The 105,210-nt window shown below is 40.5% G+C and overlaps 3 protein-coding genes and 1 pseudogene across 20 annotated transcripts; 1 reads left to right on the forward strand and 3 right to left on the reverse strand.

Moving 5' to 3' along the window:
- Window positions 1-6,066: 6,066 nt before the first annotated feature.
- On the reverse strand, window positions 6,067-46,079 carry Ms4a19 (membrane-spanning 4-domains, subfamily A, member 19). Of its 4 annotated transcripts, none has more exons than XM_087608730.1 (7): window positions 43,144-46,079; window positions 41,979-42,070; window positions 38,945-39,094; window positions 29,457-29,513; window positions 11,335-11,451; window positions 7,680-7,787; window positions 6,067-6,243 (listed from the first exon to the last, which is right to left on the reverse strand). In XM_087608730.1, exons 2-6 carry the CDS (start codon window positions 42,030-42,032, stop codon window positions 7,680-7,682), a joined length of 486 nt encoding a protein of 161 aa, XP_087464856.1. In that variant the 5' UTR covers window positions 42,033-42,070; window positions 43,144-46,079; the 3' UTR covers window positions 6,067-6,243. The 4 variants fall into 4 exon arrangements, with proteins under 4 accessions (XP_087464856.1, XP_087464861.1, XP_087464865.1 ...); XM_087608735.1 differs by having other exon boundaries at window positions 43,447-44,140; XM_087608739.1 differs by lacking the exon at window positions 7,680-7,787 and having other exon boundaries at window positions 43,144-43,927.
- Window positions 46,080-47,733: 1,654 nt separating this feature from the next.
- Ms4a13 (membrane spanning 4-domains A13) lies at window positions 47,734-75,710 on the reverse strand. Of its 12 annotated transcripts, none has more exons than NR_197294.1 (8): window positions 75,538-75,710; window positions 72,680-72,795; window positions 70,434-70,574; window positions 64,570-64,626; window positions 63,098-63,217; window positions 60,175-60,352; window positions 53,592-53,687; window positions 47,734-48,317 (listed from the first exon to the last, which is right to left on the reverse strand). NR_197294.1 is itself a non-coding variant. In NM_001432488.1 (8 exons), the coding sequence occupies exons 2-7, from the start codon at window positions 72,728-72,730 to the stop codon at window positions 48,258-48,260; spliced, it is 525 nt and encodes a 174-aa protein (NP_001419417.1). In that variant the 5' UTR covers window positions 72,731-72,795; window positions 75,538-75,710; the 3' UTR covers window positions 47,734-48,084; window positions 48,215-48,257. The 12 variants fall into 12 exon arrangements, 10 of the variants coding, with proteins under 10 accessions (NP_001419417.1, NP_001419418.1, NP_001419424.1 ...); NM_001432488.1 differs by lacking the exon at window positions 60,175-60,352 and having other exon boundaries at window positions 47,734-48,084; window positions 48,215-48,317; NM_001432489.1 differs by lacking the exon at window positions 60,175-60,352 and having other exon boundaries at window positions 47,734-48,084; window positions 48,215-48,317; window positions 75,478-75,710.
- Window positions 75,711-84,678: 8,968 nt separating this feature from the next.
- Window positions 84,679-97,687, reverse strand: Ms4a12 (membrane spanning 4-domains A12). 4 transcript variants are annotated; one of them, XM_087549050.1, is made up of 8 exons: window positions 97,407-97,687; window positions 93,357-93,628; window positions 89,953-90,090; window positions 89,370-89,426; window positions 87,352-87,468; window positions 86,530-86,640; window positions 86,222-86,348; window positions 84,679-86,122 (listed from the first exon to the last, which is right to left on the reverse strand). In XM_087549050.1, the coding sequence occupies exons 1-7, from the start codon at window positions 97,408-97,410 to the stop codon at window positions 86,241-86,243; spliced, it is 807 nt and encodes a 268-aa protein (XP_087405176.1). In that variant the 5' UTR covers window positions 97,411-97,687; the 3' UTR covers window positions 84,679-86,122; window positions 86,222-86,240.
- LOC103691292 (60S ribosomal protein L6 pseudogene) lies at window positions 95,120-96,137 on the forward strand (annotated as a pseudogene).
- Window positions 97,688-105,210: the final 7,523 nt, after the last annotated feature.

Genomic DNA, 105,210 nt, shown 5'->3' on the forward strand with positions numbered 1-105,210 from the left:
AATGCACAGAAACACATATGATGAATTCCATGTAGCTATCACCCAACGTCCAAATTATAATTTAAAATTTTTTCATCAAATATCCTTGTCCCCCACTAAGTTTCCTGTGGACCAGGCAGAACATTCTTTTAACAGGTAAAAGAAGGGATCATTGATAATGGGGACAGACAGAGTGTAAAAACCAGGAGAGATGGGTGACCACAAAGACACATTATCTTCTGGACATGCCAGGGCAGCTGTGCACATGAACTCACAACATTTTTTTTTACAGCATGTGCAAAACTTGTGTAATCTCAAACCAGACCAAATCCCAGCCCGCAGAGGAGCCATCCCACACCTAGTCCTGGAGCTTTTGGCAATGGTTAGCTGCTGACAGAGCCAGAGGCAGTTTTCTCCGAGAGTGTGGCCCTTAGTGAACTGACCACTCTCCAGGGGAAGACTACGCATCAAAGAGTATTTGGGCCACACCAACTGGTCTTGAAGGATTAAAAACAAAAAGGACATGAAGTTGAATGGGCAGGAAAGTGGAATAAGTTGGGGAAGAGCTGGTGAATGGGGTAAATACGACCAGCACACGTCACACAAAGTTCTCAAAGAACTCATAAACTAAAGGAAAGCAGCAACCGAGAAGAGATAAAGGTCGAAAGGGCCCCAGTCGGGGAGCTTCCCATATGCTTGCAGGGCTCTCTGACAAGCAAGCCAAGCTCCGGCAGCAAGAGTGGACAGCTGTCAGTGTAGTAGCAGCCGCATGAAAGCTGGGGGTTGACAGCCTGAGTCGAGTACAGACAAGCCAGAAAGAGCAGGCAGAAGCTGCCAAAGATGTGCTATAGGCACTGGGAACATCAGGAAGTTTTAAGAGTTTGATAGCTTTCCCCCGACAAGTCCCAAATCTTACCTTGCTCGTGTGTCCATATTCAGACGATTGGGACCCAGCTGGTTTCCTCAATAGATTCTGGCATGCTCGAAGCTTCAAGAAACACATTAGTCATGGAACTTGATGGAGGAGGAAGACATCAGACTTCAGCTGCCAGATGCTGCCTTTGGCTATGGATCTTACACTGGATGCTCAAGACTTGAGAAATATGGAAACAGGAGATGGAGATGGACTCAATGGGTTCTCATGCCTGATGCTTCTGCCCAGGGCAGAAAGTTCTTGGAGAACTTTGTCATACGCAGACTTGATTTGTAAGAGACTGCCTTAGGCTGGCACTCCCAAGCCTTTGGAGAGTATAGTAACACATGCAAGCTCTCACCTCAAGCCTACTGTAAACTTAGAGCTAGAACACTGCCTCTTGGTTATCATCTCTTGCCGCCGAGGGTCTTGGACTTTTTTCTTTTAAAGATGCTATTCTCTTCTTACCTATGTTTCTCCCTTATTGTCTGCCCACTCCGTTTTTGGAAAAGGGAAGGTAAGAACTCATTTGGAGACAGGAGACAGTTTTTACCCACTCCACTGTTTCAGAAAGAACTATTAAACTAGTCTAGAAGGTTATTCCCTTGATAACAAAGTTAGATGAGATCTGGGTGTGTAACTCACACCAGTAATCATTTATTTATTTATTTATTTATTTATTTATTTATTTATTTATTTATATTAACTTGAGTATTTTTTATTTACATTTCGAGTGTTATTCCCTTTCCCAGTTTCCGGGCCAACATCCCCCTAACCCCTCCCCCTCCCCTCCTTTATGGGTGTTCCCCTCCCCATCCTCCCCCCATTGCCGCCCTCCCCCTAACAATCACGTTCACTGGGGGTTCAGTCTTAGCAGGACCAAGGGCTTCCCCTTCCAGTTCACACCAGTAATCTTAGCACTTAGGAGGCTAAAGCAGGAATATTGCCGCAAGTTCCTCCCTGCTACAACCTAAACATACAGATCCAAACATATTAGAGCCCCCAGGCTATAAACTGACTTCTTAAGTAAGCACAGAGGCAACTCTTAAAATAAAATGCATACAATCTGACTTCAGTGATGTTTCAAGGGAGGGTAATTTGACAATGAGCATGAACAAATCACAGTGAAATGCATGTATGAACGTGGTATAGAACACACATGGTATGCACTCACTGATAAATGGATATTAGCCCCAAAGCTTGGAATATCTAAGAAAAAATTCACAGATCATATGAAGTCCATGAAGAAGGAAGACCAAAATGTGGATGCTTCATTTCCTCTTAGAAGGGAGAGCAAAATACTCACAGAAGGAAATATAGGGACAAAGAGTGGAGCAGGGACTGAAGAAAAGATCAGCCAGAGACTGCCACACCTGGGAATCCATCCCATATGCAGCCATCAAACCCAGTTATTAATGTTAATTCCAAGAAGTGTTTGCTGACAGGAGCCAGATATGGGTGTCTCCTGAGAGGCTCTGCCAGAGTCCTACTGATACAGATAAGGATGTTTGCAGCTAATCGTTGGACTGAACAAGAGGACTCCAATGGAGGAGTTAGAGAAAAGACTGAAGGAGCTGAGGGGATTTGCAATACCATAGGAAAAACAGCAATATCAACCAACCAGACTCCACGAGAACTCCCAGGGACTAAACCACCAACCAATGGGTTCACATGGAGGGGCCCATGACTCCAGCCACATATGTAGTGGAGGATGTCATTGTCCAGCATCAAAAGGAGGAAAAACCCTTGGTCCTGTGAACCCTCCGATGTAGGGTAATGCCAGGGCATTGGGGTTGGAGTGAGTGGGAGTGGGAGCATCCTCATAGAAGCAGGGGGAGAGGGGAGAGGGTTTGGGAGAGGGGAAAGGGGATAACATTTGAAATGTAAATACGTAAAATATCCAAGAAAAAAAGAATAGCAACAGCTCCTCTATTGAGGTCTTTGATTTCCCCAGCCACAGGTTTTTGAGAAAAAAGAAAGTGTTACAGTAAAATCCATTATTTTGTACATTAAAATTAATTTAAAAATGTTAAAAAACGAAATGATGACTCTTAGAATGGAAGCAAATATTTGCAAGAGTTGGGACTGAAATCCCAGTCTCCATACATTTCAGAAGGGATTTCAGTTGAGAATCTATAAATACCCTTTACAACCCATAATGAGGATAGTAATGTAACATTATTAAACATTGACAAGAGAGTCTACATCTCCAGACATTTACAACTGTCAGTAAACACATACGCTGAACTCCGTTATTGATTAGCTAAATGGAAACCCAAGCTACACTAGTACAGCACATCAAGTTACCACTTTATACTCACCAGGGAGAGCATAGTGGAGAAAGACAGACTGTAACAAGTGTTGGTGAGTATACTGAGCTCCTGGAACCCATACACTTTGTTAATAAATTGTGCAGATACTTTTGAATATGTGGACTTGAGATAGTAGATGACATTCTTTCCAGGGTTGCCATGTTTTCTTTGTATCATCGGTGTTTATTTCTTTGGCATATATTCACATAAATTTCAAAACATAACTCCATTTAAAACTTGTCCATAAATATAGTTACATTATCACAACAGCCTGTTTCCGTTTCTGTTTGTTTGCTATGAAAGAGCGCCCAGACAAGAAGTAACTTAGGGGAGAAAGTGTTTATTTTGGCTTATGATTCCAGAGGGATAGAGTCCTTTCTGGTGGGGGAGGCACAGTAATAGGAACCTGAGGTTGGTCTGGAAGTAAGGAAGCAAAAGGAGAGTAAGAAATGTGGCAAGGCTGTAACATCTCGACATTCACCCCCAGGGACATACTCCCTCTAGCAAGGCACTGACTCCTAAAGGTCTGACAACTTCTCAAACAGTGCCACCACTTGGAATGCAGCATTGAGACACAAGAGCCTATGGGGACATTTTACATTAAGACCACAATAGAACCTCAATGGAAACAACTGAATAGCAGGTAGATCCTGGGGATGCTCTCAGTTCTGTCACCCAAACTTCTTGTAGGAGAGCTGGGATGACAGATGTGGTGACCGTGTCTGGATTTTCGTGGGTACTGGGAATTCAAACTACACTTACTCAGCAAGCACTTTATTTACTCAACCGTCTTCTCAGCCCACATAACCCTATCTTTAGATGGCTTTCTATTTATTTGAGAGACAAATAAAAGGCCTTCGCACCCTTCCATCATCTCTCCCCAGTGTATGGAGCTAGAAATCATTCACTAATTCCTTGCTTGCTAAGAATTAAGTGTTCTGGTTTCAAGTGTCTGCATTTCTGTTATCAACCTCATTTTCTTCTATGGGTTATGAACGTTATCATTCCTTTACCCTTCACATTTTCAAATCTTGTTCATTCTCGATTTCTTCTTGCTCTATCTGTGTATTCCACTCTCTCAGGACTGTGCTTTCCAGTTCACAAGGAACCAACTAGTTCTAATGCTACTGACTGCTTGTGTGAACTCCAGTTCTAAAAAATAGCAAAAATAAAAACTTTTTTGCCACACTGGATATGCTGTTGCTTATCAGAATCTGTGAGACTTTTGAGAGACCAAGAGAACATAGAGTACATTGTAGAAAAAAGTATGTAACACCATGTAGCCTGCAACAAAGGAATGGTGGGACTTCATGTTTTTCTTTAGCAAATGTGTGTGTGTGTGTGTGTGTGTGTGTGTGTGTGTGTGTGATGTATACATATATATCAGATATTCTGCTGAAGAATGCATGACCCAAGGCAATTTGTTGGAAGAAGGGATGCATAAATGTGCTGACATAGATGCCACAGATTAAAAGTCAGCCTTTGAAATCAGCTTATATATGAATAGCAGCATGAATGAATTATATGGGGGAGGGGGAGCGGGAGGGGAGGGGGAGGGGGAGGGAAGGAATGGGGGCTTATGGACAGGAAACTGGGAAAGGGAATAACATTTGAAATGTAAATAAATATATCTAATAAAAAATAAAATAAAATAAATTGTTCTAGTGGGAGGAGAAAGGTTTGTGTGCGTGTGCATGTATGATCTACACGATTTACAGATATGACAAATAAAATGCCACAGACCTTTTCTGGGACACTCACATATAAAATAGATATGTTTTGTACCATGGGTCAATTGTTTATGAAGACAGGGAAGTGAGACTAAGATTTGGAGTCTGAAAAAAGTAAGAGGAGAGAAGGGGTTTTGGTTTAGGTTTTAAGTGCTCTCCAATAATCCATATGGTTCCTTGCTGTAGTGACTGTGAGGTGGTGACACCATGGTTGTTGTGTCATTCTCTTTCTTCTTTTCCCTCCATTCCTTGGCCCTCCCTTTCCTCCCTTTCTCCTCCTTTTCTCTCCTTGACTTCTATGAGGTAAGCAGTCTTGCTCTGCCTCTCCTCCTCTTCCTCCTCTTCCTCCTCCTCCCTCCTCCTCCTCCCTCCTCCCTCCTCCCTCCTCCTCCCTCCTCCTCCTTCCTCCTCCTCCTTTTCCTCTTCTCCTCCCCTCCTCCTCCCCCTCCTCCTCTTCCTCCTCCTCCTCCTTCTCATAGTGCTCTGTTTGACCACATCTCCAAAAGGAATAGATCCAGACCAATGTGGTCTGCAGCCTCTGAAACCTGGAGCCCAAAGAAACTTTCCTTTTGTAAAAGTTGTTTATATCACACATTTTTGTCACAGAAATGGAAAGATGATGAACACAAAAGGTTTTTACTAACACAACAGAATATTGCTGGAAAGATAGTTTAGCTAAAATTTATAAAACACCAGGTATAATGAATAACAGAGAAAAGTTGTGGGAAAAAGGATAAAATATTGCAGAAGATGGATGTTCTAGTAAGAGAGTTCTGTGGACATTCCTTTGTGTAGTCTCAGGTGCATAAAGATATAGCTAATGATACTACATTCCACACTATAGATGATTTACATACCCTTTAACAATAGCTGGATAGAAAGATGTCTAATGTCTGCAGCCAGTCAGTCTCGTTGATGATGAGGTGGCTACTTTCTTTTCAATATGAAATCATTTTGAGGCAGCTTTAGGTCAACATTAGGTGTAGAGCCCATGCTAGAAAAATCTGTGCCCATTCACCTGACCCAGGTTTAGAAGAGCCCTTTAATTTAGGCTGACCAGATTGAGCCTCAGATTAATTTATGATAATGCAATAAATTCATGGTAAATTTCCCACATGGAAAAACCAACATGTTCACTGTTACCAGTTTTTATTAATGAAATGGAGGTGAGGAAATGCTAAGGAAGACTTAATAAAAAGCTGTTTCTTGAACAAAGTTCTTCACCATCATCAGACCTTCCTCCTTGACTGAGACCGTGACACTCTTCTTAATACACAGGAAAAGGGCATCATTGGTGATAATGATCAACCTGAGGGTAAGTCAGATGATAGGAAATTGCTGATTAATGTGATATAAGTTAAAAACTATATAATTTTAGTAGCATTTAAGTAAGAAGTAGTAAGAAGTCTAACGAGAATAGCCTTATTATTAAGAGTGTTACATAAAATTATGAGCTGATTTTTTTCCTTCTTTTGTGTTGTTCCTGAAACCCATGGTCTTATACAATCTAGCAAGGGCTTCATCTGAGATATACTTCCCAGATCAAACCATGTCTTGTTTTGTTTTGTTTTTAAGTTATTTTATCATTTTCTTCTGCTATTTATTTCCCTTCCCTCTCTTTTCCCCATCCTCTCTTTTCCTCTCTTGGCTCCTCAACATTTATATTTTATTTGGTATAAGTAAAAAAAAAATTCCATTCTTTCTCTTGTTCCTTTGTTCAAAGGATTACAAGTTTTTGGCTTTGTGTTTAAGTAGAGACATACAGACTTTAAAAAGACTTCTATTTGTGCACGAATGCTTTGCTTGAATGCATATCTATGCACCGTGCATGTTCCTGGTGCCTACAGAAGCTATAGGATAGTTGTTGGATTCCCTGGAACTGGAGTTATGGATGGTTGTGAGCCACTGTGTGGGTTCTGGGACTCAAACTTGGGTCCTCTGGAAGAGCAACAGGTGCTCTTAACCACTGAGCCATCTCTCTAGTCCCAGCTGTATATGTTTGAAGTTTATGAGTATTAGACTGTTACATGAATTTTCAACTCCCTATTTCGCTACTTCAGCTAAGGAAATTTTATTGAAAGGCAAATAGTGAGCTGCATATAAGTACCGTCATTTCTTTGGTGTGGCACATGTCACCCACATGTTGTTAAGAGGAAATGAAGCTTCTTGTGCAAATGCAGAGGCAACCACTGAGGCAAGGGAAAGTGTGAAATCTAAGGAAAATTTTTATCTGATAATGTCTTCTCTCTTCTTAATTTTTTATCACATTAATTACAGACAGAGGTTACTTAAGGAACTCCCTCTATGAATTTAGGTGGTAAACTAAACAAGGTGTATTTATGGAGGAAGAGGCAAGCGGTGAAGCTGGGGTAAAGTGTTTGTGGAGGTGCATAGTGGGAACTAGGGCCTGTCGTAGCGCTGAGTCTAAAACCTCCCACTGCACTCTATCCCCAACTTCTTATGTGTTTCTTCTGGTTATCAAATTGAGAAACACACTAATTCTACATAAGTCCTCTATTGCTAAGCTATATCCTCAGCCTCAACTCCCATCATATATGGAGACTTATTTAGTTTTGATTATGCAAAAAGCTGTTTAGTACATGAACAGTATTGTAAAATGTTTCCACTTACTTCTAGTCACACTTTAGAGATGACACTACCAATGATTAATTCTAACTTATCTGAACAAGGTATACCACAGAAGTTAGTAGCTTCTGTTCACCAAAGGAAGAATGATAGACTCACTTATTCTGTTTGTCTTGCTCTATAGGTCCACTCAGTTACCATGACTGCCATGGAGAACTCCAACATGGTGAACAGTAACAGATATTCTGTAAGCAACCTACCACTTTTCTGTATTCAAAAAGAAAAAAAGTCTTTACTTAATATTTTGCCTGATTTTTAAGAGTTTCTCGTATGTATATAATGAAATACCCATTTCTCCCTCCAGCTCCCCTTGTGTCAACCCGAAAATTCCCCTCCCAACATCATGATTTTTTTTTGTAGCCCACTAAGTCCAACTAGGACTGCCCATAGATGCATATATTTAGAGCCATCCACTGGACTAGTGACCATGTTATTACAAAAGTATGATTATTCTTCACACAGCAATTATCTGCTCCCAATAGCTCTTTAGAAGGCTTAGGGCCTGGTGTTCATCTACACTGTCTATGCTTGAATTTTAGTTGGCTTAATCTTGTATAGATCTTGTGCAGGTAATCACAGATGCTTTGAGTTCTTTATAATGATAGCCATACCATGTCCAGAAGATAGCATTTCATAGCGTTTCTCCTCATCCTTCAGCTCTTATATTCTAACTTTTCTGAAATGTTTCTTGAGCCTTGGTAAGTGGTGAGGTTCATAGAGATGTCAAATGTACCTAATATCTACAGAACAGTTCGTTAAACCACTAAACAATAGGCATTCTTTTTCTAAGTAGCCCATAGAACACATATTAAGACACAAAGAAAAGAAAATTTGAAATAAAATCCTGTATTCATCTGACCACAATGGAATAAAGCTAGATATCAACAGATGTAAAAACAAGAAAAACTGTATCAACTAACCGGACCTCCCAGAGCTCCCAGGGACTAAATCACTAACCAAAGAGAACACACAGTAGGACCCATGGCTTCATCTGCATATGTAGCAGAGGATGGCCTTATCTGGCATCAATAGAAGGGGAGGCCCTTGGTCCTGTGGAGACTTAGTGTCCCAGTGTAGGGGGAATGCTAGGGTGTAAGGCTGGAGTGGGTGGGTGTGGGAGTACCTTCCCAGAAATAAGGGGAAGGGGATTGGATAGGGTGTTTCTGGAGGGGAAACCAGGAAAGGGGATAACATTTGAAATGTAAATAAATAAAATAACCAATAAAAATAAATAAATTATAAGTTAAATTACAGGCACTGTATCAACTCATTGAGATTAAACCATATACTGTTGAATAACTGGGTCAAGAAGAAATCAAGAAAGAAGAAAAAAAAGCAATTCCTACAATTGAAAGAAAATAAAAACATAACATTCCCAAACTGACAGGACACAATGAAGACAATACAAAGAGGAAAGCTTATAGTACTTGTTGCCCAGATCAAAGAAGTTATCTCAAATTAACAATTCAGTGATGCACCTTAGGCCCTTTGCAGAAACAAGAACAAAACATTTCAACATAGTAGATAGGAAGAAACAACTAAAATCAGGACTGAAATTAAGGAAATAAAACCAAACAAAAGTAAGGAATCAATAAAATGAAGAATTGGTTTTTAAAAATAAAATAAGAAGATTGACAAACTATTAGGCATATTAAGTAAGAAGAAAGATAGAGAAGACCTAAATTAATCAAATAGAAATGAAAAGAGAGACATTTTAACAGCTTCCAACAAAATTCAGAAACCATAAAGACATACTTTAAAGTCTGTATTTCATAAGATGGTAAGACCTAAAGGAGATGGAAGAACGCCTAGATGCATTCAACATGTCAACATATCAGCATGTCAACATATCAACATGTCAACATATCAACATGTCAACATATCAACATGTCAACATATCAACATGTCAACATATCAACATGTCAACATATCAAACAAAACCTAAGAAGTAGTTGAAACATCTCCATGACTAGAAATAAGGTGGAAAAGGTAATAAAGTCCCCTAAGAAATACCACAAAATCCTACTGGACCTGGAAATAAGAATAAGCATTGATGCTACTCAAATCAATTCTGTGAAATAGGAGAGGAAAGAAGGTTCTTGTACTTGTCAGCTTTTATTGTCAACTTGACACAGCCGAGAGATACTTGCCAAGGGGGACTCTCAGCTGAAGGATTGCCTCAGTCAGACTGGCTTCTGGCCATGTCTATGAGGAATTGTTTTGATGGATGATTGATACTGCAGGTTCCAAAACACTGTGGATGCCATTAGCCTTAATCTGTTGAGTTAGGGTCATAGGAAAGCTAGCATGAAGCAAGACAGAGCCTGAGAGTAAGCCAGTAGTCAGCCCCTCCCAATAGTTTCTGTATCAGTTCCTGCTTGAGTTCCTTCCCTCTCTCCTTAGTAATAAACTGTGACCCGGAAGTTAAAGTTGTTTTCTCTCATAATTGATTTTACAGCAACGGAAAGCAAACGAGAACATTTTCTCAACTCTTACTTTTTAAACTCTAGATACAGTGGAAGTACATTTTATTTTGAAGTTTGACATAATTGGGCTTATTTCATGGTTCAGAAATATATACAATGACAATTTCCTTAGTTATTTAGTAAATGATACTAAAGGGAAACTGCATTTCCTATGTCAAAAATTGGTCATCTTATTTGTCTGTATTGATTTTTGTTAAGGCTCTATTCAGTGTGGTGAGATGACTTGGAATTTAACCTTGATTTGCATAAATGCTCTTCAGGTGACTAGACCCATGACTTTAAGAAGTAGCTAAACATTTGAAGTTTGCTTCTGTATTGAGTCAGAAATAAACAGATTTGTGTTTATATTCACATTTATTTATTGTGAGGTTTCTCTGAAGATACAAAGAAATAAGAAAAACGTAATGGTGAATTACAAACCAATATATTTTGGAACTAGTTCACTAACCATAACTCTTATATGTTGAAGTTAGGAGAGCTTTCTTAATTAGGTTAGCAAGATAGACACAACTACCTTGCATCAACTTAAAAAATCGTAGTTTCTAGGTCTTGGTTAAAAGTCCAGATGTTTTGGCCTCTGTAAAGACCCACACATAGAAGAAAACTAGTCCATAGACTAGACTCAATACCATGGCTTCAAATTGCTACATAATTTGCTCAGCACCCTTCCTTTTCTTTGTCCTCTTCATTCTTTCTTTTCACACCTAACAAATCTAAGTGGCTAAGTGTGCCTCTCTTCATAGTCCCATCTGTACAGGACAACAGACACACAAACACAAACAGCCTTAGACAGTTTTGCGTGGACTGCATAGCTTTACTATGCAGACTAGAGCACTTGCATTGACCATAAGTTTATAGCTAATATAAGTCCATATGGATGCCATTGTGGAAAAGCAATGTCTTACTCTAGTAAATTTGATCTTTTAAAGCCTTGGGAAAATTGGCCTTAGAGTTGTAGATTCCCTAGGAAGAAATGAACTGTCAATCATAAAAATATCATAGCAACAAGGAATAGCCAGGGTTGACTATAATGCTTCATCAATAAAATATCTGTATTGATATATATGTAAGATTTTACTCGATTACCCAAGGCTTTGGAATATAGCACGGACCTTGCTATACTAATATTTGGTAGGAATGTCCCAGATTAAACTGATGAGAAGAATCTTGTTGGTTTGACTAATACTTAAATACGATGATCCTCAAAGAGGAACTAAAGGCACAATTCTAAAATCATGATGCAATTCTCTCAGAAACTCCATACTTACATGTTGCCACAGGGAAGAGTCTAAACGCGAGGTAATTATCAGTTCGAATGTTGCTAAAAACACACCAATTAGTGTTGCGAAGATGCTTAGGACGTTCATTGTCAAGGTCCAAATCAGCTAGAACATATTAAAAAGTATTGTCCAGTAATTGCAACTCTTCCATATTTATTTCTGGCAAGTGTATTCTTGTAGGACTAGAGAAATTCTAATCTTTCTGGATTAGTGATATCAGCAAAAGGTTATCAGAACTGCAGAGGAGTGAGGCTTCTAGTAGGACCAAACAATTTGTTTTGTGGGGGGTGGGGGGATAATAAAACTTTTGCTATGACATGCATGTATTTTTCTATCTCTACAGGTAACTAATTGAATGCCTATTTTGTGCTGAGTCAGCAGATAAAGGGACAGAAAAGAAATGGTCTCCCCACTAGATAATCTTTAGATTGTTGGGAAAAGTGGAATGCATGTTAAATGCAAATGGAACATGAAGATGCATCCGTGATGTGGAGAAATTTACCATGTTACATAGCTTTATAATACCAGAAAGCTAATGTTACAATAAATTCTAGGGTTGTTGGACAGCAGGAAGACAAGATTTAGGGAATTTTCTTGGGAATACAGGTGCTATCTAGCTAGATTTTTTGATGATGTGAGGGAACTACACACCGTTGGAGGTCATTCTCCAGCCCACATGCTTGTCAGGCTACATACTCCAGACAATGCATGCGTTATAACACTGCTCATCAATTGCACTTTATCCACTTATGCTAGAGATGTGATTTATCATTTAATTTAATTTCACTATTGAGAAGAATATGTATTTCCCTGCCCATATTCACAGTATTTTCTTCCTAGTTAATATAACTAGAAAACAAATATGTTAATTTAAATCACTAGATTCTGAAACTTATCTCAAAGAACCATTTTTTTTTATTAACTTGAGTATTTATTATATACATTTCGAGTGTTATTCCCTTTCCCGGTTTCCGGGCAAACATCCCCCTAATCCCTCCCCGTCCCCTTCTTTATGGGTGTTCCCCTCCCCATCCTCCCCCCATTGCCGCCCTCCCCCCAACAATCTAGTTCACTGGGGGTTCAGTCTTAGCAGGATCCAGGGCTTCCCCTTCCACTGGTGCTCCTACTAGGATATTCATTGCTACCTATGAGGTCAGAGTCCAGGGTCAGTCCATGTATAGTCTTTAGGTAGTGGCTTAGTCCCTGGAAGCTCTGGTTGCTTGGCATTGTTGTACATATGGGGTCTCGAGCCCCTTCCAGCTCTTCCAGTTCTTTCTCTGATTCCTTCAACGGGGGTCCTATTCTCAGTTCAGTGGTTTGCTGCTGGCATTCGCCTCTGTATTTGCTGTATTCTGGCTGTGTCTCTCAGGAGCGATCTACATCCGGCTCCTGTCAGCCTGCACTTCTTTGCTTCATCCATCTTGTCTAATTGGATGGCTGTATATGTATGGGCCACATGTGGGGCAGGCTCTGAATGGTGTTCCTTCTGTGTCTGTTTTAATCTTTGCCTCTCTATTCCCTGCCAAGGGTATTCTTGTTCCCCTTTTAAAGAAGGAGTGAAGCATTCACATTTTGATCATCCGTCTTGAGTTTCATGTGTTCTAGGCATCTAGGGTAATTCAAGCATTTGGGCTGATAGCCACTTATCAATGAGTGAATACCATGTGTGTTTTTCTGTGATTGGGTTAGCTCACTCAGGATGATATTTTCCAGTTCCAACCATTTGCCTACGAATTTCATAAAGTCATTGTTTTTGATAGCTGAGTAATATTCCATTGTGTAGATGTACCACATTTTCTGTATCCATTCCTCTGTTGAAGGGCATCTGGGTTCTTTCCAGCTTCTGGCTATTATAAATAAGGCTGTGATGAACATAGTGGAGCACGTGACTTTTTTATATGTTGGGGCATTCAAAGAACCATCTTAATGTAAACCGTTATATGGTGCTTATTGATATCATTTCTTTTATTCTTTTGTAAAAGTCTCCCTTTATAGAAAGACAACCAGTGAAGACTATGGAGAATTCTATCTCAAACTGCCCAGAAAACTGTCTCCTTACAGGCTAGCTTTTACAGTGCTGGATGGTGTTACTCTATGTCTATCAATGGATTAAAGATATCAGCGGTCGGGGCTGGGGAGATGGCTCAGTGGTTAAGAGCACTGACTGTTCTTCTAGAGGTCCTGAGTTCAAATCCCAGCAACTGCATGGTGGCCCACGGCCATCTTTAATAAGATCTGATGGCCTCTTCTGGTCTGTCTGAAGACAGCTACAGTATGAATAAACAAATAAATAAATAAATAAATATTTAAAAAAAAGATATCAGTGGTCTTACCTAACACTGGACTTTGTGTGCTATAATACCAACCTGCCAGGTAAGTTATGCTCATTGGTACAATAGTGGTATGACTGTTGAGGGGGTAGCCACCTGATTTCTGATTAATTCTGAGATAGATTCTAATGATAGATTTCTTTTTTTTTTTTTATTAACTTGAGTATTTCTTATATACATTTCGAGTGTTATTCCCTTTCCCGGTTTCCGGGCAAACATCCCCCTCCCCCCTCCCCTTCCTTATGGGTGTTCCCCTCCCAACCCTCCCCCCATTGCCGCCCTCCCCCCATAGACTAGTTCACTGGGGGTTCAGTCTTAGCAGGACCCAGGGCTTCCCCTTCCACTGGTGCTCCTACTAGGATATTCATTGCTACCTATGAGGTCAGAGTCCAGGGTCAGTCCATGTATAGTCTTTAGGTAGTGGCTTAGTCCCTGGAAGCTCTGGTTGCTTGGCATTGTTGTACTTTTGGGGTCTCGAGCCCCTTCACGCTCTTCCAGTTCTTTCTCTGATTCCTTCAATAGGGGACCTACTCTCAGTTCAGTGGTTTGCTGCTGGCATTCGCCTCTATATTTGCTGTATTCTGGCTGTGTCTCTCAGGAGCGATCTACATCCGGCTCCTGTCGGCCTGCACTTCTTTGCTTCATCCATCTTGTCTAATTGGGTGGCTGTATATGTATGGGCCACATGTGGGGCAGGCTCTGAATGGGTGTTCCTTCAGTCTCTGTTTTAATCTTTGCCTCTCCCTTCCCTGCCAAGGGTATTCTTTTTCCTCATTTAAAGAAGGAGTGAAGCATTCACATTTTGATCATCCGTCTTGAGTTTCGTTTGTTCTAGGGATCTAGGGTAATTCAAGCATTTGGGCTAATAGCCACTTATCAATGAATGCATACCATGTATGTCTTTCTGTGATTGGGTTAGCTCACTCAGGATGATATTTTCCAGTTCCAACCATTTGCCTACGAATTTCATAAACTCGTTGTTTTTGATAGCTGAGTAATATTCCATTGTGTAGATGTACCACATTTTCTGTATCCATTCCTCTGTTGAAGGGCATCTGGGTTCTTTCCATTTTCTGGCTATTATAAATAAGGCTGCGATGAACATAGTGGAGCACGTGTCTCTTTTATATGTTGAGGCATCTTTTGGGTATATGCCCAAGAGAGGTATAGCTGGATCCTCAGGCAGTTCAATGTCCAATTTTCTGAGGAACCTCCAGACTGATTTCCAGAATGGTTTTACCAGTCTGCAATCCCACCAACAATGGAGGAGTGTTCCTCTTTCTCCACATCCTCGCCAGCATCTGCTGTCACCTGAGTTTTTGATCTTAGCCAATCGCACTGGTGTGAGGTGAAATCTCAGGGTTGTTTTGATTTGCATTTCCCTTATGACTAAAGATGTTGAACATTTCTTTAGGTGTTTCTCAGCCATTCGGCATTCCTCAGCTGTGAATTCTTTGTTTAGCTCTGAACCCCATTTTTTAATAGGGTTATTTGTTTCCCTGCGGTCTAACTTCTTGAGTTCTTTGTATATTTTGGATATAAGGCCTCTATCTGTTGTAGGATTGGTAAAGATCTTTTCCCAATCTGTTGGTTGCCGTTTTGTCCTAACCACAGTGTCCTTTGCCTTACAGAAGCTTTGCAGTTTTATGAGATCCCATTTGTCGATTCTTGATCTTAGAGCATGAGCCATTGGTGTTTTGTTCAGGAAATTTTTTCCAGTGCCCATGTGTTCCAGATGCTTCCCTAGTTTTTCTTCTATTAGTTTGAGTGTGTCTGGTTTGATGTGGAGGTCCTTGATCCACTTGGACTTAAGCTTTGTACAGGGTGATAAGCATGGATCGATCTGCATTCTTCTACATGTTGCCCTCCAGTTGAACCAGCACCATTTGCTGAAAATGCTATCTTTTTTCCATTGGATGGTTTTGGCTCCTTTGTCAAAGATCAAGTGACCATAGGTGTGTGGGTTCATTTCTGGGTCTTCAATTCTATTCCATTGGTCTATCTGTCTGTCTCTGTACCAATACCATGCAGTTTTTATCACTATTGCTCTGTAATACTGCTTGAGTTCAGGGATAGTGATTCCCCCTGAAGTCCTTTTATTGTTGAGGATAGCTTTAGCTATCCTGGGTTTTTTGTTATTCCAGATGAATTTGCAAATTGTTCTGTCTAACTCTTTGAAGAATTGGATTGGTATTTTGATGGGGATTGCATTGAATCTGTAGATTGCTTTTGGTAAAATGGCCATTTTTACCATATTAATCCTGCCAATCCATGAGCATGGGAGATCTTTCCATCTTCTGAGGTCTTCTTCAATTTCTTTCCTCAGTGTCTTGAAGTTCTTATTGTACAGATCTTTTACTTGCTTGGTTAAAGTCACACCGAGGTACTTTATATTATTTGGGTCTATTATGAAGGGTGTCGTTTCCCTAATTTCTTTCTCGGCTTGTTTCTCTTTTGTATAGAGGAAGGCTACTGATTTATTTGAGTTAATTTTATACCCAGCCACGTTGCTGAAGTTGTTTATCAGCTTTAGTAGTTCTCTGGTGGAACTTTTGGGATCACTTAGATATACTATCATGTCATCTGCAAATAGTGATATTTTGACCTCTTCTTTTCCGATCTGTATCCCTTTGATCTCCTTTTGTTGTCTGATTGCTCTGGCTAGAACTTCAAGAACTATATTGAATAAGTAGGGAGAGAGTGGGCAGCCTTGTCTAGTACCTGATTTTAGTGGGATTGCTTCAAGTTTCTCTCCATTTAGTTTAATGTTAGCAACTGGTTTGCTGTATATGGCTTTTACTATGTTTAGGTATGGGCCTTGAATTCCTATTCTTTCCAGGACTTTTATCATGAAGGGGTGTTGAATTTTGTCAAATGCTTTCTCAGCATCTAATGAAATGATCATGTGGTTCTGTCCTTTCAGTTTGGTTTTTTTTTTTTTTTTTTATTAACTTGAGTATTTCTTATATACATTTCGAGTGTTATTCCCTTTCCCGGTTTCCGGGCAAACATCCCCCTCCCCCCTCCCCTTCCTTATGGGTGTTCCCCTCCCAACCCTCCCCCCATTGCCGCCCTCCCCCCATAGACTAGTTCACTGTGGGTTCAGTCTTAGCAGGACCCAGGGCTTCCCCTTCCACTGGTGCTCTTACTAGGATATTCATTGCTACCTATGGGGTCAGAGTCCAGGGTCAGTCCATGTATAGTCTTTAGGTAGTGGCTTAGTCCCTGGAAGCTCTGGTTGCTTGGCATTTTTGTACTTTTGGGGTCTCGAGCCCCTTCAAGCTCTTCCAGTTCTTTCTCTGATTCCTTCAATAGGGGACCTATTCTCAGTTCAGTGGTTTGCTGCTGGCATTCGCCTCTATATTTGCTGTATTCTGGCTGTGTCTCTCAGGAGCGATCTACATCCGGCTCCTGTCGGTCTGCACTTCTTTGCTTCATCCATCTTGTCTAATTGGGTGGCTGTATATGTATGGGCCACATGTGGGGCAGGCTCTGAATGGGTGTTCCTTCAGTCTCTGTTTTAATCTTTGCCTCTCCCTTCCCTGCCAAGGGTATTCTTTTTCCTCATTTAAAGAAGGAGTGAAGCATTCACATTTTGATCATCCGTCTTGAGTTTCGTTTGTTCTAGGGATCTAGGGTAATTCAAGCATTTGGGCTAATAGCCACTTATCAATGAATGCATACCATGTATGTCTTTCTGTGATTGGGTTAGCTCACTCAGGATGATATTTTCCAGTTCCAACCATTTGCCTACGAATTTCATAAACTCGTTGTTTTTGATAGCTGAGTAATATTCCATTGTGTAGATGTACCACATTTTCTGTATCCATTCCTCTGTTGAAGGGCATCTGGGTTCTTTCCATTTTCTGGCTATTATAAATAAGGCTGCGATGAACATAGTGGAGCACGTGTCTCTTTTATATGTTGAGGCATCTTTTGGGTATATGCCCAAGAGAGGTATAGCTGGATCCTCAGGCAGTTCAATGTCCAATTTTCTGAGGAACCTCCAGACTGATTTCCAGAATGGTTTTACCAGTCTGCAATCCCACCAACAATGGAGGAGTGTTCCTCTTTCTCCACATCCTCGCCAGCATCTGCTGTCACCTGAGTTTTTGATCTTAGCCAATCGCACTGGTGTGAGGTGAAATCTCAGGGTTGTTTTGATTTGCATTTCCCTTATGACTAAAGATGTTGAACATTTCTTTAGGTGTTTCTCAGCCATTCGGCATTCCTCAGCTGTGAATTCTTTGTTTAGCTCTGAACCCCATTTTTTAATAGGGTTATTTGTTTCCCTGCGGTCTAACTTCTTGAGTTCTTTGTATATTTTGGATATAAGGCCTCTATCTGTTGTAGGATTGGTAAAGATCTTTTCCCAATCTGTTGGTTGCCGTTTTGTCCTAACCACAGTGTCCTTTGCCTTACAGAAGCTTTGCAGTTTTATGAGATCCCATTTGTCGATTCTTGATCTTAGAGCATGAGCCATTGGTGTTTTGTTCAGGAAATTTTTTCCAGTGCCCATGTGTTCCAGATGCTTCCCTAGTTTTTCTTCTATTAGTTTGAGTGTGTCTGGTTTGATGTGGAGGTCCTTGATCCACTTGGACTTAAGCTTTGTACAGGGTGATAAGCATGGATCGATCTGCATTCTTCTACATGTTGCCCTCCAGTTGAACCAGCACCATTTGCTGAAAATGCTATCTTTTTTCCATTGGATGGTTTTGGCTCCTTTGTCAAAGATCAAGTGACCATAGGTGTGTGGGTTCATTTCTGGGTCTTCAATTCTATTCCATTGGTCTATCTGTCTGTCTCTGTACCAATACCATGCAGTTTTTATCACTATTGCTCTGTAATACTGCTTGAGTTCAGGGATAGTGATTCCCCCTGAAGTCCTTTTATTGTTGAGGATAGCTTTAGCTATCCTGGGTTTTTTGTTATTCCAGATGAATTTGCAAATTGTTCTGTCTAACTCTTTGAAGAATTGGATTGGTATTTTGATGGGGATTGCATTGAATCTGTAGATTGCTTTTGGTAAAATGGCCATTTTTACCATATTAATCCTGCCAATCCATGAGCATGGGAGATCTTTCCATCTTCTGAGGTCTTCTTCAATTTCTTTCCTCAGTGTCTTGAAGTTCTTATTGTACAGATCTTTTACTTGCTTGGTTAAAGTCACACCGAGGTACTTTATATTATTTGGGTCTATTATGAAGGGTGTCGTTTCCCTAATTTCTTTCTCGGCTTGTTTCTCTTTTGTATAGAGGAAGGCTACTGATTTATTTGAGTTAATTTTATACCCAGCCACGTTGCTGAAGTTGTTTATCAGCTTTAGTAGTTCTCTGGTGGAACTTTTGGGATCACTTAGATATACTATCATGTCATCTGCAAATAGTGATATTTTGACCTCTTCTTTTCCGATCTGTATCCCTTTGATCTCCTTTTGTTGTCTGATTGCTCTGGCTAGAACTTCAAGAACTATATTGAATAAGTAGGGAGAGAGTGGGCAGCCTTGTCTAGTACCTGATTTTAGTGGGATTGCTTCAAGTTTCTCTCCATTTAGTTTAATGTTAGCAACTGGTTTGCTGTATATGGCTTTTACTATGTTTAGGTATGGGCCTTGAATTCCTATTCTTTCCAGGACTTTTATCATGAAGGGGTGTTGAATTTTGTCAAATGCTTTCTCAGCATCTAATGAAATGATCATGTGGTTCTGTCCTTTCAGTTTGGTTTTTTTTTTTTTTTTTTTTTTTTTATTAACTTGAGTATTTCTTATATACATTTCGAGTGTTATTCCCTTTCCCGGTTTCCGGGCAAACATCCCCCTCCCCCCTCCCCTTCCTTATGGGTGTTCCCCTCCCAACCCTCCCCCCATTGCCGCCCTCCCCCCATAGACTAGTTCACTGTGGGTTCAGTCTTAGCAGGACCCAGGGCTTCCCCTTCCACTGGTGCTCTTACTAGGATATTCATTGCTACCTATGGGGTCAGAGTCCAGGGTCAGTCCATGTATAGTCTTTAGGTAGTGGCTTAGTCCCTGGAAGCTCTGGTTGCTTGGCATTTTTGTACTTTTGGGGTCTCGAGCCCCTTCAAGCTCTTCCAGTTCTTTCTCTGATTCCTTCAATAGGGGACCTATTCTCAGTTCAGTGGTTTGCTGCTGGCATTCGCCTCTATATTTGCTGTATTCTGGCTGTGTCTCTCAGGAGCGATCTACATCCGGCTCCTGTCGGTCTGCACTTCTTTGCTTCATCCATCTTGTCTAATTGGGTGGCTGTATATGTATGGGCCACATGTGGGGCAGGCTCTGAATGGGTGTTCCTTCAGTCTCTGTTTTAATCTTTGCCTCTCCCTTCCCTGCCAAGGGTATTCTTTTTCCTCATTTAAAGAAGGAGTGAAGCATTCACATTTTGATCATCCGTCTTGAGTTTCGTTTGTTCTAGGGATCTAGGGTAATTCAAGCATTTGGGCTAATAGCCACTTATCAATGAGTGCATACCATGTATGTCTTTCTGTGATTGGGTTAGCTCACTCAGGATGATATTTTCCAGTTCCAACCATTTGCCTACGAATTTCATAAACTCGTTGTTTTTGATAGCTGAGTAATATTCCATTGTGTAGATGTACCACATTTTCTGTATCCATTCCTCTGTTGAAGGGCATCTGGGTTCTTTCCATTTTCTGGCTATTATAAATAAGGCTGCGATGAACATAGTGGAGCACGTGTCTCTTTTATATGTTGAGGCATCTTTTGGGTATATGCCCAAGAGAGGTATAGCTGGATCCTCAGGCAGTTCAATGTCCAATTTTCTGAGGAACCTCCAGACTGATTTCCAGAATGGTTTTACCAGTCTGAATCCCACCAACAATGGAGGAGTGTTCCTCTTTCTCCACATCCTCGCCAGCATCTGCTGTCACCTGAGTTTTTGATCTTAGCCAATCGCACTGGTGTGAGGTGAAATCTCAGGGTTGTTTTGATTTGCATTTCCCTTATGACTAAAGATGTTGAACATTTCTTTAGGTGTTTCTCAGCCATTCGGCATTCCTCAGCTGTGAATTCTTTGTTTAGCTCTGAACCCCATTTTTTAATAGGGTTATTTGTTTCCCTGCGGTCTAACTTCTTGAGTTCTTTGTATATTTTGGAAATAAGGCCTCTATCTGTTGTAGGATTGGTAAAGATCTTTTCCCAATCTGTTGGTTGCCGTTTTGTCCTAACCACAGTGTCCTTTGCCTTACAGAAGCTTTGCAGTTTTATGAGATCCCATTTGTCGATTCTTGATCTTAGAGCATAAGCCATTGGTGTTTTGTTCAGGAAATTTTTTCCAGTGCCCATGTGTTCCAGATGCTTCCCTAGTTTTTCTTCTATTAGTTTGAGTGTGTCTGGTTTGATGTGGAGGTCCTTGATCCACTTGGACTTAAGCTTTGTACAGGGTGATAAGGATGGATCGATCTGCATTCTTCTACATGTTGCCCTCCAGTTGAACCAGCACCATTTGCTGAAAATGCCATCTTTTTTCCATTGGATGGTTTTGGCTCCTTTGTCAAAAATCAAGTGACCATAGGTGTGTGGGTTCATTTCTGGGTCTTCAATTCTATTCCATTGGTCTATCTGTCTGTCTCTGTACCAATACCATGCAGTTTTTATCACTATTGCTCTGTAATACTGCTTGAGTTCAGGGATAGTGATTCCCCCTGAAGTCCTTTTATTGTTGAGGATAGCTTTAGCTATCCTGGGTTTTTTGTTATTCCAGATGAATTTGCAAATTGTTCTGTCTAACTCTTTGAAGAATTGGATTGGTATTTTGATGGGGATTGCATTGAATCTGTAGATTGCTTTTGGTAAAATGGCCATTTTTACCATATTAATCCTGCCAATCCATGAGCATGGGAGATCTTTCCATCTTCTGAGGTCTTCTTCAATTTCTTTCCTCAGTGTCTTGAAGTTCTTATTGTACAGATCTTTTACTTGCTTGGTTAAAGTCACACCGAGGTACTTTATATTATTTGGGTCTATTATGAAGGGTGTCGTTTCCCTAATTTCTTTCTCGGCTTGTTTCTCTTTTGTATAGAGGAAGGCAACTGATTTATTTGAGTTAATTTTATACCCAGCCACGTTGCTGAAGTTGTTTATCAGCTTTAGTAGTTCTCTGGTGGAACTTTTGGGATCACTTAGATATACTATCATGTCATCTGCAAATAGTGATATTTTGACCTCTTCTTTTCCGATCTGTATCCCTTTGATCTCCTTTTGTTGTCTGATTGCTCTGGCTAGAACTTCAAGAACTATATTGAATAAGTAGGGAGAGAGTGGGCAGCCTTGTCTAGTACCTGATTTTAGTGGGATTGCTTCAAGTTTCTCTCCATTTAGTTTAATGTTAGCAACTGGTTTGCTGTATATGGCTTTTACTATGTTTAGGTATGGGCCTTGAATTCCTATTCTTTCCAGGACTTTTATCATGAAGGGGTGTTGAATTTTGTCAAATGCCTTCTCAGCATCTAATGAAATGATCATGTGGTTCTGTTCTTTCAGTTTGTTTATATGATGGATCACGTTGATGGTTTTCCGTATATTAAACCATCCCTGCATGCCTGGGATGAAGCCTACTTGATCATGGTGGATGATTGTTTTGATGTGCACTTGAATTCGGTTTGCCAGAATTTTATTGAGTATTTTTGCGTCGATATTCATAAGGGAAATTGGTCTGAAGTTCTCTTTCTTTGTTGTGTCTTTGTGTGGTTTAGGTATAAGAGTAATTGTGGCTTCGTAGAAGGAATTCGGTAGGGCTCCATCTCTTTCAATTTTGTGGAATAGTTTGGATAATATTGGTATGAGGTCTTCTATGAAGGTTTGATAGAATTCTGCACTAAACCCGTCTGGACCTGGGCTCTTTTTGGTTGGGAGACCTTTAATGACTGCTTCTATTTCCTTAGGAGTTATGGGGTTGTTTAACTGGTTTATCTGTTCCTGATTTTACCTCGATACCTGTTATCTGTCTAGGAAATTGTCCATTTCCTGAAGATTTTCAAATTTTATTGAATATAGGTTTTTATAGTAAGATCTGATGATTTTTTGAATTTCCTCCGAATCTGTAGTTATGTCTCCCTTTTCATTTCTGATTTTATTAATTTGGACACACTCTCTGTGTCCTCTCGTTAGTCTGGCTAAGGGTTTATCTATCTTGTTGATTTTCTCAAAGAACCAACTTTTGGTTCTGTTGATTCTTTCTATGGTCCTTTTTGTTTCTACTTGGTTGATTTCAGCTCTGAGTTTGATTATTTCCTGCCTTCTACTCCTCCTGGGTGTATTTGCTTCTTTTTGTTCTAGAGCTTTTAGGTGTGCTGTCAAGCTGCTGACATATGCTCTTTCCTGTTTCTTTCTGCAGGCACTCAGCGCTATGAGTTTTCCTCTTAGCACAGCTTTCATTGTGTCCCATAAGTTTGAGTATGTTGTATCTTCATTTTCATTAAATTCTAAAAAGTTTTTAATTTCTTTCTTTATTTCTTCCTTGACCAGGTTATCATTGAGTAGAGCATTGTTCAATTTCCACGTATATGTGGGCATTCTTCCCTTATTGTTATTGAAGACCAGTTTTAGGCCGTGGTGGTCCGATAGCACGCATGGGATTATTTCTATCTTTCTGTACCTCTTGAGGCCCGTTTTTTGACCAATTATATGGTCAATTTTGGAGAAAGTACCATGAGGAGCTGAGAAGAAGGTATATCCTTTTGCTTTAGGATAGAATGTTCTATAAATATCCGTTAAGTCCATTTGGCTCATGACTTCTCTTAGTCTGTCTACATCACTGTTTAATTTCTGTTTCCATGATCTGTCCATTGATGAGAGTGGGGTGTTGAAATCTCCCACTATTATTGTGTGAGGTGCAATGTGTGTTCTGAGCTTTAGTAAGGTTTCTTTTACGTATGTAGGTGCCCTTGTATTTGGGGCATAGATATTTAGGATTGAGAGTTCATTCATCTTGGTTGATTTTTCCTTTGATGAATATGAAGTGTCCTTCCTTATCTTTTTTGATGACTTTTAGTTGGAAATTGATTTTATTTGATATTAGAATGGCTACTCCAGCTTGCTTCTTCTGACCATTTGCTTGGAAAGTTGTTTTCCAGCCTTTCACTCTGAGGTAGTGTCTGTCTTTGTCTCTGAGGTGTGTTTCCTGTAGGCAGCAGAATGCAGGGTCCTCGTTGCGTATCCAGTTTGTTAATCTATGTCTTTTTATTGGGGAGTTGAGGCCATTGATATTGAGAGATATTAAGGAATAGTGATTATTGCTTCCCGTTATATTCATATTTGGATGTGAGGTTATGTTTGTGTGCTTTCATTCTCTTTGTTTTGTTGCCAAGACGATTAGTTTCTTGCTTCTTCTAGGGTATAGCTTGCCTCCTTATGTTGGGCTTTACCATTTATTATCCTTTGTAGTGCTGGATTTGTAGAAAGATATTGTGTAAATTTGGTTTTGTCATGGAATATCTTGGTTTCTCCATCAATGTTAATTGAGAGTTTTGCTGGATACAGTAACCTGGGCTGGCATTTGTGTTCTCTTAGGGTCTGTATGACATCAGTCCAGGATCTTCTGGCCTTCATAGTTTCTGGCGAGAAGTCTGGTGTGATTCTGATAGGTCTCCCTTTGTATGTTACTTGACCTTTTTCCCTTACTGCTTTTAATATTCTTTCTTTATTTTGTGCGTTTGGTGTTTTGACAATTATGTGACGGGAGGTGTTTCTTTTCTGGTCCAATCTGTTTGGAGTTCTGTAGGCTTCTTGTATGTCTATGGGTATCTCTTTTTTTAGGTTAGGGAAGTTTTCTTCTATGATTTTGTTGAAGATATTTACTGGTCCTTTGAGCTGGGAGTCTTCACTCTCTTCTATACCTATTATCCTTAGGTTTGATCTTCTCATTGAGTCCTGGATTTCCTGTATGTTTTGGACCAGTAGCTTTTTCCGCTTTACATTATCTTTGACAGTTGAGTCAATGATTTCTATGGAATCTTCTGCTCCTGAGATTCTCTCTTCCATCTCTTGTATTCTGTTGGTGAAGCTTGTATCTACAGCTCCTTGTCTCTTCTTTTGGTGTTCTATATCCAGGGTTGTTTCCATGTGTTCTTTCTTGATTGCTTCTATTTCCATTTTTAATTCCTTCAACTGTTTGATTGTGTTTTCCTGGAATTCTTTCAGGGATTTTTGCGATTCCTCTCTGTAGGCTTTTACTTGTTTATTAATGTTTTCCTGTGCTTCCCTAAGTGTGTTCATGTCTTTCTTGAAGTCCTCCAGCATCATGATCAAATATGATTTTGAAACTAGATCTTGCTTTTCTGGTGTGTTTGGATATTCCATGTTTGTTTTGGTGGGAGAATTGGGCTCCGATGATGGCATGTAGTCTTGGTTTCTGTTGCTTGGATTCCTGCGCTTGCCTCTCGCCATCAGATTATCTCTAGTGTTACTTTGTTCTGCTATTTCTGACAGTGGCTAGACTGTCCTATAAGCCTGTGTGTCAGGAGTGCTGTAGACCTGTTTTCCTCTCTTTCAGTCAGTTATGGGGACAGAGTGTTCTGCTTTCGGGTGTGTAGTTTCTCCTCTCTACAGGTCTTCAGCTGTTCCTGTGGGCCTGTGTCTTGAGTTCACCAGGCAGCTTTCTTGCAGCAGAAAATTTGGTCTTACCTGTGGTCCCGAGGCTCAGGTTCGCTCGTGGGGTGCTGCCCAGGGGCTCTCTGCAGCGGCAGCAACCAAGAAGACCTGTGCCGCCCCTTCCTGGAGCTTCAGTGCACCAGGGTTCCAGATGGTCTGTGGCTTTTTCCTCTGGCGTCCGAGATGTGTGTGCAGGGAGCAGTCTCTTCTGGTTTCCCAGGCTTGTCTGCCTCTCTGAAGGTTTAGCTCTCCCTCCCACGGGATTTGGGTGCAGAGAACTGTTTATCCGGTCTGTTTCCTTCAGGGTCCTGCGGTGTCTCTGGCAGGTGTCCTGCCGCTCCTGGGCCCTCCCCCACGGGAGCCCAGAGGCCTTATACAGTTTCCTCTTGGGCCAGGGATGTGGGCAGGGTTGAGCAGTGTTGGTGGTCTCTTCCGCTCTGCAGCCTCAGGAGTGCCCACCTGACCAGGCGGTTGGGTCTCTCTCTCACCGGGTCTGGGAGCAGAGAGCTGCTCCTAATGATAGATTTCATGTCTGGTATTGTAAACCTCATCTGAAGCTCACAGCTGGGGATATCATTGACCGTAGAGAAGAATCTATTGGTGTTTTCTTTTATTAAATAGTTACGTTGGCAAGTTGCCCTTTAAGTATTTATGTTTATACACATAGATTAGTGCTGATTGCAACCTTGGTTAGAGAAGCTTTTTGTAGTCAGTAGTTGTTAATGCAGAGACTCAAACGTGGTAAAAATGTTGAGAATAAATGACTCTGAGTTCTCAGCCATTGATGGGTTGCCTCTATCAATTTCTTCCTACTTAGGGCACATAGGAGACATCTTGAAAAAGAGGACAGAAAGAATGTAGGAGTTAGAGGATAAGGAGAGATGAGAACTGTTGCCTTCTAGATGTGACATGGATGTTGTGTTTACCAACTAATAGCTTCTGTGGTTGCCAGTAGATCAAGCCAGTCAGAACTCCAAAACTTGGAGTAGGGATCCCAAGGCTTTACCCCTATCTGAGGAGGATGCTGAGAGAATGAGAGTCACTTTCCTTTGGGGATGTGACCTCTGGCAGGTTGTACACACCTATATACATATGGTCAGCACTAATTGGATTCAGGATAAACAACAACAAACAAACAAACAAACTAACAACATGAATTTGGGAGGGAGAGGGATTGAGAAGAGTGTCCCAGGAGGAGTCAGAGAGAGCAGGTATGATGCAAATATATTGTATATGTGTGTGAAAGTTCTGAATCATAAACAAAAATATCACAAGACTAAAGAAAAGACAACCAAATGAAAACATTCATTATTTTTATGCTGTAAAAGCCCAACATTATTGTATGGTTCTTTGTAAGCAGAAGTTGAAACACTTGCTGAAGCTTTAGTTACATGGAAAAGTTATGGCTCCAGGGTCAACATTTTTTTAAAAGGAGCTTTAATCAGCAACTGTATTGTAAGGCCACTTGGAGAAGGGGTGTTTAGAGAACAAGTTTTGCTGGGCAAAGTTATCTGAATTCAACAGATAAGAACACTTGCTTGACTTCTAGTCTGGTGGAGGTGGGGGTGATACAGAAATGTAATAGGCAATAGTACTTTGGGAAACAGTTGGGTAGTTTCTTTAGAAAAAGATAAGCATCCATGTATAAGAGGAACAAGGAATATGTATGTATCAAGGCTTATTGGTACAGTATTCATAGCAGCTTTATTTGAAGGGTTCAGGATTCAAAACAATGAATTCCCTTAGTAGACACCCAGTTGATTTTTTCCTTACAGACAACTTATATTCTGTAACACTGATAAATGATATTACTGATTTATTCTAGATCTTTTGGATGGATCTAGACTTCTTTGGATGTTGTAGGGTGTCTTATGTTTCTGATGTCTGCGGATGAAGCACATAGTCTGACTCTCTAATCTCAAAGCTCTTTGTGTCTTTTCCCCTCTTGACTCACTACTTTATATAACAACTCTGATGTCCTGTTGAATGAATTTGTTGGCATAGTACACATTTACACTGTTACTGACTGTTTCAGTTTGCTTTCTGTTGCTGTGATAAACACCATGACCAAAAGCAATTTAGGGAAAGAAAGGGTTTATATCATCTTACAGTCCATTATAGAGGAAACTAGAGATAGGAACTCAAAGCAGAAACATTGAGGCAGGAACCATGGAGGAACACTGCTTACTGGCTTGCTCCCTCTGGCTTGCTCAGCTAGCTTTCTTTCTTTTCTTTTCTTTTTTTTTTACATCTTTATTAAATTGGGTATTTCTTATTTACATTCCAGATATTATTCCCTTTCCCAGTTTCCAGGCCAACATCCCCCTAACCTCTCCCCTTTCCCTTCTATATGAGTGTTCCCCTTCCCACCCTCCCCCCCCATTACTGCCCTCCTCTCAAGAATCCCGTTTACTGGGGGTCCAGCCTTGGCAGGACCAAGGGCTTCCCCTTCCACTGGTGCTCTTACTAGGATATTCATTGCTACCTATGGGGTCAGAGTCCAGGGTCAGTCCATGTATAGTCTTTGGGTAGTGGCTTAGTCCCTGGAAGCTCTGGTTGCTTGGCATTGTTGTACTTTTGGGGTCTCGAGCCCCTTCAAGCTCTTCCAGTTCTTTCTCTGATTCCTTCAACAGGGGCCCCGTTCTCAGTTCAGTGGTTTGCTGCTGGCATTCGCTTATGTAATTGCCAGATTCTGGCTGTGTCTCTCAGGAGAGATCTACATCTGGTTCCTGTCAGCCTGCACTTCTTTGCTTCATCCATCTTATCTAGTTTGGTGGCTGTATATGTATGGGCCACATGTGGGGCAGGCTCTGAATGGGCATTCCTTCAGCCTCTGTTCTAAACTTTGCTCCCTATCCCCTCCCAAGAGTATTCCTGTTCCCCTTTTAAAGAAGGAGTAAAGCATCTGCATTTTGGTCATCCTTCTTGAGTTTCTTGTGATCTGTGCATCTAGGGTAATTCGAGCATTTGGGCTGATATCCAGTTATCAATGAGTGCTACCATGTGTGCTTTTCTGTAATTGGGTTACCTCACTCAGGTTGATATTTCCCAGTTCCATCCATTTGCCTATGAATTTCATAAAGTCATTGCTTTTGATAGCTGAGTAATATTCCATTGTGTAGATGTACCACATTTTCTGTATCCATTCCTCTGTTGAAGGGCATCTGGGTTCTTTCCAGCTTCTGGCTATTATAAATAAGGCTGCTATGAACATAGTGGAGCATGTGTCTTTGTTATATGTTGGGGCATCTTTTGGGTATATGCCCAAGAGAGGTATAGCTGGGTCCTCAGGTAGTGCAATGTCCAATTTTCTGAGGAACCTCCAGACTGATTTCCAGAATGGCTGTACCAGTGTGCAATCCCACGAACAATGGAGGAGTGTTCCTCTTTCTCCACATCCTCGACAGCATTTGCTGTTGCCGGAGTTTTTGATCTTAGCCATTCTGACTGGTGTGAGGTGGAAACTCAGGATTGTTTTGATTTGCATTTCCCTTATGACTAAAGATGTTGAACATTTCTTTAGGTGCTTCTTAGTCATTCGACATTCCTCAGCTGTCAGCTAGTTTTCTTATACAGCTCAGATATACTTGCCTAGGCATGACGCCACCCACAGTAGGCTAGATCCTTTTACATCAATTAGTAATCAAGACAATACACCACAGATGTGGGGATCTGAATTCAGGTCCTTCAGCTTGAACAGAAAGTGAGCCATATCTCTGGTCCTTGTTTCTTACAGTTTGAAGTTTAGGGTTTATAAAGTCTTAAGAAATTGTGGTCTTCCTTTCTCACTGCAGCCAGACAAGGTAGCCCTACTTGGCAGTGATCTTTATTCTAAGAATTATAGCAAATTATTGTTATTAAAGAAGAAATAGTGGTTTTTATCATCATGAAACTTGTTTGAATATTTATATATGGCAATACTGTTTCTGTATTTTCATTGTCTGAGATGACACAATTACATTATCTTTCTTTAGGCAATGTTAGGCTTCTCATACTTTAAATTCTCCCTGCCCAGTGGCTTCTGGGAAAATATCTAATGACTCAGAGTTTATGCTAATTCCTCACTGACTTTTCTTAAAAATTATTATTTATTCTTTAAAAATTTCATTCTTTCACTGACAAAACTTTCTGGAGCTGCTCTAAGTCTTGTGACTTACCATATGATTTGAAGGCCTCTTCTGTAGTATTATTGAAAAACTTCCTGATAGGCTAAACTGGAAACAAAGACCACAATTGTTATTGCCCAGTCATTATGTCTATACATAAATTTAAGATAATTTTAGAATGCTATAACATGAGGGATATTATAGGGATATTATCTTAGTACCTTAGTGAGACTACAGAGAAAACAACCCAAGAAGTAATTCAAGATTTATATTTATGAAGTTAAGAGCTATAAAGTTTCTAGACACTAATGTTACAATTGTAGTAGGAACGGAATTCAGGGGAACCTTGAAATGACTTTAGCATCTCACTTGCATAACTGATTTGCATCAAACAGATTGTCTTCCATAAATGCTTCTGGGGTTTCTTATCATGGCTGAAAATGTATCAAATAGCCCCTTTACATTGTAGACTCTTATTATGAAACAATATTATGGGTGGAAAAAATATAGAATCAAATGTCCCTTTAAAAATGTAGACTGTAAAAAATGGCCATTCTACCAAAAGCGATCTACAGATTCAATGCAATCCCCATCAAAATACCAATCCAATTCTTCAAAGAGTTAGACAGAACAATTTGCAAATTCATCTGGAATAACAAAAAACCCAGGATAGCTAAAACTATCCTCAACAATAAAAGGACTTCAGGGGGAATCACTATCCCTGAACTCAAGTAGTATTACAGAGCAATAGTGATAAAAACTGCATGGTATTGGTACAGAGACAGACAGATAGACCAATGCAACAGAATTGAAGACCCAGAAATGAACCCACACACCTATGGGCACTTGATTTTTGACAAAGGAGCCAAAACCATCAAATGGAAAAAAGATAGCATTTTCAGCAAATGGTGCTGGTTAACTGGAGGTCAACATGTAGAAGAATGCAGATCGATCCATGTTTATCACCCTGTACAAAGCTTAAGTCCAAGTGGATCAAGGACCTCCACATCAAACCAGATACACTCAAACTAATAGAAGAAAAACTAGGGAAGCATCTGGAACACATGGGCACTGGAAAAAATTTCCTGAACAAAACCCCAATGGCTTATGCTCTAAGATCAAGAATCGACAAATGGGATCTCATAAAACTGCAAAGCTTCTGTAAGGCAAAGGACACTGTGGTTAGGACAAAATGGCAACCAACAGATTGGGAAAAGATCTTTACCAATCCTACAACAGATAGAGGTCTTTTATCCAAAATATACAAAGAACTCAAGAAGTTAGACCACAGGGAGACAAATAACCCTATTAAAAAATGGGGTTCAGAGCTAAACAAAGAATTCACAGCTGAGGAATGCCGAATGGCTGAGAAACACCTAAAGAAATGTTCAACATCTTTAGTCATAAGGGAAATGCAAATCAAAACAACCCTGAGATTTCACCTCACACCAGTGAGAATGGCTAAGATCAAAGACTCAGGCAACAGCAGATGCTGGCGAGGATGTGGAGAAAGAGGAACACTCCTCCATTGTTCGTGGGATTGCACACTGGTAAAACCATTCTGGAAATCAGTCTGGAGGTTCCTCAGAAAATTGGACATTGAACTGCCTGAGGATCCAGCTATACCTCTCTTGGGCATATACCCAAAAGATACCCCAACATATAAAAAAGACACGTGCTCCACTATGTTCATCGCAGCCTTATTTATAATAGCCAGAAGCTGGAAAGAACCCAGATGCCCTTCAACAGAGGAATGGATACAGAAAATGTGGTACATCTACACAATGGAATATTACTCAGCTATCAAAAACAATGACTTTATGAAATTCGTAGGCAAATGGTTGGAACTGGAAAATATCATCCTGAGTGAGCTAACCCAATCACAGAAAGACATACATGGTATGCACTCATTGATAAGTGGCTATTAGCCCAAATGCTTGAATTACCCTAGATGCCTAGAACAAATGAAACTCAAGACGGATGATCAAAATGTGAATGCTTCACTCCTTCTTTAAAAGGGGAACAAGAATACCCTTGGCAGGGAAGAGAGAGGCAAAGATTAAAACAGAGACTGAAGGAACACCCATTCAGAGCCTGCCCCACATGTGGCCCATACATATACAGCCATCCAATTAGACAAGATGGATGAAGCAAAGAAGTGCAGACCGACAGGAGCCGGATGTAGATCGCTCCTGAGAGACACAGCCAGAATACAGCAAATACAGAGGCGAATGCCAGCAGCAAACCACTGAACTGAGAATAGGACCCCCGTTGAAGGAATCAGAGAAAGAACTGGAAGAGCTGGAAGGGGCTCGAGACCCCATATGTACAACAATGCCAAGCAACCAGAGCTTCCAGGGACTAAGCCACTACCTAAAGACTATACATGGACTGACCCTGGACTCTGACCTCATAGGTAGCAGTGAATATCCTAGTAAGAGCACCAGTGGAAGGGGAAGCCCTGGGTCCTGCTAAGACTGAACCCCCAGTGAACTAGATTGTTGGGGGGAGGGCGGCAATGGGGGGAGGATGGGGAGGGGAACACCCATAAAGGAGGGGATGGGGAGGGATTAGGGGGATGTTTGCCCGGAAACCGGGAAAGGGAATAACACTCGAAATGTAAATAAGAAATACTCAAGTTAATAAAAAAAAATTAGATCTAACAAAAAAAAAGTGTAGACTGTAGGAAGGGGAAGCCCTTGGTCCTGCGAAGACTGAACCTCCAGTGAACGGGATTGTTGGGGGGAGGGTGGTAATGGGGGAGGATGGGGAGGGGACCACCTGTATAGAGGGGAAGGGGAGGGGTTAGGGGGATGTTGGCCTGGAAACCGGGAAAGGGAATAACAATTGTAATGCAAATAAGAAATACCCAAGTTAATAAAGATGGAGACCAAAAAAACAAAACAAAACAAAACAAAACAAAACAAAACAAAAAAACCAATGTAGACTGTAGGTGCTCTATTTTTTCATGTCCTCAGATCCTGGGTCCACAGACAAGATTTACAAAGGTTGGCTAAAAAGTCGATTAAGTGATACTTGAACAGGACCTGAGTGAAAAGCTACCAGAGGACACAAGGAATCCTGCAGGAGGAGGTAAGCAGGGATTAACATGGGGCTAAAAATAGGGAAATCAACATCATATAGGGTAGATACATCATTTTTTAACATCTTTTTTTTTTAAAGAAAAAAGAATGCTACAATGTTTCAAGCCAAGCTACAAGAATGTTGGGATTTAATAACAACATAGTCCTTGGTTTTCTGAAAAGGGAACTTTAGATCTCAGAGTATGGGGTCAAATTAAAGAGAAAATATAGTGAAAGTCTATAGACAAGGAGAGAGTATTCCAATGTAATTCTGGGTTATTTGGTTATTGGTCTGTATTGTACAAACAGTAAATGGTGATGAGCTAAAGGATTTAGAAAAAGACTATGGTGTTATTTACACGGGTATGAGCTAGATAATGAGCCACAAGACTTTTTTTTTTTTATTTTACAAGCTAAAAAGGTTCCAGTACAAGGCCAGAAGGGACCAAAAAGAATAAAATTGAAATAAAAATGTAAGCTCTCATTGAGGATCAGTGCTTCTGGCTGTCTGCTGCCTCACCTGAAATATTTCATCCTCTTATACCTGAGGACTGTAATGATGATTGGAACAAATGAGGGAAGGGAGATGTGCTGCCATTCCCAAGAGGAGTTCCTTTGTTTCTGGGGCTGAGGACACTTGGTGTAAGTTACCAATTCTGGAAAAAATACAGGAACTTTCTAAAACTTAACAAGATTCTGATAAGCCGTATCAAGAATTTTTTCTCTCATCTTTTACAGGTGGTTAGTTGTCCTACAATTGATGCAAAGGCAGAAATTCTTATTGCTAATCAACTGACATGTGAGAACGCTAAGGCTGCATGCCAGACTGCCTTCCATCCCGTTCAAAAGAAAGGAGATGTTGGTGATTACATCTGCCTCCGTGCTGATATTGGGCCTTTGCATGCTCAAGTAAACAGCACAGCATGTCAAAGTTTACTCTGCTGCTTTAAAAAAGAGCTAAAGAATAGTTTAAGAGTATTGGTATTAGGTCTTCTCTGAAGGTCTGATAGAATTCTGTACTAAAACCATTTGGTCCTGGGAATTTTTGGTTGGGAGACTTTTAATGACTGCTTCTATTTCTTTAGGGGTTATGGGACTGTATAGTTTATCTGATCCTGATTTAACTTTGGTACCTGATATCTGTTTAGAAAATTGTCCATTTCATCCAGATTTTCCAGTTTTGTTGAGTATAGGCTTTTGTAGTACGATCTGATGAGTTTTTGAATTTCCTCGGTTTTTGTTGTTATGTCTTCCTTTTCATTTCTAATTTTGGAAATTTGGGTACTATCTCTGTACCCTATGATTAGTCTGGCTAAGGGTTTATCTATCTTATTGATTTTCTCAAAGAACCAGCTCCTGGTTTTGTTGATTCTTTGTATAGTTCTTTTGTTTCTCCGTGGTTGATTTCAGCCCTGAGTTTGATTATTTCCTGCCATCTACACCTCTTGGGTGTGTTTGCTTCTTTTTGTCCTAGAGCCTTCGGATGCTCTTCTGCTAAGCTATAGTGTATGCTCTCTCCAGCTACTTTTTGGAGGCACTCAGAGCTATGAGTTTTCCTCTTAGCACTGTTTTCATTGTGCCTCGTAAGTTTGGGCATGCTGTGCCTTTAGTTTTATTAAATTCTAAAAGTCTTTAATTTCTTTCTTTACCAAGTTATCATTGAGTAGAGTATTATTCAGCTTCTAAGTGTATGTGGGTTTTCTGTTTTTGTTGTTATTGAAGACCAGCCTTCATCCATGGTGATCTGATAGGACGCATGGGATTATTTCAATCTTCTTGTATCTTTTGAGGCCTGTTTCGTGACCAATTATATGGTCAGTTTTGGAGAAGGTACCATGAGGTGCTGAGAAGAAGATATATTCTTTTGTTTTAGGATGAAATGTTAAATCCATTTGGTTCATAATCTTGTGTTAGTTTCTGTGTCTCTGTTTAGTTTCTTTTTCCATGATCTGACCTTTGATTAGAGTGGGGTGTTGAAGTCTTCCACTGTTATTGTGTGAAGGGCATTGTGTGCTTTGGGCTTGGGTAAAGTTCCGTTTATGAATGTGGGTGCCCTTACATTTGGAGCATAGATGTTCAGAATTGAGAGTTCATCTTGGTAATTTTTTCTTTGATGAGCATGAAGTGTCCTTGCTTATCTTTTTTGATAACTTCTGGTTGAAAGTTGATTTTATTTGATATTAGAATGGATACTCCAGCTTGTTTTTTGGGACCATTTGCTTGGAAAATTGTTTTCCAGCCCTTTACTCTGAGGTAGTGTCTGTCTTTGTCACTGAGGCGCATTTCCTGTATGCAGCAAAATGCTTGGTCCTGTTTCTGTATCTAGCCTGTTAGTCTGTGTCTTTTTATTAGGGAGTTGAGTCCATTGATATTTAGAGATATTGATAGTGATTGTTGCTTCCTGTTATTTTTGTTGTTAGAGGTGGAATTATGTTTTAGTGTTTATCTTCTTTTGAATTTGTTGAATGAAGATTAATTTCTTGCTTTTTCTAGAGTGTAGCTTCCCTCCTTGTGTTGGAGTTTTCCACCTGTTATCCTTTATAGGGCTGTATTTGTGGGAAGATATTGTTTAAATTTGGTTTCGTCATGGATTATCTTGGTTTCACCATCTATGGAAATTGAGAGTTTTGCTGGATATAGTAGCATGGCTGGCATTTGTGTTCTCTTAGGGTAGGTATGATATCTGCCCAGGATCTTCTGACTTTTAGAGTCTCTGTTGAGAAGTCTGGTGTAATTCTGATAGGTCTGCCTTTATATGTTACTTGACCTCTTTCCCTTACTGCTTTTATTTTCTTTCTTTGTTTTCTGAATTTGGGCTTTGATTATTTGTGACAGAAGTAGTTTCTCTTCTGGTCCAATCTATTTGGAGTTCTGTAGGCTTCTTGTATGTTTACGGGCATCTCTTTCTTTAGGTTAGGGAAGTTTTCTTCTATGATTTTGTTGAAAGTATTTACTCATCCTTTGAGTTGGGATTCTTCACTCTCTTCTATACCTATTATCCTTAGGGTTGGTCTTCTCATTGTGTCCTGGATTTCCTGGATGTTTGGGGTTAGGAACTTTTTGCATTTTCTTTGACTATTGTGTCAATGTTTTCTATGGTATCTTCTGCCCCTGAGATTCTCTCTTCTATGTTTTGTATTCTGTTGGTGATGCTTGCATGTATGACTCCTGATCTCTTTCCTAGGTTGTTTAAGTACAGGGTTGTCACTCTTTGGAATTTCTTTATTGTTTCTATTTCCATGTTTAGATTCTGGATGGTTTTGTTCAATTCCTTTACCTGTTAAGTTGTGTTTTCCTGTATTTCTTTGAGGGATTTATATGTTTCCTCTTTAAGAGGTACTACATGTTTACCTGTGTGGTCCTGTATTTCTTTAAGGAAGTAATTTATGTCCTTCTTAGCATCTTCTATCATCATCATGAGATATGATTTTAAATCAGAATCTTGCTTTTCTGGTGTGCTGGGGTATCTAGAGCTTGCTGTGGTGGGTGAAATGGGTTCTGATGACACCAAGTAGCCTTGGTTTCTGTTGCTTTTGTTCTTGTGCTTGCCTCTTGCCATCTGGCTATTTTTGGTGTTAGCTGTTCTTGCAGTTTCTGACTGGAGCTTGTCCCTTCTGTAAGCCTGTGAGCCTATGATCTTGGGTGTGTCAGCACTCCTGGGAGACCAGCTCTCTTAGGGTGGGATGTGGGTATGTATGGAGAACTGTGGCACAGGGTTAGCTCCCAGATACAGAGAGACTGGAAGGATCCTGCCCCTCACTTATCTGTAGTTCCTGTGCCCTGTGGGCTCCTGGTGGGTCCCTTTTGGGCTGGTATTGGGACAATAGTGGTGGTCTCACTTGTGATCTTATGTGTGACAGCACTTCTGGGAGATAAGCTGTCTCTGGGTGATTTGGATATAGAGAACTGTGGCACAGGGTTAGCTCCGGGGTGCAGATGGAAACCAGAAGGTATAGTTAAAGTTTTTTAAAAAATTGGGCAAGAGCAGCAAACCACTGAACTGAGAATAGGACCCCCGTTGAAAGAATCAGAGAAAGAACTGGAAGAGCTTGTAGGGGCTCGAGACCCCATATGTACAACAATGCCAAGAAACCAGAGCTTCCAGGGACTAAGCCACTACCTAAAGACTATACATGGACTGACCCTGGACTCTGACCTCATAGGTATCAATGAATAGCCTAGTAAGAGCACCAGTGGAAGGGGAAGCCCTGGGTCCTGCTAAGACTGAACCCCCAGTGAACCAGATTGTTGGGGGGAGGGCGACAATGGGGGGAGGATGGGGAGGGGAACACCCATAAGGAAGGGGAGGGGAAGAGGGGAGGGGGATGTTTGCCCGGAAACCGGGAAAGGGAATAACACTCGAAATGTAAATAAGAAATACTCAAGTTAATAAAAAAAATTGGGCAAGGATGGCCCTACTGCTGCAGAACATTTTGGCACCCCCCTCGCCCCAATAAGATAGGGCCATGGTTCTTTAGAGAGATGTTACAATCTGACCAATTGGATGGCCCTGCTCCATTAATTCAATGGAGCTGAGGCTGTGCTTGTCTTTTGTCCTCAGGGTGCTGAAAAGCTGGTGTGGATACCTGAAAGACCCACCCAATCTGTAGAAGATGGACTAAGAGGTTCCAAAGCATCTGTAGAGGCTATACCTGAAGGACAGAAAGAAGATGGAGCAACAGAGATATTGAACCGAAAGGACAGATCCTTCCTACCAACAAGACTCAGGTGAAGGAATCCGTGACTGAGGGAAAAGAGCGGACAACATCTTGGGCAGAGCATGTGGCTGCAGAACTGCTGTTGCGGTGCTATCATTGTAGAAGGGATCTATTGCTGCTGAGATACACTGGGCTTATGTCCTCAGTCGTCCTGTGCTTCACTTGGTTAAATGGGAAAAGAAAACATTCTTGTTTATGTCAATGACTCTGAGCTCTTTGGTACCCTTGTTGCTAATCATTGTTCCCCAAGCAAGGATGGCCACATAACAGTTTAAGCATGAATGATCAAACTGTAAAACATGATAAAGTATTAACTATCCAACGTTCAAAAGTTAGATAAAAGCTCCAAAGCTCTTATTTCCTTCCACCTTACTGCAGAATTTGCTGTTATGGGTATTCCCATGCAGTTAAATAACATAATTAATTGTCCTGCTTTTACTAGTAGAAATTTTAAGAAATTCTGTTATAAATGGCAAATTCAACATCATACTAAAATCCCTTACAACCCACCAGGTCAAACATTTGTAGAATGTTCATATTCTACCCTTAAGAAATAACTTAAAAAAAAAAATAAAGCGAGGAACTACTCCTCAAGACACTTTTGCTTTTATCCTATCTACTTTAAAGTTTTTAAGTTTACCATTAAGCTGGAACGTATTATTTGAGCTTCCAGAATTTTCAGGATGCCCAGATCTACACGTGGCCATTTTCTTATCTCATTTAATATAAAGAAATAGACAACTGGCTACAAGGATGAAAAATTTCAGACATTTTCTGAGCAATTGCCTGGAGTTTGAGGACAAGGAATAGTGGAAGGGACTAGTGATGCTGCACAAGGCATGGATCTTTCGTCCTGGTGACAATCCGGTCTATGCATAACCTTGCATCCAGTGTTGTACTTACATCTTTTTGTGCTTCTCTTAGGATATTGATAGCTCCAAACAAAAACCAATGCCCTAGAATTTAAACAATCAAAACAAGGGATATGTTGGAACTTTGTCCAGAGAACTATACATGGTGAACAATGCCTTGGGTAGCGGTGAGAAAAAAAGGCATAGGGCTTTTTACCGCAGGTGTATTTTGTTTCTTGGATTGTTCTGACATAACTTTGTGCTGACAAATATTTACATTCAATTTACAAGATGTATTTATTCTTGTTGGATGTCAGAACATAGTTATAGAACCCAATTTGGTTAGTGTATCCTGAACCTGGATAGGGCCTTTTCCTTGTTTTTCTTTTTTCTTTTTTGTTGCTTTCCCAAATATATAGTACAGCCAGACAATTACATTTAAATTGGTCTGCCCTGGGAAAGTTCTGGGAAAGGGTTAATATTTAGTATGTGCTTACTGATGTTTATTTACTCAACCTTCCTAGGACCACTGCTTTCCTTGTTTTACCTGTGTATAAGAGTCCACTGAAACCAAAGTAAAGTAGTCTATAGAGTCTGGCTGTAGTCCACGCCATTCTTTCAGGCTGTCAGATTCCAGATCCAGCAGACAAAATCTACACAGACTGGCTAAACAGTTAACAAATATATAATATTATTATGAACAGTGCAGGTAATAAACTAAATGTTTCAAAAAAAAAACCATATTGCTATTGTCCTTTTTCAGGTAGATGTGGGAATGGCCTCCGAGCAAACAAGGATTATGTACTCTCTCTGCCACATTCCTTGGATCAAAATCTATGAACTAAGGAATACATGTAGTAGTTACTATCAGATATGAAGTTACTCACAAGCAAGGAGGCCCAAAGTGGGTATCCTGAACTTCCTGTGATAGGAGGATAATTACTTCCCAGTCCAAATACAATAGTTTGAGAAAAGAACAGGTATGTCCAGAAGTATCCCAGGCTCTGTACAATCAGGCTTGTTATTAGTTGTATGACCTGAAAGGAAAAGACATCATTCTTTGTTGTAGTTCCAGCTAACTCTTAAGAAGGAACACACTTCAAGACAAACACTGGAATGAAGAAAAGTGATGGTTTACCACAGTAGTGACAGCTTACAGAACTTTAGAATGGGGGCACTGGCTGGGATATAATGCTGGTATAGTCCTGGGCCATTTTGTTATGCTTTATCAAGCACAATCAAGGCGAATCTGTCGCTACAGAGATGTCCCAAGTTCTACCTTTTCTTGTAAGTTTCCCACTGACATTCTTAACCCCTGGTAATCACTCATCTGTTTCTCATACTTGTACCATTTCCAGAGTGTTTGACAAAGGACATGGCTTAAGATATACCCTTTGAAGCTGACCTTTTCAGGGTAACAACATGGAGACTCAACAAGCTGTCGGATCTTTGTATGATTTATTCCTCTTTTTTATAGCAGTGTATGGTATCCGTGATTCTAGCTGGCTCAAATATTCACCTGATTGGTGTTTGGAAATGGAGACTATGAGTAAGCAATTGTAAGTTGCTATGTAGACTAGTTTCAGTTCTCCAGGAGAAATGTCCAGGAGCATAGTGTTTTTGGGTCTGATAGTAGCTGGATTTTTTTTATTATTAAAGAGGTTGCTAAGAATACAATTCATAATATCAGTACCTTTTAAAAATATTCTGTCTGTCAGTGTGAAGGGAGGATTGGAGTATCTGCATCATTGCCAGCATTTGACTCTGCTACTGTTTGTTTTAGTTCATGCGTGCTAGCTCATAATCCCATTCTCAGTCTCCAGTGACAACTGCTAACGATGTCAGTTATCTTTCTATATGCTCGTTTGCTGTCTATCTTATTCCATGAAATGTCTCTTTATATTTTTTGCTGACTTTGGAAACAAAGAGAAATGGCTTTTAATCATCTATTACAACAGATCTTATTTGGTCTTGGCAGCATGGTCATATTTATACTTGCCTTGTGTTAGTTTTGTCAGCCGGACACATCCTGGAATCACCTGGGGAGAGAGCCTCAAGGGGGACTGGGTGGATCAGGTGGGCTTGTGGGCATGTCTGTGGGACACTGTTTTGATCACATTGGTTGAGGTGGATAGCACTCATCCCCTGATGTAGAAGAGTTGGACATGCGTGCATTTGTTTTCTTTCTGCTCTTCACTGGGGATGTGATTAGTCATTTTAAGTTCCTGCCTTAACTGTGACTTAGAATTGTTAGCTGACTAAACCCCATAGCCCTTGAGGTTTGTTTTTTCCCAGGACATTTTATAATAGCACAGAGATGAAACTAGGCCAAGCCTCTTTCAGTTTCGGCAAGTGGGAATCATTGCCTGCTCAGCTCCATGGGAAGGTTCGCCTGCCTTGGGGCTTTTGTTCTTTGGCAAATGCTACAACTTCTGCCTGCTCTGAATCACTGCTGTTCACTCTGCCTTAGTTTTCATTTTGGCATTGTTTTTAATGGGGGAGCAGTAGCTTCTTAAACATCCATCTAATTTCTCAAAAGGTTGGGAGTCTATAAGGCTTATTGTTTTTATTTATACTTGGTTTCTATTTGTTATTCCTTTGTGAACCTGCTCATTGAGCTCTTTTTAGGAAAAAGAAATCAACTGACTGAACCATGGTTCATACCTACAATGGTCCTCGGTGGACTGAAGAAGCAGGATTAGTACTTTGAGCCCCTACCCCAGTACATAGACCCCCTTCTCAAAAACAGAGACAATTTCTATTCCCTAAATCAGTTGGTTGTATCTGTGGAGTCCAGTTTCTGGGTGGTGTGTTCTTCTCTATTTGTGTCTTTCTTATTTAAACAATATCACATAATCTTGATGACTGAATGCAGACAGTGTCTTAAAAAATCAAGTAGTGTGCTTTGTCCCACTTTGATATAGCTGTTTTTGTTCCTTCTCCTTCCCACATAATCTTTGGTGATTGATAGCTAAATACAAGTTATTGCTAACATTTTAATAGGAATTTTGTCAAACCCATGTGCCAATGTAGGGAGTACTAACATCTTTACTCTGTTGAGTTTTGCAATCTATAAACATGTCTTTTCATTGATGTAACCTAACTTGAATTTTTCATTAGTATTTAGTCATTTTCAAACTACAAGTCCTATATGTGGTTTCTTCAATATATGTAATTTTTCCCTTTAGGGACTGACACCTTCATGTTCATTATTATCTTATAGAAACACAATTCATCTAGATTCTTGTGACTTTGCTTAACTTACTTATTTCTAGGCATCCTGTGGTTGTGTGTGCATATGCATGTGTGTGTGTGTGTGTGTGTGTGTGTGTGTGTGTGTGTGTGTGCGCCCATGAACGTGCATGTGTGTGTTAACCGTTAGGATTTTTCTCACCTAATTTTTAATCTCTTGTGTTTAACTCTTACATTTTTGGTTGTGAGCCTAGCCTTTAACGGCTGAGCCATCTCTCCAGCCCTTGTGTTTAACTCTTAATCTGGCTCTATCCTTCAGCAGTATGAGTGGATGATGCAAAATCATACACTAAAGGGTGTGGTGGATGAGATTGCCAGGGCAAACAGTAGTGTGTCTGTGATAGGAGCCAGCCATTGCTCATAGAGCTCTGGAGTCTGCAAATTCTTCTGGATGTACTGACAATTTGCTCACCTCTTTTAGAACATGTCATTGTCTTAGGGTTGAAAATATGGAGAGATGGTAAAAGAGAGACTACTCTCCCTCGCCCATTTCTGGATATATTCTGGCTTTGTGTATATTTTGATTCCATGTCACCATTACAAGCCACTGTAATTGATTTACCTTCCATTTGAGGAGTTGATAGTGGAAACAGAGATGGTTCACATCTCCTACCTGAGGAGTGGCAACCCTCTCACTGTGGACTTACTTGAACAGCATTTTGTTCTTACCCCCAATAATCTCAGCTCCTTTTTTATCCACAGACGATTCTGTGGCATATTCATCAAGATGTTTCAGAGGAATGTGAGGATAAGTTCCTCTCCTGTGAAAAACAGGGAGAAAAATAGCATAAATGAAACTAGCTAGTGATTATTGTTATTCTCTTGCATAAGATCCCTAAGCCTGAGGGGGATCCTACTCTACAGCTGTCGTTCATTTTTTAAAAGATACCTGATTGCCCCCTGACAGGTTCTTTTGCACCAGAGACTAGTAGTATCTTGACAAAGCTAGTATTTACCTCTCAAAAAGCTTTGCTCACGGATCGGATTTAAGTTAGACTATGCTAAGTACCAAGTGATAGCTGCCCCAATTATATCACATTTCTCGAGCACCTGCTCATAGACCCACATTGTTGCATTAGGAAATTTAGACCCTTGGTGGGTTTGATTTACCCATCGTCAGCATTGTCAAAGTTCAAGTGTGTGGGGGTGCATGACTGGAAGGATCTGTGCGACATGCTTGCATTAGATGCAGAGGAGGCTGGGAAATAGAATACTACAGAATATAGGCCGGCTTCTTAAGTTAGTGAACAAGATAACCAGAGGGGATAACGCATCATTTCTAGCATCGATAGGAGGTTGTTGCTTCCTGTTTTGTATGAGCCATAACTCCCCCTCAGCTTCTGTATTTAATGCTCATGAAAACTGCTCTTTATTCTAGCTGCTCTGAACGAAGGTGGCTATCCAAAACCATTATATATATACATATATATGTATATATATCTTATTAAAACAAATAAGAGATGATTTCTTTTTTCAGTCAAAGGTTAATACTTTTGTTTTGAGTGACTTTCTGATTAGATTTGGCTTTGACAATCTCCCCCAACCCCCATCTGCTACGAACAGCCCCAACCCTGCCTAGTCTCTACTGTCTTACTAATCTTTTCCATTTCTCTTTAATCACTATGTGCAGTTGTATTTAAAATTCAGGATATTGTCTTTAGATCCTTTCAAAACAACCTTTTCCTTCTCATACAAGCCACAAACTTTGAAGGTGTCAGTTGCCATAATGGCCCGTTGATATCTGGCAAGGAGAAAATGCACAAAGGCACAGAGAAACACACTTTAGAAGACTCTTGGAGTTAAAAATTGCCCATTATGAGAATTTAAAACTTACCCGTTATGAGGTGACTTTTATAAAAATGTAATAATCTCCTTCAAAGGCTCTTCTCAGTGACAAGAATCACCGTAGGGTTGTATTGGGGAGAAAAAAGAAGCTAGGATACAATTGAAACTTCCCAGGAAGTAGTGTCCAACGCTTGTCCTTAATGTGGTCTGTTCAAGGGTCATGGATACATACTCTGTCACGACCCCAAGGTTAGAATAGGGCAATCCTGAAGGGGTTGCTTTTAGGTCCAGATCTTCCTGCCCTGGTATTCCTGCAGGCAGGCAGCTGCCACCTCCATATGTCCCTCATTACCTCTTGGGAATCCAACGCAGCTGCGGTTGTGTCTCAGAGCAACCGTGGTGAAGAGCGCCACGTGAGGAGGGCCGCGCAGAAGCCAGTGGGGCGCGCAGAAGCTAGTTCCGCTGGCCCTTGGAGGTTCCATCCAGTCTTCAAGCCCGCGAGATGCAGATGCAGTTAGGAGATGGGGCCACCAGGAGGAGCTCTAGTGCAGACCGCGTTTTCTGACTAGTGTTGGACATTAGCTATTAATCTGCAAAGCCCCTGAGCCCAACTATGTCTGATTTCCTGCTCCATAGACTTCCTCATCAAGCAAATACCACCCACTGTTTTCCAGTAGACAGATAGAAGCAAGTCTTTCTACTGCGAGTCTCCTCAAAAATCAAAGTTCTAAACTCTAGAGGGAAGAATGTTGTTGGAACCTAGGATCTGGTGGTATTTGGGCAAGATGTATCTTCTGTTCATCTTTCTGCAAAATCGAGGTCACATTTGCTCTGTGTACTTTCCATTTTCAGAAATTAGATTGCGCAAGTCTGTCATCACAGTGGGACAGGAAACTCGAAGCGTTGGAGGCTGGAGGTGGACTTGTGGAGAAGGGATCCAGAGGAAGATGAGAGGAGTTGTGGGGGTGAAAGACAACTAAAATTCATTATATAAATGTATGAAACTGTCAAACAAACAACAAATACGTTAACCACGGCAGAAGGCTGCCGCTTTATGTAATCTAGTCCTAAATAATAGGTATTAAAGAACCCGAACTTGACAATCGTGTCTATGAGGTCGAATGTCATTTATGAGATGGGTCCCCGCCAGCTAAACACGTAAACACTGAACCCACTAAAGTGTAAGGGTGCTATTTCTGGCACCTGGAAGAAGTGAGTAAATAAACAGAAGGCCATCTGTTCCAACTTAGATTATATTGAGTCTCAAAAGCAAAGGCGAATTGCTTGGCTGCTAACCAAGGGACAGTTCCTCATAGGCAATTTGTTGAAGCTTCCAGTACCAGCTATCCCATGTACTATGTAATTTGCTGAATATCTGATTATCTAGGAATTAGAGTTCTCTAATACCTATATCTCCTGTTGTTGAGGATAAATATGAATTGCATTGTTTATGTATTAGGAGTAAGAAATTAAAAAAAAATATGGAATACCCTTTACCCTCGGGTTTACCTTGTGGGAAGGGTGGAAGGAGGGATGGTCCATTTCAGTGTTATGTCAGCCAAACAAAAAAATCAGACGCGGCTTAGGTGGTAAGGAGGAGAAAGAAAGGTAAGGACGCCCTTGCAGAACCCGAGCTCTAGGAAAAATGTAAAACGATGCCTAAATCTCTCGAGGATTGTGCATTTGGTTGCTGTATTTTTGAAATGTGAAGGTGACTGCTGTCACTGAAAAAAGTGGCCTCAGAGGACAAATGGAGGTCAGACTGGACCAAGAGTAGAGTGAAAGGGAAAACAAGAGGTAATCATGTGGAGGTGATATGTATTAACCTCTGGAGCTCTGGTTTAAAGGAAAGGAAAGGTAGTTGTATGCAGAGGGAATAGAACAGGGGAGTTGTTTTAAGATGACACTAATACTGTGACTCAATGCTGGTGGTTGACTGTGAAGGGCTGGAAAGCCAAAGCCAGTTGAGGCAACAACTGTACAATTAGAGATGGACCGCGATCTCTAGAATCTGCCTTCTGTCATGCGCAGACCTCAGGCAGGCTCAGCTTTTTCACTGGACACTTCACCTTCTTGGCCTATCACCCAGCTTGCCTCTGTTAACTTGCTCACTCTCTGCAAGCAGGAGCTCTTGGGCAGGAGATTGTAGGGTACAGGTTCTGTGAATTCTATGCGAGCTTCTAGTTCCACACAACTTAATGAGGAGCTATACATGGCTAGAGAGCTTTTGTCACTTGGTTAGCTTAAGTTGACATGTGTTTTAGGTATAAAATACACAATTCTGAAGACTCCATATGATCTGTAGATCATATGACTCCATAGATTATAAAGTATATTGCTAATAATTTTTACCTGCATCATTTAGATGTTTTTGACCTATTAACTATGTTGTCAAAATTAAACACGTATGTTTCTATTTGCTTTCTTTGTGTGGCTACTAAGACAATTTAAAAACCTACATGTGGCGTTTCTTACTTCACCAGGAGATAACACTGCTTTGTATCTTCCACTGTCTTGGAAATCACTCCTTCCTTTCAAGTTTCTCGCCTTCTGATTTTTTTTGGCCTTAATTTCTTCACTTTATTTTTTTTAAAACTATGTTTTCTTTCCCATTCCCTTTCCTTGCTCAAAACGTCCTTGCTGTCTTTCAAATTCATGGTCTCTTTTGTCATTAATTGTTATATGTGTGTATATATATATATATATATATATATATATATATATATGTGTGTGTGTGTGTGTGTGTGTGTGTGTGTGTTCCTAAATACACCCTGCTTGCTCAGTGTGTACTCTGTTGCTTGTATGTTTTCATGGCTGACCATCCAGTATTAGACAAGCAGTTGGTGTGCTCTTCACTGGGGAAGGCTATTCCTCTTCATTGTCTGCATTCCTTAGTTGCCTGAAGTTCTTTGTGTAGGGCTGAGGTCTCCTGGGTTTTCTCTTGTCCACTTTGGCATGTCCATTGGTGTCAGCCTTGTTCAGCTCCTATTTGGGCAGTCAGGTTGGTGAGACTTTATGGGTGTATCTTCTGACATCATTAAGAGTCAGAATCTCACAGCCAACTTCCTGATCTGGCTCTTAGAATCTTTGTGTCCCTCTTCTACAATGTTCCTTGAGCATTAGGTGGGAGTTGTTTCGTAGGTGTATCCACTATAACTGGGACCCATAACTCTGCATTTTGATTAGTTGTAGTTTTTTTTAATGGTTTCTTTTAAGTGCTTTTCTATATTTACATAAAATCATGACGAGTTAAAGTTGTCTCACTCCTCATCAGAAAAGCTTTACAGTGGATGGACATTATTACAGAGAACCAGAATAGAGAATGACTGTGAACTACCCATTCCCCAATGGGATATGTAATACACTCCCAATCCCACAAAGGAACATTGTGGAAGAGGGGGACTGAAAGGCTATCAGAGTCAGAGGACTAGGAGGATTGTTGGGAAAACAGTGGCTTTTAGACACAAGATTCCTTGTGCTGTGTTTGTGAGCTCTCAACATCTATCCTGACCTGCACAAGATGCTCACAAGGCCAAACCCACCAACATTTCAGCATGCATGGCTGAAGGGCTCACAAGGCTCCACTCCTACTTGATGAGAAACAGGTATCCAACAGCTTTTTGTGGACCGAATGGCGATTTTGTTAAGGTACAGGAGCCACTGGAACATGCCCAGGTTCTAGTGGTCAGCCCTCCATTCACTCAGGTACATCCAGGTAACACTAACTGAACTCAGCAGGTTATATGTTTTTAAAAAAATAGAAGATGTGAATTTGAGAGAAAGATGTAGGGAGAGAGCCCTGGAGTCAGAAACTAGCAAGAGGCAGTACAACTGTAATGTACTGTAGCCAAGTATGACATTCACAATCTGCGTTCTCCTTTTTCCCCTTCTTCTTCTTCTTCTTCTTCTTCTTCTTCTTCTTCTTCTTCTTCTTCTTCTTCTTCTTCTTCTTCTTCTTCTTCTTCTTCTTCTTCTTCTTCTTCTTCCTTCTTCTTCTTCTTCTTCTTCTTCTTCTTCTTCTTCTTCTTCTTCTTCTTCTTCTTCTTCTTCTCCTTCTTCTTCTTCTTCTTTTCTTCTTCTTCCCCCCCTCTTCTCCCTCCTCTTCTCTCTTCTTTCCTCCCTCTCTTCCTTTTCTTCACCTTCCTTCTCTTGCTTCTTTTACATCTCCTTCCTCCTCCCCCTTTCCATTCCTTTCTTCTCCTCCTCTTTCTCTGTAGAGGAATAGCCACCCTAATTCTTCCATTTGAAATATCCTCCTACCTTTCAAGTCTCCAAACTTCTAATCTCCTGTCTGGAGTTTTCACAAAATATTATCATCTTTACACCAGAAGGAGCATTCTCTCTTCTGGGATACTCTCATTTTTTTTTAAATACAACTTGAGAGACAGAGAAGAAAACAAACAATCCACAGTGGATGTAAATCCATGGATCAGTGTTCCTTAGCATTGCTGGCATTGCTGAGGAAACTTCTCTGGCATCACAGTCCACATTGGATGAGCAGGTAAGCTGCATGCAGAACAGCTTCCTGGGAAGCGCTCCTCAATGGGGGAAAACAGTTTGCTTTCCGATGGGAGCGAACATCAACTTAACGAGAAGTAGAAAGCAGGGGTACAAGAGGGAGAAAAAGACAGCAGAGACATGCAGGGCAGAAAGGAACTTTAATGAGGACAGAGAATGCCTTGGGACAATAAAGGCATTAAATTGGTGACCCTTTGAGCCTTGCTTTGTGGAGGTAGAAGCTAGCTTGAGCAGAAGAATGCAGAACATGGAATGTGCTTTTCACTCACAGGGAAAGAAATTAGTTTTCCTCTGAATTGCACATTGTACCCCAAATCTCATAGCCTGCACTCTACAGGTTTCAAGTGGTTTTTCTGGTCAACTGCAGATGATCTGCTGGGGAGAGTTGACAGCTCTTCGGAGTGGCTAGCTAGCAAATGCTTTCTTGCGATGGCCTCATACTTACATAGGGATGAGCTTTCTCCTCTGGAACCTAGAATATATGTGCATAGACACTTCTTAAATACCAAGGGGTAACTTTCACCTTGCTGTGAATTTCCTTTTGCACAAAATGTATGGGGTGTGCAGTAGCCCTGTTATATGGGAATATCATGGGCACCTACATCAGGTGTTAGTGGTCATGAAACTTGCTCACGTCTTCTGTTTTCAGAAGTTGTCCTCTACTACTTCAGTAACACTTTCTGAATTTTCATCTTGTGTTTCCATCTGGAAAAGAAAACGCAGTCATTTACAGATGACAACCAGTGTTTCAAGTCATCAGAGTGATGGCAAATTAAAAAGAATATAGGCCACATTGGTACTTATGGATTACGGTCCATAGAGCCATGTACTCTCTTCTGTTTTCATTCTCAATCCAGTCTACCTTATTTTTATGTCTCTACTGCATGCCTTGTGATATGGTTTCTGATATTTATATGTGCGTGGCTGTTTTGTCTGCATGTGTGGGCACCACTTGCATGCCTGATACCTGACGGGGCCAGAAGTGGGTCTTAGGTCCCTGCAGCCGGAGTTGTTGTGAGCTGTCCTTTGGGTGTTGGGAATGGAACTTGAGCCTAGGTCCTCTGGAAAAGCAACCAGTGCTCTTAACCACCAAATCAATCTCCTTCCTGATTTTTAAAAATTTCATGTACTTTTTGAACTCTATATATATTCAACCACTCCCAGATTAATCCTAGCTTTATATGATATTTCCCAATGATTGGCCATTCTTTCCTTTTCCAGAGTTATTCTGACTTTTAAGTAATCAATTCTTTTTTTCTTTCTAAGTTTTCTAGTTAAGCTTGCATCCAGAAATGCTTAAAAAATATTTTAGTTTTTGTTGGTTTGAAACTTCATATGAATAAATTAAAAGGTATGCATTTTGGGAGAGTCTGGACCACAGTCGGAACATAAACACTGCCACTTGTCTAGCACCACCTTCAAGACACAGTTTGCTATAATTTTATTTTTTAAAATTATTAAGGTGCCACATACAAATTTATCAAAGTACATTGGGACTACAGGTGCATGGGAGCTTATTAAAATCAAATAAGTAACACCAGACTCAAGAACTTATAAAACACACCAGAGGCGGAAAGGGCATGAGCCCTTACTGGGACCCTGTGTTGACATCACCTAACGCTGTGATTGTGGAGACTTCTACCAACCTGTACTCTGTTTGCCTGAGTGTGTGCCAAGGGAAGGACAGGAAGATAATTTGTGGTTATCCCAGGAGCTTTGTGTTGGTTTGGTCTCCATTCTTGACATGGTCTTTTCAGTTGCCATTCATTGGTCCACCATTCATCTGTCTGGATCTGCTGTCCACTTGTCTGCCCATTCATCTATCTAGACTTGGTCCTGTTCTCTTTTACAGGCTCCTCGTCCAATTACTTGCTTCTGAAGTTTGACTCAACTCTGTAGCTCTGCCCAACTCTGACCCAGAGTCCTGACTCTGTAGCAGTAGTGTCTCCTGTAGAAGAACAGGGTCACTTATCTGATCCTACAGAGATCCTATGCGTCCCTGTCAACCTGTTATTTCTGCCTCTGTTAGGCTTCTTTGAAACATCTTCAACTCTTTTGTGGCAATTTTGTAACGTGCCAAGCATACACACACACATAATATAAATATTCATAGTAAGATATGTAATGCCTGATCCAAGAATTAAAATTAGTAGTTAAGATTGGATCACATGAACTTGCGTTTGCCTCAGTGGGATGTCAAGGAAACTATTTGCTGTCAATGAAATTACCATTCTTTGTAAACTTATTGCCATTGAATAAATTCTGACATTTTGGACAGATACATTTTGGACAGGACATTTTGGACAGGACATTTTGGACAGTGTGTTCATCTATGTTTCTGATACAGTGAGCTTGCACTCAAACCCTAGGATCCAACTTCACTTAAACCCTAGGATCCAACTTCCTTTTATCTAAATTCTATTTTTGTCCAGTCATCTTATTTAATGAGTCATTGTTGTTGCTCTTTAAACATAAGTCCTTCGATTTTTTGAAAAATTTCTTGGCACAGCCGTAGCCAATGGAAACAGTGAGAGTCATGAAGCAAGCATAGCTTTTTGACACAGTTCCTGCAAAGCTAAACCCAATGCTGCAGTCGCCTCTCACTTTTGGTTTTGGTCTATTCTTGTTGCATTCTTGGGGAGCTTTCTGCATTATGACTCATTTTATGTCTTTCCCTTGAAAATTATGTCTGAGTCTGTTTAGGGCAGTTCTAAACACACTACCCCTTCTGCTCTCAGGGAAATAACCTTATTTTTCCCTATTTGGAAGTCTTTGTGCCCTGGAGATTGTGACAAGCCAAGAGATATTAGAAATTTCTTTATGAGGACATGACTCCAGGATCTTCTTGGTATGTCTGCCCCTAAGCAAACTCAGAAACAGAATAATGACATCAGTAGAAACTTAGAAGTGGCAAGCTCCTACTGACCAGGAGAATTGACATCAGATCAGAGGCCTCCTTCTACTATATACTCAGAGCTTTCTGAAAATGTAGTTTATAAGATTGGAGAGGTCATACAGGGTACACACCCCTGTAGTAAAAAGAACTCAGTAATAAAGTTAGATTGGTTAGAATGACCTTTTGCCTGCATTATAGCATGTATAAACAAGGAAGGACATATGAAAAAGGAGTTAGGTCTCAGGATTTGCTATTCATAAAATGGCTGGCTCAGATATTTTCTATTTGCCTAGCACTTTGAAATCACAACTACTGCCAGTCTAGGAACAGGCTGTCATATATTAACTGTGCTTGCTTTACTAAAGATATTCAATAGATTCTTCAAAATGGGGTTATAGGGCCAATAATAAAAATAAAAATCTGTTCTTATCTGTACTTGCTAACTGTAATTAAACTTGTAAACTCAGACATGTAATGAGAAATCAAACTCATGTCCAGAGACAAAATGATATATGACCTGTATTTCTTGGAAAATCATGAGTCTGTTTTTGTTTTATGAAATCTGTATAGTTTGACTGCTAGTTATTCAGGGCTACAAGATTCTCCTGACTACCATTCCTGACTCATTCCTCCTTCAATGACTAAGTCCTTACTTCCTCTTAGGGACCTGTCAACTACTGGGACTGACCCCAAGTACTTTTTTCCTTTCTTTAAACCAATGTATTTTATTTATTCATGTTAGTCCTGCTGCGACTTGATGTGCCAGGGCAGGCTGGTACCCATGGGGCAGCACTCTCTTTCTGAAACATCACCTTTGTTTTCTCCTGACACCAAGACTACAGTTCCCAAGTCACATGTTGGTTTAGCGTTTCTATTGCAGTGAAGAGGAAAACATTTAATTGGGGTTGGCTTAGACACTTCAGAATTTAGTCCACTGTGGTCATGATGGGAAACATGGTGGGATGCGGGCAGACATGGTGCTGGAGAAGGAGCCAAGGGTTCTATATCTGGATCGACAGGCAGCAGGGAGAGAGAGAGAGAGGGAGAGAGAGAGAGAGAGAGAGAGAGAGAGAGAGAGAGAGAGAGAGATCCACTGGCCTCCCTAGAGCATCTGAAATCTCCAAGCTCACCCCCCAGTGACACACTTCTCCCACCAAGGCTACACCTACTGCAATAAGGCCGCACCAATAGTGCCACTCCCTGTGAATCTATGGGGGATATTTTCATTGAAACCACCACACATGTCATTAATTTTTGCTCCTTTTATTTCAGCTATTGTTTGAAACTGGACATCTTAGGTAATTGTTAGATACTTTAGGTAAATATTAGATAATTTAAACCAGTGGTTTTCAATTTTGTTACTGTTACGAATTGTAATATAAATATCCGTGTTTTTTAATTGTCTTAGGTCATCCCTGTGAAAGGGTCATTTGACCCTTCAAAAGGGTTGTGTCCCATGTGTTGAGAACCACTGATTTAAATAGTTTCATCTTTCCCTGGGAGTGGTGGATGCTACTTTCTCTCTGGAGACTTGTTTATACTAATTATGTGGAGTCTGTTTCCCTTAGAGCATGCCTCTGATGTATCTACACATTTCCATTGTTTTCTGGTTCCTAGCTCTCCTTAAGGTCCATTTCTTAGTCTACCCCCCAGGGCTAAGCATAATTGCTCAGCCAGTAATTAGACATTGGTAATACTAAACACATCTTGTTGTGGCCCAAATTACAGTCTTCAAAAGACATACATCAAAATCCGAACCATTGGCATCTTGGAATGTGAACATGCTCAGGGATAAGATCTTAAAAGGGTCAACAGGATTATAATAATGCCATTTTTCTGGGCTGTAGTCCAATGTGACTGGTATATACAAAAGGCAAGGAAAGACCTTGTGAAAATACTGAAAGCCAAGGAAAGGGCCTTTAGAGGAAACTAATCCCGCAGCACTTTGGGCTTGAGCTTCTAAACAAGAATTTGGAGAAAATTTTCTTGTTTAAGCCACATTATCTATGGTGCTTTGCTGTGGCAGAACTAGAGGAAGAAAACATATCTTCAATCAATAAAGATTCAGGGAAATGTTTGTAAAGTTTGGGCTGTTTATATATACTCCTTTTTTTTTTTGGTGGTCTTTTATGAACCAAGGCGGGAAACTCAGTGGGACTTTCTCTAGTTTCCTTAGTGCATACAGAGATATGAACATGTGTATATTTTTTTTTCAGACACAGGGATGACCAGCTATCAGCAGTCCACAGTGGTCTGAATGTCTCTGTTGAGTTTCTGATATTTTTTTTGTCCCAACAGTAATATGATATCCTATGATCTTAGCTGGACTGAGTGTTTTGGTCTTACTTGCCTGTTGGCCACTGAACTCTTTGCCATTTCAGTAACACTCTTCCATCCCCAACCCCAACCCAAGAAAGAAACTTTCTATGTTATTTATGCCTCAAGCAAAACCATCTGCCTCAAGCAGCAAGGCTGTGGATTCTCTAAGTCTTCCTCACTAATTACTTTACAATTCAACTTAAGGGCTGGAGGAATTATGTACAATGGTTAATCCTAATTTGTGACAATCCTAATTTAGAACCAACGAGGAGATACACTACTGGATATTTTTTTTTAATTAATGTTTTCAGAGAGGGTTAGCTGAGGGAAGATCCATGCCCAATGTAGATGGCATCATACTGTAGGCTGACTCTGGACTGTGTAAAAGGAAGCAGGCAAGCAGGGCAGCAGCATCTCCCTCTCTGCTTACAAAGTGTGCATGAATGTGTGTTTTGTGGCTTTTTGTGTACGTGTGTTTATTGCGTATGGGTGTGTTTCGTCCAAACGTGTGGAGGCAATGAGAACAATATTAAGGAAAGATTCACCTTTTATATATGTGCTTTTAATTTTAAAATTTACAGTTTCATATGTTACTCTTGTCATCCTGTTTTAAACACATATTTATGGCAAAAGAAAACAAAATGTAAAGGAAACATTATATATTCCATTGTTATTCGTTCTAGACAATTGTAGCTTGCCACATATGTCCTCAAGCTTAGGTACTAGGAACCAAAAGCCCTTGAATTGTTGGAGAAAACACTTACCAAATATGCACAACCAGAGATGGAATATGTGAGGGCGACCACAAATTCCAGGGGGTAAGAGCACAGCAAAATGCGGGAGACTTCCCTTCCCAGCTTCTGAAACCGGGAAACAGGGAGACATGATGTATCATCAGTTTCAGTGTGTGCCCACCCAAGAGGACCCTAAAATAAGATTCAAAGAGAGGAAGGAATGCAGGGGCAGGAGACCTTCTTCTGTTTGATTTCCCTGAGAGTTTTCAGTTGTTTATTTTTATCTTCATTTGTCATACTTTTATTCTTCCCAGTGCACCTTCTGGGGCTTCTGTACTTCATCGTCACCACTTAGCTTTTCTGTCACACTTCTTGACCATTTTTAGGCTCATGAATGTATTCACTATCTAAACTTTTCAGCTAATCTGGCTGTTATTATGAAGAAGAAGAGGAAGAAGAAGAAGAAGAAGAAGAAGAAGAAGAAGAAGAAGAAGAGGAAGAAGAAGAAGAAGAGGAAGAGGAGGAGGAGGAAGAAGAAGAAGAAGAAGAGGAGGAGGAGGAAGAAGAGGAGGAGGAGGAGGAGGAGGAGGAGGAGGAGGAGAAGAAGAAGAAGAAGAAGAAGAAGAAGAAGAAGAAGAAGAAGAAGAAGAAGAAGAAGAAGAAGAAGAAGAAGAAGAAGAAGGTGATGATGGTGGTGGTGGTGTCTGTGTACATCTGTGTCCTCGTGCTCATCTGGAGGTCTAAGGGCAACTACCAGGAGTTGTTTTCCTCCCTTCCACTGTGGGTTCCAGAACTGAACTTAGGCTGTCAGGTTTGTGAGGAAAGGCAAGTGTTTTCACCTGCTGAGCCACCTAGTTGGCCCAGTTTAAAAAGTTATTGCTAATTTTTGTTTCATTTTCTTGTGTGTGTATTTTATGCATGTTTGTATGTATGTAACTGTGCAAATGTGTGGTTGTATGTGTACATGGATGTGTGTGCTTATAGAATCCCCTCCAAGAATGATGTTAGGAGTCATCCTCGATTATAATCGTTTCCACCTTATTAAGTGAGGTAGGGCCTCTCAATCAAACCCAGAACTTTCTGATGAGGCTGATCTTGCTAGCCGGTTTGCTCTTAAGATTCCTTGTCTCTGCCTTTGAAGGCTGAAATTGAGTTTTATCTCCTTTCTCAAAGATCAAGTGACCACAGGTGTGTGGGTTCATTTCTGGGTCTTCAATTCTATTTCATTTATCTACCTGCCTGTCTCTGTACCAATACCATAGTTTCTTTTTTTTTTAAATCACTATTGCTCTGTAATAGAGTTTGAGGTCAGGGATGGTGATTCCCCCAGAAGTAACTTGGGCTGGCATTTGTGTTCTCTTAGGGTCTGTATGACATCTGTTCAGGATTTTCTGGCTTTCATAGTTACTGGTGAGAAGTCCGGTGTGATTCTGATAGGTCTGCCTTTATATGTCACTTGACCTTTTTCCCTTACTGCTTTTAATATTCTTTCTTTGTTTTGTGCATTTGGTGTTTTAACTATTATGTGATGGGGGGAGGAGTTTCTTTTCTGGTCCAATCTATTTGGAGTTCTGTAGGCTTCTTGTATGTTTATGGGTATCTCTTTCTTTAGGTTAGAGAAATTTTCTTCTATAATTTTGTTGAATATATTTACTGGTCCTTTGAGCTGGGAGTCTTCTCTCTCTTCTATACCTATTATCCTTAGGTTTGATCTTCTCATTGAGTCCTGGATTTCCTGTAAGTTTTGGGCTAGGAGCTTTTTGCGTTTTTTTTTTCTTTTTCTTTTTCTTTTTTATTAACTTGAGTATTTCTTATTTACATTTCGAGTGTTATTCCCTTTCCTGGTTTCGCTTTTTGCGTTTTACATTATCTTTGATAGTTGAGTCGATGATTTCTATGGAATCTTCTGCTCCTGAGATTCTCTCTTCTATCTCTTGTATTCTGTTGGTGATGCTTGTATCTACGGCTCCTTGTCTCTTCCTCTGCTTTTCTATATCAAGGGTTGTCTCCCTTTGTGCTTTCTTTATTGTTCCTATTTCCATTTTCAATTCCTTCACTTGTTTGGTTGTGTTTTCCTGTAATTCTTTCAGGGATTTTTGTGTTTCCTCTCTAAGGGCTTCTACTTGTTTACTTGTGTTTTCCTGCATTTCTCTAAGGGAGTTCTTTATGTCCTTCTTAAAGTCCTCCATCCTTATCAAAAAATGTGATTTTAAATCTAAATCTTGCTTTTCTGATGTGTTTGGATATCCATTATTTTCTTTGGTGGGAGAACTGGGCTCTGATGATGTCAAGTAGTCTTGGTTTCTGTTCCTTAGGTTCCTGCGCTTGCCTCTCGCCATCAAGTTGTCTCTGGTGTTTGCTTGTTTTGCTGTTTCTGAGAGTGACTTGACCCTGCTGTTGGCCTCTGTGTCAGCACTCCTGTAGAACTGTTTTCCTGTTTTCTTTCAGCCTTTCCTGAGAACAGGTGCTCTGCTCTCAGCTGTGGTGGCGCTCCTTGAGACTGTCTTCCAGCTCTAGGAGCGGGTAGGGATCAAACGGTCCTGCCCCTGATTGCTCGTGTAGGTCCTTGCACCCAGCGGTCACAGTTGGCACTATGTGATTCCCTCTTGGGTCTGGACTGTGGGCAGAGGGTAGTCTCCTCTGACTTCTCAGGAGTATCCACACTTCTGAGGGTCCAGCTCTCTTCCCCATGGGATTTGGCTGCAGGGAGCTGTTTGGCTGGTTCAGTTTGGTCCTGGGCACAGACCAGAAGTGTGGGTACTGGTGGCTGTCTGTTCCTATATCCCTGTGTCCAGAGGCACTATGAAGTTTCCCCTTGGATCAGGGATGTGGGCTGAGGGGTGCATAGGTGCCAGTCTGTCCTGTGGTCTCAAGATGTCTGCACTCCTGGGTGGATTGTGATTTCTTTATTGTTTGTATTTCCATTTTTTGATCCTGGATGGTTTTTCTCAATTGCTTCACCTGTTTGGTTGTGTTTTTTTGTAATTCTTTAAGGGATTTTTGTCTTTTCTCTTTAAGTGGTTCCATGTGTTTACCTGTATTGTTTTGTATTTCTTTAAGGGTGTTATTTCTATCCTTCTTAAATTCCTCTAACCTCATCATATGTTGTGATTTTAAATAAAAATCTTCTTTTCCTGTGTGTTTGGGTTTCCAGGGCTTGCTGTGTTGGGGGAACTGGGTTCTGATGATGCCAAGTGCTTGATTTCTGTTGCTTAGGTTCTTACTTTTGCCTCTCGCCATCTAGTCTCTGGTATTAGCTGGTCTTGCTGTCTCTGACAGTGGCCTGACCCTCATGTAAGCCTGTGTGTCAGCACTCCTGGAGACCAGCCTTTTCCCAGCGGGATCTGGGGAAGGAGAGCTGTGGCCCTGTGTCAGCTCTGGGTGCAGGCAGAAACTGGAAGGATCCTGTCCTGGACTGCTCCTCAGTTCCTGTGTCCAGAGGGCTCTGGGTTTTCTCTTGGGTCAGGAATGTGAGCAGAAGTGGTGGTTTCCCCTTTTATCTCAGGATTTTTTGCACTTCTGGGAATCCAGCTCTCCCTTCATGGGTTCTGGGTCCAGAGAGCTGTGGCACAGGTTCAGCTCCGGGCACAGCTCCTTTAGTGTTTTTCAATTAGGCAGTTATACCAGTCTCTTTAGTACTGGACTGCTCTTTTGCATTGTCTATTTTCATCACTTAATTTTTTTTCTATTTCTTTCCAAGTAGCTAAACCTCCTAACTTCTGCCTCTATTTCCACCATTGGGCTTCCACCAGGTATCATCATTGTTAAGGAGTGCACATGAGAGATATCAAGGGCATATAAAAACTTTGCTTTAATGGATACATAGGTTAACATGTGCACTGTCTTCTCTATGAGTAAAGTATAGCTTCAAAAAAGGCTCAGGACAATTAAAAGGTAGCTTTAGGTAGCTTATCTCCTGATGAGGAGATGGTTCAGTGTGTAAAGCACTAGTATTGTATGTAAACATTATGTCTATATATTATCTATGTATCTTCTACCTATCAGATTTTTATATATCCATCTTTTATCATTTCTCTATGTATCTATCATCTATTCATTAATATATATGCTTTATATATCTATGTTCTATTATCTAGCAATCATATTTCGGTTTACTATTATCTATCTATCTATCTATCTATCTATCTATCTATCTATCTATCTAATATAGTGTTTATTTTCATACCTACTTACTTTTCTTTCACTTTTACTTGTTTTAATATGCATATAAATTTATCTCTCTCTCTATATATATGTATACATATATATTTATCCTGTATGTGAATACATGCTATGTGTATCTTTATACTATTTGTCATCATCTATATATTATATAGCTACCATCTATACTTATAAATATTAACCTCATTCAGAGTTAATATTTATAAGTTAGATTCTGAGTAAGTTGAAGGAATGAGGAAGTGCAGCACAATTTGTTTTTCTCTGTGAATAGTTTAAAATTAAATGAAGAACAAAAGGATTTTTTTCTTTTGGAACCATAACAACAGGACTAACTTGTGCTTCAGAAATATTTAAAAAGAATAGCAAAGAATTGGCATCCTGCGGTCTACCACAGTAAGCACCATGCACTTAAGAGCTGTTTCTGTGTTGTACAGATCCACCAGGGCCCAGAAATGAAATGTTTCATTTAAATGGTCCTTGTTTGCCAAGGTGTGCTGTTGTAGGATATCTAGTGATTGTCTGGCTAAACATTTATTCTAGCTCTTAGCTCTTGCCTTTTCTCTGTGGTATTCTCCTCAGATCCGACTCTATCTTGTGACTTCACGATTTATTCTCAACAGGTTAAGTCATTCTGCCCCTGTCATGGGTGGACCATGGAGGATATCTAGGGATGCGGGCAAATTAGTTCAACAGGTGGCAAGGCGACCCAGGGGAGAAGTCCGCTCCATGAGGGTATACTCATACACCCCAAGGCATCACTATCATTCTGTGGCTCGAAAGTAATTGAATTTGCATATCTGCAATGTGTCGACATTGATTCCTAAATGAGAAACTTGGGAATTAGATAGGCACACAGAGTGACCATGTGCCTATGCTCCAGTACACATTATTTCAGGATCTGGGGGGATTTGCAAAGACTGAATTGCACAGTTCTTTTGCATAGATAAATGTTTTCATGTTATCTCAGGAAAGTTGTGGCAACTCTTTCTCTTCCTTATCAAATGGAGTCAGTTTCTGTTTTAAACATAGGACCAGAAGTGCCTTAGAAGTTGCTGAGTGGAAGAATGATTAGCTCCCTGGAAGCTTGGGAGAAAGTGAATTTTAGAGACTCTACACAAATGGACTGGGACATTATGAAAAATTAGTTTTTAGACTTTAATTTTTCTATTTAATATAAGTGTGAGAAAGCAAATCGGTCAGTTAGGAGAAAGAAACTAGGAGCCCAGAGAAAAGAGGTTGCTATGGTAATTTTGTGACAAATGTAGTGATCATTCGGTGCAATTAAATTTGGTGTTGTCTCTTTTTCTTTTTACTATAAAACAATGTTTTTATTAGCATATATTAATTATTTTTCTAGGTGTTAATAGTTTTTTTTTTTTATTGAAATAGATTCTTCTCTCATATAATACATTCTGGCCACAGTTTCCCCTCCCTCCACTCCTTCCAACTCCTCTCTAATTCCCCTCTCTCCCAGATCCACTCCCCTTCTATATCCATTTAAAAAAGAACATGCCCCCAAGAGACAAGATTTGTGCCTTCATTGTCCCAGCACATCTTGCAGGCATATTAGACTGTAGATCAGTGGTTTTGTGACTGGGTTGATGTCTATTGTTTCTCTTTTCATAATCTTCAGAATACCTAGCTTCCTCTACCAAACAGACTATAGTGTAGGGATGCGGGCTCCAGGAAGATACCAGCTCTACCTCTCTATGTTCAATGAGCTTTGTGGATGTTGTCCTTGGCAATAGCTCCCCACTGTCAGTTTATGTAGTGACCCTTTGTCCTAGCATCAGTCTAGGTTGTTTAGGAATCTCGATGGGACCACCTCTGCCAACAACTCAACCAAATACAACCCAGTCCCAACACCGGAAGCCTTGACTGGCTACGAAACGATGTCCAGCTCAGACTCCATATCTCTGTTCCTAGGAGTCCTCACTATGGTCACCCTCAGGCACTGTCCATTTTTGATTTTTGAGATAGGGCCATTAGCCTCAAACTCCCCAAATAGGCAAGTCTATCTGACTAAGTAAGCCACAGGCACTAACCTGTCTCTGTCTCCTCAACATAGAGTATGCACTCTCACTACCCCTACACACACACACACACACACACACACACACACACACACACACACCACCTCTCTCTCTCTCTCTCTCTCTCTCTCTCTCTCTCTCTCTCTCTCTCTCTCTCTCTCTCTCCTCTCTTCTCTGTCTTGCCTGCAAGGCAAGTACTTTACTGAGTGAAACTCTCAGTCTCTCAATGCAAAAAACATACATTTCTGGACCACAAACCTATTTTATCCCCCTTCCCAGGGAGATCCATGCACCCTCCAACCCCTCACTAGATCTCTTCTCTTTATCTAATCTCTCTGGATTATAGCTTGATTACTATTTATTTAACTCCTAATATCTACTTATAAGTGAACACCTACCACATTGTTTTTCTGGGTCTGGGTCACCTCACGATGGTTTTTTTCGAGTTGTATCCATTTGCTTGCAAGTTTCATGATATTCTTTTAACAGCTGAGTAATACTCCATTTTGTGAATGTGCTACGTTTTCTTTATTTATCCCTCAGCTGAGAAGCATCTAAGTTGTTTCCAGTTTCTGGCTATTATGAATAAAACCACAGTACTTGAGTAAGTGTCCTTGTGATAGGGTAGAATGTTAGGTATATGCCCAAGAGTGGTATTGAGGTGGATCAATTCCCATATTAATTTCCATAGTAGCCACTATGTATGGCTGTACAAGTTTGCCCCCCCCACCAGCAATGAAGGAGTGTTCCCCTTGCTCTACATCCTTGTCAGCATGATCTGTCACTTATGTCATTGATCTTATCTATTTTTGACAGTTAACGAGGAAATCTCAGAGTTGTTTTGATTTTTATTTCCTAATGGTTAAGAATATTGAATAATTCTTTAAGTGTTTCTCAGCCATTTGAGTTTCTTCTACTGAGAATTCTCTTTTTAGATCTGTACTGTAGTTTTTCATTGGATTATTTGATTTGTTGATGTTTAGTTTCTGGAGTTCTTTATTTTGGATACTAGACATCTATCAGATGTGGAGTTGGTAAAAATCTTTTCCCATTCAGCAGGCTGCCTCTTCGTCATATTGATGTTGTCTTTTGCTATATAAAAGCTTTGAAGTTTCCTAAGTTCCTACAGTTAAACTTAGTGATCTGCAACCAGCGTTTTGTTCAGATAATTGTCTCCTGTGCCAAAGCATTCGAAGCTAGTCTCCACTTTCTTTTCTATCAGATTCTGTGTATCTAGTTTTATGTTGAGGTCTTAAGTTTACTTGGACTTGAGTTTTGTACAGGGTCATAAATATGGGTCTATTTGTATTCTTCTACATGCACCTGTTTGACCAGCACCATTTGTTAAAAATGCTTTCTTTTTTCCAATGTATGTTTCTGGTTTCTTTATCAAAAATCAGGTGCTCATAGTTGTGTAGATTTATGTCTGTGTCTTCTTCAGTTTGATTCCCTTGGTCGACATGTTTATTTATGTGAGTACTTTGTGTTTTTATTACTGTAGATTTGTAATGGAGCTTGAGATCAGGGATTACTTTAGCTCTCCCAGGTGTGTTATCTTCCTATATGAAGTTGAGAATTATCCTTTCAAGGTCTGCAAAGAATTGTGTTGGAATTTTGACAGGGATGGAACTGTATTTATAGATGGCGTTGTGTAGGATGAACACTTTTACTATGTTAATCCTACTGATCAATAAGCACGAGAGATCTTTGCATTTTTGGATAATTCTGAATTCTAAGCCAATATAACTCAAGTAAATCTCTTGTGTTGTCAACAAGACTATTCACATTGACCATAGTGTGATACATTACATTTCTATATAGTTATGACTGGAGTACAAAAAAATAAGACTGATATACATTTAGTAGTGAGGTACTAAATCCACATAACATGCAAACGCAGGTCATTAGAGATGCCTACGCAATCAGGGTTTATACACATGTGCTAACAGTAGAGCTCTCTTCCTGGTTTGCTGAATGGCTTAGTGGTCCAGAAATGTATGTTTTTTGCATTGAGAGACTGAGAGTTTCACTCAGTAAGGTACTTGCCTTGCAGGCTAGACAGAGAAGAGAGGATTGAGAGAGAGAGAGAGAGAGAGAGAGAGAGAGAGAGAGAGAGAGAGAGAGAGGAGAGAGAGAGAGAGGTGGTGTGTGTGTGTGTGTGTGTGTGTGTGTGTGTGTGTGTGTGTAGGGGTAGTGAGAGTGCATACTCTATGTTGAGGAGACAGAGACAGGTTAGTGCCTGTGGCTTACTTAGTCAGATAGACTTGCCTATTTGGGGAGTTTGAGGCTAATGGCCCTATCTCAAAAATCAAAAATAGACAGTGCCTGAGAAATGACACGTGCGCGCGCGCGCGCACACACACACACACACACACACACACACACACACACACACACAGAGAGAGAGAGAGAGAGAGAGAGAGAGGAGAGAGAGAGACAGGTGGTGTGTGTGTGTGTGTGTGTGTGTGTGTGTGTGTGTGTGTGTAGGGGTAGTGAGAGTGCATACTCTATGTTGAGGAGACAGAGACAGGTTAGTGCCTGTGGCTTACTTAGTCAGATAGACTTGCCTATTTGGGGAGTTTGAGGCTAATGGCCCTATCTCAAAAATCAAAAATGGACAGTGCCTGAGAAATGACACGTGCGCGCGAGCGCGCACACACACACACACACACACACACACACACACACACACACACACAGAGAGAGAGAGAGAGAGAGAGAGAGAGGAGAGAGAGAGAGAGAACACGCATGAGAGAGAGACACACACACACACACACACACACACACACACACTCAGGGACTATCTTGGAAGAGGAGACAAACAGCTTGTTAAGAGGTAGCGATCACAGAGGACCAACATCTTTGGGTCTTCTGGATATGCTGGGGATGCTAAACTCCCAGCATCTGTGTTTTCCTGAACAAGATGCACACAAGAGCAAACCGATCAATATTCTAGCATGGAAGAGGTTGGGGAGAGGCAGCTCAGGAGTCTCTATCCCGAACTGAGAGTCTGTTGACAGCTGACTGCCTCAGGGCAAGGAGAATCTGTTTGCTTTAAGAGCATAGCCCTAGGGAGGTCATCACACTCCAGGGGGTGGCCTTACACCTGTAAGCATGAGGGCAGCACAGAATAGTCTCCACGGGTTTTTGAAATAAACAGAACACAAAAATGAAGTTGGAATAGGGAGATGGGGGTGTATCTGAATGGAGTTGGGGAAAAGTGGGTGGTAAATATGATCAAACTATATTGTATGAAGCTTTCAAAGGATAAAGTATCATTACAAATGTAAAAAAGATTTTTCTGTAGAATTGGTTACTTACTGCTTGTCCATAATTTCTATATGACACAGAACGGAAATGAGACAATTCCACTATTGTTAGGCTGGCTGCAATGATCGTAACAATTATGCAGAGAATGTTCAGGGACATAGTACAGAGAAGCTGAAAGGAGACATGGAGTAAACATACAACATTCAGATGAAGCACTTTGGATACGTTTTCATTTTTGTTTATCTGTGTTTGTTTTACTTTGAAAAATCCAGTTCAGACTTGTAGTATGTGAAGCTTTCAAAATGTGCCTATGCTTGCCATGGTTTTTCTGGCTTGCATGAAGTCTTACATGTATCATGAATCTATTATCAGACTGCCAATTTTTGAATTCCATCAGTTCTAAAAAGACCTTTGTATTTTATAATCATGTGAGTCAGCTGTAAGACTGCTTGTAGAAATAAAGTCAAACAGGAGTTAATATGTTTGAATCCTTGGTTTTTATTATCTGGGATCATCTGTCAATATGACAGACACCAGAACTCTTTATTTTTAAGGTTTGAGATTTTACTTATCTATGTTTATGGATGTTTTGCCTGGATGCTTCTCAGTGTATCACATACATGAAGTGCTCATGGAGAATAGAAGAGGACATCAGATCCCCTTGGAGCTGAGTTACAGATGGCTATGAGCCACCATGTTGGTGCTGGGGGATAAACCCAAGTCTTCTGTAGGAGCAGTCATTGCTTCTAACTCCTGAGCCATCTATCCATTCCCAGAGTTCTTAATGTGCAAAAATTTAAGACCAATTGATTTCTAAGGTATCTTTCAGGCCTAAAATTCTAATATTTTTATTTCTAAACATTTCCTACTTACACCATGGACAGATTTTTTTTTGGAAAATTCCTTACTTTGATACAAAGTAAAATCCTATACCCAAAGTGGATAAACCAGAAAATGAACTATTAAAACATAGTAATGTCCACATAGAAGAAAGGCTTTAGATCCTGTAAACAAATTTAATAACACTGCTCAGGCAATGTTTAAGGGTAGAAATTCAAACATAATTATTACTTAAATTTAGATGTTTTTGCAGGTCAGTGTGATTGTTAACTAGGGGATCCATTGTACATTAAGTAATCTGATCTCAGGTTTTTGTTTCCCTCATTAGTTTTTGTAGAGATTGTAGATTCCTTTATTGTTGAGACTATTTTTCTTTATTGTAAAGATGTGTGTGTGTTTGTTTGTGTGTGTGTGTGTGTGTGTGTGTGTTTGTGTGTGTTTGTATGTACATGTGGGAGCAGCTACCTTTAGAGAGAGACATCCGACATCCTTTGGATTTGGAGTTACTGGAAGTTCTGAGCCAACATGGGTACTGGGAACTGAACTCAGGTATTTTGTAAGAGTAGCAAGTACTCTTAGCTGCTGAGCTGTCTCTCTGGCCCCAACACTATCTTTTCACTCAAATCTCTTGTTCTGTTTTGTAAAAGTACATACTAGAGATAACCCCCAAAATTTCAACTTACCATAAATCTACTTCGATATTTTGCTGCTTTTATTGTGAAGGCTCCTGAAAGGACAAACTAGACACAAAACATATATTGGTCAATACTCATTGATGGTGTTCAGCAGTTTAAGCATACTTTGAAACAACTCTATATTCCAGGTCAATGATTTTCAGAATTCTAATAGTAACAAAGAGAGAAGTTTAAGTAGAAGGGGTTCGGATGAGCTTCCATTATAAGGTAATGATGTTTTCAAAAGGTGACAGGTATTGAAAGAAACAGGAGGGTCACAACAGGTGTAAACAGGGGACAGAGGGCAGGATTTAGGTTGCCGTATATGGCAATGGGTCTTTAAGCCCCCCGGGACCCACGGTCAAGTTTGGTTATATGATTCCTCTTGTATAACTCATTTAGGTGCTCTTCCAATTTCTACTCCAAGCAATGACTGTGTACACATCGAGATGTGGGAAAGGTGGCCCATAAACCCATTGGACACCATGACTGTACAAATAGCCTCTTCATTGAGAGTCTATAGTCATCATGAAGGCCACAGGGTGCCCATTTTTGCTTTATTTATTTATCCATTTGTGCATGCACGCGTGTTGTGTGTGTGTGTGTGTGTGTGTGTGTGTGTGTGTGTGTGTGTGTGTGTGTCACCCCTCCCCTGCTTCCCCTTCTCTGAGAAAAGGCAGCAGCCCACAGTGGGAGTGAAAATAAAAACATTCCATGGTCTAAAAGCAAAAGGATGAAAAAAGGGGACCAAGGTTTCACTGCCTCCTCTAAAGGACATCCACCCCCCCCTAATGCCTCTCATTGGATCCTCATTCTTAAAGGCTATAGAGTATTTGAAAGCACCAGGCTAGTGGTCAACCATGCCATCACCACTTGGGTTTTCAGGAGGCACTTATCCTTGGGACAGAAATGCGTAAACACATTAGAATTTTAAAATAATTCTTTTTAAATTATAAACATATGTTCATACATGTAATTGGAAAGTTAAAATCTGTACATGACATCCAATTTAAGAGGTATTCGTAACTCCTCAATTCAGGCTGCCATGGCTGAGTACATCTTTGTATTCTGTGTGCCCTCTCCCTCAGTCATCCCCCAATCCTGCTCTTTCTCTGTATTTAAAGATTTGTTTTCTAATAAAAACATGTAATCAAATTTTGTCATGTTTTCTTTTTTTTCTTTTTCTTTTTCTTCTTTTTTCTTTTTTTTTCGGAGCTGGGGATCGAACCCAGGGCCTTGCAGCTGCTAGGCAAGCGCTCTATCGCTGAGCTAAATCCCCAACCCCTGTCATGTTTTCTTAAAAAAAAAAAAGCAGGCTACACAATTTCCCTGAAATATTCTTTGTCTTTTTAAAGTTTTAATTTTGTTGAAGTGCATCTATGTGTGTGCGGGCATCAGTCCCTGAAGTCATCAGTCGGTGCAGAGGTCAGAAGTGGGCATCAGATCCCCTGGAACTGAAGTTGTAAGAAGTTTTGAATTCCATGGAATGGGTGTTGGGAACCAGACCTTGGTCCTCAGCAAGAGCTCAAAGTACCCTAAATCACAGAACCGTCTCTCAAGCTTTTCTGTTTTAGTGATTTTGGCAAAGGTTACTTTTTTTTTTGAAAAGTAGCAGACATGTTCCATACTTTTAAAAATTAACATTAATTTTTCATATAATATATTGATCATATTCTTCTCCCTCCCCAAGTTCTCCATCCAATTTGATGTTATTTCTTCCTCAATCAATCAAGCAAGCAAGCAAGCAAGAAAGCAAACAAACAAATGAAAATACCACCGTAAAACAAAAAGGCAAACAAAAGAGAGCAACAAACCAAAGCACCACAATAAAAGCATGGAGTCTGTTCTGCGTTGTCCTGCTGTTCCCAAGTATGAGGCTCGTCTAGGAGTGTGTTTGATATACTTAGTAACTGATATACTCTGTTGAAGAAAATTGATTTTTCTCAGCAGGCCTTGATCACAAACAGCTTCTTGGCGAGGGTAGGGCATGGTGTTTACTTCCCCTTCTCGATGCTGGGATCAAGAATGACAAGTCTGGCTTGAGCTTGTGCAGATCTTGTGCATGCTGCCACAGTCTCTGTGGGTTCGCATGTACAGTATCTTTGTTGTGTCTAGGGGTGCTGTTTCCTTGGAGTCGCCAACCACTTCCGGCTCTTCCGTTCCTTCTACCGCCTCTTCTGCAGAGATTCCTCTCCTGCTCCACACTTGATCCGGGAAGGCCAAATTTTGAGGCTCGCACAGTTCTACCAGGAAGTTGATCCTGTACAGTTTGCTCTCGTTCTTGACAGAAGAGATAGGACTGCTAAGGATGTGTACACGGAGGATAAGAATCGTCTCAGGACCACAGTGTGAAAGTATCTTCCTATCATCTCAGATCCAAAGTTAGACATTGACTTTTATTTAAAATCTTGAACTGGAGGCTAGAGAGATGATTCAGTGGTTAGGAGCACTGACTGCTCTCCTAGAAGACCTGGGCCTGATTCCCAGCACCCACATGAAAGTTCACAACCATCGCTGACTCCCGTTCCAGGCAATCCAATGCCTTCTTCTGGCTTCTTCAGGCCTTGCGTGTATAAGATTCACAGACATGCAGGCAAAACTCAAATATACAGAAAATATGTGGAAAAGATGAAAATTTGTATTATTATTTTTAAAGTGTTTTATTTATTCTTTGAAAAGTTAATACACAAATTGAATGTATCTTGTAGGATTTTTTTTTTTTTCGGAGCTGGGGATCGAACCCAGGGCCCATTGAGCCAAATCCCCAACCCCATTGTAGGATATTTTTATTAGAGTGTTTTCCAACTTATTAGCAAATATTAGCTTTAGAAAATGTCTTTCAAAGGTTATCATCTAAATGACAATTTCTGCATTGGATGACATTTTAAAAATTTAGGTATTTTACTGAAAATGTTAGTTGTGCTGTGTACGTGAATGTGTGTGTGTGGGGGGGGGCAGAGGTTAACTTGGGTGTCATTCCTCAGGAGCAGTCCCTTCCTCCCTCCCTTCCTTCCTTCCTGGGATCTAGGATTGTTGGTTAGACTTGACTGGCTGATCAGCGAATGCCAGTGTTCTCCTGTCTCTGCCTCCCTGGAGCTGAGATGGCAAGTGTACATCATGCTTGTTTTTTTAAGGGTACGGTGGGTGGAACCCAGGTTTTCATGCTTGTGCAGTAAACACTCTGCTGACCAAGCTGCCTCTCAAGTTTCCCCCTGAATTTATTTTTTTAGCATGAACTAAAACACAAAGAGGCACAACTCGTTTCTCTGAAATTGTTTTTTTTCTCTTATCCTTTTATTTTCTTCTTTCTTCCATGTGCTTTTGATTTATGAGCTAAATGCACCGTTTCTTACTGATGAGGCAATGGACCGTTTATCAGCGTGGCCTTCTTAGATTTTTGCTCGCAGACACTCTGGGTTAGCATACAGATAAAGGCAGATAGATGTCTTAGAGGTTGATATTTCTTCCAGTGACCTCTCCATCCCGTCTGTGACAGACAGCAGACCATCTTTGTTCAAGGAAAGTATCTTCCTCCAATTATCTGTTTCCACCAATATTTTTTCCCTAGATTTGAGACAAGTGTTTCTAATTCTGCCATTTGCAAACCTGCAATCCCCACTCTTGAGGCCACAAAGAATCAGTTTTTTAATTCACAGATTTTTTTATTGGATATTTCTTATTTACACTTCAAATGTTATTCCCTTTCCTGGTTTCTACTCCAGAAACCCCCTATCTCATCCCCCTCCCCCTGGTTCTATAAGGGTGCTCCCCCATTCACCTGCTCCCTACTGCCTCCCCACCCTAGCATTCCCCTACACTGGGTCATCAAGCCTTCACAGGACCAAGGGCCTCTCCTCCCATTGATGCCCTACAAGGCCATCCTCTGCTACATATGTGGCTAGAGCCCTGGGTCACTCCACATGGACTCTTTGGTTGGTGGTTTAGTCCTTGGGAACTCTGGGATGTCTGGTTGGTTGATATTGTTGTTCTTCCTATGGGGTTGAAAATCCCTTCAGCTACTTCAGTCCTTTCTCTAACTCCTCCATTGAGGACCCCGTTCTAAGTTCAATGGTTGGCTGCGAACATCCTCCTCTGTATTTGCTAGGCTCTGACAGAGCCTCTCAGGAGACATCTATATCAGGCTCCTATCAGCAAGCACTTCTTGGCATCCACAATGGTGTCTGGGTTTGGTGACTGTATGTGGGATGGACGTTAAGATGTGGCAGTTTCTGGATGGCTTTTCCTTCAGTCTCTGCTCCACACTTTATTTCCTAAACAGAGAATTTTTAACAGTGGAATTCTTGAGTGGCTGAGAAGTACTGAAAGAAATGTTCAATGTCCTTAGTCATAAGAGAAATGCAAGTCAAAATGACCCTGAGATTCCATTAGAAGGCTAAGATCAAGGGACAGCACACACTGGTGAGGACGTGGATCAAGGGGACCAACCCTCCACTGGTGACAGGACTGCAAACTCGTATAAAATAGAATCTTTTAACCACAACCTTAGTGAAATGTAGTTTTACTCCTGCTTCATGCACGTATCCATGCAGATGAACAGGGCTTGAGTAAAGACTTCTCTCACTAAGAAGTCATGTTCTTTAACCTTGTGTCCTTAATGCTGTGTAAGAATCAAATTGCTTTTCCATAAGCCACATACCCTCTCCCTTTTCCTAGATGGTCACTTCACACTCTCTCTTCTCCTCTACTAGCTGGTCCACATGACTACCCTCACTTTCAGCCCACATCTTCCTTATACATTGAGATACTTGAAGCATTTGTAGAAAATCTTCCACAAGCTTCCAAAGTCCAGTGAGTTGTTCTCTCTTTGTTGCCTTGCCTCAGCACTGTTTATATTAGTGGTTATAATTCTTTGCAATTGATGTTCTATGCATCATAAGGTGCTTCATAGCATCCTCAGCTTTTGCTCACTAGATAAAAAAATGAAGAACATCTCCAGATACTATGACATGTTTTCCAAGGGAGCAAAATTAATACTGATTGAGAACTATCACGGGACAACATGATAATAGCTATTTGTTCACTAAAATTTGCTATTTTCTGCCAACATAAATACATGATTGCAACATTTCCCTTATTATTATCTCATGTCATTTATTGCTTTTAATTCTGGTACCCCTGCCCCGACACACACACCAGCAAAAGAGATGATATAAAAAAAGGACATGAAGTTGGAAGGGAGATGTGTTAGGAGATCCAAAAGGAGTTGGAGGGAGGGAGTCAGGTAGAAATGATCAAAATATACTGTACATATGTTTGGAATTATCATAAAGCAAGTGAAAAAATAAATAGAAAAATTTCATCAGCTCTCATTCCATGTTCCTTAAGTCCATTTAGGTTTCACATCATCATTTTACTAAAATAAGTTGTCACATTTATAACCTTTTCAAACTTTTTCTTATTGGCAAATAAACAGAAGACAATAGAGCTGATCTTTATGTCTTGTGATACATTCTTCCCTTGACCCCTAGAGGGATCCCACATTCCAAATTTTCCTTCTGCCCAGTTGCTGCCTAGTCACTACACTGGAGTATAGACAACGGAAACCTGGAAACTAACCATGCTAATAGACATGGTGGCTAAAAGTCTTTGTCTTTGACACATCTAGGGATATAGTCTACATTGTGGTTGCCATTTATTCTCTCATCTACATTTTTTAGATAATACTTGTAGATGAAGGGTTCTTCATACATATTTGTTGAAAGAAGAAACTGGATTTTGAATAAGTCAGCAAATGGCATTTAGCTATGTGATTCTTCTGAAAACCTTGTTTAGAAATGAGCCCCTACCATCCACTATATGAATCAATATTGTTTACTGAATTAATAAAACCAACGCAAATGTATTCTACTCACAGTAAGTCCCCATAAAGAAGTTCCCATTTTGTAAGTTAAAGGTTCGTAAGTTCCAAATACTCCTTTAATTTGTCCCATATACAACAGCAATAGGAAATACCACATGAGTACATGATAGATACCAATCATAATCTGGATAACCTGTGAGAAGAGAGAGAGCCGTTAGTATTGAAATGATGTAATGGAAAACACAGCTTCAATAAACATAAGAAGCACATGTTTATAAAAGGTGGACGTGAACTGGTCATGCATTAACTATGGAGTTCTCATTGGTTGTACCAAACAGGATTAAGTCAAGGTTTGTGAAGAAGTTTTCTGGTGTATGAGGGACAAGCTCAAGTTTTCTTATGGAAAAGCAATTCTTGTTTTTTTTTTGTTGTTTTTGTTTTATAATTTTTTATTAGATATATTTCTTTACTTACATTTCAAAGGTTATTCCCCTTCCTGGTTTCCTGTCCATAAGCCCCCATTCCCTCCTCTCTCACTCCCCCATACGGGTATTCCCCCTATACATCTCCCTTATTGCCCCCCATATACCCCTGCATCGGGGGTCCAACCTTGGCAGGACCAAGGGCTTCCCCTTCCACTGGTGCCCTAACAAGGCTATTCTCTGCTACATATGCATTTGGAGACCTGGGTCAGTCCATGTATAGTCTTTGAGTAGTGGTTTAGTCCCTGGAAGCTCTGGTTGGTTGGCATTGTTGTTTTTATGGGGTTGCAAGCTCCTTCAACTCTTTCAATACTTCCTCTAATTCCCTCCAAGGGGGTCATATTCTCAGTTGGGAGGTTTGCTGCTATCATTGACCTCTGTATTGGACATGCTCTGAATGTGTCTCACAGGAGAGAAGTGAAACAGAACTGAAGACCCAGAAATGAACCCATACACCTATAGCCATTTATCTTTGACAAAGGAGCTAAAACCACCCAATGGAAGAAAGATAACATTTTCAATAAATGGTGCTGGTTCAACTGGCAGTCAGCATGTAGAAGAATGCAAATTGATCCATTCTTATCACCCTGTACAAAGCTGAAGTCCAAGTGGATCAAGGACCTCCACATCAAACCAGATACACTCAAAACTAATAGAAGAAAAAGTGGGGAAGAGTCTCGAACACATGGGCACTGAGAAAAGCAATTCTTAATCCAGAGCTTGTCACTGGATTCTAGAAAGTCTCACTCATACCCTCCTGCTCACCAACCAACTACCAACCAACCAACCAACCAACCAGATTGCAAAGGATGGGGTATGCATGTGTTCGGGGAGAGCAGATTAAGATATTTCATTCTGTTTCCAGAGTAGTTTGTCACTATAGAGCTAAGAGTTCCTGTGCAGCAGCTTGAACAGCTGGTCTGCATGGCCTAAAAATTCAAAGGAAAAGTTGGGATCCTTGAAATGGTTTTTTTCCCTGCTAGCTATGAAATCCTGTGGTTTTCCTAACTTCTTGGTGTTTGTTAATAGCACTAGGAAAGCTTTAATCTCAGATTCATAACTAAACAGAACTGTGTGTTCATCCTACTCATTAGTACAGGGATTAAGAGAGATTGCTGATAGACCTCTTTTAAACTAACAAATACATGGATGCTTTTAAATTTGACAATTCATTCAGATTGCTGGATTTCCTTGGGTGTGGCAATTCAGTTGATATGCTCATATCTTGTCACATGCTTCTTTGTGAAGGGTTGGGAGACCAGGCAAAAACTACACAACACAATCAGCATGATTTAAAAGCAAAAAACAAAACAAAACAAAAAACATTTTGCCTCTTAGCTATTCAGATCCACCCCTTTCTAGATATAAGATCACCCTTTAAGAAACTGACATCATTGAAACATTGAATTTTAGTCGATCAGAGCAGGAATTTCACTGCTATGATTTGAGAGTGGAACCTTCCACAGGATTGATCCCATGTTTGCTTGCCCTAGCTGGTGGTGCTGTTTGAGAAGACTGTTGAATCTTTAAGAGGTGGAGACTCACTGGAGCAAGTTAACTGTTGGAGGTGGGCATTGAGGCTTTGTAGCCCAGCCCCTACTTCCTGTTTATGCTCTGATTTCTGAATGCAGATGCAATGTAACCAGCAAGTCCAAAGCCTCCTTTCCCCACTGCCCATGCTTCCCCTGACCACTGTCATATCCTCTCCACCACAATGGACTAAATTCCTTCAAGGATGATCTGCCAAAACAAACCCCCTTCCGCTCAGTTACTTTGAAGGAACTTTATCTCAGTAACAAGAGAGCACAACACTCACCCCTAAAACAGCGGTGTTTGCTGAAGATATTTTTGAATTTCTACATCCCATACTTTCAGAATTTCCTCTGGTTGATTTTGTTTCTAATCTTCGGTGATATCTTTATTACCAAACTTCTACAAAAGAACACAAAACACACATGCATGCTCTTTTTCAGGGAAAACTCATAATTTGATTCTTGGTGTTTGACAACAACCTTCACAAACTCAGAGGCCACAGCATTTTTAAAAAGTATACATTTACTTATCGCAGTCTTAAGTGCTGCATGTCTAAACCTCCAGAATTAAAAAAATGTCTCTTTCAATGACTAGGAAGTACTGATATATTGTACATGTCATCTCTTCCTACTTAACTGTTTCTAGATGATAAGGAATAAAGGTCAACTAGAGAATAGTATTAGAGAATTTCAGTAAAGTTTCAATGATTTATTTAAATTCACAATCAATTTAATGCTAATCATACTTTGCATTTCCTTTTAAAATTTGAGAGTTTCACATATGGGTAAAATATATTTTATAATTTCTATCTCTTTTTCCCTTCCACTCCTCTTGTGTCCTCATACCCTCTTGAATTCATGACCTCTTCTTCTATTCTTAATGGTGGTATGTATATATGCATATATATACATACACATATGCTCCTAAAGTAAATGTTGTGCTTTCAGACACCATCTCTAAGAAGCAATCAAGAGTTGAGACGTAAAGGCAGCTAAGTTTAATTTCTCTGCCATGATCAGATATCCACAGAATCATAGAAATTGTATAGAGAAATGCTGAAATGCTATATTAAGAACATTCCTCTTTCAGAAGACAGAAACATAAGTCATGTTGTGTTTATGGATAGATTTATTCACATTGGTAGCATACCAGTAGAAGCACTACTAATTTGGGGAGTAAAATATTTAATGTCTCTGTAATCTCTGCAATCTCTCTGAGGTCCATAGTAAAGTCATCCAAATGAAAAATTCATAAAAATGCTAATCATAAAAAGTATGTGTGCATTGCTTAATTGCTTAAGATGCTCAGTTTAATTGCTGGAAGAAAAAATAATGAAATAACTAGTTAGAATTCTTTCCTTAAAAAAACTATATTTGACTACTCAACAATCTAATTAAGGATCCTAATTTTGTATAAATAAATAAATAACCATTACTTGTTTTTATTTTCTAGTGATCCCATTGTTAATCTAGAAGTGGGTGAAAGACAAGTCACTTAGTTATTATACCTAGCCCAACTGTCACATGCTAAAACTTGCACAGATATTCTGGAATAATGTCTATTATTTATCCTGAGCATCTTTAGCAGAGATAAAAACCCATCATATAAAGGTAAAGTAATTGAAAAATGATTTTTAAAGCGTAATTAATTTTTAATTTTAGGTAGTTTCTTTTTTTTTTTTTTGGTTCTTTTTTTTTGGAGCTGGGGACCGAACCCAGGGCCTTGCGCTTCCTAGGTAAGCGCTCTACCACTGAGCTAAATCCCCAACCCCGGTAGTTTCTTTTATATGTATAATGAATTTCAGTTATCTTCCTCTATTATTCTGTTTTATCTGCTCACCTTCTTTTGCTAAAACTCTTTTTCTTTACAAGTCCCTTCATTGTTTTCCTGTCTCTTAATAGGGTTGCCCTTATGAACATGGGGGGTATGTTATTTCCTGAGTCCTAGGTTATACCATTGAAGAAAGTGATATCTCTTCCCTCAGACACTATTAACTGTTAATAATCCCTCAGGGTGGGGTGAACCCTCCAGAGCCCTTCCCCTCTCTGATGAAGAAGTTGATGACTCTAGTCTTGGGTAGGTGACCACATCTGTAGTGAGTTCATGAGTGCATCACCCATGTTACATTCAGAGGACAATGTTGCACAGCCCTTTCTACAACTTCTGACTTTAAATCTTCCTATCCTCTCTTCTATAATGTTCCCTGAGCTTTGGTGTGTGTGTGTGTGTGTGTGTGTGTGTGTGTGTGTGTGTGCGCGTGCATGTATGTGTGTCCCAGAAAAATAATTTAAACCATCTTAAATTTTACTTTAAAATAATTGTGTTTCTGAATGTGTGTTTGGATACCTATGAAAAAGGATGTCACATCCCCTAGAGTTAAAGGTGGTCCTAAGATGCCTGGAATTAAACTCTGGTTCTCTGCAAAAGCAGCAAGACTCATGACCACTGAACCATATCACCAACCATATATATATATATATATGTATATATATATGCATATATATGAAATACTCAGATGTTTATCTTAGCATTTTGCCCATAATTCCTGCCACAGTGTGTTCCAACTTTTGATTTTCACGACTGACTTCAAATCACTTTGAGTCCCCAGAAACTAAAATGTTCATTTCCACGTGTTTGTGGCCAGTCCTGCTTAATTCCCTGGCCATACACATTCAGCTATTCCCCTCTCTCCTCCCCCCTTTCTGACTGATATTTTAAGTGAATACTTTACTTAAGGCGACTGCTGGGGAACCTTGCTGTTATAGCATGACTATAGTCATGTTAAATGCTTTACTTTCCACCTTACTTCATGATACACCCATAAACCAGCAGTCAGTACTAGATGAAATCTAGAAGGAGCAGGTAAGAATGAATAGCTGCTAGCAACTACTTGTGAGGTCAAGGCAGGGGGATTGCTCAGCCCAGGAATTCAAGAGCAATCTTGGCAACATAGTGAGACCCCACTCACATCTCTAAAAGTAAATAAAAATAAAGTTTTTTTTTTTTTTTTTTTTTTTTAGATCAAACAAGAGGGTATAAACGATGGAGATGGAGATGTGCCCACCCTCTCTCTCCTCATACCCCTTTCTCCAAAGAGTGTCCATTTCTTTGCTTAGCAAAAGTAAAGAGGCACGCTGTCACCTCGCATTTCACCAGTCCCAAGGATCCAGGTTCACCCTATCAGGCCCAGGTCTAGGCTGAAGAGAAGGATCACGGTGGATGGTGTTCTCAGCGCTAGACCTGGCTGCATTGCCATCAGAGGCAGCAGCACCCAGTCTAGCTCCCAGGTGGTTGTCAAGCTCCTCAAGCCTTCCGGGTTGTCAAGGGCAACAGCCCTCCCTCAGAGTAGGGGGATGAGAACCAGTGCGCAGACTCACTGGGGCCTGCGGGCCACGCCCTGGTCCAACACCTCAATCTTGAATTTCTAGTAATGGCTTCCCTGGACATGGCTCAAACGCTGCCTCTTCAGGGATGTTTCTCCCAAGATAGAATGGTTGCAGATACCTGATCGTTTACCACACGCTTCAGAAGGTTTCAAGCTGTAAAAAGGCAAGTATCTGAGTTAATAGTTCACTCCTTCTCCACTCTCCTCCAAATATAAATGGCTAAAGAAATTAACGAAAAGAGTGTTTGGGAAACAACCAAAATGACTGCTTTGACCCACTCGTTGGGAACGTTTTACTTTGCATGGTGTGCACTGTATTGGCTTTGTATTTGACATGGGGCAGTAGTTCAACGTTGTGAAGAGAAGTGTATAGAAGCATAGTTAGCTGTGAGAAGATAAGGAAGACTCTGATCCTGGAGGGCAAATGGGGAGACCGAGGAAAACTAGTCTTCTGTGGTGAGCACAGGCTACCTGCCGAGCACTGAGGACTTCCTGAGAGCTTAAAGACACTGGGCTGTAGAGGCTCCTTCAACCATAGCGTGCTGTAAGCTTTCATTTCCTGGAAGATTTAAAATTCTGACTTACATTGCAAATATTTAGTGAATGCTAATCCTTTTATAAAGGATAATCTTTTTATAATATATTTTTATATTATTTATATTACATTATATACTTACATCGTATACGTAAAATAGATAGATAGGTATACATGAAGATATTTAAAATTATTTATTTATATCTATTCATATTTATTATAAGTTATAAACATATAAATTATAAAATTATATGAATCATATAAATTATAAATATATAATAAATATATTTAATTATAATGTATGTTTATATATATTATATATATTTATATACATATAAATACATATGTATATATGTATTTATATGTATATAAATATATTATATTATAAATATATATAATATATAAGTATATGTATATTATATTTATATGGAGCTTTAAAAATTAATATACTATATAGCATTGTATAATGTAATAGCATATAATGTATTATATATAAAAATATAAAAGGATAATCCTTTTATAAAGGTTTTTTTCCTAAGTATTTCTAACACTCCTAAAACTTAATTACTCAAAAGAGTCAATGAGGGTTAAAGTTACTGAGACATTTTCCATGCTTTTTATAGCATTAAAAGAATGGACTAGAAATTGAATAGCTTCGTTTTTTAACTTCATAGCTAACTTCTTTACCTTGAAATTCTGAAGACCTTTCAAGTAAGAGAAAACAAAATGCCAAGGTTCTCTTACTGTTTGATTTATGTATTGGTTGGTATGTCATTTAAGAGCTATTAGTTTTATCATTTTTGCTTCAGTGTGTGTGCCATAGGTGTGTGTTGAGTTTAGAGGACCACTTGCTAGTTAGTTTTCTCCTTTTACCATGGAGGAGCCAACTCAGGCTTGGGGGCAGGTGTCTTTCCCTGCTGAGTCATCTCACAGGCCCTGGTTTGGATGTACCTTGAGTAATATAGTACATGAGCATTTTCACAGGAGCATTAGTGCTCCTCTATATCTTATGGGTGAGAATGAACAGTGTTAGGTACACTCTGTGCTCCAGAGAAAGCAACAAAATTGAGTGCATCTTCAACTTGAGAGTTATGGACTTAGTAGGACTCTCAAATAGTCAGTTCTGAAAAAGATGCACCTTTCTTGTCGCACACTGCCAAGATTGGTGTCTCTTTTCTTTTCCTCTAAAGTGTAGCCAATACTATTTGGAAATTACCTTGGATTTGATCATTTTGTTACATGGGCCCAAATGGGTATTCGATATGGGTGTTGGCAAGAAGAAAGGAACTAAAGCAACAGAAACACTAAGTATACATCAGTACTTCTAAATCCATGTGGTCATGATCCAGGTCGGTAAAAGAACCTCGATTTGTCTCTGCCTGGCACCAGTTTGGAAGTTTGTAGCTCACGTCTTTGTAATTGTTATCCTTTGGGTTTCCCTTCTTTAACGCAAAGGAGCCAAGCAGCCTAGTCTGCCCAGCAGCCCGACTTACCTTTAACCTTTGTGATTTTAAGGATTTCTTCATTTTAACTTATCTTGAATTGGTTCCCAGGATACATAAGCAAGAATGTGTTGGAATCACCATGCCCTCTGTAGTGTCCTTTCTATCATTGTGTGTAGGTGTCTACCATCAGGATCCTGTTGAATGTCAGCCCTGATAAAATAAAACCTGTCCAAGTTGCTATGAGGAATTTCGTCTCACAGATACACAAGAGACAAGCCATATATTTTGTCTGTGTAAAAACTGGGAATCTCTCCTTAAGAAAGCAGAAATTAGCCTGTCTAGACTGGGTATTGTGCCATATGTGTGCTGTGCTTGCATAAACCGGAAGAGGGTCTCTGATTCCCGGAAACCAGTTGTCGAAGGTTGTGAACCACCGTGTAGGTGCTCGGAATCCAACCAGGATACTCTGTACGAACTGCGGAGCTGTATCTCTGCACCCCACGTGGTTTCATTCCTCACTTTCTTTTTATTGAACTCTACCAGCTCAGCCGTGCTCCACGTAAACTCTTTCGCTACAATACGTGTTCTGAGGTGATCACCACACCTATAGTTTCTCATATTCCTTTGGCTCCTCCAAGCATTCAGCAGCACTTCAGCATCTGATGTGGACTTCTAAGCTGAGTGTTAGTTCGTAGTTAGTCAGTGCTCCGTGCTCCCACATCTAGGTTAAAGTCCCATTTTCACAGACGAGAAAGCTAGGCTGGAGAGTAGCCCAGTGGAATAGACACAGCCAAAACTGGTGCAGAGAACCATCCCTGGACCTTGTGATTTCTCCATAGCATTCTTTACACAATCCCAGGACTGTCATGAGCCAGAGCCTTTCCTAGGGATAGCGTGGGGGATATAGGGGGGGAGAGTGTGAATTCTGGAGCTCCATTAAGATTGCTGGAGTAAGATTCTCAACTCCACTAACGATAAACTGGATGAGGGTGGGAAAGACCCTTAATTCTCTCAAATCTCTCACCTTCAAACATAGAAAAAAGTGAATGATGTGTGCATCACAAGGATACCAAAAAGCAGAAATATAAACAGCTCGCAGTACTCAACATATTTCCCTAACATTGTAGATGCCAAAAAGGAGGAAAAAATGTAAGCAAGTAGTTAGTATTTCATTACAGAATAGTATTTAAGTGATGTATTTAAATGATGTAGATATGACAAGAAAACTCAAATTATTGTATGCATCTATATAGGCACTTATGTGAATTTAAGAATGCTTTCTTAAAATATGACAGAATGAAAGTAGCAGCAATTACATAACCTCTATGTTGGGAGATATTTCTTTTCCAGTCAACTTCTCAGGTATCAGAAGGCAAAAGTTTAGAAGACTTAAACACCTTTGCATGTTTAACCTGGTCTTATTGCTTATAAGTTTATGCACTACTTGTTTAATATTGCTTTATATAATATTACATGAAATTTTACATGTGGTTATTTATTTTAAAAGATTGTTTGTATATTTAGATTTTCCTGCCTTTACTTTTCCACTTCTAGCATAACATTTGCATGATATAAGCTTCCGATGATAGGAAAGTGTTTTTCTCAAGCACAAGAAACACTTCCCTCTGGAGTAGGGGCTCAATAACTACTCAGAGTGGATGGAAGGCTGTCTAAGCGCTTTATCCTCCACCATGGTTTAATTTGCTAGACTAGGTAGCCTTGTTTATCTGAAAAATAGCAAATGCAAATCTTAGGTGTTTGAGACCCAACTTTATTAGCATCTTTTGATGATCCAGAACAAAGAGAAGTTGGTAAGTTGAGGACTGAGAGGTCATTCGACATTCTAAGGCAGTAATTCTCAACCTTCCTAATGCTGCAATACAGTTCCTCATGTGGTGGTGACCTCTAACCATAAACTTATTTTTGCTGCTACTTCATAACTGTAATTTTTGTATTGTTAGGAATCATAATGTAAATATCTGTGTTTTCTGATGGTCTTAGGTGACCTCTATGAAAGGGTAATTCAATCCTCAAGGGGTCATAACTCACAGGTTGAGAACCACTGCTTAAGGTATTTAGGCTGGAGATGCTCAGGAGTGATTCACAGGTGATGGTAGCTTTCAGAAAACAAATGTGGAAGTAGTAACATGTTACTCAATATAACTGCCCCAAAGGAGTGGGAGCGAGACCTTCCATAGCTACTACAAGTCTGCTCTAGGGAAACAGTCTTTGCCCACTTACTTGTTTCCTAGCTGTAAAACTGATTATTTCTAAATAAAAAATTAAAGGTCTGGAGAAATGGATGTATGTGGGTGCCAGACTGCTTGTGTTCAAATCCTATTGGGTACAAAGTAATTCTCCCTTGAAATAATGCATCTTACTTCTCAGATGCAAAATTTCTCATCTGCTTCTTCCATCACTTTTATTTCTCTACTCTGTCTGTCTGTCCATCCATCATGTATCTGTATTTATATCTCTCTAATCTAACCTAGTTTTACCTATATAAATCTATATAACTACATTTATATCTATTCAGGTCTATTTCCTGATGTTTTACATTTTAAAACTTCCCAAACAGGTAAGCCTCATGTTTATTCAAACTATTTCCATCTAACATTATTTCATTTGCTCTTCAACTTTTGTTTGCTACATGTGTTAGGAGAAGGTCACAAACCTCTTCACCAGAGTTCTGTCATCTTAAAGACATGTTAATCATAGGACCCACATTGCTGTGTTGCTGTACCAAGCAAACTGACATAGATATGTGTTCAGAATGTGACCAGTATATACAGAGAGCTAAATATTTGCTATTACTATTGTTACAACTATTAAAGAAACATGAAAATAAAATATATCACATGCTTGTTTTGAAAGTCAGTCATGCTGAAAATTTTGTTCTTTGAGGGAAGTGCTACTTTTGTAGTTATTTTATATATCTAGACATATATCATTCTCTAGATACGTGAAGTCCACCCATTTAATTACTAGATCATCAAGCTTTTACACACATTTTCCCTTTTGCTGGGTTGATGAATGTCTTCATAATGGGCACAGTATTCCTGATTACCTGTGTTGTTAAATGGCTGGCACCCAGGCAGGCTACCAGCCTTGGAATCATGCAAGTCTTACCTGATGTAATGTATCTTTTTGTGATATTAATTCCTCTTCTTATCTACTTCTTCACAATATAATTTTTTCTGTCTGTTCTTTCCTCACACATATATTTTCATAAGTATATGTGTGTTTTTCCTCATGTGACTTTAAAAAATTTTATACTTCAAATATGAGCAACTCTTGGCTGTTTTCAACAAACAATTATTTGTTCTTCACAGAATTCACCCCTCAATCCTTATACAGCTCAGATCCCAGATTCCATTATTCAAATAATTTTTGACATTCCCTTCAGCTTTCTTGGTCCTTGGTTATTGTATTTATTTATTATTAAAGTTGTTATTTGACATAGTCATACACGTATACAACAGTATTCAGACTACTCCACCCCCTTACTCTCTTGCCTCTTTTCCACCTCCATCAACCCTGTATCCTTCCCACAAGTCAGTTTCCATATCTTCTATGTGTCTCTGTTTTGTTTTGAGAGTCTTTTAACCAGGAAGTCTTTTAACTGGGCCCCCCTGTGTGATTGTGGGTTTGGAACTCTCCAGTAGAGCCTGGTATGCTTACCAGTATTTACTTGACTGGTGGCAGAGACTCCCCATTTCCAAATATTCATAAGTGGTCACTAGTTCAGTGAGAGGAGGGAGGGCAGGGACCACTGAGCCCCTCTCCCATCCATGGTTGGCTTTTGATAGGCTTATTCTTACAGAAGGGGGTGTATAAATGTTTTGCTTCCCACTGAGTTCTCTGCTATTTTATCATACTATATAGACAAGCTCTTATTAGTAGACATTATTAGATGACATCAAATAGAGATGTTCTCAGTACCCTCACCTTAGCACCGAAGCCCAGCTGTTTGAACTGTGAAACTGTACACTCATCCTTTCCCCTCAAATATGCCCTTAGTGGAACTAACAATTCTCCCTTGGTATATATACCAATTTATTTTTCACTTTCATGGCTTTTAAACCTTACCTCATCTCAGTGGAAAGCAAAAACAGTTCAACATTCTGGTTCTATCCACGTCCTCCATCTTGATGCTGTCCATCTTGGGGATGACTTTATTTTTCTGACAAGGATGACAGAAGCCATCATATTGGAAGCCTCCTTACTGCCACCATATGACTCTCTGAAGCAACTGCATCAACCTTTCATTCTGAGGTATTGAGAACCTACCTTTGTAGTCATTCACCACCTCTGGCTCTACACTCTTTCTGCCTTCCCTTCCATCGTGATTACTGAATCTTTGGAGAGGGTGTAGCATACATGTTCCACTTACGGCTGAACATTCTGCAATCTCTTATTCCATGCACCTTAGCTAGTTGTAGGTCACCATTTACTGCAAACAGAAGCTTCTCTGAAGAGATGTCTTAATCTATGAGCAACCGGCAATTCCTAGCTGGTGGGAGAGGAAGAGTCAGTTTTCTGTAAGAGTGTAGGCCCTGGTGCTCCAGTGGATGACCCCACATCCAGGAATATTTGGGCAGCACAAGTTGGCCTGGATAGGAACAAAAGTGCACCAAGTAGGGTGTGAAGTAGGGTGAGAAGGGAAGGAGGTATGGGGGAGGGACAATGAATATGGTCAAAGCATACTATACTCTCAAAGAATTAAGTTAAAATACAGGTCCTTTTAAACAGCTGCTGGCACACATTTTTCTTTAAAGGAGTGAAGTCACTGGTTCCAGGTGGTCTGGAATTGACTAAGGGTCTGACCTTTGTCAGACTCTTCTCTTGTGTTCAGCTACCCCTGGCAGAGAGCTGTCAATCAACAGCCTCTCTTCTGATGATGAGTGCCCTAAATGTGAGGGACTCCTCTTGCACTTGAATGCTCTAATAACATGTTGAGGACACACTACTCCATCTGCAAGGAACATTGTATTGAAGCCACAACCCTTGTTTTTCTGGCTCCAGTCATGAAGCAAACATCACTCAAGAAAAGACAAGAGGACCCTTTTGGTAGCCCTGATCATTCTGCACTCCCAGCAGCTGTTCTTCCCTAGGCATGATGGGAGGGTTTAATTGATGCCTCCAGTCTTGTGACTCATGAAAATGGAAGCTGAGCGGTGATTGGTGGAAATTACATTGCTTCATTTGCATGCCACACCACTTTTCTGGATGTAATACTAAGATATTTGGTTCACTTTTCAAGTCAGCCCAAGGGTACCCGCTTGTGCCATACCCTTGTTTTGAAACAGTAAACCTCATTTCAGTTTCTGTTAGAATGATCTTTTCTTATCCACTTGTGATCTTTATTATGGGTGAGCATGCTAAGTTGTTAACACAAAGAGGAGGGGCCATAGTAGAGAACACAGTTAAAGAGCTACAGGAAATAACCAGAGACAGAATCAGGAGGGAACTGAGGCAGCTGAGATGATATAGGATGGTGGAAGAAAGCAAAAAGTACTCAGCAACCAAGACTATGGAAGGCTGTGAAAAGTTAAAGATTATGAGAGACTGGGCCCCAGTTGCTGGAAGAGGTCCAGGGAGGTAGCAAGCCATAAAGGGCCAAGGTTCTGATCTCCAAGGCCCAAGAGATATAATGATAGATGCTATTAGGAGCCTCAGTATCTGAAAGCCAAGACGCTGGTTCTTTGCCCATTAGTGTCAATATTAGTGGCTGCTGAGAGCCATTGATTGCTGGTCACTTAGTATGGGGTTACTGACAATGGAGACCCAGAGCCATAAGCCCCTGGTATGGGTACCTATTCTATAAGTCCATTCCCTTGGATCCATATTCCTCTATTTTTGGGACTAAAAGAGATAAGTCTCTGGATCAATTCGTCCAGTTCATCGCCTCTTGGCATTCAAAGACCCAGAATTTCCTGTGCTGAAGAAGCCACCCTTTGCTTTTCCATGGCTGCATAGGGTAAGGGAAGCTCAGGATTTGGGCAGACCAGTAGAGACCAAAATAGGGGAGAGAAAAGAGATGAGGCAGGATGGATGTAGGCAAAGGGGCACATGGGACAGACACAAAGAGGCAAAGAGACTGAATCACTCACAAGGAGTCAAGGGTAATGGGAGGAGAAGGAGAGGGAGAAGGTGACTCTATTACCACATTGAGAGACTGTTTCACAGCAGACTTCTTGGTATTGTGACTCTTAACAATCTAATTACCCCCTCTTCTATCTTGTTCCCCGAGTCACGCTGTGATAAAGGTGTACCTACTGGGCTTGAGAATACCCAGGATCCATTGCTCTCTGCATTGTGCTCAGGTGTGGTTCTTTACTATGGTCTCCACTTGCTGTCAAGATAATTTTCTTTGATGAGGGATGGTAGCTACTTGGTGAGTATAAGCATATGATTCAGAATATGTTAAGGAATTATGCTAGCCTTGTAAAGTGATAGTAGTCAATTCTCTTCTAAGATCCATGACCTTAACATTCCTGGGAAGTTGACTGGGTTTCTAATACGAAGCATGATTTCTCCTATGTTGAGAGGGATGAAATCCAGTTAGGCAGCTGTGGGTTACGACCAAGAGTCAGTGCCATTTGCTTCACCTGTATGGGTATCATGCCATTGTTATGGTTCATAATTGTCACAGTTGGGTAGGACTGTTAAATGCTTCCCTCTTTTAGCACCTTATGCAGTGATTTCTGATACCATGGTTACATAAACAAGATGGGAACAGTAGAAGGATTAATGGACATGTTAATATGGAAGTGGGGAACTCTCTTGAGGTCCTATTCCTAGACAAAGAATTAGCTTTTCTCATGGATGGACCTCATGATTGATTAGCCATACAAAGTGATCAGTCCTGAAACCATAAATATATATACACACACACATACACACAAAAACCCAAATACGACTAAGCAGGTTATTGTTATGTATTTGTACACACAAATTCATATACATCATATATGTAACAACAGTAATAGAAAAAAGGCTATCTATTTGAGAGTCGGAGGGGACATGGGAAAAGTTAGATGGAGGGGACCTAGGACGGGCTGTAGTAAGGAAAGGGAAAGAGATGTAATTATATTTTAAAGATGTATTAAAAGCAATTCTCTTAATTCCATAGTGATATTTGTAGAAGAAGTTTAATCCAGCAACATGGCTGCTCTGTCAGGGATTTCATCCAAAATACCTTCTAGGTCTGTATAGTCTGGCTAGAATGCAGGCATACCACGGATTACAATATGATCTGGCTGGAATACAGATATGCGCTTAATACACACCTTTAATCCTAAACAATGAAAGTAAGGTTAGTTTATAGAAGGAAGCAGCCAGTTTGGTTTGAAAGTGACATCTAATTGAGGGAAAGACAAAGTGACAAATCAGAGGAAGATTTGACTCAGTTAGTCAGAGATAGGCTATACCCAGCTCTCATGAGAGCAGCATAGGAAGGAGAGGTGACTTAAGAGAACTTCCTAGAGAGAGGGAGAGCGGCAGTTCAGTTGAATGTGGTTAGGTATGGGTTAGGTATGGTACAGTTCAGAGAAGAGACTAGTTGAGTTCCATTCAGTCAGTGCAGTGGAGATCTGCTCCTTTGTGAGTTTGTGCAGTCCATGAAGATCAGCAGAGGCAGTTTTACTGAAACAGTTTTACAGAGACAGGTTGTAGGCGAAAACAGAAGCCAGAAGATTAGAATAGATTCCCAGAGTTAGTTTGAGGCCAAACACAGCAATTGAGTGAGAAGTTGTGAGAAACCAGTTTGAATGGTCAGCTTGGAGAGGAGTTTGGGCCAGAACAACTAGCTGAGTTGAACCAATCAGCTAAAGTTTAGAAAGAACTAGAAAGGGTGAGCTTATTCAGTAGTAGGCCTCTGAGACGACAAGTATAATGGGTGAATAGAAGTTACTTTTAAGATACTTAATACTGTATATGGTAATTTATAAAATTAAAAAATTAATAATAAATAATAAATTAGTCAACTGGTTGGTAACAATATTGATGTATAAAATAATATGGGTCCAAACAAGCATGATTGGATCTGTGATTTCTGAACAGAACATGGGGGAAGATGACCCCGAATTCCAGTGATTGGACACTGTAAAAATCTTTAAGAAATATCAACCTTGCCAGTTCTGTCAGATTTACTTTATCAGAGCATAGCACATGCAGAAAGATACCCAGAGGCTGTGTTCCCCATGACATTTTATTGTGAAAAAGATAACGAGAAAAGAATGTTTGTGATGCTGAGAACACTGCAGTTAGGTTTCGGCCCTCTTGTCTTTCCTCTGTGGTGGGGTAATGGTAAGCAGAAAGAGGCACTGATTAAAAACCCAGTGACTGTTAGCCATGAGCCTAGGAACAAATTCCAAATACAGGCACTAATTAGATTTGCACCATGGGCAGCAAAATAACAGCTTATTTTCAGAGAAGGTTTACTACATGAAATTGTACCAGTGATTCTTCATGCCTGTTACTGCCTAACAGCATAATCTGGAACGTTGTCATATATAGGAGAAGCTGGGGACGACTCTTGCATCAAGTGGTTGGCCGCATACACAGTTGGAGCAACCAGGACAGACTAGAAAGGGTAAGAGAAAACAAGCAGAGTGGTTACACAGTTCAATCACTCTCCTCTGTTCCAGCAGAGTGGAGAACAGAGAGCTCGGTAGTCAGCTCCCAGTGGGGCTTGGCAGACACTCAAGTCCACACTTCTCCAGCAAGTATTCAGATTCTTTTTACAAAGAAGAGAATCAACTCACTCTGTTGCCATGGAGGATAGTTTGGTATGCAAAGTAGGCCGTGGCCCACGCTATGCTGAATTCCAACAAGGAAAATATTGCCAGCACACCTGCAATTCCTCTCCCAGAAAGCTGAAATCATAAACAAATAGACTGTTAGGCTGAACAGGAGGCTCTTCAGAAACACCCTGATTCATCGAAAGTGCTATCTTGCTAATGTTCAACTCACTCTGTGAGTGACTTTCTTTCTTTTTTTTTTTTTGGAGCTGGGGACCGAACCCAGGGCTTTGTGCTTGCTAGGCAAGTGCTCTACCACTGAGCTAAATCCCCAACCCAACTTTCTTTTTTTTTATAACAGCAGTGAGACTGTTCCCGAGAAAAAAAAATCATTTATATTCCATTATTCCTAAGTAGTTTATTTGCTGAAAGAAAAAGTCTTCTGCTATTTAAAAAATCAAAAGACATTTGTATCTCTCCTAAATAAGCATTTGATGACAATAGAGAAATAATCAGGGGGTGATTGCACTCGCAGACAGTCTTCCTGTTTTCATGGTAAAAAAGCCACGTAAGACATGGCTATTGTATTTATGCAGAATTTCAAATGCAGAAAAAAGAAATTCTTCTCTGTATCTATTGAGCCTGTGATGGTGATGGGGTGGTTGTTCTGACTTCATCTATCTGCAAATATAATTTTTCACTTTGTATTAACAATCACATCCCTAGGAGTAGGGTTAGAAATGGAACTTTCTCAACAGAACCACTGTTTAATGAATAGGAGACAGCAATGGATATACTCTAGTAGTGAAAAAGGAACCGTCATGTGGCCAATGGAAGGACACTTACCACCATCCAGTAGTCTTGATAATAGTGGCCATTATTGTTCAGATCACACAGAAACAGAACCACTCCAACAAAGGCAGAAATGATGCTAAAAATGTTTATTATCAGGGTACTCTTCACCTAATAGAGGTAACAAGAACAGTAATCCATGCAAAAGGCAAATGAATGTAAAGGGAGTGGGAGTCTTTCCAAGTTAATGTTTCTTAATTGTTGGCATCTTGTTTTAGTTTTGACTGTACTGAGGATTGAACTCAAGGTTTGATGCATCCTAGGCAAGTCCTTTACCACCGACCTATATCCTTACCATGAAACAATATTCGAAATTGATATAACATCTTTCTTCTGCCCTTCTGAATAGTTGTGAAAATTACACTGTATTCCAGCTATCAGTCCCCACCCCCCAAGAAGCTGTAAATATTTTAAGTAACAGAAATATGAGACAATATAAATGTAATTTGAAGTAGAATGCCGTCCAACACATTTATGTAATGGCATTTGTTTACAATAACATCTCCATGACATAACTGGAAAATGTGTAGGGAGTGAAAGACTTGGGAGCACTCATTTCTGCATGGAACATCTTCATCAACCTCTTAAGGCTCAGGATCTATGGGGAAGATCTTGTTATCCACCCTTCTCTCTCTCAAGACAGAAAGAACACAAAGTTGGGTGGGTAGGGAGGTTGGGAAGATCTGGGAGGAGTTGGCAGAATGAAGAGAAAATATTCAAAATATATTTTATGAAAACTGTAAAGAACTGAAAAAAAACTCTACTTAAAAAAAACAAACTTAAGGGCTTTTTTTTAAAATTGATTTAATTTTATTTTTTATCTGGGTGTTTTGCCTGCATGCATATCTTTGTAGCATGAGCATGCTGTGCTCACGGAAGCCAGGAGAGAGATCGAATCCTCTCCCCTATGAATTATACAGAATACAAGTCACTGTGTGAGTGCTGGGAATGAAACCCTGGTCCTCTAGAAGAGAACTTAAGTCTGCTCTTAACTAATGATCTACAGCTGCAAGAACAAACTTTTAATTGGCATTCTGTGATAGATATTTTGTTAAATATTTAAAATGATGTAATTTTTAACTCTTACAGCCACTACACATGGGATGGTCCTAGTATCTGACTTTATACATTCTTATCTAGTTGTACAATCCCAAGAGGTAGAGTCTCTTTCTACACAGCCTGTGAGGGATGTGACCTATATAGAGAAGGATGCTCTGTTTTGTTTTGGATTACAATAGATGCAACTAATCAGACTAGGCTGATTTTAATTCTAGCATAACTCACTGTTTTATCTTGAGAGCATGAAAAATATGATTCCATGTTCCTATCTCCCTCCTTTGTTCTTGTGCATGATCTCATATAATATTGAGACCATTTCTGGTCTAGGTTTATGCAAAAGATATCTTTCTCCTGGTTTGCTACTAAAGTAGGAAATTATAACATGGGGCATGCTGAGGCTGGGAGAACCGAAGTCCAGTCTCTGTGGTCATTTCTATGTGCTCTTCCTTTCCTCTGAACTGGTTGCTCTCGTGGCGATTTAAAGAACTGACAACAGAGACAGTCTGAGTAACAATAGGAGTTACACACCAGTGAAAAGTGAAAATACAAGATGGAGCTGAGGAATGGCAGTGAACACCAGAACTTTGTTGTTCAAGTGGCTTATAGGTGGTTGGTTTTGGCTCCTAGATTCTTCCTTGGTTTTCCCTGAATGCCATGTGACCCAACAGAACCAGTGTGCCAGCACGTGAAAGCTTAAATAACACTTGCCTTTACTGATTCCCTCTCTTGTGCTTTCAAGAGCATGAATATGGTGCTCTGCCTTTCCCAGTAGCAAACTGAGTGCTCTGTTCCCCTGCTCCAGCACAGGCACTGCCCAGCGGCTGGCAGATATTTTGAGAAAGAACTTCTTTTCATCCATACTCTTCTAATCTATCATCTCAGGTTTTCCTTGAAAGTAAATCAAACCAATCTTTAAAGGAATTTGAGAAATTGAAATAAGTTTTCTAACTTACCAGACAGTCAGAGAACTTCTTGAATGCTGATACGGAGAGTGAGCCAGAAACAATGAACTGTAGACATAGAGAAATCCGTGAATCGTAGGTTCTCTGCTTGCACCTGGGAATGTCTCTTTGTACTAGAGATTGGTCCAGTTATGTTTGTTTGCTTGTTTCCCTCACACACAGCATACTTTTTTTCTTTAGATTAACTCTTGGGGATACACTCTAATTCCCCACCCTCATTTTCTTGCATGTAAAGGACTTGATAACAGATGACTCGACTGTGCATGACAGCCTCCTACTCAACTTCATCTCATTCTCAGTCTCATCTTGTGAACGCTCTACCTTCCACATGTTTTGGATCATCCCCTTTCAAGACCCTCCATCCTATACCTTGGCTTTGTATTAGGAATGAGTTTAAGCTGCAGTAGAGTTAAGTCTGAAGTGGGGAGTGGCAGCCCCCCCTTTCTGATCAATCAGAGCTGTTATTTCTAAAAACTCTCTAGCCATTAGACACAGAACTTTCCAAGAACTTGCTTTGAACAGGCTGGGGACACCTACTCCTGCACAGGGAGAGTTGTCCTAGCAATCTACTCACAAAGACTCCACCCCAAAATGGATATCCACCAATAAAAGCAGTAGAGTAAAATGCCCAAGTCATAGAGTAAGAGGTGCTCAGTAACCCAAGAACAACTCCGAAGCCAATGTGCATCAATCCAATTGTGATTTGCACTCCCTGAAAAAGAAACCAGAGAGACATTTTAAAATAACCTTTTTATTAGTAGCCTGTGAAATGTTACAACCAAAGTCATTCCTTTTTATTCACTGTCCATGTAACCAGGATCCATGAGAATTCACCTAAACAGTTAATATTTTGATGTATACTGAAACATCAGGGGAGGAAGGGCTTCAGGTAAAACCTTTGTTTGAGGGGCCAGTGAGCTGGTTCAGTGGGTAAGGACATTTGTTGTCTTGTCTGATGACCAATGTGTGATACTCAGACCCCGTGTAGTGGAGAGAACTGAGTCTTTCAAATTACCCTCTGACCTCTATGTATATGTGCATGCATGCACACCCGCACTTGTACACATACACGCACGTATGTAATAAACGTTTTTAATAAATTTTGTTTGATTTCTGCATGACCTACAAAGAGGTCTTTAGGAAGTGTGACTACTTAAGTACCTCCTAGTATCCTTGATGAGTATATTTGTTCATAGACTGCTGTGACCTGAGTGACAGCGACTGTCTTGTATAAGTAAAGCAGTTCTCTGTCCAGGCAATGCTAGTCATGAGAAAAGGAATCAGTAGAAACCAAGTCACTCCTAGAATATTAAGCACATGCCGGATAACACTTTAAACATCCTGCACGTATTATTTCAACATGTCACTGTGCCAACAACTACATGGAGACACAAAGCCATAAGAAATCAAGTGCCCAAGGCACGCCCAGAATGCATGACCCGGGACTGACTCCAAAACTCATTTACAACCTGTCCTTTCTGGCTCAGCTTGGTTCCACCCATTCTGAGTTGCCCTGACTGTTATACTTGTCAAATGGATTTGCTTTTTCCTCTGTGAATTCCTCTCACATTTTAAGATGTAAAATCCATGGCATTACTTGCTTTTATATCTCATATTTTTTTTTTATTTCAAAAACTATTATTTTATTTTCTGCACCTGGGTATTTTGCCTATATGAATGTCTGTGCATCACAAGTGTGCCTGGTGGTGTTCAAGGATGTCCAAAGGGGTTTGGGGTCAGATACCCTGAAACTGAAGTTACAAGCAATTATGAGACACCATGTGGGTGCTGAGAATGGTAATGTCCTCTGCAAGAGCAGTGAATGCTCTCAACCACAACACGGTCTCTCCAGTCCTTGTGTTGCTTGCTTTTTTTAAATGCTGGTATACAACCGTTCTCATACCAAGTAAGAGATATTTTACCAGTGCTAAGGGATAAATCTTTTACTTTGTAACTCTTATCACAACTTTCGTTGTAGAGTACACATGAATTTCTGAGAAGCAACAGTTGCTATATTGGTCCAAAGCTCAGAAACATATCCATAGTTCATTTTGTCCCAAGTTTATGATTATATCTTATTTATCCAGGAAGACTGTAGTCACAGAAACTTCTGTGTTTATTTCCTCAGTGGATAGGTACCACGTAAAATTAAATTGAATTAAAGGAAAAATAACAATTTCATAAATACTCTAAAACAATAATGTATTGTTGAAATACACTGAACCTTGTAAAAGCAACCTTGGGGGTGGAGTGTTTATTTTTGGCTCACAATCTCAGTTTATAGTCCATCACTGTAGAGAAGTCAAGGCAGAAACTTCCAAGAACTATTCATATCACATGAGATAGGGGTGTATGCCAACCTACTCACTTACTCATGCTCAGCTTGATTTATCCACTCTCATACTGCCCAGAACTCCCTGCCTAGGGAATGGTGTTACCCATGGTGGGTTGGATCCCCCCATATCAATTAACTTAATTAAGATAATCCCTCAAAGGGAAACATGATGCAGACAGTCCTTCATTGAGTCTCTCTTCTCAGGCGATTCTAGGTTGTGCCAGATTGACAATTAAAACTGACCATTCCAGTGACTTCGAGTGGAGGGGACAGATATTTTACCCTAACCAGCCGTGGTCCCTGGAGTATTGTGACAACTAGGGGTGTAGCTTCACAATCTTCATAGAAAGGACCCAGAATGGTCTAATCATGTTTTTTTAAAGCAGAACATTATATTTTCTTTAAATATATTTTGATTGTTTATGTCTTTTCTATAAGGCAGAATGCTCCAATTGGATCCTGTTCCATACAGTAAAATCCAAAGCTGTCTACTCCAGGTATGCTTTCCTCCTCCCCTCTGGCCACCTTCCCACTGGTCCTTGCTTTAAGCATTCTGTTGCCCTTTATTGACCTTCTCCTGTTCATCAAGTATACCATACACATTTCATCTGAAGACCTTTCTAAGTCTGGGTCTCCTCACTCAGTATCACCTTGCAACATATTCTCTAGTTTGCATCCTTATTATGTGTACATAGCTGGGTCATAGACTACCTGCAGGCAGAGAGTGTGCCTGGCTTGGGCTTCAAGATATTTCCAGCAATTGTATGGGGTTGGCTTTGTGAGCTGTGAGTTTACAGGGATTGTACTTCACTTGGAAGGGGAAGATCCAAGGAGCCACCTTTCCAGCGTAGATTGGCTGCTTGAGTGGAGCGTTGGGTACTGTTCATTTTTATTTGCCTGAAACACTGTGACTTAACTAGACTACCCAAAGCAGTAGCTGCTAAGATGGGCATCTATTGTCTACTGACTCTTGTAGCCAAGATTTTGGAGCTGGATACAGGAAGAGGCATGGCACGATTTGGTGGGAGTGTGTGAAGGCATGGGGAAAGCTTAACAAATGACGGTCAGTTCTGTCTAAGCATGTTGAGTCTTTAAGTCATGTGTGCTTAGAGAAAAAAGACTGTGTGTGTCCAGTCAAATCAACTTTTGTAAGCAAAGCAACAAAGACAGAATTTCCAAGAGTTTAAAAAAAAAAAAAAAACCAAAAACGTTGCTTCCCTCAGACTGTTTGCCAGTATCTCAATTCTCTTTAAAACAGTTATCAATGATCACTCTAAAGTTAATTCATCTTTATAGAAGTATAGGTTAATAACCAATCCAAAGACAAAAGTAAGGTTGTCTAAAAAGACTTTCAGAGACAGTGAAATCAAGCAAGAAGTATATTGGGCTCCTGTCATGTCACCATTCCTGGATCTTCCTGCTAGGGAGAGCCTTCTGTCAACTCTTAGACTTGTGTCTGAATATAAAATAAATGAACCCAGGGTGATTCATACACATATTGATCATTTCTTTCTGAGAGAGACACAGTTAGCAGAATAGTCCTTACATGTGTTTGCTCATTGGATGATATACTATTTATAACCGGCAGATGAATACAAGCCTTGCAAATGCAACATTAAAATTCTAGTGGCAAATCCACTCACCCCAAGTGCTACCGCAGCATCTTTAACATTGCTGGTTGCTGCTCCTGGAGCTGGATTTACCCTTGGCACATTTTCTCGACCCAGCTGATTGTTAGGGAAGATTCCTGGAGATGTAATGAAGGAAACTTGCCCAGTCCGTACTTGGTTTCCTACATTTGAAAAACCCAGAGGTTGTTGAGGATGAAGACCCATGGAACTTGTTGGTGGGTAAGGATTCGGAATGGTGCCACGCATTCCAGGGTAGGTAGTCTGGAAAGATGTCCTTATGTCCCCTAAGCAGTAAAACAAACAGAAGTAACGCAATTATCAGGAAGAGAAATTAAAGGACATCTTGTCATCCGTAGGAATATGATTCTCGATTGACCTATATATTGTAATCTTATATATCCCGAGGTTCAAAAGTAAAGGAGGAAACGATGGGAAGGCATTTAGTTCTCAGTTTTTCATATTTAGTTTTGCACAAGTGTGTGTGTGTGTGTGTGTGTGTGTGTGTGTGTGTGTGTTTCCTGAGTTCATTGCTTCTGAAAGGCAGCAGGAGGCAGATGGTGACTGAAATGTCAGGAGTCTATGAATGCGTGGTCTGAGTGAGTGCCGCCATTAAAATGCCAATGGTTTGATGCACCAGTAGGCTGTTTATTTAATTCATGCTTTAGACAAAGGGTGAAGACATCCCTGCTCCTGGGCTCTTATGACCCCTGTGAAGTACAAGAAGATGGTTTGCAGGGAAGATGTCAAAAGTGAATCTAAGGGTACTGAACACAGTAGGCTTTGGTGAGGAGTTTTTGCCTTCCTTCTTAAAGGATTACTAATGATTTTTGTCCATATTTAATCATGGAGATTTACTTCCAACAAAATTCCCTTGGCCACATTGGACCTGAGATGCTGATCGAATAAGAATCCTCAAGAGTGATTTATTTTAAATAGAAGTAGGGAGACCTAACATGAATGACCATGTGTGAGTTAGCAACTTTCCCTAATAAATAATTTTAATCTTGGACCACATTCCTTGCCATCTTATTGCCTGACAGACACCAGTATAGTTTTCTGTTCCTCGGCAACAGACTAAGAGTGAGATTGTAATGCCTTTCCTCAGCTTCAAGTGAGCTCTTTAGAATAACAGTCGTTAAATAGCACAGGGGCTGTGTACTGTGTTTAATTGCAAATATCAATTTGGGCTTAGAATTCTGGTTCTGATACCAGCTGTGTGTTTAGCAAGTTTGTTGAACTTTCTTTGCTATTGTGTTTGCAACACAGTGTTAAAAACGATAAAAGAGTAGCTTTCCCCCAGAGCTATGAGGGGCGATCCCGTGACATGCAAAGAACTGCTGAAACAGGAGCCATGCATTCTGTAGACCCCGTTTCTGAGACTAAATTTTATTCCAGCTCTTTTTAGTCTCCAACCTGGTACTTCACCAACTGTGGTACCTTGAGCAGCTTTCTCAATCAAATTTCCGTTAGTTCCTGTATCTAAGCTGTAAAAGGACAGAGGTTGCCATTTAAATGGCCCGAATAAAGGTTGAATGATGACGATTTTCATAAAGCCATTGTAAGAGTTCCCAGCACAGGTCAAGAGCCCTGTGAATGGCGTGACTATTGCATTATTAGAACCCAAAACCATCTATCGTATTTCAAGTAGAGGATGTGTGTCCATTTGGTAAAATGGGTTGAACTTCAAAAGGTCAATGCCAAGAGCAAGGAGACAGAAGATGGGTGTAGAGTAATAAGTCAGAACAAGGATTTTCCTGGGCTTTAAAAAGTACAGAATTGCTCTTTCCTGTCTTGCAAGATGGCGGGCGAAAAGGCGGAGAAGCCTGATACAGAGGAGGAAGAAACCTGCGGCCAAGAAGGCTGGCGGTGATGCTGCTGCCTCTCGTGCCCGGCCCGATGGTGCAGTCAAAAGGGGTAGCCCGAAGGTTAAAAAGCCCAAGAAGGGCTGGGGATTTAGCTCAGTGGTAGAGCGCTTACCTAGGAAGCGCAAGGCCCTGGGTTCGGTCCCCAGCTCCGAAAAAAAAAAGAACCAAAAAAAAAAAAAAAAAAAAAAAAAAAAAAAGCCCAAGAAGGGCCAGCCCCATTGCAGCCGAAATCCTGTCCTGGTTAGAGGAATTGGCAGGTACTCCCGATCTGCCACGTATTCCAGAAAGGCCTTTACAAAAGGAAATACTCAGCTGCCAAGACAAAGGTTGAGAAGAAGAAGAAAAAGGAGAAGGTCCTTGCTACTGTCACAAAAACAATTGGTGGGGCCAAGAACGGAGGCACCTGGTATTATCCTACTGAGATGTGCCTTGAAAGCTGCTGAGCCATGGCCAGAAGCCCTTCAGTCAGCACCTGAGGAGGCTGCGCTCCAGCATCACTTCCGGGACTGCCCTGATCATCCTCACTGGCGCGACACAGAGGCAAGAGAGTGGTTTTCCTGAAGCAGCTGGGCAGTGGCTTGCTACTTGTGACTGGACCTCTTGCCCTCAACAGAGTTCCTCTGCGCAGGACACGCCAGAAGTTTGTCATCACCACCTCTACACAAGTTGATATCAGCGAGGTTAAAATCCCCAAACACCTGACTGATGCTTACTTCAAGAAGAAGCCACTTCACAAGCCCAGGCATCAAGAGGGCAAGATCTTCGATGCGGAGAAGGAGAAATAAGAAATTTCAGAGCAGCAAAAGGCTGATCAGAAAGCTTTGGACTCGCAGATTTTGCCAAAAATCAATGCTGTTCCTCAGCTCAGTTCCTGCGGTCTCAGTTCTCCCTGACAAACGGCATGTATCCTCACAACCTGGTGTTCTAATTGTTAACAACCTAATTAAACAGCCTCATAAGTTTAAAAAGAAAGTATAGAATTAAATGATTGTCCTATAAGAGGGGAAGGAGAGGAAGGGATACATATGCACGCACACATGCATGCGTACACACACTGTATTTTTTTTTTTTTTTTGCCTCTGATCATTTTGTTAGGAAATTTTAAGACTTTTCGATTTGTGATTTCTTATCTGCTATCCATCTTTGAACACCGAACACAGACTACTAACACCTGACTCTATAAATCCACCTTAGGATGGATTGTGTCCAATTTGCTGAAGTTTTAGAAAATGATTAGGAAATGACCCAGTTCAACATTTTTTGGTTCCTATCAAAATGACCTAGTAGTATGTAGATGTGGGAGTGATGCCAGGGAAACAGGCTTAATTGATCCTCCAATCAAAATGAGGATCCATAGAAAGGAAGACAGTCAGCTCAGTGCTGAGTCTATTTTCATAGTTTCTTTTTTAAAAAGGAGTTAGCACATTTTTTCCTCTTAGCAATTAATAAGCTACTTGCAACCAGTTGTTTTTATTTTTCTAAAAAATAAGAACTACCACAACTATTTTAAAGTGCATGAACACCTAAAAACACCAAAGTTCTGATGAATTATAAAGCACAGGGACCTTCGCAATAGAAGAACCAGCCGGTGAGCTAATCTCAAATAAAGATGGGGAAAAATACGACTGTAATTTCTTTCTACTCCCTTTCCTCCTTCGTCAGAACAGAACAAACACGGTACTGTTGTTTAGAATGTATTATGTAGAATATAATGAAACCTCACAGTGACTCATAGACACTTCCAACAGAATCATGCAGGACACATGCCTAAAAACATCATCTTTCAGAAAATATTTAAAAAGGTGACCTAGTGCAGGGTGATTTCCCGCCCTTATTTTCCACAAAGAGGCCTCTTTAGTGAGTCATATTCAGAAACCAAGTGTTTCAATGTCTCTGTTATGTGTGGATCCTTGGTCACCACATTATCAGCAAGGGTTCCTGATGGCGGTTACTACGCATGGAATTTCACACATCTGCATCCATTATTCTTAGCACCAGATTTACAGATATGGGTGTTTGTCTATAGACACACTTGAAGTGCCTTTGATAACAAGTGTAGTAATTGTATTCTTTCTCTCTGGGTTTCTCTCTCCTTCACCAACCGTCTCAATACAGATTCAAGAATTGGCTTCACCTGTCCAACCCAGAGAGAAGAATGTCAGCAAACCCACCCAGACACATCAGCCCGGCTTCATACCCATTGAGAAAGGCGGGGTGGTCTCGGTGGACTTACGCAGCTTCCCAACACCGCAGGGCTCTCTCTCTCTCTCTCAGCTACAGTTTCTGATCTGCTCTTGGACATTTACCTGGAGATTTTAAGCACCTTTACTTCCTTGCTTCAAATGAGCCTATCCCATCTCTACATAGTTCCAAAGTCCTTTCGCTGCTCACTTTCACCCCATTTGTAAATCTGAGAATGTGCTGTTTGCATTTCGTGCTGGGAAATGTGTTCTGACTCATTCGTGCTGGGACGTGAGTTCTGATGCTTCCAGTCACTTCCTCTTCCTTTCTCCAGCCCCTTTGCATTCTCACCCTCGCCAAAGCAGTGCCACCCCACATTCTCGTGCCTTTTAAATCAGACAAGCACAACTGCAAACCTCAAACAGTGAAGAGCAGAAAGAAGAGGAGCAAAAGTGCCCACGCTCCGGACACCTGGATGCTGCTACTGAGGATAATTCATCGGGTTTCATTTTACATACAGATGCATATGGTTTTATAAAAACTCACTAAATCAAGGTCAGATTGAGTAGATTTTCTATAATAAACCCTTTTAACTTACCGTTTCATTAACACCTTTACATGTCAATCAACCCTTATAATTCTCAATATAGGCATGTTATAATTTTGGAGGCATTCTAACTATTAATGTCCAGTTGTGTCTCAGAGGTGCAAACAAGTATCCTAAGATCAGAGATCCAGTGTGTGCTCTTGCCTCCAAAAGCCCCATGGCTGGCAAGTTTCACATATGGTGAGAGCCACTGAGTGTTTTTCGAATAAGCAAGTGGGGTCAGTGTCAATTCTTTTCACTTACACCCCACCCCACCCACACATATGCTTGCTCACTTGTGCATGGACACACCACCACTGTGTGCACACCGCCGCCACCACCACCACCACCACCACCACCACCACCACCACCACCACCACCACCACCACCACCACCGTGTGCACACACCACCACCACCACCACCACCACCACCACCACCACCACCACCACCACCACCATTTTTCTTAGAAAAGAATGGTTTTTGAAAATAATGTTTTTATTTATTCTTTGAGAATGTCATAAAATATATGCTCACACAATATATATGGAAAAGAATATTTTATTCTTGTTCTTTTCTCAACTCCTTCCAGATCCCCATCACCTCCCCAACCACTTGACTTCATGTTCTTTCTCTCCCTAAAAATGGACAACCAACCAACCAACTGTGGAGCCTGAGCAGGTCAACTACTCCGAGCATGGGGGCCTGCCCTGGAGTGTGGTTGATGTACCCAGGGCCACTCTGTTGAGGAAAGCGTATTTCCCTTCTCCCAGCAGCATCAATCATGGGTAGCTTCCTTGCTAGGAGTCGGACTTTTTAAAGTGTTTGCTTTTAAATTATCTGTGTGTATTCATGGTAGTTTCCTTTCTCTGTGGATTTGTATTTGTATTTTTCTAAAGTAGACAACAGGATGCTGGAGCGTTTGTGATGTTATGGACCTTAGAACGAGATAGGTTGAGTCAATGGTCTTGCTCAAAGGATGGGCGTCGTTAAAGGAACAAGAGATCAGAATTGTTTTAGAAAGACAAAGGACTCGTGGTGGCTGTCTGAGAAGGACCCTGTGGTCAGCTTGATTCATGTCAGCTTGGCAGTAAGGGAGTGAAGCAGACAATGGGCAGTGCGTTTAAGTCTCCTGTCCCCCTCTGCTGGTCTCATAGACTTACCTCTAGCCAGAGTCTCAGCATAAGACTCAGCGGCCAGGTGTAGGAACATCTGTGTATAACAGAGTGAAGCATTAAAGTGACTGGTGTCAATAAACATCAAGTTTTGACATAAAATGTGTATTTCCTTTCTGTAAAAACACACAGAGGAAGCTTTTTTTTTTTTTTTTTTTTTTTTGGCAAACTGTGGCATAGCTCACCATACAGAATTCTGGAAGGACAGACCTTAGGTCAATCGGGGTTCTAGGAAATGTTTTTTCTACATTAAAATAGTATCACTAACTAGCTTAGAAAAGTTACACTGGTGGCGGTCAGTGTCCTGTTGCTATTAGCATGCACGAATGCTGCCCCTGGCTAATATCAGTAGGAGCAGAGGAGCAGACAAGATGTAATGGGAGACTATTACAGGTTTACTTTTGAGAATCGAGTTACAGGAAGTTAACTTTCTCAGGGACTATAGCTAGTAAGTGCTGAGGAATGAGATCTCAGGATACTTCCTCCGCATATGTGGTGAGAACTTGCATTCCTTACGTGGGCTGCTTTCTGACTGGAGTGATTTTTGTGGAAAAGCAAGACGCTAGCCCGTAAGCATGCATACACTTTTGGTATTTTGACACACACCTGTAGTAACCTGGGAAGAGAGAATCTCAGCTGGAGAATCGCCTTGATCACATTGGCCTATAACCATGTCTATGGGCAATTCCTTTATTTTATTTCTTAATTTTTAATTTTAGCTGTATGGGTGTTTTGCATGCATGTGCTTGCGCATTATGTGTGTGTGAGTGCTTGCAGGGGTCAGAAGAGGGCATCATATCACCTAGGGTTGGAGTTACAGATGGTTTTGAGTTGTATTGTGGGTGCTGGGAATTGAAGCCATGTCCTCTGTAAGAACAGCCAGTGCTCTTAACCTGTGGTGCGTTTTTTGATTTGCTAATTGATATACAAGGGCTCAGCCCACAATGGGAAGCACTATCCCTCAGTAGTGGACTGTAACCTACAAACCTTCCTCTGCTAGCTTGTTCGGTTAGTGTTTTATTACAGCAATAAAATAACATACGGATGGCCATCTCTTAATGAGGCTCATAACTTACTGAGTTAAATAAGGAAACTAATACAATTTCCTGATTCATACATGCAAATAATGTGTTTTGATTAAATCTACTCTGTTTCCTCCTGCCCTTTCTCCTACAGCTGTCCCTTCCCAAGTCCATGAACTCTTTTTCAAAACCCACTGAGCCCACTTAGTATAGCCAGTACTAATCTGTTGGCGTGGGGGCAGCCTCTCAGGGGCTGCAGACCTGAAGAAACCTGACTCTTCCTTTTCTGCAGTTACCAATAACTCCTTAGCTAGGGGTGGGGGCTTGTGAGTCCTCCCAGTCCATCATGGAACCCTTTTAGCTGGCTTGTTCTTGCACACATATGCAGGTCGCCACAGCCGCTGTGAGGGCCTTCTGTGCCAAGACCCTGCCATGCGCAGAAACAATGTTCTACTGGCGATTCTGCCACCAGATATTGCTCTTCATGCGTAATCTCTGTCCCTCCTTCCACCCAACCCCACTTGCTTTGGATAGTTATACTGAGATTGATTTCTTTCCTTTTGCATCCAGGAAAGATAACTTGGAACTGTGGAGAGGCAGGGATGTGGTTGATGTCTATATGCAGGCGAGGACAGGCACAAGATAAGGCAAGGCTTGTGATTGGGCAGTGAAAAAGGAAGGCGGGGACAGAGTTTTCTTAAGGCAGGAGAGAGGAGAAAGGAAAAGGGAGAACCAAGATGGAGGAAGAAGAAAGATGACCCAGATCTGTGTGGCCTGAAAGGGCCACACGTAGTTATGAATATTTCCTCAGGGATGGACTTTTATAGGACAATTTGTCTTACCTAGGTGGGCAGTTTACACTAATATTAATTGGTTTAGAATTTATTGTGTGGGCGTTTTGTGGGGTGAGGATTTACTGATGTAAATCTCATTGCTAAATTACAAGCTTACTGAGTTTTTATTTTAATAGATTACTGGGAGTTGCGACTATAACCACAGGCCCAGATGCTGGGAATGTGAGAAGAGTCCGCAGGAAGAGAGTTGCAAGAGGGCAGCTGCTGCTGGGCTCAGAGAGGAGCTGGAAGCAGCCTGGGATGGAGATTGCGAGCTTAGTGGTTGAGATGCTTTGTTGATTGAGATGAAAATATCCCACAGATGCCACGTGGCCTGATGGTGACGGCACTGGCATGAGATGGTGTACCTTTTTTAATATTTGCAACACAAGGAAATGTCTCCTCTCTGAAACCATGTAACTTCAGAATGTGACAGGCAGTTGAGAACTCCATATTAATACTTGTCTAGTGTGTCTCTTTAGGACAAAAATTTTGGCCTTAAAGTATGAGCCTGCTGAAGAGCATAAATTCCCAACAATTAAGGATTAGTTGCTCATGTGTCTAGCACTGGGGAGATATTAAAGAGCAGAGCATATTTGCACACTCACTAAATGCTGAGGCCCAGCTTTATGGAGGTCAAAGTATGGTAATTGAATGAACATTGGAGGACTTGCCTGCTACCCTTCAAGGCTGATTTCTTTAGGTCCTTCCCCTCCCCCTCTTTTCTGTCTGTCCATAAAACCTACATCTTCAGCCTTAGGATCTCATCATCAGAGTCCTTCCACTTCACTGGTGATCTGTATGGAAGGGTAACAGTGACATATGCTTTTGTGTGTGTTGTGTTTATATTAGGATAGGGAATATTTCTAACACGGAAATAACTTTCATTTTACTTGCAATATGGTTGAGTTTCAAAAAAAAGTCCGACAGCTATTATTTTAAGTACAAAGGCGTCTGATACTGCTCAGTACCAATTGTTTCCCCATCTCCATTCCTGATCACGATGGCAGCTGGTCAGAAAGTATTTAGCATCAGCACTGTGTACATTTAAGCACTTCGATCGCAAACATTCTCAGCACCAATCTTCATGTATGTGTTCAGAGTAAGTGGATACAAAACGAGATCCAGAATTATGAGTTTTACATTTCACTGCTAGTTGAAGAAAAGCATCTTGCATCTTCAGAATCACTAGATTACTCTGACAGATGAAGCACAGGAGAGTAGAACTCAGTGAGTAGCATCAAGGCAAATTCCAGAGCTATTCAATAGAGCTACTGAAATAACAAAGAGTAATGCATGTTAGTCATACACTTCTGCGTCCTCATTGTACATAGTATTGGGTTTCCTAAGGATAATTTCCTTTAAGCAAATCACTTACTTAGACCATATACACCCCTATTCCTAATTCTTTTTCCCTCCACCACTACTTCCTACTAGACTCTCTCTCTCTCTCTCTCTCTCTCTCTCTCTCTCTCTCTCTCGCTCTCGCTCTCGCTCTCGCTCTCGCTCTCGCTCTCTCTCTGCATATGTGTGTGTATGAATGATTTTGTGTACCTATGTAAAATATAGGGTTTACAAATGAGAAAAAGACAATGTTTATCTTTCTGGATCCCATTTATCTGCTGATGAACACCTACGCTAAACTCTAACTCTGTTCCTATCAACACTGCTTCCCTGAACCTGGGGAAAGCAGAAGGGTGTCCAGGAACTTCTTATAGTGTTTTAAAACTGCAATGCATGACTCTAAATTTATTTCCATAAAATAAAATAAATAAAATAATGGAAAATCTAGACAGATGTGAGGTCATATATGGGAGGATTAAAAATAGTGGGTTTTTTTTTTTTTTTAGAGTAAAATGACTTTTATTTGCTCATAAAGTCTGATTTTAGGTTTCTTTAGAATAGTTCCATTTTATGAAAAGCAAAGACCAATTAGTCCTCAGAGTCTGAACCATCTTCATCTTGACTATTCTGGAAATAACGAAGTTCGTAAGTCTCCTTGTCAGATTCAACCACACATGAAGTCAATCACGGAGATTATTCTTCTTAAGGTATTTCTTGGTAAGATACTTCAAATACCTTTTTGAGAACTGTTTCTCAGAAACAACTGTGGTTTTATTCTTCAGGTGTTCAATGTGGACAACATTCCCAAGATTTCCAGTTTTCCATTGACTTTAGCCTTCTCCCATAGAAACTGTTCAAAATTTCCAGAATCTTCCAAGAAGGCCATATCTCCTAATCTTTTCCAAACAGTTCTACCAACTGTTAACCAAGCATTCAAGTATATAAACCATTGGGGATCCTTCTCATTCGAACCTCCATACTCATTGATTCTTCTCCAGTTCTGAGCCCCACTTATTAAAAAGAATGAGAGCCCAGAGTCTTGGTAGTCATTTTTCTTATTCATCTTTGGGATTGGCAGGAAAGGAATGGAGCCCTATCCTATCTTTCTGTCAGAGAATAGAAGTGAGGGATTAGACTCAGGGCATCCTTGACCTGCTTCATCAAATACCCTTTTCACTTCCCCCTACAATGCATTGTTCTCTGCCGAAGAGGTGAAGATGGTTCAGTCCCCTCTTTGGAACATTTTCCGTTATGGCCTTTCAGCAAAGTTAATATCTATCTCTAAGTTATTATTATTATCATTAAGAACATCATTTAAATATCTTTTCTAGCACCTTTTCCCAAGTGTTAATCATGTACCTAAATACTTCATTGAATCTTTAAAATAGGTTTGTTAAGACATGCCATTATTTTGCTTAACTCTAAGATAGAAAAATTTCATCTACGATATAATAGAATTTTAAACATGTTACAATGTGAGAAAAATAAGGAATTAATGCAATATAGTGCATCTAGGAAAAAGATGTTCAAATTACTCTTTCAATTCTTTGTAGTGAAGGGCCTACAAATATATCCTAGAGCGAGTTTAATTACTGTTTTCTACAAGCACCAGAATCGGATTTATTTAAAAGAAACTTCTGTGTTGGCTGGTTTAAGAAGTTTTAATAAAGTCTTGTAACATATTGCAGCACACACACTCTTCCTGTCATGCTGAGATTCACTGCAGCTGTTTCCTGTAAGATGCAAAACCCAACTTTTAACAAGTTTCATTTCCTCTAAAGATGAGGGCAGAGCTGTGCTGGCTCCAGCTGTGGGTGGGCCCTTATTGTGGGAGCTAACGAGGAGTCATGTCTGAGCTGTTCCGTGTCTGAGCTGTTCCGTGTCTGAGCTGTTCCGTGTCAGAGCTGTTCCGTGTCTGAGCTGTTCCGTGTCAGAGCTGTTCCGTGTCAGAGCTGTTCCGTGTCTGAGCTGTTCCGTGTCAGAGCTGTTCCGTGTCTGAGCTGTTCCGTGTCTGAGCTGTTCCGTGTCTGAGCTGTTCCGTGTCTGAGCTGTTCCGTGTCTGAGCTGTTCCGTGTCTGAGCTGTTCCGTGTCAGAGCTGTTCCGTGTCTGAGCTGTTCCGTGTCAGAGCTGTTCCGTGTCTGAGCTGTTCCGTGTCAGAGCTGTTCCGTGTCTGAGCTGTTCCGTGTCAGAGCTGTTCCGTGTCAGAGCTGTTCCGTGACCAAAGCTTTTGAACCTTTTGCATTCATTCACCTCTCAGCTGCTCCCTGGAGCTGTGTCCTTGCTGACTGTCTAGCCATAGTGGTTATTCCTATCAAAGCTGAGGATCAAGCACATGGTGAATGCCACACGCTACTGTCAGCATGCTTCTGGGATGATCAATAAATCAGGAGTGACATGACTGATCTTTAGAGCCAGGAATGCATGACATTCCTTGCTTGAACCACTGTGAGGAAGATGCAGACTAACACATCTGAATTCTGTAGACCCAATGGAATCTGTTGGCACTATTCACATCTGGTCTCTGCCCTCAGAATGATACCACATAGTAGCAGGCAATATATTTTATTGATTTTGCTAGAAGAGGTGGCCTTGTACCTATCCATTCCAATTTCTTGCCCATCACTCCTTTAGAGTAAAGATATCTCAAAGGCAGAGTCAGCTCTTGGTGTGAATTTTCCATAGCACATTACTTTCCACAAACTGTACTTTGTCTTTTTTTATTAATGTTTTCTCAAACTTGCTTCCCCTAACCCTGGATCCAATGGCCTCTGCTCAGATCTCATTCTTGACAGTCTCTCTGCAGCAGTATTCTGATTTTTCCTTGCCCCTTGAGGCTTTTTTCCCTCAGCTTCTTGTGCTGG

Source organism: Rattus norvegicus, chromosome 1, assembly GCF_021556685.1.
Source record: "Rattus norvegicus strain SHRSP/BbbUtx chromosome 1, alternate assembly SHRSP_T2T, whole genome shotgun sequence".
NCBI lineage: Eukaryota > Metazoa > Chordata > Mammalia > Rodentia > Muridae > Rattus > Rattus norvegicus.

Bases quoted from the DNA above. Each gene is read 5' to 3' on its own strand.
- Ms4a19 (XM_087608730.1), bottom strand. From the start codon at position 42,032: ATGAATATGCCACAGAATCGTCTGTGGATAAAAAAGGAGCTGAGATTA. The intron at 29,514-38,944 runs GTGAGTAACTTC...CTTTGTTTCCAG, and splicing joins CACTTTGGGCCTCCTTGCTT to TTTAGCCTATCAGGAAGTTT. The intron at 11,452-29,456 runs GTAAGTCACAAG...AATATGTTCTAG, and splicing joins AGAGGCCTTCAAATCATATG to CTGATTTGGACCTTGACAAT.
- Ms4a13 (NM_001432488.1), bottom strand. From the start codon at position 72,730: ATGGGATGTAGAAATTCAAAAATATCTTCAGCAAACACCGCTGTTTTA. The intron at 64,627-70,433 runs GTGAGTAGAATA...TTTTGTGTCTAG, and splicing joins CTTCTTTATGGGGACTTACT to TTTGTCCTTTCAGGAGCCTT. The intron at 53,688-63,097 runs GTAAGTAACCAA...TCCCGGTTTCAG, and splicing joins ATAGAAATTATGGACAAGCA to AAGCTGGGAAGGGAAGTCTC.
- Ms4a12 (XM_087549050.1), bottom strand. The intron at 86,641-87,351 runs GTAAGTGTCCTT...TTATGATTTCAG, and splicing joins ATCAAGACTACTGGATGGTG to CTTTCTGGGAGAGGAATTGC. The intron at 86,349-86,529 runs GTGAGTTGATTC...TACCCTTTCTAG, and splicing joins CTATCCTCCATGGCAACAGA to TCTGTCCTGGTTGCTCCAAC.